We start from the raw sequence: 119121 nt of genomic DNA, 5'->3' as shown, positions 1-119121 counted from the left end.
GCCCCCCAGCTACCTGAGGGGTTAGGGCCACTGGGGGGCCGCCCTCGGCTGTTCGCTGAGCCGGGGGTCTCACTGTGCAGCCCGGCCCTTTTCCTCAGCCTGGAAGAGCCACCACGCACGCACGCCCAGCCCTGGGAGGGTTGAGGAGAGCTGAATGTCCATGTCCGTGGCTCGCCCAATCGTGGGCACCCCGAGGAGCTGCTCACCTTGGCCACCGGCCACATCTGCTCTTGTTTGAGCTCCTACGGGCTGACCGCTCCCACCCCACGCCCTCAAAGCTGCCATGTTTCCGAAAGCCCCAAGAAGCCGTGCTCCGCGTGTGTGGAGACACCTCCCTCCGGAGCCAGCGCCGGGCTGTGAGTGCCCGGAAGCCGCCACCGTGAGCAGGTGGGCCAGCTGCTGTCCTCCCCGCAGCGGTGGGCGCGTGCACTGCTGAGGCCCAGGTGCTGAGGCCCAGGCGGTGAGGGGCCCGTGCACAGCCGTGCTGAGGCCCAGGTGCTGAGGCCCAGGCGGTGAGGGGCCCGTGCACAGCCGTGCTGAGGCCCAGGTGCTGAGGCCCAGGCGGTGAGGGGCCCAGGCACAGCCGTGCTGAGGCCCAGGCGGTGAGGGGCCTGTACACAGCCGTGCTGAAGCCCAGGTGCTGAGGCCCAGGTAGTGAGGGGCTGCGCTCACTTGCCCTCACTTCTCATTCAGGAGCTTTGTGGACGGCAAAGCTGTGGGATTAGCCGGGCAGGGAGAGATGGGGCCCAGCCTGGCCTGCCCTCCTTCCAGCCCACTTCTTCCCGCCTTCCTCCCCGAGGCAGCTTGCGGCCCTGGGGCAGGCACCGGGCCACGTCCTCCATCCCAGACCTGTGCCTTCAAGCTCGCTATCACCAACATCAGCGTTCGTGCTTCTCCCTGGAGACAGAGGAGGCCGTGTCCTTGGGTAAGGGCAGCTTGTGCCGGAACACCATTCCGAAGAGAAGTTCCTTTTGATCACCTTCTTCCCGGCACACTGCGACCCCCAGGACTGAGTTTCTTCGGGACACAGTGTCACAGCAAGGTACATGGAATAAGTAAGACAAATCGAGCGTGAAAAGGGGTGATGAAGATGGTGACCTCTGACCTCTCAGAACCCAGCTGTCTGGCCTGCTGCCTGGTCTCTGCACACGACGGTAACCCAGCATTCAGCACATGCCTGGTTTAGGGAGTTCAGAAAGTGTGCACAAATTTGTGCGAACAAATACATGTTTCCAGTTACCTTCGAGAGCTGGAGGCACAGCCCTGACGTTGGATGAGGAACTCCTTTCTGCTCACGTGGAGAAACTCCTTTGAGGGGCTGGAGGTGTGGCTCAGTGGAACACTGAGTGCCGACCGTGTGCCAGGTACCAGGTGTGAAACAGAAACACACACACACGCCAAAAAAACAGGAAAATCCTACACTGAGGTTAGGCTGTGGTGGCCCAAGCATCTGGTCCCAGCAGAGGCAGGTGGAGCTCTATGAGTTCAAGGCCAGCAGAGTCTACAGATCCAGTTTCAGGAGAGCCAAGGCTACACAGAGAAACCCTGACTAAAAACAAAACAAAACAAAAATTCTGCTTTGTAAGGGGCCTGGGTGGGCGCAGTGACCCACACCTGTGATCCCAGCAGAGACAGAGGCGGGCGGGTCTCTGTGAGTCTGAGGCCAGCCTGGTCTACAGAGCCAGTTCAGCTGAGCCAGGACTACACTGAGAAACAAAAAAATATTTGCTTGAGTGAGTGCTGAGATCCGAGGATTATTTACGAGAGTTGGTCCTGGGATTGACGTCAGCTCATCAGCTGGGCGGCAAGCACTAAGGCAGCTCTCTGGTCCTTTGGTTTGGTTTGGTTTGGTTTGGTTTGCTTTTTGATAGAGTCTTGCTCTGTGTCCCAGCTGCTTGGGAACCATGGCGCTCGTGCCCCCGCCTCCCTGTTGCTGGCCTTACAGGCATGAAGCTCCGCACCCAGCTAGATTACACTGTTTCGACTGGACTAGCCATTAGTAACAACCTTCCCCGGGGACACATAGTATCTTCTAACCCTGCACTCTGGTCTGTCCCAGGTCACCCTGATCATGATCACACCTGATCCAGGCTCAGCTCCCACTCCCGAGGGAGAGCAGGTTTTGATTGAGCTGCCTGATCTCTCTTCCCTGCGTGAGCATGAGTAATTCGTGGCAGATAGTTTGCGACTCCATTTCTGTTCCGTTTCTCACACGCTCCCTCCACGGCTCAGCGTCCAGTGGCCACTCACTGGCTCAACTCGTACTAAGATGGCGTCTTTGTTGCTGCTATTACCTGGGGCCTGAAGCTTTCATGCCAGCATAGCTTATAAAATGTTTGCTGTGAGGAATGTGTAGCCTGGTCCTTCTAAAGCAGAGCTTGAAGAAGGATGTTTGTGCATCTTACCTCTGGCTAGGGAGGGGCCTGGACCCCCTCCCCCTGGTAGCTCTACCTGCGGCTTTCTTGCTGGCTGCCGGCCAGGACCCATTCTCCTGTTCCTGCCGAGAGCTGTCCAGCTCCCCACCCTTTCTCACAGATCCCTGGATGTGCAGCAGGAGCCGAGTCCCAGGTTCTGTGGGGTCATAGTCCCAGCACGGAGGCTGGAAGCCTCGGGGACGGCTACATACCCACTGAGCTGTCTCTCTGGCTCTCTTGTCAATTCTTCAACAGGATGTCACTGTGTAGGTGTGGCTGGCTGGCCACGGACTGTCAATCCTCCTGCCTCAGCCTGTCCTTCCCAAACCAGCCACACTCAGTAGAGCCTTGACCTAGTGACTTCTCAGTGGCCCCGTGTCCCACTCCGTGGCTTGCTTGTCTCCCTCCCCTCAGGACTCAGCTCCACCCCCACCCTAAACCGGCTCGCAGCCCTGAGCTCTCTAGGGTTTACTGTCAGTGGCACCGACATAATGATCCTTTGCTCATTTTTATCATCTGACCACAATGGTCAGCAAATGTGGGCAGTGGGCCTGGCCATTGTGGTGTATGTCTATGATCCCAGCATGCAGGAGGCTGAGTCAGGAGGATTGTCATGAGTTCAGAGCCAGTCTGAGCTATCCAGTAAGTGTCAGGCTAGCGAAGACCTCTCCTTTAAACTATGACACCAAATTCTGGGTTGGCTATTTATCACTTTATCACTTGTGACCCTCAGTGAGTTAGTAAGCTCCTCTGCACCTCATGCATAAGATGGAGACTAAAACTCTTCATCCTCTTGAGTTTGAAGTGATAATTAAATGATGTATACGCCAGGTTCTCCAGCACACAACACCACATGACCCAGAAATTCTGTTTCCAGGTGTGTGCCCAAGAGACTTGAACACAGGACTGTATGGTGCCAGCTGCCTGTAACCCTAGCTCTTGGGAGGCTGAGGCAGGAGGATCGCTGGAAGGGTGAGGTCACTAAATTCCACTGTGAGCTCCAGGCCCGCCTGGACTGTGGACTGCGGCCTTGTCTCTTAGGAGCATCCCAAGCATGGTGCACACCTCTCCGACGCCCAGGATTGGGGAGGTAGGAGGGTCAGCTCAGGAGCCCCTTCTCCATGGAGTCCTTAGAGTTCATCGTCCCGGGCTGGGAGAACCGGCTGTAGACCAGCCAGACAGAGAGGAAACTAAATGAACGTCAGACACAGACCCTGGAGACATACCTGCATTCTGAGCAAAATAAGCCAGACATATAGGTTGGTTTTGGTTTTTTGTTTAGTTGGTTGGTTGCTGTGGCTGGTGTGGACTAAGCGATCAGCCTGCCTCGGCCTCTGCCTCCTGATTGCCAGCATTTAAGGTGTGAGCCACCACGGGCAGCCCCCAACAAATGTTAACATGTAGGACGGTGATCCATTTATTTGAAGCAAGGAGAGAGAGGAAAAAGGAGTTTTTGTGGGACAGTGTTAAACTGGAAATGGATATCGATGGTGATGACAGTGGCTGAGGAACACTGGGAATGCACTTATCGCTGTGTAATTTTACAAGTAAAAGGGTGACATTGGCCAGGTTTATTTATGTGTGCCCCGAGAAAGAGGTCGCTCAGGTAGGAGAGCATGGAGCACACGCCACCTCTCACACTGCTGTCTATCACAGCTTAGTCTGTGACACAGTCACCGTACCCCAGGCCCGGGTCTCCACACCCAGAAGCTTCGTCCCCCCGAGCAGCTTCCTGGAGCAGCCCAGGGCGGTGACTCACACAGTCACATTCCCGAGGGCTGGGCGGCCAGTTCTCCAGATGTGCACTCTTGGGAAGCTTCCTGGACAAACAGCTGGGGCCTCAGGCCTGCTTAGAGTGAGGAGGGCAGAGACCCCGGATGCCTGCTGGACTGCACTCCCTTCCTGCAAAAATGGCCTTCTCAGGAGTGTGTAGAGCTCGGGGCACTCACGCCAGGGCACTAACCCTGGCACCCAGGCCGACTAGCCCGGCTTTGGTTTCCGCCTCGCAGGCGGATCTTCTGTTTATTTAAAAAATCTCCAATCCCAGGAGTCAAAGCCAGGGCTTAGGTATGTTGGTCCCATGCTCTGCCACTGAGCTCTGTCCTGGTCCCCAGCCCCACGTGCCTTAATCCTGGCAAGACATTCATCCACTCATTCTGAACTTGTGTTTTGTTTTTGAGACAGGGTCTCATTTTGTAGCCCAGGCTAGCCTAGAACTCAGAATCCTCCTGCCACAGCTTCCCAAGTACTAGGGTTACAGGCGCGTACCATCGTGCCCTGCTACGGCATTCTTTATTTAGCCAAATTCTAAAGCCGCCCTTCACATCTCAGCCCTCTCGACCCCAGCTCCAGCTCTCCTTGGAGAAAGCCCCCATGTCCAGCATGAGTGGTCAGCAGGCCTCAGGGGTCTGTGCCACAACCTTCGCTTTCCTTCTGTCAGACAGCCACGTTCGACAGGCGAGGACACCCTCAGCTCCGCTGGCTGCAGTGTTCCTGCTGCCCACAGATCCCAGCGTCGCTGACTGTGTCCTTCATTCGCTCAACAAGCGTGACTTCTGTGCTTCTCAGGCCAGCCCTGTGCCAGCTCTGAGGACACAGCAGTGGCCAGACACACCTGCCTTCCGGGAGAAGTGAGCCCAGCAGAGGCACAGCCGGAACACTGCGGCCTTGGAGTAGACGGCCTGGCATGCAAAGCCTTGGGCCCAGACCCTGGCAGCGCAGCTGGGTGTGGTGCCAGTGCCTGTCACCCCAGCACCCAGCATGTGGAGGCAGGGGGATCAGAAGCTTCGGGCTGTCCTCCTCACCCACACAGCAAGCCAGTCATGGCTGTGGGAGGTTCTGTCCCCACTTAGTTTTGTTTTTTTGTTTGTTTTATTTTCTGAGACAGGGTTTCTCTGTGTAGCCCTGGCCGTGCTGGACTCACTCTGTAGACCAGGCTGGCCTCGAACTCAGAGGTGGGTGCCACCACTGGGCAGCTGAGGTTCTGTCTTTAAAAGAGACTTGAAGCTCATAGAAGTGTCCTTCCTCCTGTAGACAAGGGCTGGGAAGAGGGCAAAACTCCTAAGAGTTGAGTTTGCTCCCTAAGACCTATACCGAAGTACTGGGAGCTGGGTGCAGGGTTTCTCTGTGTGGCCCTGGCTGTCCTGGACTCTCTGTGGAGAGCAGGCTGGCCTTGAACTCACAGAGATCCTCCTGCCTCTGCCTCCCAAGTGCTGGGACTACAGGCCTGTGCCACTGAACCCAGCTCTGGGTTAACCTTTGACCTTCACAATCATACACCGACATGCACCTGTGGGCATGCCCGGTCCTCCCCAGAGAGCACATGCCCTCGCACCCACAGAAGGTGCCGAGAGGTAGGCCGTCCCTGCCCCTGACAGCCTCCCTGAGCTGAGGCTTTGCTGGCCTTCACAGCCCCCTGCCTCCCAGCCGCCGGCACCACCCCTGAGCCTCAGAGGGGCAGAGCTGGCCGCCGGCTCCGGCCCTGGCAGAAGCGGCCCACAGGCACCCGAGTTAGCGACAGGAAGCCAGCTTCCGGGCTGCCACCCCGGGGCAGCTGCTGGTCTCTGACCAGCCGGGAGGAGCGGGCCTCGGGGAGCAGGCGGCGCGGCTGCCACCCAGCCTCCTCCTCCCCAGCGCGCTCCCGCCGCGTCAGTGGACCGCCTCACCTTCCCACGGGCACGCCTGCAGCCTGGTGCAGGGCGGGGACCAGGACAGCCGGGGCCTGGGGTGCGCACCCAGCGGGCTCAGCCCGACGGTGAGCTCGCTCGCCCCACCCGGTCGGCGGCCCGGTGCTGCCGCCAGCCTTGCTCTGTGACTGCGTGGTGTGGGCTCTTGGGCAAGTGTGTCGGGCTCGCAGGACATGCCTTTGCCCATGGAGCCATCTCCCTGGCCCCACCGTGGGCTTTGTTGTTGTTTTGCCGGCTTGTTTAGTCTGACAGGGTTTCGCCGCGTAACTCTAGCTGGCCCGGAACATACCACATAGACCAGGCTGGCCTGGAACTCAACTCACCATGTAGACCAGGCTGGCCCGGAACTCATAGACTTTCTCCTGCTTCTGCCGCCTGAGTGCTGGGACTAGGTTGACTCTCGTGCACACACACACACACACACACACACACACAGGCACACACGCACTATATGTATGCATGTATACAGGCACACACACATGTGCTTGTGTATGTATTTATATTTTGAAGCGGTGTCTCCGTGGGCTGGAGTCCACCGCGTCCACCAGGCTGCCGGCGACTCCCAGGGTCCACGCGCTTCTGCCTGGCTGTGCTGGGGTTACAGGTACACACCACCATGCCAGCTTTTTCCCGAGGGTTCTGGAGACTGAACTGGGCGCCCCATGCTCGGCACGCACCTCACCAACTGAGCTGCCCCGGACAGTGACTTCTGAGCATGAACAGCCTCAGCTGTGACCTACTGAAGCCTTTCTGAAGGAAAGTTCATGGGGGAGGGGGATTAGGCGGAGGCAGGGGAATCTCCGAATTCGAGCCCACCAGCCTAGTCTACACAGTGACTTGGCTGTCCGGAAAAACAAAACAGACAAACAGAAAGAAGGTAAGAAAAGTCAGTGGCTGAGTGAGGATGCCATAAGACATGATGATGTCATAAGAAGTGATGCTAGGGTCCCCTGGATGGCCTGACCCCCCACCCCAAAAGTCAGCAGTTCTAGGAAGAAGATAATCAAGTCCCTACCCAAGGGAGAACCTAGAAGAAATTCCAAGAATGGGAAGCATCTTACTTCAGGGTGCACCATCTGAGCTGGGCAGCCCACCTGCCTCGCAGCAGAACATTCTTGGCGCAGAAGTGTGTAACCTTCCTGGGGTCTGTAGAGGCTTGCCCAGCGTTAGTTAGCCACACTGTGCCAAGCTTGTCTTGCTGAGTGTCCCCAATCGTGTAACTGCTGAGCTGGGACTTCTCCAATTCCTGTAACCCCAAATAAACCCCCTCCTCCTGAGCTCGGGCTGTACACTGGAGATCCGCTGTGTCGGTGAGGGTGTGGGCCCGAGCTCCAGCAGCTGATAAAGATCCCCGACTGCCTTTGCGTCGGAGTCAGCTCCCTGGTGGTCTTCAGGGTCTGGGAGACGTGGGCATAGCACTTCCACCTCACACACATCACCTCTGCCCAGGCGAGAGGAGAGGGAGGCAGTGGAAACAGGACTGAGGGCACCAAAGAGAAGCACGCCTCCTTGGATACCAGCTAAAGGAGCTGGCGACAGGCAGCGCCTACTTCCTTCTTTCTCCCCTTCCCTCCTTTCCTCCTTACCATCTCTTCTCTCTCTGAGTGGTGGGTGCTAGTGCTGAGAACCCACAGGCTTCACGCCAGGCTGACACTGGCTCCATCGCAGCCGTTTTCCTTTCTTGCTGGAAAACAGGTCGTTAAGCCTTGCAAGCCAAGCCTTGCTATAATCCCAGCACCCAGAAACCGGAGCAAGAGAATCCCAGGTCCGCTGCAGACGGGTGAGATGGCCAGATCCTGGTGGGGGGTCTCCGACTCTGAAGTGATGACACGCGCCTGCAATTCCAGACCTGGGTGTGGGGGCTCGGAAAGCAAGCGTGCTGCAGGCCTTCCAGGCTGCGCAGTGAAACCCTCCCCAAGGTAAGTAAATGATGTAACGCGGTCCTAGAACACGCAGGGGTCCTGGCTTCAACCTCCAGCATCACACAGTCACACACCCAAATGTGTGCTTGCGTAAAGAGCACAAATCACACGGAGTCAGGGGCTGGCAGTGAGCCCCGTGGCCCCAGCACTTGGGGCGGGGACGATCGCCACAAACGTGATGTCCGTCTTGGGTACGCAGTGCGGCCCACCACAGAGAAAGAAAAGACGAGGAAGGAGGGGAGTGGAGGGAAGACATTCCCACAGGGCCCCGAGGCTGCCGGAGAGCATGGCAAAGGGGCACTCACAAATGTCAGAAGTGCCAGTGTTGGGGGGGGCGCGAGGCACGTGCATCTAATGCAGAGGCAGGCAGCTCTCTGTGAGTTCAAGGCCAGCCCTGTGCAGAATGAGTGCCAGGCCCTGCGTCGACATGTAAATGTTTTGCTATTGTGTTCTTCCTCAGGGAGAAAGGAACACGGGTGCTTCTTTTCCTCCATTCTGCTGCCCAAACAAAACAAAGCACTGGGCGTCTCATCAGTCTGGAAGCGGGGAGTCCGAAATCGAGGCGCTGGGTCTGGCGTCTGCGGAGAGGGCCTGTCTGTGGAAGGCACGGGGCAAGAAGGGGCAAAGCAGCCGGCAGTGGTGGCACGCCTGGGATTCCATGGAGGCAGAGGCAGGGGGATCTCTCTGAGTTGGAGGCCAGCCTGATCTACAAAGAGGATTCAGGACAGCCTGGGCTACAGAGAGAAACCCTGTCTGGAAAAACAACAGGAACAAAAAGGGACAAAGCATTACACCTCACAGCAGAAGGGACAAAGCTTCACCCTCATGTCCCTCATGTACAATGAGCAAACTCACAGCAGAACCTTGTCACAGAGACGTTAACTTCCTCACGTGGGCATAGCTCTGTCACCTAGCCACTTCTCAGCGTGGCAACAGCCAGCACCACCCAGTGGAAATCCGGTTGCAACTGGATTTCAAAGGGAAGGAAAACGTCTAAATTGCTGGATTGTCTAATCTCCCCCCAAACAGCACAAGTTCAAGGCCCCGGGCATTGTTTATGTCTGAGACAGGGTTTCTCTGTGGGGTCCTGGCTGTCCTGGACTCGCTCTGTAGACCAGGCTGGCCTCGAACCTGGAGATCCTCCTCCCTCTGCCTCCTGAGTGCTGGGACTAAAGGTGTGCGCCAGCGCTGACTGTCCTTAACCTCAAAAGATTTGTGTATTTATTTACTGTGCCCTAGTGTTTCGCTCTAACTTACGTCTTTGTGGCGCTCACATGCAGCGCCTCTGCAGGCCTGAAAAAACTCCAGCGACCCAGAAACTGGAGTTCCAGATGGTGGTGAGCCACCAGATGGGTTCTGGGAGCTGAACCCAGGTCCTCCAGAAGAGCTCTGAGTCACTGGACCATCTCTCCAGCCCCTATTTTGTTTGTTTATTGCCTGTCTGTCTATGTATCTTGAGGCAGGGTCCTGGAGCACAGGTGGGTGGGGGTTACAGCCCTGTGGGGCTGAGAACCAGACCTGAGTCCCCTGGGGCCAGCCAGCGCTCTTCACTGCTGAGCCCTTTCTAGCTCGGGCGCCGGCTTCCATTCCCATTAGGAAATGGTCTTTCTTTTGGGGTGGGGAGCTCTGGTTCCTGCCTAAACCCACCGTAAATATCCACGTCTCCAGCTGTGGATGGACGCACGCAGGGAGCGTGAGGGAGCCGGTGCCTCAGGACTGGGAAGGGAGGAAGAGGGTGAGCTGTACGAAAGCTCAGTCAGAAGGCCCGGCAGCAGAGGGGTTCAAGGGCAGCTCCTGTGACTCACGACGTGTGAGCCACGAGTGAAAAGGACCTGACTAACAGGAGCGAGACGCTCCTCATTGGAACAAATGTGCTTGAGATCCGATTTGGATGAGGCAGAAGCCTGTGAGTCAGAACATGCAGGCAGGCTCAGGAGAAGGAGCCGGCCTGGGGGAAAGATGCTGGCTGGGGTTTCGCTCTGTTCTTCATTGTCATGTGTGTGTGACGTGCCCGAGAGCTAGGTGTGCATTTGTGTGGGCGGGTGTGGACCTCTGAGGTGACTGTCCGAATCATCTTCCACAGCTCTTCCCTCCATCTTCTTCCTTAAGGCAGTCTCAACCCAGAGCTCACTGTTGCAGCTGCTGTCCCCAGCCAGCCTGCTGCGGAGACCCCGTGCTGCTGGAATTACTACACGGCCTTCGGGAGGGTCGGAACTCCGTCCTCGAGCCCCGATCCACCTCTCCAACCCCTGCGCTGGAGGCTTTTGGGTACTGAGTTTGGAAATTTCTGACAGAGGAAATGCGCCGGCCTCTGCTGTGCTCAGCCCTTCTGCCTTCCTCTGGGTGGTCAGAGCTGCTGGGATCCATTCTTTCCTTCCACGCGAGCGTGGCCACCTCAGCACCTCCCAGGGGCTGGTTTCAGGTCATGTTCGCTCCAGCTGGCACTTCCTTTTATCATCCACCTCCACTTGTTCTCTTGTTTTTTAGAGACACGGTTTATTCTGTGGAACAGAGCCCTGGCTGTCCTGGACTCTCTTTGTAGACCAGGCTGGCCTGGAACTCCCAGAGATCCACCTGCCTCTGCCTCCCGAGAGCTGGGGTTAAAGGCGTGCACAATCACAGCTGTTTGTGTTTCTAAAACCATTTAACTTGTGGTAGCCCATATGCGTAATTTTTGCCTGGAACTAGGGAGTCTCTGGTAGGAAGACCATCATGAATTTTCTTTCTGTTGTTGTCTGAAAAAAAAAACAAAAGCAAAACAGACAAGATTTCTCTGTGTAGCCCTGGCTGTCCTGGACTCAATTTGTAGACCAGGCTGGCCTTGAACTCAGAAATCCACCTGCCTCTGCCTCCCGAGTGCTGGGATTACAGACGTGGGCCACGAGGTCCGGTGCTGGCACGCCAGGGACATGTGTACCTCTGAGTAATCCTGGCCCAGGCCCAGGAGCCCAGGGATGATTCGGCTGGTGGCTCCCGGCTAGCTTCAGCCCTTCTGGCACAGTCCCCAGACACTGTGTAGCAGGAGCAAGCATTCCCACAGGGATCTGTGTAAACTTTTGACCCACAAAATCTGTGCTCACAATTCAATGCTGGAAAGAAGGAAATTCCTTCCCTAGCTGAGTCTGGAGGCCGGGCAAGAGCCAGTAAAGTTGACAAAGTTGACCGCTGTTGTGATTCACCAATCAGAACCAACAGTGGGCTGGAAAGCAAACTTCTGAGTGGAAGAAGAAAGACTGGGAGAAGGGAAGGAGAGCGCTGTGTAAAACCCTTCCAAGGCTTTAAGCCCCCAAAGGTGGGGCTAGCCCAACAGCAATGGATAGAGTGGAGGGCTGGGGGGTGCAGGAGGGGGGCAGTGCTCCACAGGGACAGCAGAGGTGGCTCACTGGAACCCACGGCTAGCCTGAGCTCTGGAGCCACCCAATGAGCCTCTAGACGCTTCTCCAGGGCTGAATGGGCCTGGCACGCCTGTGGGGCATGGTGGCGCCGAGAAGGTGACTCCAGGCTGAAACCCACCTGGACCCCGCCCCCCGGGGAAAGCTGGCGGGCCATGCTAGCTCTCCTTCCTGTCTTCAGGCTGTGGTGAGCTCCTCCAGGCTCCTGCCGCCTGGCCTGCTGGCCCCACCTCAACGGGGACACCGTGACATGCCCGCCCGCCCGGATGAAGCCTTCAGGGCTTGCTCACAGCCACAGGGAAGTTAGCTAAGACAGCCCCGGAACAGCTGAGAGGGTTTCCTGCGGCTGCTGAAGTCAGCTTGCACAACACGGGGTCTTACAGGAGCTGGACGCCCCTTCCCGGTGTCTGGTCACCTGCTGCCACCGCTGTTCACTGGCGCAGTGCTCTCCCGGCAGGGTCTCCATTTCTCTCTCTCTCTCTCTTTCTGGTGTGTATGTGGCATTTCAGATCGGTTCATGGCTGGGTGAACACCAAGCGCTCCTCCACTGTGGTCTTTTTTTTGAGTGGGAGTTTCTCACCCACTGCAGGCCTCCCGCCCTCTCCTCCAAGCTCCGGGGTCACAGGCCGCCACTGCCCTGCTGCTCCTTGGGGGCTTCTCTGGGCTGTGTGGTCCTCGTGGGCGTGCGGCAAGCACTTGCTGACTGAGCACCCCGTGATTTTCCCTCTACGGTGTGGCCCGGGCTGGCCCTGTAGACCATGCGCAGAGACCCGTCTGCTTCTGCCTCCCGAGTGCTGGGAGTGAAGGCTTGCCCGGCTCGCTCAGCTCTGCTGTCTCCGTGCTCATAAGGACTCCTTGTAAGATACTGGACCCCGCATCTTAGAAAGGATTCAAGGTCAGCGCCATCTTGTATGACCTAAATATGTATGAATACAGTATGAACACAACTGCAAGGGTTCTTCCAAATAAGGCCACATTCACTTCAACGACTTTGTGTGTGTGTGTGTGTGTGTGTGTGTGTGGCCACCTTGTCCCTATCAGAGTCAGAAGAGGGTGTTTGAGCCCCAGGAACTAGAGTTAAGGATGGTTGCAAGCCATGATGGGGTTTCTGGAATCGAACCTGCGTCCTCTGCAAAAGCAACAAGTGCTCTAAGCTGCTGAGTCATCCCTTTAGTTCCGATTGTCGCTATTATTCTGTGTGTCGAACCCCAGGCCTTGTGTATGCTTTTCTTCCTGTTCCTTTGAGACAAGATCTTGCTCAGAGACTGGGGCTAGCCTTGAACTCTATCTCTGAGCAGCATGCTTTCAGCTTTTGATCCTCCTGCCTCAGTCTCCAGAGAGGATGGGATTACAGGCCAGAGGCAAGTCACCAAGCCCAGCTCAACATACCTGTTTGTAGGTACAACTCAGCCAAGAGCTGAGCAGAACTGGATCTGACTGGTGGCCACAGTGAGGCTCTGAAGGAGTGTCCACCCCAGGGTGGCGATGCCCCACGCCGCTCATATCTGGCCTTATTTGAAAATACCCTTTTGTTGTTGTTTTCTGTTTTTTAGACAGGGCTTCTCTGTGTAGCCTTGGCTGTCCTGGACTCTGTTTGTAGACCAGCCTGGCCTGGAACTCAAGAGATCCACCTGCCTCTGCCTCCCGAGCTCTGGGATTACAGCCTTGCACCACCATCTCCTGCCTCAGAATTGGGTTTCAATCCTCCTGCCTCAGCCTCTCAGTGGCAACAATGTATAAGTCCCTAAAACACATCAAAGAAGGCAACTTTGTGAAAATGCTTGGCTTACTTTCCCTTCGCCAGCGAAAATACTCTTTAAAAAGGTGATTGAGTTGAAAGCAAGTTTGAACTACTAAGGTGTCTTTGTAAGAAAGTCAGGTGGTATGCTAATTATCTACTGGCTGCGGCTGCCTTCTGGAGGGCGGCCTGCCCCCACAGACCTCTGCTCAGCTTGGGCATCTGGTGGGTGCCCCAGACTCCCCGGTTGCCGCAGGGGAGCCTGACCCTGTTTCTGCTCTGCGCCCCTGCCTTGTTCTGTGGCGATCCCCGCCCAGAGGCCCCTGCAGCTTCCTGTTCTAGCTTCCGGCCCAGGCTGGAGAACTTGGCTCCTGGTGCCTCAGCATCTCTGCAGGCCCCTCGGTCCACACGCTTCCCCCTTTACTCCTCCTGCTCCTGCAGCCTCTTGGAGTCTAGCTGCTGTCCCATTTGTAGCTCCTTGATCATCCAACTCTCAAACCCACCTTTTCAGTGAAGAGAAATGAGAAATTATTTGTTTTTTTCAAGACAGGGTTTCTCTGTGTGGCCCCGGCTGTCCTGGGCTCGCTTTGTAGGCCAGTCTGGCCTTGAACTCACAGAGATCCCGCCTGCCTGTGCCTCCTGAGTGCTGGGATCACAGGTGTGCAGCACCACACCTGGCTTATTTTTACCTTTTATTTATGTATGTGTGTGCCAAGGGTGAGGCCAGATTCCTCCTGAGCTGACGTTAGAGACCGTTGTGAGCTACGTCGATGTGTTCTGGGAACTGAACTTGGTCCTCTGGCAGAATTTTCGCCCCAGTCCCTGCAATTTTATTTACATGTACATGCGAGTGTGCATACGTGTGTGTGTGTGTGTGTGTGCGCGACACAGCATGTTTGTGGAGGTCAAAGGAGTCAGTTCCTCTTCATCTGTGTAGGCGGGCCGGGCAGTAAGCATCTTTAGCCATCGGCTTCTGGACCTCCTCTAAGGGAGAGGTGCCTTTTTCTCTCTCTCTCTCTCTCTCTTTCTTTCTTTCTTTCTTTCTTTCTTTCTTTCTTTCTTTTTCAAGACAGGGTTTCTCTGTGTAGCCCTGGCTGTCCCAGAACTCACGCTGTAGACCAGGCTGGCCTCGAACTCAGAGCTCCTCCTGCCTCTGCCTCCCAAGCACTGGGATTACAGGCTGCGCCCCTGCCTGGCTGGAAAGGCTCCTTTCATTCCTCCTAAGGGTCCACAGTAGCAACCACAAATGGGAGTTGATTCTCAGCTCATGGCTCGGCTCCCTGCCCATGCACTGAGGTCTCTTAACCAAGAAGTGAGGAAAGAGCAGGGGAAGGTTCGGTCTGTGTTGTCACAGATGGCGCGGTCGTCCTGCTGGTTGTAGGGACAGCGGAAGGACAGACACCTGAGGAAGGAGCTGTGTGCTCCAGCACAGGTGCTCACCAAATGCTAGCCGATGGATGGATCGCTGGAGGGTTCAGAACTCTTCTAAATACTGTTTGTAGGAACAGCGGTAGGAGGCTTCAATCCGGGTCCTCTGGCAAGACATCCTGGGTTCTGAAGCATCCTCACAGGCTTTGTCCATGACTGGCATTTTCTCTCCTGTGCAGCTAAACATTGGCCATCTTCTGGGAAGATCGGTTCCCTGGTCAAACTAATCAGTTGGCTCTTTCTGACCGCAGGCAGCTCGGAGCCGAAATGTTAAGGGTCTCGGGCTAGACACTTTGGCGGAGCTTGCCTGGCCCTGGGTCTGACTCCGATTCTGGGTCTCAGCAGTGGTGACACATGCTTAGAATCCCAGAGCTCGGTAGAAGCCAGAGAACTGCAATTTTAAGGTCATCCTCAAAGATGAAGCCTCAGAGTTTGAGGCTTGCCTGGCCTCCACAGACACTGCTTCAAAAATGAAGTTCGTAGTTTCACAGAAAGGCATTGGACAACGGTGGGGCTGAGCAGTTTGTTTGCCGGGCCCTTCGCTTGCGGGTGTTTGTGGGTTTGGGGTAGAGGCAGGGAGGCTTTGTTTTGGGTTCACTCCATCTAGCCCTGGCTTTACGTTTAACAAAACTGACCGTGTGACCCGCTGAATCAGCCCAGCTCCTCCATCGGGGTGAAAATGAGCCTGCTTGGCCTCCCTGACCGCAAGGAGGGTGCTCCCTCCGAGCAGGACAACCCAGGAGGGACCCTCAGCCAGGGTTAGGGGCAGGCCTGGGGACCAAGCTCGCCATCCCTTCCCCGGGATGAGGACTAGTACTTGGAGATGCAGGGATCTCGAGATCAGATCAGACGATGGTGGGGGTGATCTTGAGTGAGAGAAATTTAATTCCAGTCACCTGTGTGGGCAAGATCAAAGCATCCTAATTAAATCAGCAGGGTTGGAGAGAAAGTGCCTAAAGGACACATGTATCTCTGAAAACCAACACACACGAGTCCCCCTCACACTCACACTCCTTGCCTCATTAACATTTGACATAGTGTCTGCTGTAGCCCAGGCTAACCTCAAAATCATTGAGTTGAAGATGACCTTGAACTTTGGATACCTCTGGAATGCTGGGATGTCTTTTTTTTTTTTTTTTTTTTTTTTCAAGACAGGGTTTCTCTGTGTGGCCTTGACTGTCCTGGACTCACTTTGTAGACCAAAAATAAAAGAAGGAAAAATTAAAAAGCACTTGTAGTACTTGTAGTTGGATTTTTATGTATTGTTTTCTTTTTGAGACAGGGTCTCACTCTGTAGCCCAGGCTGGCTACACTCATGGTGATCCTCCTGCCTCAGCTCAAGTGCTGGCATTACAGTGGAGTCCCACACTCAGCTGGGTTTTCTTTTGGATTCTAGCTTTTCCCCAACAGTCTTTTCTTTGTTCCAGGCTTAGGAAGGACAAAGGGCTCATGAAGGTGAATAGGGTTAAGCCTGGGCTCTCGTGAGTTTGGAGGACCAGCATGGCATCCCGCTGAAACTTGCTCCGGCTTGGCTGCCTCGCAAGGGTGTGGCAGGCACGCAGGTGAACACGAAGCAGCCCAGCCAAGGCAAGGCAGCGTGCCAGTCGAGGGCCTCGGGAGGAAGTCACTGAGCAGTGAGAGGGCTGACATGGGGCACAGATGCCCTGAGACCTTGCCTTACCTCTTCTGCTCTGGAGACAGGCACTCCCAGCGGCCGCCGCACCCCTTTTCTTCCCTGCAAGGATTTGGGATAACTTAGCAATGAAAGTATAGAGCCAGGCACAGTGGCTCACGCCTATAGTCCCAGCACTCAGGGAGGCAGAGGCAGGTGGATCTCTGTGAGTTCAAGGCCAGCCTGGTCTACAGAATGAGTCCAGGACAGCCAGGGCTACACAGAGAACCCCTGTCTCTGTGTATAAATGAGTAAACACAAGCACAGCCTTAAGGGGACAATGGGGGGCAGGAGTGCTGCCTCTGTCTGGTGAGTGTGGGGACCAATACCAGCCTTGCCAGGGGGAAGAGGAGGCCTAAGACTTCGAGCCTCCTTCTCCCCGCAGTGTTTCAGATGGTCAATGCCCAGGCAAAACGCAGCTGGGCCAGCCAGCTGTGTCGGAATCCCCCTCAGGAGGGTACTGTAAGGCCCTCCATCCCACAGGGGCAGAAGACTGTGAGAGAACCACACAGCAAGGAAAGAGCAGCGCTGGGGAGTGGGGAGGGGGCGGCAGTGAGGCTGGGGTCTGGGCTGGGAGGAGGCAGAGGAGGAGCCTCAAGGGAAAGTCAACAGGTGCTTTAGGGAAGGGCTTGCCTTTCCATGCTGGCCATCTCCATGCTGCTTCTGAGGCCAGGAGACACCAGCAATGAAGGAAAACAGAAAAAAAATGGGATTTCGTGCTACACGCATGCAGTATAGACTGCATATATATGCTGATCCGTATATACACTGATCAAACTGGGAAGATCGTTTTCATCTCCTCAAACATTGTTAGTTTTTAAATTTGTGTTATGTAACATTTATATGTTTTTGTATTTTATTTTTATTTTTTATTTTTTTTTAAAGATTTTATTTATTTATTTATTTTATGCATATTAGTGCTCTAAGAGGGCAGTAGAGGGTGGAGATGGTTGTGAGCCACCATGTGGTTGCTGGGAATTGAACTCAGGACCTCTGGAAGAGCAGATAGTGCTCTTAACCACTGAGCCATTTCTCCAGCCCCGTGTATTTTATTTTTAAACTCATTTTGTATTTTATTTTTTATTTATATACAAATAAGATATTTATTTTACTTATTTTTTGCTTTTTGTTTATTTTTCATTTTCTGTTTTGAGACAGGGTCTCGTGTAGCTCAGGCAGGCCTCAAGCTAGTTATGTGGCTAGGGATGACCTTGGATCTCAATCCTGCTCCCCTGGCCCACGCTGGGATTGGGGCTCCTGCTTCCCCTCCCAGCTTGTTTTGTTTACTCAGCTATTTGGTTATAGGGTGAGAGTCTGGCACATTCGTGCCGCAGCACACGGGAAACATCAGAGGGCCAGGCGCGGAGGCCTCTTTATGGTAGCCATGTATGACCAGGCAGCCCGGGCTGGCCTGCAGCTTGCTCTGTCATTCACGATGACCTCAAAATCTCTGCCTCAGCTCCTGATGCCACTGCGCAGCCCTCCGTCCCGTCTACGTGTAGAAACCTGTGGGCTTCTCTGGTTACTTTGAAGGGTATGGGAGGAGCCCGTGCCTCAGTGGGTCAAAGCACACCGGATGCCCAGATCCTGAGCTAGGAGGATCAGGAATTCCTGGCCACCTGCAGCATCTGGATTCACTGGCATGACTGTGGAGCCACCTCTCACACACGCGTCTGTACTGACACCTTGTCCCGCTGTGGACAAAATTCAGCAGAAACAAAGGGAGGGAAGAAAGGTTGATTCTGGTTAATAATTTCACTCTACCTCACCGTGGCCAGAGAGGCCTGTGTCAGGGCCCGTGGTGGCAGGCGTGTGGCAGGGACTCCTCATGTCACAGTGGACAAGCAAGCTGACACAGCTGGACCTGGGGTCATTCTATAACCATCAAAGGTCAGCTCCTAGTGACCATCTTCCCGAAGCCCATCTACCTCCTAAGGATTGAAGGGTTCTAAAACAAGGGCACCAGCTGGGAAAGGAAGGGGGGACACAGGACTCTGTGGGGGACATTTCAGATTCAAACCTTAGCAGAAGCCTCTGGACAAGGAAAAGGTGACAGCAGTTGCCTGGATTAATCCACAGCGTCTGCAGTGGATACGTGCTGAGATGAAATACAAAACCAGCCACTGTGGACACATAGGAGCTGTAGGCCAAGGTGAAACAGGGACTCTCAAACTCATCTCCCTCAGAGCGTTCCTGATCCCGGCTCTGGCTAGTTGTCCAGCTGACTGCAGCTCAGAGCCCCTGGCCACGGGGGATGGCTGCTGGGCTCTGGGCACCCTGTCTGGCCTGAGGGGAATGTAAGCTGTCATCTGTGTAGCCAAACAGCACGGTCCCGACCACGGCAGGTGTTAAAACAAACGAGAGCAGGGCAGGGGTCAGACCAGGACGGGGTTGTCTGGCTGCGGAGCACACCCCTTTCAGGGGGCCTTGTATCAGATATCCTGCACATCAGGTATTTACGTTATGATTCGAGACAGCAGCAAAATCACAGTTATGAAGCGGCAGTGAAATAGCATTGTGGTAGGGGTTGGTACAGGTGAGGAGCTGTATTCCAGGGCCACATGTTAGGGAGGCTGAGCCATTCCTTGAACCCGCAACTTCCAGGCAACTGTGCAAGCAGCCTTCCTACCTTCCCCTCCCAGGCCCTGGGCTCCTGGCCTGCCGAAGTTCTGTGCTGTGTGGCAGCCATGGTAAGCAATGGGTTAAAAGGAGGAGGGAAGCTGTGACTGCAGAGGCTTCTCGCCTCCCTCTCGGTCTGGTGAAGTAACATCTGCCTCACCCAGGAGCCCGGCTGGCTTGGCCCGGCCCAGCTGCTGGCCAGGCAGCCAGACTGGGGCAACAGCGTTTTCAGTGTGCTTCCCGGACAGTCGGAATCAAGGCAGTCCTACGCACTTCAGAAAAAACTATAATGCTTTCCCTCCCCCGGCCTGCTGTCGCCAGTTGTCAGCTGGTTGGTGGCTCTGTGGCCACCTGAATGAGGCCAAAGGCCTCAAGGTTCCCAGAGCTTGCTGGGACACCCAGTCAGGCTCTGGCTGCGCTGGTCAATAGGCTTCAGTTTCTCTTCCTTTCTTCTTCCTTCCCTCCTTTCTTCCTCTTTCCTTCCTCTCTTCTTCCTTCCTTCCTTTCTTTCTTCTCTCTTTTTTTCCTGGTTTATTGAGACAGGGTTTCTCTGTGTAGACTTGGCTGCCCTGGACTCACTTAGTACACCAGGCTGGCCTTGAACTCACAGAGATCCTCTCACCTCTGCCTCCCTGAGTGCTGGGATCACAGGCGTGTGCCACAGAGCCCCGCTCTTCTTGTTTTAAAACATCTCATGTAGCCCAGGCTGGCCTCGGACTCCTATGTATTTGTGGCTGGCCTTGACCTTCTGACCCTCCTCCATTTCCCAGGAGCTGCATTACAGACACACTCCACCATACTTGGTCTGTGCAGTGCCAGGGATGGAACCCTCCTGCACACCAAACAAGCCCCCCTGCCGGAACTACACACCTCCCTGCCTGGATTGTGCTTTCTTGGCCTTCAGTCTCTGAGTGCCCACCCCCCAGACGCTGGGTTAGAGGCGTGGCGTCAGCTGCCGTGTCTGCTTCTCAGTTTATCTCTCTTTGTAGAGGCGCTGACTCACTGTGGAGGATCGCCTGTAACTGTCCAGTCCCGGGTCTACGCACGGGAGGCGGGCAGGGTTGAAGGGGTGGAGCTGGGATTGAGAGCTGGGGTCAAAGACCTCAAGTCGTCCTGTTCTTAGAGTATGGAAGGTGGAAGCCCGGATTCCACAATTCTGCCTTTCAAGTGCAGATGTTTCCAGCTCAGGCGCGAGAGGGACGCGGAGTCAACCGGCCAGGACCGGTTGACAGATGCTGTATCCACTCTCAGCCTGGCAAGGACCCTCGGCTGGAAGGAAAGGGCCGGCTGCACCGTTGCTGGAGATCCTGGCAGAACGGACACGGCAGTGTGCTCCCCAAGAAGGAAAGCTGTGGTTCTTAGAAGACGAGGAGCAAAAGGCCCTCTGAGGCAACGGGTCACATCCAGCCCTCCTTCCCTACCCACAACTGGCTGTCCCTGGGCCCCGGGAGAGAGCGCTCTGTCCACCCCGTCCCCGATGGAGCAAGGAAGATGTTAGTTAAGGCTTCTCTTGCTACAAGACATCATGACCAAAGCAACGTGGGGAAGAAAAAGTTTATTTCAGCTCACACTTCACTAGTCAGGACAGGAACTCGGGCAGGGCAGGAACCTGGAGGCAGGGGCTGAGGCAGAGGCATGGAGGGTCCTGGCTACTGGCTTGCTCCTCCCGGCTTGCTCATCCTGCTTTCTTACGGAGCTCAGGAGCACCAGCCCAGGGATGGCCCCACCCACAGTGGGCGGGGCCTCCCCAAGATCAGGGTGGGAGAACACATCCTACTTTTGGAGCTCAGGGAGGCAGGCATTTCCTCAGCTGAGGCTCCTTCCTCTCTGTCGAATCTAGCTTGTGTCAAACTGACATAAACCAGCCAGGACAGAAGAGGAAGTTGGGTATCGATTGATTGATTAATGATTTTGTTTGTTTGTTGCAACAAGGGCTCACTTTGTAGCCACCTACAAAGTGAGTGAGTTCCACCTGGAACTCGCCATGTGCGCAAGGACACCAAACTCAGGACAGCCTCCTCGGTAGTTACAGTCCAGGCACAAGCCACTTGTTTCTCCCTCCCTCCCTTCCTTCCTTCCTTCCTTCCCTCCCTCCCTCCCTCCCTCCCTCCCTCCCTCCCTCCTTTCCTTTTTCTGTTCTCTCTCTCCCCCCACTCTCTTTTCTGAGACAGGGTTACTCTGTATGGCCCTGGCTGTCCTGAAACTCACTTTGTAGAGCAAGCTGGCCTCGACCTCAGAGATCCACCTGCTTTTGCCTCCTGAGCACTGAGATTTAAAGGTGTGCGCCACCACTGCCTGGCTCCTTTCTGTTTTCTTCATTATTATTATTGCTATTATTATTTGTAGGGAGGGCAGTGTCTCACTATGAATACGTGGCTGGCCTAGAACTGGCCTTGAGGTGCTCCTCTCTGCCTTCGCATCCTGAGTGCCACCATGCTTGGCTTCCGGCTTGACCTTCTAGCCTCATACATGCCAGGCAAACACTATATCATGGGGGAGCATTTTTTTTTCTTTAAATAACCTCTTTAAGCTAAGCAAGGTGATGGGTACCTGCAGTTCTGTCTACTTCAGAGCCTGAGGTAGAACCATCATTTGAGCTCAGTAATAGAAGGCCAGCCTGGGCAACACAGTGAGACCCTGTTTCAAACGAAAATAAACCGTGTGTTTGTGTGTGTGTGCATGCATGCGTGTGTGCCTGTGTGTGTGTGTCTTTGTGTGTGTTACTAAAGATTTTAACCTGGGCCAGGAAAACATTCTACTGCCGAGTTAGCTATGTCTCAACTGTCTCTCTTTTGCACTTTAAATCATGCATACATCTGTGTGTCCATAGGTGCTTGTGTAGATGTGAGTTCAGGTAAGAGTCCAGAAGCAGCTGGGTCCTGTGCTGCTGCAGTTCCAGGCTGTTTCAGGATACCCACGTGGGGCTGAGAACTGAACTCAGGTTCAGGACAGGACGAACTCTTAACTGCTGAGCCCTTTCCCGAGTCCCCAGAGAACAACTTTCCAGAGTAGGTTCTTGCCTTCCACCATGAGACCTAGGGATTAAACTCAGGTAGACTAGCTTGCTTGTGAGGCAGGAGCTGAGCCATCTTGTCAGTCCAGGACCAGCTCTAAGGACCGGCGATGTAGTTAGAAGCCCTGGATTTGACCCCAGAGAAGTCAACCAGAAAGCCCAGATAGCTCAGTGCTGAGCCTGATGGATAACCTGAGTTCCATCCCCAGGACCCACACGGTAGACAGTGAAAACTGACTCGGGCAAGCTGTCCTCTGATCGCCACATGTGTGCGGTGGCACTCCTTACAGGCAAAATTAATAATAATAATAAAAATGTAGTAACTAGAGCCAGGTGTGGCAATGCACACCTTTCAATCCCAGAACTCAGGAAGCAGAGGTAGGCAGATCTCTGAGTTTGAGGCAAGCCTGGTCTACAGAGTGATTTCCAGTGGTCCCTGTGCTGTAGCATGGGCTTGTCTTTTCACTGCTGGATAATATTCCAGTGAAGGCATATCCCACATTTCTTTAATTCATTCATCAATTTGAACATTAGAGTCTTTCTACTCTATGGCTATCCTGAATAGCTACTCTATAAACATCTGTGTGCAAATGTTTGTGTGGAAGGGTAGAATTTCTCAGCCAACTACTAACAAGCCTTTATTAACTGCCTCTTGTGCACATAACTGGAGAGAGAGACAGAGAGGAGGCAATTTTACTGAGAGAGTTTTACAGAGAGATGTTGAATGGAAGAACAAGCTAGACGTAGGTGAAGACAGAATGAACCAGAGAATGAGAAGGATCCAGGAGATTAGAGCAGATTGCTGGAGTTAGTTTAAGGCCAAGCAGAGCAATCCAGGGGCTGAGAGAAAAGCCAGATTGAATAAGTCAGCTGGGAGAGGGGTTTGAGCCAGAACAGCTGAGCTGAACCAGCCGGCCCAGAGCTCAGAAAGAGCAAGAAAGGGTGAGCTTCTTCAGCAATGAGTCTCAGAGGCTGAAAACGTTCTGTTCTAGGCCTGGGTTAGATGGTGTGAAGGCCAGAAGCTTCCGGGACTAGGCCTAGACTAGCAGAAGGAGGAAGTAAGTCTCCAGACAACAATTGAAACAGGTGAGTAAACGTTCCTTTTACACAAAGAATGGGGTAAAGGGAAGCTGAAGGGAGAGATTCAGTAAGGCGAAGACAGAAAGTATAAAACGTAACCACTGTCCTCTGAGGAGGTGGGGAAACCTGACTGTGGCTTTGGGAAATAATGACAACCATCCACTCTGGAGTACTTACTTAATTCTGACAATCCGGCCAGTGTGGATCAGCCTTCCTGTGCAAAGGAAACCGAAGGACACACAGCTAGAGGGGGAGTGAGCCTGCACTGACGGCACAGGCGTCCCAGACGCTCAGATTGGCCTGGAACTTACCATGTAGTCAGGATTGACGCCAAAATTAACTAAGCTAACTAGAAATCAACTAGACAAGAAACTACAAGGAAAAAACAAAGAAATAAAAAAGGCTCCAGGAAAATATGCACGCTCACACACACACACACACACACACACTCCTGCATGTATGTAGATAAGAATATTAACAGTTGATAGATCTCGATGAGGTGGTTTTGTTTATTTGTTTTTTTTGGGGGGGGGTGAGAGTTCAAGACAGATATTTTTCTGTGTAGCCCTGGCTGTCCTAGACTTTGTAGACCAGGCTGGCCTTGAACTTAGAGATCCACCTGCCTCTGTCTCTGCTAGGATCAAAGGCGTGTGCCACCGTGCCTGGCTGATGGCTGTGCTGTTTATTTGGGAGAGAGTGTGTCAGAATCTCAGTACTAAGTGTGTGTGACTGCATTTTTAAACCAAGTATTCAAGTATTCAGAGGGCTGGCAAGATGAGGCCATGCGTGAGTGCTTGCTGTGCAAACACGAGGCCTGGATTTGGATCCTGTGTACAAAGCTGGGCGTACACCTGGACGCCTTGAAATGACAGTGATCCTCCTGCCTCTGTGCAACACTGAGATACCATGTTCTACCATGGCCACTTTGAATTTTGTTTGGTTTTGTTTTTCGAGACAGGGTTTCTCTGTGTAGCTCTGGGTGTCCTGGACTCACTCGGTAGACCAGGCTGGTCTCGAACTTACAAAGATCCACCTGTCTCTGCCTCCTGAGTGCTGGGATTACAGGTATGCACCACCAAGCCCAGCTTGAATTTATAAAAAGAAAAAAAAAAATGTATGCTTGTGTGAGTGTGTGAGAGTTTGCGTGTCCACACAGGTCAGAAGGGGACGGCAATCCTCTTGAGCTGGTGTTACAGGCTGTGAGCTGCTTACTGTGGTGCTGGGGGATGGGGCTCAGGAGGAGCGGTGGTGCGTGCCCTTAGCATGGCTTCAGCGTGGGAAGTGAATCCGGGTGATTGAGACAGAGTGCACCGACATCTACACAGAAGTCCCCTGGAGTTTACAGGGTGGTCTCTCTAGAACCAAGCCCACTCCTGCTATTTGCACTTCCTGTGTCTGAGGCCTGGGCAAGTGTGTAACCTCTGGGACAGGCCTCCACCCGCAGGCTGTTAGGTTGTAAATGTCACACCCTGGCTTCCTGCCGATTCAGGGAGGTGCAGGAGACTTCCTGCTGCTTTCAGGAGAATGCTGGGAAGAACCAATGAAACACCTTTTTTACACTTTAGTTATCCATGGGGTGCTGTATATGCCCACGCTTATGTGTGGGGACGGCTGGCTGGGGGGCGGGGGGGTTTGCTGCTCCAGAAACACCATCCGGGTCACAAAGAGAACTCAGGTCTCCAAACCTGGCTGCAACTGCCTTCTCTCAGAGCCACCACATTTAAGAGTTTAGCTATTGTTGTGTTTGGTGTGTATGTGTGTGTGTGTTCATGTACGCATGATAAAGTGGGGAGTGATAGTGCGGGGGCAGATGTGGCTAAGACCACCACGGCTCCTCAGAGAACTCTGCCAGCACCCACGAGGTTCACAACGGGTCAGTTCCCGGAGCCAAAGCCTTCTGACCTTTGGGGTACTAAGCATGCGTGTGGTATAAACACACACTCCAGGCCAAGAGACAAACACGTAAAATAAAAAACACAATTAAAACTAGAGAGTCAAATCAGACCCCTGGCCCTGCTGTGTACCTAACGCACCCAATGGGCTGGTTGGTTCCTGGCCCAGTGACCCCCGGGACCCCGGCGAACAGGCCACTCTGCTCTGATGAGGTGCTGGACTGGCCTGTCCGCCTGTAGGTCCACAGTGCTCACACGTCTGTCTGCTCTGAGTTCTTTAGGAAATCATAACTCTCCATCTTCTTCTTTACCTCTTTTGCTAGCCTGCTTTCCTTGTCCTTTGGACCACACCCCTATTTGCGTCAGCCTCCCTCCTTTCAAGACCGCTTGCCTTCTGTGTCTGCGCTCCCCGCCAGCTTAAACAGCACGGCTTTGCCCCTTTCCCCCACTGTCCTCCTGAGGTTTATAGTTGGCCTGCACTGGGGCTTTTCAAAAAAACTCCAATTGTCCTTGTGCTTTAACCCGTTCTTAAATTCTCTTGTCAGTGGGACTAACGGCTCCAGGAGGAATCGACGTGACAGTCAGGATGCAGCTTCCAAGCAGTCTCTCCTTCACCCTGGTTCTGGGGCTCCAACTCAAGATAGTCAGGTTTGTGTGGCAAGCCCTCTTAATCTCCAGCCCCTCACCAGCTCGGCAGCCCAGAGCCAACTCGCTGACTCAGGCAGTCTTTACTGAAAGTTGGGCCTCTCCTCCCGCCCCTCTCCTTCCGGTTGGTGGAGACTTGGCTTTCCTCTCCTTGTGGTCCCTGTTCAGCTTTAGCCTGGTCACAGCCGCCTCCCTGGGGTGGGTGCCCACGCGGACGGCCATGCCCTCGGCCTTTTCTCGCTGCTCAGTGTAGAAGATGCACTTCTTCCTGCACGCCTGGACCACTCTGCCAACCTCTGGCCCCTGTTGCCTCCTGGGACGACCTGAGCTTCGTCATCCTTTCGAGCGGGCGTGGAGCAGACATCACACTCTGTCTTAGGTCTTCGGAGAGAGGGGCAGACATGCTCTTCCTCTGGACGTGAGGCGGTGCGCTGAAAGGCCCTTTGCAGTTCTTGCTTCCTTTAGAAGTCAGGAAGGGATTGAACTTCATTTTGGTGGCTGCGAGCCAGTCAAGAAAGGAAAGAGCCACAGCGACTGGCTGAGATTGTTAGTCCATTACCTTTTCAGCCAGTCTGTGTGTGTGTGTGTGTGTGTGTGTGGAGGGACACATGGATGTATGTGCAGGCTAGAGGATGCTCCCTAGGTGCTGCCCGCCTTGTTTTTGGATCTCTGACTGGGACCCGGGGTCCACTGACAGCCCCAGAGATCAGCCTGTCTCTGCACACTGGGATGACAGAGCCGCTTGTGCCGCGGAGCCTGGCTCTTCATGAGATTGCTGAGGGCCAACCTCCCATCCTCGTGCTGGCAGGGCAAGCACTCTACCACCCTGTTTGGGACCAGGGCTCAAGTAGCTGAGGATGGCTGTTGAGCTACTGCCCTCCAGCCTCTACTTCCCACAGGCTGGTTCACAGGGCTATGCCATCCCACTGAAGTCCTGTGTGATTTTTTTTTCTTTTTTTTGAGACAGATCCTTACTCCATAGCCCAGACTGTCCTTGAACTCTTGGCAATCCTGTCTGAGTGCTGGGATAGGAGCTAGGCATAGCGGGCCTGGTTAGTATGACCAGCCTGTGTTCCCGGGGATGGTGTGAAATCCTGGGGAAGAAGGAAGTGGAAGACATCGTGCCAAGGTGAACTGGGGACAGTGTTCATGGAAGGTCAGCAAGACTTAGGAGAGGCTGCAGCGCTGAGTGTCACGAGGAGGAGGGTTTCAGGCTGAGAGCACCAGGTCCAGAGGCCCAGGGACGCACCCCAGGGTTGGGAAGTAGAGCAAGCAGCCAGTGCAGCACCTCTGGAGAGAAGCATGTGAGGAAACGGTGGGCTGCCTCTGCCAGGCCTTGGAACCTGTCATGGTTTGGCTTCCTCCACTCTGAAGAAGGAAACCTTCTGAGAATTTTGAGCAGTAGGGAGGGACTGGCTGGCTCGTGGTTTTAAAAGCACATTCCTTGTAGGCTTGATAGAGTGATTGATGCATGCCTGAAATCCCAGGCCTCAGGATGCAGTAGCTTGGGAAGACTGGAGAAGCTTGTCTCACAAAACAAACAAGGAACCAGGGAGATGGCTCGGTTGTTGAAGACCTGAGTTTACTCCACAGAATCAGGGGTGGTGGCATGTATGATCCCAGCACGGGGCAGCTGTGGAGGCAGAGGCATCGGGCTCAGTGGCTGGCCTACCCTGTATGGCAAGTTCCAGGCCAGAGAGACACCCTGCCTCAAAGAAACAGAACAACAACAAACCAAGGCAGAGACACATTCAAAGTTGACCTTTGGGGGAAAGAGGAGAGAGGAAGGGGGGGAAGGGGGAGTGAGAAAGAGAGAGCCAGAGCAAGCAAACACCCAGATAAGGTAATTATGCTTTGATAGAGTAGTTCGATAAATATAAAGATTCTGGATATATTTGAATGGTGGAGGCAACAGATTTCCTGATAGAGGATTTAGACAAAGATCTTAAACAAAGGTCCTGGTCTTTGGATACATTAAGTTAAACAATGGTTCTTAACCTTAAAGATGTATTCCAAAAACTAAATAGTTGCCATTTACCAAGGTGAAGAAACCTGTGAAGGGGAAGGGAGCATGACACCTGAAATGCATTCTGGGTGCTGAGGAGATGCCTGGAGTTGAGGGGTGAGCGCCTGCCTGTGTCTCAGGAGTCAGCAGGGATAGCAGATAAAGCCCTGAGGCTGGATGAGGTCACTCGGGGACTGAGCAGAGGCAGAGCTGAGGTCTGAGGCACCCACATCTCCAGAACAGGGAAAAGGAAGGTCAGGGGGCCACCCCTGGAAACGAGGGCTCTCGCCAGGATGCCGGCCCAGGTGACAGCTCCTAGCTGCAGGGGTGAGCACCACCCAGGCTGCTTTGCTCTGGAGTTTGGTGCTTGGGGAGTGTGTGTAGACATAACATGTCACACCTGGCCGCTCTCCTGTGAGCCAGGGGAAGCTGCCCTCCTGCTTTCACGTGGGAAAACAGAGAAACATAAAGGCCAAGTGTCCTCATCTCTGTGGCAGGCAGGACGGAGGCTGGAGGCTCCTCAGCATGCACTGCTCCTAAGGACGCTAAGACCAGGCTATGTGGACATGACTTGATGTGAGCCTTAACGCTTTGTTTTTTTAATTTTGTTGTTCTGTGTCAGGTCAGGCACATTTGTGGAGGTTGGACAACAAGCGTGGAACCAGCCCCTGCCTCCCACTGAGTGGCAGCCACCTTCATTTACTTGCCTCTGGGAATGGCAGGCTACCTAGCCCCTGAGCTTCTGCAGATTCTCCTGCTTTCTGCCTCCCGTTTCACTGAAGAGCACTTGGGATTTCAGGCTCAGGGTGCTAGTGGGGGCCTGAACCCAGGTCCTTATGCTCATGTGGCAAGTGTTCTTCCCTCAGAGCTGTGTCCCCAGGGCACAGATGTATAGAGACTGGGCTCTGAGGACCTCTGGCAGGGCTCCCGACCTGTGGCCTGTGTCAGAGGGCGCCAACTCAAGATGAACTGCTTTTTTCTGAGGAACATGGAAACAGGTGGCAGTTCTAACAGGTCACTTCAGAACCTGTTGGCCTCTTGCACTCACTCTGCCAGATAACTGGTCTCATGTCAGCATCTTGCTGGGAGCACTGTATTCTCTCCTGGCTTATTTTGTTGACTTGGAGAAGCTGTTTCCGAGATGGGAGGCCCCACGGTCAAGCTTGGCCCTGCCCTGGTGGAGATAAACAGGCCCAGAATCCATTTCTCAGATTGCAACACTGGCAAGTCAGGCGGGGGCGGGACATCTGTGCCTCCCAGGCGCCCCTTGGCCACACCTGATAAGGAAGCACATCGCTCATTCCAGGACACTCCTGAGCCTACTGCCGTCTCAGGGTAAATTACTGACATTCTCAGCAGCTGAAATGTGGGGAACGCGGGGAAAAGTCGACAGCAAACCAACAGATTCAATCGTAACTTCAGTTTCTTTAGCTAAATCATGGAAAGGGTTTTGAACTTACTCAGCCAAGGGTGGGCTCAGGCGTTCCTTGACGCTCTGGTCATAGGAAGAAGGTCAGACAAAGGGAGGTGCATTCAGGAAAGAACAAATGGCAAAATACCCACAGAAATGTGTGCAAACCTTTGCCACAGAGACGATGGATGTTGCAGCATCCTCAAAAGCAAGTAAACAAAGCCAGTTTCCCCAAGGTGAATGACCTCTTCAGCTAAGTGGTCTGAGAGGTGGGGAAAAGCAGGCTGCGAAGAGCGCAGTGCTGCTACAGGAGCCGCCTCGGCCCTCAGGACACCGGTCATGCCCACTCCCTCTTTGGAAATCAGGCCGCGCCTTCTACAGCTTTCCCGTGGATCCTTCCACTCAACTCCACCAACCAACTCAAGCAGGGTAGGACACTGGAAATCTGACCAGGAAATCTGAGGCTCAGGGAGGATAGAAGCAAGTTACTGAGGCATAATTAAGAGCAGAAGAGGTAGATTTGTCCCAAGTGAACAAGAGTTAAAGTACTTCGAGGGCTGGGGAGATGGCTCCAGAGTTAAGATCAGGTGCAGCTCTTGTCCAGGATCTATGTTTGGTTCCCAGCACCCAGCGGCTGGCAGCTGCTCCTGACCTGCTCAGTTCCAGGGAATCTGATTCTGTGTTCTGTTCTCCAAGGGCACAGGCTGCATATGTCTTCATGCAAGCTGACAGTCATACACATTAAAGAGAGGCAAAACAATCTTAAAAGAAAGAAAACGAAACACCTCCTAACGACATCCCAACTCTCCTTCAGGACGTCTCCTCTTCGAAGACTGCGTGCAGGGCTGACCCTCCATCAGCGTGGCCGGCAAGTTCCGTTAAGAAACACTGCTCTGGTTATTTTGCCAAGGTTTTTTGTCCACAGCCGTTGTATCAGTGAATAGGAAAACACCAGGTAGAATTTCTAGGCCCCCTCCAGGCCTTTCTTCCGTGAGTCCTGTTTTTCTGTCCGTTCTGTGGCTGTGGTTTAGGAACAGCAGCCATGGTTCTCCCTGTGCCACTGTGTGTGGAGACGCAAGCGTACACCTTCTGCCTCTCAGGGCTGTATAAATGCACTTAAGGGCAACGATGGCCAGGTGGGGTCCTGAGCTGAGATCACTATTGGAATCTTGAGGGCAGAGGTGCTCCGACTTTGCGACTTTGCCTCGTATCAGAACCACCTGGGCTGCTTGTTAAAGACAAGGAAATTCAGGCCTCACCAAAGACATTCTGAATCAGAATTCCCAGTGGCAGTTCCTGGACACGTGTGAGCTTAACAAGCTCCCAGGTGATTCTGAATATTGGGCCAAGCCTTAAAACCACTGTCTTAGCACAGGGCTGGAAGTTAATCAGGCAAAGGAGGGTGGGGAACATTCTCAGAGAGCTGGCAGCGACAGTAACGCCCTGGGGAGGCTGGTGCAGACAGTGAGGAAAACAAATCTTGGTTTCTTTTTTACTTCCTTCAATAAAGTGATCGAATAAAGGTGGTTAGAAATCTCTTTGCACAGTCTGCTGACAGATCTGTCCTAGGAGAAAGCAAGGAATTGTCCTTTTTCTCCCCAAAACATAGAATGGAAGTTACCAAGTTCTGGAAGGAATGGGGATGAAGAGCTATTACTTAAGGGACATCTAGTTTCTGTTGGGATTGATGAAAAGGTTCTGGAAATGAACATTAGTCATGGTTGCACAATATTTAATGTTTTTTTGGGCTGTTGCATCGAATACTTAAATATGGTGAAGATTATACATTTTATGTATGTAATAATTTAAAAAAAAGCTGGCATATTGAAGGGTAGAATGACAGAAGCAAATGATCTTCAACTTTAGCCCATTGCTCCTGTTTCAGGGGTGTGTGAGTGTGTGTGTGTGAGTGTGTGTGTGTGAGTGTGTGAGTGTGTGAGTGTGAGTGTGTGTGAGTGTGTGTGTGTGTGTGTGTGTGTGAGTGTGTGTGAGTGTGTGTGAGTGTGTGTGTGTGATGTTTGGAAAGGGGCTTCAGTTCTGCCCCACCTTGCCCTACTGGTCAACTGCATATGTTGATTTCCTAAGGCCCTTCTAGGGGCATTTCTTTTTTTATTTTTAAAGTCTTATGATGTATACAGTGTTCTGCCTGCATACTCACTTGCATGCCAGAAGAGGGAACCAATAGTTGTGAGCCACCATGTGGTTGCTGGGAATTGAACTCAGGACCTCTAGAAGAGCAGACAGTCTCTCCAGCCCTTTAGTGACATTTCTAACTAGTTCCCAAACGATGCTGACACTCAGGTCCATTCTGGGAGGGCTGTGTAAATGTTCTCTTCCTCCGCACTATATCCCCATGAACTCAGTCCTAAGAACACAGTGGCGCTTGGTGTTTATTAAATGAATGAGCAAGTACACACGGTTGATTCACGAGTTGGAGGGCAGAACCACCTGGGTCCTGAGCTATAGCTTACTTAGGGCACTTCTCTCAGTCACGAAGTTTGTGAGTTTAAAATTACCTCAACTTACCTCAATTTCTGTAGAATGAGGATGTTAGTATCAAATTATGTCTGTTCTTTGTTGCTGCTTCTGCAATCCTGGAATTACTGGCTGTGCTTGTGTAAACGAACTCTTGTTTGCAAGCTCCGAGGAAGCCTTGCTGTAGTCTATGGTCCCTGGAAACAAACTCCTTCCATCTGAAGAGGGAGCAGAGTGCAGAGAACACGCTGGTGGGGGAATTTCCAGATACGGGCGCCAGGCTGAATAATTGCCACTTTGGCCTTCATATCCAGACAGCCTTTGTAGCACTGTGTGAGAGGGAGGTTCATACAGCACACGAGTGTAATCATGCTGCCATTATTTACTACCATCGCTCATGCTGATGGTAACGACGCTGGCAGTTGAGCGAGGAAGCCTGTGGGGAGGCTGGGGGAGGGGGCGGAGGGACGCAAGCGGGCAGGAGAGGGAGGAACTACATCTCCCAGAACTCCCCTGAAGAGCGGACGCAGCGACGCCGGCGCCCCGCCCCTGTCGCCGGCGCCCCGCCCCTGCGATGACGTCACAGAGGTGACATCACGGCGCCTAGAGCGAGGCTGGGCTAGAGAGGCCGGCGGAGCTGGAGTCGTCCGCTTGTGGAGGCAGCAGCCGGGAGCTGGCGAGAGCGTGAGCGGGCGGCCGAGCGAGCGCAGGCGGGAGGGAGCGGCGCACGGCGCGCAGCAGCGCCAGCCCGGGCCGCGGCGGAGCCTCCGCGGAGGGAGGGCCGCCCGAGCGGGCGCCGCGGTCCCCGCCCCCACTCGGCGGGGCAGTGCCCGGTGCTCCCCCGTGCGGGGGGGCGGCGGCGGCTGAGCGGACCCCGCGGGACCTCGGCCGAGGAGCCGGCGCGGCCGCGGGGCCCTGCGAGCCGGGCCCGGGGCCCGTGACAGACGGGCCGAGGCGGGGAGAGAGGCGGCGGCGGCGCAGGCGACGGGGAGGCGGCGGCGGCGGCGACACCATGTCATCCCCCAGCCCCGGCAAGAGGCGGATGGACACGGACGTGGTCAAGCTGTATCCTTCTCGGAGGGGGATTGGGGCTGCGTGTGGGGCGGTGGGGGTGCCGGCGAGGGCTCCGGGCGCTCCAGGCCACTGGCCGCGCCTCCCCTCCCTCCCCCGGTGCCTACGGCGGCCCCTTGGCACCTCCCCGGAGCCGGGCACTTCCTCCGGCCCCCTTTATCTGCAGTCCCCCGCGATGTGCGTTGCTCCTCGCCCTCCTGCACCCCCGGAGCCCCCGGCTTCAGCTCCCGACGTTTGGATTCCTAAGACGGCCCTTTCTGGGGGGGGAGGTGTTATAACTAGCTGCCTCTCCGTCACCCCGACCTCGTCGTCAGGGTCCTTGCTTCCTGTTTGCTAGCTTTGGATTTATGGACTCCTGGAACAGATTCCTGAGAGGGAAGCCTCTCTTTCTCTCTCCCCTCATCTCTCCCTCTCTCTCTTTATTGTTGAAGTGTCCTGCTTCCTTCCCCTCGCAGTGCTGCTTAAACTGGGGTAACTCAAGCGACCTTCTTTATCCCTAATTCCTTTCTATATTAGGAAGAGAGGAGTCTGCCCGGGGCCCCTCTTGTAATAAAGAGCTCCGTGTGTTTTAAATCAGACACTCCTGTTAAGCCTTCTGGCCGGAGAACCTTGCTGTTTTTCTTTCTGCTCACAAAGCCTGTCCTACTCACAGGGCGTGCAGTGGGGACCCCGGGCCCTCCTAGCAGGCGGGACACCCTCCATATTGTGGGTCTGACAGCTGGGAGGAAGGAGAGGAAGGAGCTCCTGAACAAAATAGCCGCTTGAGCGAAGCTCCCTCTGAGAGTACCATTCTTGGGGACTGCTTGCCCTGGTGGGCCAAGGGATACCTTTTATTTCCTACCCTTCCCCCAACTTTATGTACACCCGAGGTCGCAGTGGGAGAGCTGTAACTGATAAGAGTCTTCCAGGCAGTGGTTTTGGTTGGAATCCAGACTGATTATTTCATGACCAGCAGAGAAATTCGCGAAGGTTCCTGAGACAAATCGAATATTTGAAAAATGTGATTTTTTGAGGCCTAATTTGGGGCGGGGGAGAGCACAGTGTTCCAAATGGCTAATTCCCACGGAAAGAGTGAAATATGGGGGGCGTTGTGTGTGAAAGGTTTGTTAAAAAGTCCTGTCTCCTGTTTCTCTTTCTGCCAAGCCCCCATCCCCCACCATTTCTCCCTGTTGCAGGATTTTGTTTATATAACTCAAGTTGTTTGGCTAGATTCTTCAGGTGAATTCCTCTTTTTATTTGTTGTATTTTTTATTGTTTTACCTTTTCTAGAAATTAGTGGTGGCTGTCAAAAATTCAGTGATGAGATTCGCTGAAGTTTTTAAAAAGTAGCTTTTGCATAGGATTTTAATTTGTGGGGATGGGAGGGAAGTTGCCTAGGCAAGAGGTTTTGTTTTGTTGTGTGTGTGGTTTAATCCCCCCCCCCCCCAATCCATCTTTTCAGGAACAAGAATGTGTTTTTCTCCTTGCCCAGGAGAGATTTGGCTAGAAATTAAGAATATTGGATAAACTGGGAAGTTTAGGGTTTGGAGTCTAGAATTTGTTGGGGGGGGGGAACGGGGGAAGCAGTAGGAGGGACCGGAGAGCAGCCAAGTAATAAAGGGTAATAAGCCAGGTGCACACACCTAGGCACATGTGAAATCAACTCTTTATGAACTGTTTGTGGCTGTGATTGTTTTGTAAATGTGTGAATGATACCAGGAATGTTGTTTTTTCATACCACAGGAAAACTTGAAACTATGGCTGTGTGTAAATTTTACACAAAGCAGTTTGGGGGTTTATGTTTGTTTAGAAACTAGGAAATGACATGGCGGTAGACTTAGGAGTTATTTTTGTCTTAAGAATTAGCTGTGACACCTAATTCGAATTTCGGCCTAATGTATGATTGGGATGGAACGGGGAGGAGCATTCCAGCTGTTTTTGATCGATGTCAGAGCCTCAAATTATGTTCCTACGTAGGTTCGAAAAGATTGAGGCTGAAGACTGAGGCCTAACCTGACCTGCTGCCTTTTCCATACAGTGCCTTTTGTTCATGCAGTAGTTGTGGCATCCAGAATGATTACCGCGTTTAGGAGTCTGGGTGTAGGGGGTGGCTGGTGTGGGGGGTGGTGAGGGAGAGGGAAACAGACAAAGAACAGCAGGGTGTCTCTTTCCCCTCTCCCCAAGTGGCTCATTTCATAGCTTATTTTTAGGAGAGGATGAAGAAAGGCAAAGATGTGCTGGCTTCTGTTCTCTCCCCACCTTCCCTCTTGCTGACAAAAGAAAGCAGGGCTCTTTCCAGTTGTAGATCTCTGAGATAAGAGGCGAACAGTTTTGATTTGAAAAGCCAGCGGTTTTCTCTGCTTCAAGTGTTTTCTGGTTTAATGGAGTTTGGAAGTTACAGTGTTTTTGGATTTCCTTTTGTGTGTGTGTATTGTGGAGAGGTTTTATATTTTATAGCCTCCTCTCTCAGTTGAATTCACATCAGTAGGCCCAAGTGGAGTTTCCAGTTTGGGGGTAAGGTACCCTTAGTGAGGTGGTGGAGAGCAGCTTCCCCGGCCTCCTGCTGAGGTGGGGACAGGCCTGTCAGCTGACGGCCAGGAAGATGGTGGTAGGGAAGTGGAGGGAAAGGGTCTGAAGGAATGTCGCTGCCTTTCGGCCTCCCGGCCCTTGGTGGTTTCTTCAATGTGGAGGCCGAGGTCTCCTGTTTCAGCCCATTTTTGGCTGTCTTCTGGGTGGACTCACACCAGCAGCTTTGCAGCCTGGCAGGGAACCTGTGTGGTAGGGAGGCAGGGGTGCGGGGCAGGGAGGGCGAGCACCCGGCGGGCACTGCGCTCCGCCGCCCTGCCGGCCTCTCCTTCCTTCGGAGGCCCTGGTTTCTTTGTGGCCGGCTGCGGGGAGGGAGGCTGCCTGACTCCCGAGTTAGGCCGGGAGGGAGTGTTTTGCACCAGTGCACTTCATCTGCTGGGCGATTGTGCCCTGAAACTCTGACTCATTCATTGTCTCCCATCTGATCCTCAGCTGAGGGCTGTGCAAACCTCCACAGGAGCCCAGAGACTGATTTACATGTCCTTGTCGGTAGCCTGAGTCCCCTGGAATGGCCAATTGCTCACCAGAGTCAGGTGCACACCAGCCTGGGAGGGTTCCGACAACGCTGATTGTTTGACTGTCTGAGAGCTGGGACTCTGGTGACCTTAAGCGGGATTTGCCCTGAAGGAATACTGGTTGAAGTTGTCCCTGGTGGAGGAACAACAGCTCGGCTTCCGCGGCTTCCTCGACGGTGGGGGTGGCTGTCCCGCCCTGTTGCACGGCCTGGCGAGCCTCCAGCCTTTCATCTGTGAACCGGTGCCCCTGCCGAAGGCTGGCGCTGCTTGTTTTGGAAAAGCGCTTGCAGGGGAAAGGCCGAAGGCAGGCCCCGGGAGCTCATTGGCTGCTCTGTTACTACCCGGAAAGGGAGGAGGGTGGGGCCTCGGAACAGCTGATGGCAGTGTGCGACAAGAGTGTTTACATACAAAAGAGCTGGGGGCTGGGGAGGCCCGGAGCTGACAACCAAGCAAAGGAAAGCCTGTGCTCTCAGGGTCAGGGAGTGTTGGGACAGCAGGAAACTGACCCTGATCCAGTGGGCTCTAGGCACTCTGCTGTGCTGTGGTGTCTGGGAACAAGGCCGGAGCCCACCTTCTAAACGGCCTTAAGTGACTTAGGGTCTAAAGGTGTGCAGTGAGTTTACAGAAAGGCCAATGGCCGCTTCAGAGACTTTCTGGAATAAGTTCAGACCCTTCACTGTTTGTGCGCCCTGTCTGGGCCAGGCCCCGAGCGTCTGTGGAGGACGTAGCGCTGGTTAGGTCTTCAAGTAGTCCTAAACCGGGAAGGGCGGGTCAGCACATCTGCTGTCACCTTGCCTTTTTGAATACTTGTGTTTTCAACATTTACCCCCCCCCCTTATACGTTTAATCCCAATAATTGGGAGGCAAAGGCAGCCAGTGCTACATAGAGGCCCTGTCTTAAACAGTAACAAAACCTGAAAAAAAATTTAAAGAAATTGAAAGTTAAAAAGTAATTTTATGTGATGGTGGTATATATGGGTATCTGAATGCCTCATTTTGTTGTTTTTTTCGAGACAGGGTTTCTCTGTGAAGCCCTGGCTATCCTGCTTTGTAGACCAGGTTGGCCTCGAACTCACAGCGATTTGCCTGCCTCTGCTTCCCTGAGTACTGGGATTACAGGCTTGCACCAACGAGCCTGGACTTCCAAAAATTTTTTAAAAGAGGCCATTAAAACCAAAGCATTGAAGCCTGGTGTGGTGGTGGTGCACGCTTGTGATCCCAGCACTCTGGGAGGCAGAGGCAGGTGGATCTCTGAGTTCAAGGCCAGCTTGGTCTACAAAGAGTCCAGGACAGCCAAGGGTACACAGGGAAACCCTGTCTCGAAAAACCAAATCAAACCAAACAGGAAAGCATTGAATGTGGAGCCATTGATCATTGACTTTAACTTTGGCGGTTTGCTGTTAATCAGCAGTTATTCTGTCCCCAAGTTCTTCACTGTTACTGTTTAATTTGTGTTCAAAGTGTGGACAATCTTTTACCTAGCCCCCGCCTCCATTGGTAACCTGTGGCTGACCTCTCACTTCCTGTGGCCTCTTTCTGAGCTGGTGAGATGATACTCTTAAAGCTAAAAGCTAAAGATTGGCAACTCCCAGTTTTTTGACTTTGTCTTCCCTGTGTAGATTTTGGTGACACACAGATCATTATAGCACTTACTTTGGGAAAGCAGGAACCTGTGTGAGCTTTGCAATGAAGTTCTAGACAAACAAGCTACAAACAAGCTAAAAATGCAGCTTTTAGGAAAAGATCTTGTGTAGGTGTGAGCTGTAAGAGACCCTCTGTGCACATGCCTAAGATGACCCTAAGAGACTCTGCACAAGCCTGAGATGACCTGGTTGGTTAGTTTGGCTACCGTTGTGGCTCCCTCTGTCTGGTGGAGGTTAAACACACATGCAGTTGGGATCTTGTTTGGGGTTAACAGATTGATGGTTCCAAGAACCATTGGATTTTTTAGATACGCAGTTCAGATCGTAAACTGCTACCAGTGTAGTGGCTTTTTACCTAGAGACCCAGAGAATCTGTGTTTTAATAAAATACTTTAATGAAAGACTTAGTTGGGTTTTAAAAGTGTTACAATAAGGTAATTGGAGAAAATACAGGTTACAAAAGGGAAAGAAAACAGCCACTCATAACCTTACCCTTTAAATAGTAGCTCTAACTTAGATGATCTTAATCACTTGGAGGGCATGGTAAATCTGCTCCCACCTGTGGACTTGCTGCCTCTGGAGGTCTGGGGTGGGGTCTGGGAGTGAGCTGCTGGCGCACCAGGACAGCACACACACCATCCCTGAGCTGGCCTGTTCTGGTTTTCCTGTAACAGTTTATTCTCCCCAGTATTTCTGTGTTGTTTTCAGCATCTTGGCCATGTCATATGTGCCTGCTCTGTTTTTGCTTACTGTTTTTGTAACTGCTCTTTCCCTGTTAATAATTGGAAATACCTGGTGTGATACATACCTGTAATCCCAGAATTCTAGGCTTAGAGGCAGGTGGATCTCAGAAGCTTGAGGGGTCTGGGCTCTGTATGATAGCAAAGCCTTGTCTCATTCTCCACCCTTTCTTTTAAAAAAAACAACCCCCCCCCCAAAAAAAAAACCAAAACGAAGGCAAGGTGTGAGGTTGGAGAGTGGTGCTTGCTTGAGATCTAGAGCACCAAGAAGCATGAAGTTGGCACAGAGAACAGTGCCTGTGCTGTGCTGGCACTCAGGGCTCGCCTTTTCTGGCTGGTGTTTGAGACAGGCTCTTGCTATGTAGCTCTAGGTAACCAAAACTTGTTACATAGACCAGAGTAGCCTCAGCTCAGATGCCACTCAAGTGTTTTGTTCTAAAACAGTTGAGTTTTAAAACTACTTCAGCTGGGATTAGTGGCGCACACCTTTAACCCCAGCCATCAGTTCTCTGTTAGTTCAACTACAGCGTGAGTTCCAGGACAGCCAGAGCTACACACATGTGCAGGTCAGAGGACCATTTGTGGGAGTCGGTTCTCTTTTCTACCATGTGGTCTTCAGTCTTGGTGGTAAGGGCCTTTACCCGACAAGCCATCTTGACAGCCTTTTGTTTCGTTTTAAGTTTTGAGACAGTCTGCTTTTGAACTTGCTGTATAGCCTAGGCAGTCCTTCCTGCCTCAGTTTTACCAAGAGGGGATTGTGTCCTGAGAGCCTGGTAGTATTTGTCTTCATCCTTGGTGTGTTTGGGTTGGTTTTAAGTGGCTGTGGACATTTGTGTGGATGCATGCTTTATTTGGACCAAGAAATGCCTGCTCCATGCTATAGGTGTGTGGGTAGCCTTTTGCCTGAAACTTGCTCAGTGTGTGGGCTAGGCTGGCCTTGGCTTATCCCATGCCCCCTGCTTCAACTTTGCTAGCTCTGGGATTAAAGGTTGTGCCGCCTGCAAGGGTCTATGTTTTAACTTTTTAGAAGGTAATTTCAGTTTCCTTTTTATTACTACTGCCCCATTTCATGCACAGGTAAAATTGATGTTAAGCTTTTCTTCAGGTGGTTGGGCAGTGTCCTAGAGCACAGAGTTCGTCCCCGGCCCTGCGGCGCCAAAGCTGCTGCTGCTGGTGTTCTCTCCCGGTGGAATTGGGCGTTAAGGCTAAGCAGATGGCTCAGGTAAAGTGCGTGAGAATCAGTTCTGATCCTTGGAACCAATTAACAGCCAATGCTGTAGCATGAGTGTGTAATCCCTGTGCCCCCGGACAAGATGGGAACAAGGACAGACGGATCCGAGAAGCCAGGTCAGGTAGCCTGGGTGTTCCTCGTATGCACACTCGCCTAAATACACTGTGTACACACTATACTCATGATTACATAAAAGACTGAAAAAAGGCAACTAGTGAGTTAAAACTTTTCATTTGAAGTCTTTTGTGGCCATTTAGAATATATAGCGACAACTTTTGCTGATAAAGAGGACTCTTTACAAAGGTCAGCACACTTTTTGTTGTTGACACTTGTTTTTGTGAAGTATTGATAAAAAGTAACATTTCCTTAGCACCTCTGTGAAGTTTTACAGTAATTTGCTAATATTTGCATGAAACTGATATCTGAACTGTGACTTTTAATTTTCATAGGGACTAAATTCAGGTAGAGGAGCTGACAACAGTTCATGACAATTGAGATTTGAAGAGTTAGGGGATCCTTAATGTGTATTTCAGAAACTTCGAATGTTACTGATTTTATGTGTATGTATATCATGTTTTTCGAGACAGGCTTTCTCTGTATAGCGCTGGCCATCCTGGATCCCATATGTAGACCAGGCTCTCCTGGAACTCTGAGATCCTCCTGCCTCTGCCTCTCAAGTGCTAGACTTAAAGGCGTGCACCCCCACTGCCTGGCTGAAGTCTTTGTTTTGTTTTTTTTTGGGATCATAATAACATATTGCTGTAATACCTATGTAAAGGCATCACTTTGGATGAATATAGTAAAATCCATTACTTTGTATACTAACCTAAAATATTAATAAAATGCTTTAATTTTTTTGATGTGTAGTATCCTCTGTAGTCTCCGCACATAAGCTGCAGCAGAAGGGGGGGAGGTGGAGGCCAGCCTGGGCCATCCATAGTAAGACCCTGTCTCCAAAAAAGAAGAAAGTGGTTTTGGATACTGCTTTGTGATGTTAACTGACAAATTACAAACAGTTGTGTTTGTTATTTACACGTGTGTTGCTCAACAAATTAGCACCTTATTAGTGACAGCTGGAACTCTTAGATTGGCTAACAAGAAACTGACAACCTGGTTTTAAGTCTGTTGGTTTTTTGTTTGAGACAGGGTTTCTCTGTGTAGTCCTGGCTGTCCTGACACTCGCTCTGTAGCCCAGTGTGGTGGACCTCACAGAGATCTCCAGCCTCTGCCTCTCAGTGCTGGGGTGAAGGGCATGCCCCCATGCCAGCAGGATTTTAGCCTGTGTTTAGCGTAGGGGCTGGTGTATGGGTGAGTGGGCGGTGCTCAGGGTGGGGCCTTGAGCGGGAAGATTTGACTGGTGCCCCATGAAAACCTCAAGCTTTTTTGAGGAGTGTCTCAGGGGACTCTGTGTAGCCAGCTTGAGGAACTGTGTGTCTCCCGAAGCATGGCACCCAACTCCACCTCACATGTGCTACATTGTCTTGCTTTTGTGGTTGCTGTAAATTCCTTTGGTATCAAACACATACTTGAGAAGCATGGCTGTTTGGTTGCAGGCTGGTTCTTATGCTGCTCATATGCCCAGCAGAACCCACGCTCTGCTCTCGGGAGTCCCACGGGAAGCTTCACAGAGCCATGTTTGTGGAAGATGAATGGTCCATTTGCTCCCTTACTGTCTTAGGGGCCAGGTAGACAGTTGGAGTAAGTGGTTCTCCTCAGACCTGCCCTGCTGCGAAGTCAGGAAGAGTCCCAGGGCTGGCTGAAGGGAGGAGCTGGGCTTTGCGGCTCTGGAAACTGCAGGCAGGCCTGGGTGCGTAGGTGAGGTCAGAAGATGAGGGGTTGATTCTCCCATTCACCTTTATGGGGACAAGGGACTGAACTCAGGTTGTCAGGCTTGCTAAAGTACCTTAGCCACCACACCATCTTGCTGGCCCAGAAAATGTTTTTCTTATGTACCCTGTTTCCAGTGTGTGTGCTTGTCAAGTTTTCTTGGATTGTAAAATCTTACTGTGGTTCTGGAAATAGAAGCTAGATCTAGAGTGGGCTTACTCCTCTTCCCTCAGAAGCAGCTGGGTTGACACTGAGCTTGTAGAAATTGTTTAGCTAGGCATGGCATTGGATGTCTTTTGGGGAGGTAGAGGCAGAGGGATCTCTGAGTTCTAGGCCAGCCAGGGTACATAGTGAGGTCCTACTTCAAAAAAGCAACCAACCAATCAGCTAACCAAAAAAGGTGGGTGTGGTGGCACATACCTTTAATTCCAGTACTCAGGAGGCGGATGTAGGATCTTTGTGAGTTCAAGGCCAGCCTGGTCTACACAGTGAATCCCAGGACAGCCATGGTTACAGAGGTGAGACCCTGCCTCTCTAAGCAAACATTGTTTTCTCTAAATGGTGCTAGTGTAGCTTTGGAGTTATGATTTTGTTAGTATGTTAACTTTATATTATATAGACAGTTTGTGAAAGATTGGTTATTTTTCTTAGATTTATTATTTATACTGCATTCTGCCTGTGTACCAGAAGAGGGCAGCAGATCTCACTATAGATGGTTGGGAGCCACCATGTATAGGTGCTGGGAATTGAACTCAGGACCTCTAGAAGAACAGCCAGTGTTCTTAACCCCTGAGCAATCTCTCCAGCCTGAAAATTTGGTTAATTTTAAAAACTTAAAATTTAGATAAACTTTTTATTGTAGCCTTTTCCCTAACATACTGTTAGGTTTGTTTCCATAAGATCAGCAATTGTGATGGGTAAGATCTGTGAATGTTTAGGCTACTTTGGCCAGTCTTTTACATGTTATTTTATGTATATAAGTATTTTGCCTGTATGTATGTATGTATGTATGTATAATGGGTAGTGCATGGCTGGTCCCCAACAAGATGAGAAGAGGGTGTTGGATTTCCTGGACCTGGAGTTACAGATGGTTGTGGGTGTGTAGCCTTGGCTGTCCGTGATCCCACAGCATTCTGCCTGCCTCTGCCTCCCTGAGTGCTGGGATAAAAGGCGTGTGCCCCCCGCCCCCACCGTGGTAGTGTTGGAAGTATACTTAGTACGTATATGTAGGAATGTTTTAAAAATACTGTTCCTGTTTCATCAGAACATGGGTGTGTAAAGGTACCGTGAATCATAGCATATGTGCTCCTTATTTTGGTTTAATGGCTGTTTTGTGTACTTTTCTGTGTCCCGTGTGTGTGCGCCTGTGCCTGGGGCCTTGGCCGTCAGAAGAAGGTGTTGGGTTCCCTAACCCTGAAGTTACTCGGGCTTGTTGGCTATCGTGTGCTAAGAACTGAACCCAGGCGAGAAGAGCAGGTGCTTCTGACCACTGCACCATTTCTTTTTATTTATTTGTGAGTCAGGGTTTTACCATGTAGCCCTGGAGTTCCAGTATGTAGACCAGGCTGGTCATGAACTTGAACCCGGAATTAAAGGCTTTGCTGCTGCTCCCCCACCTATTTACCCTATGCGAATGGGTGGTTTGTCTATGTGTATGTCTGTGGGCCACATGCTTGTAGCACCCAGAGGCCAGAATATGGCTTGGATCCCTGGATCTCTACCCTGTGGTGCCGAGATCGGAATGCTGGTCCTCCGGAAGAACAGGAAACGCTCCGAACTGTTGAGCTGTGTCCGCCCCCCAGCCGTTAGATTGACTGTTTCTTGGGTGCGTTTTTGTCTTGAGTGTGGGCGCATGTGTACCATGGTGACTGTGGGGGCTGGTGCTTGGTCACTTGACAGCAAGCACCTTTATGTGCTGAGCCATCTTGCTAACCCACTCAGATCACTTTGATTTGAGAAGTAACCTGGTTCTGTTTTCTTTATGCAGGTTGACAATGACAGGATATGTAGTAGTTTACAGCTTTGACACATCTGAAGGTCAAACAGCAGGTGACCTTCATTTACCTTAACTACCTCAAAGCCTCAGGCTGGAACCTGGCACCTTAATCTGGTCAAGAACAGCTTCTGACTTCAGGGGCGGGTCCTGCCTCAGCCGGCCAGGGCTTAAGTTCCAAGTGTGAGCTGTTTGGCCAGGCTGTGGCTTTTCACTCTGAGGCAGCTCTTGCTTTAGCCCAGGCTATCCTGAAGCCTGCTGTGTGTGCTGAGTTGGAGTTGACCCCACAGCCATTCTCCCTCAGCCTTTCAGAGTGCTGGAACTTAGGGTTCGAGTCCAGCTGTTCTTCTTTAGAGGTCTTTTTCCTGAAGAAAGTCTTTTTAAGAGTTACTTATTTTTATGTGCAATGGTGTGTTTTTGTTTGTTTTGTCTGCGTGTATACCTGTATGTATATCTGCGTGTACATCCGAGTTATATCTGTCTATAATTCCAGCTGTGAGCTGCCATGTGGGTGTCCTCTGGAAGAGTAGCCAGTGCCCTTAACTGCAGAACTGTCTTTCCAGCCCCTGGAAAAACTTCTAAAAGTCAGTTGTTATAGTTGATTCATGTGTTTGAGATTCAGAGCCAGGGTCAGTGTCTTTAGCTCTTCATCGAGGGGCGTGCTGAGGTCCTGACACCCCTTGCTGTGCCAGGCAGGGCTGAGGATATAGTTTAGTGCTGGAGGCTGGCCTGGCATCCTCGGAGCCCTCAGTTTGATCCTTAGGTCACAGATAAAAGCAAATATCAACTTGTGCAGATTCTCCTTCCCTTCCTGGAGATTCCGCAGGCTGTACCCCAATCCCCTCCCCATTATCTTAGTGCCCTGTCATATGTTCAAGCTTGTGAAGTACTTTGTTAATTTAAAGGCAGGGATGTCAGTCCGTTTGCTTAATGGGAAAAAATTTTTTTGAAACGGAAATCGGTGTATGACTTGTATGCTTTAAAATAGGGTCCTATTTATGGCTGAGTGAATCAGATGAAACACTATGTGTTTTCACTCTGCCAGTTTTGGCTACTTATTTGTTCATTGTCATTCAAGCGTTTTGTCTGCTCTGATGAAGTTCTGATGTGCCGTAAATGTGGCTTTGCTTTTTATTGTGATAAAAATTTTAAGGTAATTAGACTTGTAGTTTTAGTCAAAGTCCTGCTTTAAAATGTAGTTGGGACTTTTAATGAGAAGTCATTGTGAGGTAGTTAGTTGGGTAGAATGTCGCCTTTTTGAGATGGGGTGTCACACTCTTGCAGACTGGCCTTGCACAGCTCAGCTCTGTCATTTTTCCTCTGTCATTTTCCTGAGGAGCCAGGACTGTGCGTTGTACCGGCATACAGCTCTCTTTGTTTTTCCATACAGGGTTTCTCTGTGTAGCCCTGGCTGTCCTAGACTTATTTTCTAGACCAGGCTAGCCTTGAACTCACAGAGAGCCGCCCGCCCCTGCCTCCCTGAGTGCTGGAATCACAGGTGAGCGCCACCACGCCTGGCTGTGATGACAGTCTTACAAATGTCCGCATTAGTGAGCAGGCTGTGTGGTTGAAGCGATCGGGTAAGTGGAGCTGCTGGAAAAGCAGCAAAAGATACTAAAATGTGGTCAGATCCGTTTACTTTCTTGTTAAAAAGTTGAGTTTATCGTTCAGCGTTTCAAGGTGGAAATGGAATGCTGTAGCAGCACCTTATTAGTTGTGAATGTAGTGACACTTGTCTGAGTCGAGAGGAAGGACAGCTCAGCACTCACTGTCAGAGTCCCTGTGGGTCAGAAGTGTGACCAGCAGCTACGGCTCAGTGACTCCCCAGTGTATTTTTAGATCCTTGTCTTATAAATACAAGCACCTGGCTGTCACCTAGGTGCTAAGTGTCAGCTGTGGGACATTTCAGGCCTTCTTGCTGGCTTTTTGACACTGCTGGCAGTCAGCTTGTTCTTTTGAGCCTGGCTCAATCTCCTTACCTTGGATTTGAGGTTGTGGGCAGTGGGCCGCACAGTAAACAGACCTTGTATTTTCTTCTTCTTTTCCATAGCCGAGGCTGCCTTGGAACTTTACTGTACAGACACCTGATGTCTGTGTTTATGTAGAGTGGACGGAGTTGACGCTCATGACGTCTGCCTGCAGTGACCTCCTGGGTGCTGGGTATAGGCACAAGTGCCATGGCTGGCAAAACACTAACTTTTAAAAGGAAAGTGTGCAGTGTGAAAGTACTATTTACTTACTCATTGTCTCTATAGCCTTGGCTAGCCTCGAACTCAGAGATCCACTTGCTTCTGCCTCCCTTCAGCTAGGATTAAAGTAAAAGCCTGTGCCACTACCTCCCAGCAAAAAGTAATGTTTTATAAAACATTTCTCTTTTTTAAGTTTTGATGTTTTGCTTTGTTGCTGTTGTTTATTTTGAGACAGACTCGCTTATAGCCCAGGCTTCCTGGAACTCTTTGTAGCTGAGGTTAGCCTTGAATGTCAGACTATCTCGCTTCTATATCTGAGTGACGCCAAGCCCACACTTGAATTTAAAATTTTTCTGCCTTAGTTCCCTGAGTGCTGGGATTATAGGTGTATATCAGCATTCCTGTATAAATTATGACTTTTCCAGATCTTTGTGCTTCAAAAAAAAATTCTTAGTGTAACAAGTATTTTTGAGACAGGTTCTCTGTGTAGCCTTGGCCATCCTGGACTCGGCAGGGAGCATCTGACTTCTGGGATTCCCTAAGTCAGGTCGTCTTTAGTCTGAGTGTTTGGCACCTGGAAGAGAAGCAGTGCGGGAATGGGCATTTTTAGAGCGGGGCTTGTTTCAGCCGTGTGGGTACAGGCAAATCTTTTAAGTTGAGGCCCACCTGGTTTACAGTTCCAGGACAGCCACAGCTACAGAGAAGCCCTGTTTAGAAAAAAAAAGAAAAAGAAATTCGGCTTTCTTTTCTTTGCAGAATCCACTTGCTGGTTTTTTATTCCTTTGTTTTTGAGACAGGGCCTCTCTGCAGTCCTGGCTGTCCTGGACCTCACTGTATAGACCAGGCCGATTTTGAACTCGGAGATCCATCTGCTTCTGTTTCCTGAGTGCTGGGACCAGCAGCGTGAGCTGTGACACACAGTCTCATTGCTGTTCTGTGTGCAGCGCTCAGGGCGTTCCACATGGAATGAAGGTGTGTGCGCATGAGCTGCCCTGGGCTCTGTTCTAAGAGGTCGTTGCGGGGTTTTGGTTGGTGTTGGCAGCTCGCCTGCAGTCTTGTGCACGCTGATGGCGCGTTCTCCTGCCGAGGTATGCCCAGCCTAAGTGCAGTGGCCTTCCCCATCTTTGAATGTGTGCATGTGCATGTGTGCTCAGTGAAGGTCATTGATTGTGTGTGTGTGTGTGTGTGTGTGTGTGTGTGTGTGTGTGTGTTTTGGATCCTTCTGTCTCTGTCTTCCAAGAGCTGGGATTATATTGGTAAATGTTGTCGTGTGACTCTGAGGTCCCATATTGCCTGAAGTTACCTAAGGATTCCCTAGGAATTTATCCACGGTCCAGAACTCATTGGTGATGTTAATTATTTGCCCTTTGTGCTTTATTGACATTATGCTGACAGGGACAGCCGCCCAGCCCTGTCAGCGGCTTAGGGGGCTGCAGGCTTAGGGGGCGTGGCTTACAGGTGTGCAGTCGCAGCCGTTCAGGACTGAGACGGGGTCTGTGCATTCCTTTTGGTCTACAGCCTGGCTGTGCCCACCACCACCCACCTGAGTCTGAGGGTAGCCCAGTGATAGGGCACAAAGGAGCGCTGGGACCGCAACGCTTGAGAAGGAATGCTCTAACAAGTGGTACTGATGGAGAAGTTGTCATTTTGTGATGTCTGGGGCGTACTCGGTTGTATCCAGCACAGCCAGGCAGGATTAGTAGGTTGTTTATAAAGTGTTGGGAATTACACTGAACTTAATTATACAGCAAGTCATAAAAGACACATTGAGCCCAGAAGGAAAATTGCTGTGTGAAGATGGCAAGCGATTTTATGTTAGTAAACAATGTCAGGTTTACATCATATTTTCTAAATTCTAGGACAGTTTTTCCACATCTCAACATCACTGAAATTGAGATGTGAGTCACTTTAATGCAGCTTTTTTCTTCCTTGGTATCATAACATAATGGCATACTGTTGGGATGACTACGGAGCATCTCCTTGTGTGGAGAGGCGTAGGATTGCAGTTTGGTTCCCAAGATACAGGTTAGGTCACTTTAGATGCCTTACAAGGCGTTACACTGACTCTGGGCACTTGATGGCGCTCCTGTTTTTGGAGTTTTCACTTACTAAAATAAGTCTTCCAAGTCAGAAGACTGGACTGCAGTGTGAAAGTGCAGGCTTGCACAAACCGGGAGCCAGGCCCACGGCCCACACCTGTATAGTCTTCGTGCTCCGGAGACTGAGGCGGAACCAGCTAGCCCAGCCTGGGTTATGGGCTGAGACACTGAAGCCACTTCAAGGGCATGGGTGTTGCTGAGTGGCAGAACTTCCTAGCGTGCAGGAAGTCCTGACTTTGATTCTTGGACTACACAAGTGAGCATAGCATGTAAAATTTGCATCGTGATTTATAGGCAGAGCTACTTGCTTGCTTGTGGTTCTGCCATCCATTTTCTTATTTCATGTCCTCTCTTCTTCCCCTTCCTGCTCCTTTTCTTCTTTCTTCTTTTTAAAAACAGGCTCCCTCTGCAGCCCTGGCTGGCCCTGAGCTCACAGGTCAGCCTCTCTGCTTCTTGAGTGCTTGGATTAAAGGCACATACTTCCTCATTTCAGAGTGATTTTGCTCTGTAGGCCAGTCTGGCCTTGAACTCTTGGTCCTCCCACTTCCCTTAAGAATGCTGGGATTATAGGCGTGTGCTGCTGCACATGGTTTATTAGTTACTTTCTCTTTAATTGACAGATGGTTTGAGGGGATTGTGGCCTAGCGTGGCAGGGAAGGGTCTTTTCTAGGCAGGAGTGAGTCCTACAGCTGTTTGCTTATATTTGAAAAACCAGGAAGCAGAGGCAGGCCTCAGCACGTCACCCATCTGTAACCCTCAGGGCTTGCTCTGCAGGGACCTGCATTCTCTAGCGAGGCTGGGCCTCCTCAAGCTTCCTAAGACAGTGCTACCATCTAAGGCCAGTTTCTACAACACGAGCTCTTGACGCTTCATGGTCTGCATCTTTCTTTCCCTTCCTCAAATGTCTTAGTTATATCTATTTAAAATGATTTGATCCAGCTAATTATAGTGTCTCTAATTCCAGCACTTAGGGGGCTGAAGGAGGAGGATAGGGTGTGAAAAAAATATCAGTTTGGGTTAAGCAAGACTTTGATTCTAAACAAACAAACAAGCAAAACCAAGAAGGAAACAGGCCCAGTGACCCCTGCCTGTAGTCCTGCTTCTCAGGAGCACTGGGTTGGGGGAGCTGGGGCTCACTTTGAGCCTACATGTTCCAATGTGGGCCACAGAGTGAGACCCTTTGCTACTGGGTGGGAAGGACCTGGAGGGTGGCCAGTGGAGAGGAACAGAGAACCCACAGCAGACAGCTTAAACTGCTGAAGCTCAGCCTCAAGGGGCCCTTTTTTGGCCTTTGCAGGTACCTGCACACATGAGGACAACACACACATTTTTAAAAGCAAAGTTAATGTGTTGTTACTGTTTCATGATCATAATGTGAATAAGTAGTGTCTGTACTCTGCTGTTCAATTTTTTGTTTTATTACTACTTAGCTCTGGCTGACATGGAACTTGCTGTGTAGACCAGGCTACCCTGAAGTTGAGATTTGCCTTCTGGTATTGGAATTAAAGATGTGTGCCACCATTGCCCAGCTCTTCAGTGTGCTTTAAACGTAAGTACAGAGTAGAGGGCAAGCTCTGGAAAAGTGTGCACCTGAGCCTTTGTATTTGTCTGGAGAAGGAGTCCTACACTGCAGTCTAGTGCAGTCCACCGTGTCGCCAGGCTGAAGAAGCTTGGCAGTCCTGTGTCAGTACAGACAAGAGGCACCACACCGGAGAAGGCTTCTCTGAAGAAGCTGAACGGCACCAGGAGGTGGTGGCACGTGCCTTTACTCCTCCTGCTTGGGGGACGGAGATGGACTGATCTTTGTGAGTTCTGGTCTACACAGTGAGCTCCGGGGCAGCCAAGGCTACACAGAGGAGCCCTGTCTCGAAAAACAAAACAAGAAGCTGAATGATGAGGCAAGGAAGAATGGAAGGTGATTGGTGACTTATTAAAAGATGTGCGGGCAGGCTGGAGAGGTGGCTCAGTGGGTAAGAGCACTGGCTGCTCTTCTAGAGGTCCTAAGTTCAATTTCCAGCACCCACATGGTGGCTCTCAGCCATCTTTAATGAAGCTGGTGCCCTCTGCTGGCTTGCAGGCACGCATGCAGATAGAGCGCTCATATATATAAAATAAATCTTTTTTCTAAAACAAAGCTCTGAGTCCACAAACGAGTCACTCTTAAGTGTCTGCATACTGAATGAAGTGCGAGTGTCTGACCAGCAGCGTGGGTTCCTGTTGGTGGACAGGCTGAGCGTTTCTTCTGATCTGGGGACCCTCTGGAACCTACAGGATATGCATCGTTTTTTTCTGTGTTTCTCATCATCAGAGGAGGAATGTGTACACAGAGAGGTGATTGGCCGGGGCCATCCTCACACTTAACGAATGCACAAGGCTTTGGACGGGATGGGCAAGCAACTGTGCCACTGGGCTGTGTCCCAATCTTTCTCATTAAGGCGCCCGAGGCTGGCCTTAATCGGCTCGCTTTCCTTAGGCTTCTTAGTGGCTGGTTCAGCATTTCTCAGCGTTTTGATGGAATGGCACTTTTACTGTTTTTATTCTTTTGGTTTTTGGCGACAGGTCTCTGCATAGCCAGTCTTGGAACTTGCTGTGTAGACCAAGGTGGCCTTGAACTCAGAGATCTGCCTGCCTCTGCCCCTCAAATGCTGGAGGCCTTTGCCTCCATACCCTAAAGTTGACCTCATTTACAATTGAAGGGTTTTGGCACTTTAATCCAGAGCATGTAATTTCAGAGGTTGTCAGTGAAGGTTGGAGGGGGCTGGGTTGATGGCGAAGCTGCCTGCCTGCCTAGAAGGCTTGCCTGTCCTTGCTCTTGTGACTGCTTCTCTTTCTTGGGTGTCTGTCCTTGTGGATCAGATAAGGAGCTGTTTTACCAATCTTAATCTATTTTTATTTGTGGGTGTTTTACATATGAATATATTTATGTATATGTACACATACTTGTGAAAGAGTTTCAGGTGTGTACCTGGTTTTGCCTTCTGTGGAACAGAGGGAAAAAAGTTGTAACTTAAATTTTAATGCTTATTTTTATTTCTTTCTTTAGAGACAGGATTTCTTTGTGCAGCCTTGGTTGTTCTAGAACTTGCTCTGTGCTTATTTTGAATATTTTTGTTTGGTTTGTTTTTTTTTTTTTTTTTGGTTTTTCAAGACTGGTTTTCTCTGTGTAGCCCTGGCTGTCCTGGAACTGCCTCTGCCTTCCTAGTGCTCAGATTAAAGGTGTGTACCACTAATAATTGGAGTTTTTATTCTATACATATATATAATATAATATTACATATATTATATAATTTTGGGGCGGGGTATAAATTCTCAGTCCAAAGTGGATAACCCTTGAGTCATTGATTTTTGGTTTTAAGTGAGGCAGTAAGATGTGATCCCATCTTTAGAAGCCTCTGTGAGTGGTTTGAGGAGCTGAGAGAGGCAATGATGGGATGACACTACTCTTTCATTTCTAGCATGGATGCCTGGAATTAGGTAGAGTGTTTGGAAAGGCTGCTCCTGTAATGCTAGCCCACGTGACCGCATCGCCTGCTTACCTAAGCATTTCTGTTTGCCGAGTGTAGGTCAGACTTGTGCCAACTGTAGGACTAGTATTACAAGTGGTAAAACTAAGGCAGGATACTCTTCTGGTGGGAAGCAGGTTAAATCTAGAACATCTTTCACTGTGTCCTGTGCAGCAAGCAGACCTGTCATTTCCTACTTTAGGAGTGGGAGACTTGGGGTCCCTGATCTTGTTTCAGTTTGGCTTTGCAGGGCCATCTCAAGAAGCGGGAAGATTTAGTGGGTGGGACACAGATCTGGCTAAGGGTCTTAAAATAGTTATAAATTCAAGCTGTAAATTTCTCTTTTCCTCCTTGTTCTGTAGTCCTTGGCCGATAGGCTTTAGTTGAATGTGGTGGTGCCTTCCTATAATCCCAGCACTTGGGAAGTACAAGCAAGGAGAATCCAGGGTCCAGTGGTGACTTAACATAGTGGCATGTGACACATTTCAGCCTTTGGCTAAAGCGAGACCTCGTCTCAAGGTAAAGCACGCTGTCCAGTGCTTCTGTGTGGTACGGGCGCTCCTCGTCAGCCCGCGAGCAGAGCAGTAAGGTAGGTCGTCGGAGTCAACTCTGCCTGCAGTCCAAGTGCTAGGATTAAGGGTGTGCACCACCAGGTCTTGCTTTTTTCAGTGTAGGTTTTGCCTGCATGCGTGTTTGTGTGACACATGTGTGCGCAGGCCGGATGTGGGAGCTGGATTATCTGGGACTGTACCGTGGGAGTAGCCGGTCATCGCTGGGAATCCCAGTCCTCCGAAGGAGCAGCTGGGCCCTGACCTGCTGAGCCCTCTCCAGCACCAAGGGCTCAACGTAGATGTTGTAACCTAAATTTGGCCTATTAGAGATTGGGTCCCTAATCTGGAATTCTCAGTATTGGAAGTGTTCAGGGTTCAGGATATTTTAAAATATTTGCATATTCTAGGTAAGATATTTTGGGGAGGGGACTCAAATTTAAACACAATTTTTGTTTTATATACACTTTGTACAGTATCTGAAGGCAATTTTACAAATCCATTTTAGTAGTTTTTTATATGAAACTTTTTGTCTTTCTGAGACAGGGTTTCTTTGTGTTGCCCTGAATGTCTTGGAACTCTCTCTGTGTGGACCAGACTGGCCTCGAACTCAGACTCCCTGCGATTAATGCCGTGCACCACCACTTGCCATAAACTTCTCTAGTACTAAGAAAAGCAAAACATGGCTTTCCCTTCCTCCCTTCCTTCCCCCTTCCCTCCCCCCTCCGGTCTGTCTGTAGTCCAGGATGGCCTTGAACTCTTTGTCTCCACCACCTTCCAAGTGCTGGGATTCTAGGTGTGTGACACTGTGCCTGGTGGAGACATGTGTCTTCTGTTCTAGGACACTCACATCTCGTAGGGTGGGTTAGGGCTTGTCAACTTTGGTTTTTCTTTCTGGCCCTCCCCCAAGATTATGTATTTATGTAAATGGGTATTTTATCTGCTTCTACATCTGCTCACCAGACGAGGGCATCAGAGCCCATGGGAGTACAGTTAGAGCCGGTTGTGAGCTGCCATTAGCTGGAATTGAACTCGGGACCTCTGAAAGAGCAGCCAGTGCTCTTATCTACTAAGCCATGTCTGTGGCCTGACTTTGTCAATGTTCAAGTGTCAAGCAGAGAAGGGAGGGATAGACTGTGGGAAAATACATATGCATTGATAGCTAGTGTGTATCGAGTCTCATCCAGACTTCTGTGTGAAGTGGCTCAGCAGATGGACGTCACAGTGTTCCTCTTGTCAAATAGGAAAGCTATAGCTTTGTGGAGGGTTGGTAATGCCTAAGAATTTGTATTTTTTGAGCCAGGTGCAGTAGTGCACACCTTGAATCCCAGCGTTCGGGAGGCAGAGGCAGCGGCAGAGGAAGACAGGTCTCTGCCTGGGCTTTCTTTCCAGGACTCCAGGGACTTGCAGAGTCTGTGAGCCTCAGTCTGTCTTCTCCAACCCTTAAGCACATGTGTGGGAAGGATGTTCCTGGCCCGGGGCTGTTGCTCTCCAATTTACTTACTGCATTTAGCAGATGTTAATGCCTGTTAACACCTTGGTAGCAAAAGGGAGCGGGAGCAGTTGGATAGACCATTCTCAAATAAACAGACAATCTTGAGTTTGTGGGGAGCCAGGAAGGCTAAACCAAGGGGACTCTTGCATGTGGTTGGTCACTAGCCACGAGCAGGGCGTGAGCGAGTGAACAGGATGTTCTGTGGCTGTGACCTTGCCACCTTCTGCTTCCATTTTCAGAGATGAGTCTGGAGTGGAAACGCTGTTGTCTTCCTCTTAGCCGTCAAAACAAAGCATGGCTTGTAAATTTGAAGTCCCTGCTGCAGCCTGGAGAGAACTGCTCTGTCCTGGGTTTGTTAGTTTTTTAAGGTGATTTTTGTTTTGTGTGTTTCTTTTTCTTCTTTAGTTTCAATTAGAAGTTGGGCATACAGCCGGACTCTGTGGCACACGCCTGAAATCCCAGCAGAGGCAGATAGATCTCTGTGAGTTTCAAGGCCAGCCTGCTGTACAAAGTGAGTCCAGCACAGCCAAGGGTACACAGAGAAGCCCCGTCTTAAAAAACTCCCCCCGCCAAAAAAAAAGTTGGGCGTAGAAAACTATTTTTTGTTAAAGTGAGAGGCTGTGGCCGGCAAGGTGGCCCAGTGGGTAGAGGCTTGCCCACTGGTCTGGTAGCCTGAGCTTGATCCTCATGGCCATGTGGTGGCGGGAGAAGACCCACTCCCACGCTGCCCTCTATGGTCCGGTGTGCGCCCGCCCATGGAACCCTCCTCCTGAGTAAGGTACTGACAGACATTTAAGTGAAAGGAAAACACAGCATAACTAGCCACTTGTATTCTGTCTCAAATAGCTGAAAATTTTTAGGCAAAAATGGGTCAAACTGTGTGGAAGCCAAGTATGTTGGTCTCTGTGGCGGAGAAAGCGAATGTCTGGAGATTATTTTCCTGGTTTTTCTTGACTTCTCCTCAAATTGAGTCTCTTTGTGTGACAGGATCTTGTTATATAACCCTGGCTGGCCCTTGAACTCACGGCCGTCCTCCTGCCTCAGTCTGTGTGCTGAGATGATGGGCATGAACCGCTAGGACAGGATGAATTAGATACCTTTCATGGAAGATAAAGCTAGGTATCCTGCTCATTAAAACTTTGTTCTTAGCGTCCTGGAATAGATGTAATTATCTGCAGAGGAAAACTTCCAGAATTATTTGGAGGAAAAACAGGTGGAGAAATAGGTGCCACTGAAGATTTGAAATGCATCTGAGAAGGTGCTCTGACTCGGTGTTTAAGGGTTTTGTCTTGTCTTTAGTACTTGAGCTAGATGGGATGCCCTTCAGCTGAATGGACTCAGCTTGGTTACAGGTTGCCTTTACCTGCCCTAGGTCTTGTTTCTGTCTCCTGGCAGCTTGGAGGGAATCCATGCAAATCAGCATCTTGACGGCTTTGGGAAGAAGGCACCAGCATGCGGACGGACAGTGCGCAGCGAGGCCGGGCCCCGGGCCGCGCTTGTCTGCATGTGCTGTGGTCACAGGGGCAAGCAGGCAGCTGTGGGCAGATGCTGCGCAGCCGCCGTCTGCCCCGAGTGCTCCCGGCGCTGCGGGTTCTCAGGGCTGTGGGAGGGAGGGGTTCATGCCCGCAGGGACCAGCAGAGGAATTCGTTTCCGGTGAAGCATCGGATCGAGAGCCCTGTCTACATTTAACCAAGGGAGGCGGCCAGGGCGTTAGTTTATGAAATGTGCTTCCCTCAGGCCTGTAAGGCCCTACAGTTAACTTTCCCAGCCTCAGGGGAGAGCCTGGGGGTGGGCTGTCATGCTGGAGCTTACACTCGTGCAGGAGGCTCTATGAGGACTTCTGCCAAGCCAGACGTGTTATCAGAAGCAGCAGCAGCTGACCTGGCTCGTGGCCTGTACCAGGCGTGCACTTTTCAAAACTTTTCTTAGCACTTTGTATGGTCTCCTCGGCCCTCGGGATGACTGAGAGACAGCGAACGGTGTTTTACGAGTGAGAAGCTAAAGGTTAGGCGAAGAGGCTGGGGCTCTGACTTCTGTGGGCTGGTAAGGGGCGGGGAGGGTCTCGGGTACGTCACTTTCACGGGAAGGGCTCCTATTGAAACCTCTTCAGTTAGTGAGAGCTCAAACTGTTCCACGCTGTGTCTGTCATGTGACGTCACAGAGCAGCACACTAGTGCAGCTTGTGTTTACAGAGATCTTTGTACTTCTGGTGTGGGCTGCTCTGCCCATGGAAGGGCTGTTTTAAAAGTTGGGCTGTGACACGCTAGTGTTGGGCACTGGAACCCTCTAGTCTCCTGGCAGTCAGTGCTGTACCTGGGAGTGCTTCTGTGATGGATGCCCTGTTGATAACAGGACCCTTGGCCAGTGACCAGCTGGTTCTAGGCCCGTCACCGAGTTCCAGGGGAGAGCCACAAGCTTGTGTCCCCACTGGTGTGCAGGTTGTGTCGGCCTCTTGAGACGCTACTTGAGAGTAATGAAGTGTGGGTCTGTGGGTACAAGCAGGGCCGGTGAGGTCCTGAGGTCACAGGCACAGGTGCTTAGAGTGGCGGGGAGCACCGCTGTAGGAAAGGGTGATGCTGTGGACAGGTGGGTGCTTGTGACAGCGCTGAATTGTGTAGACAAAAAAAACATTGAGGCTTCCCTCTTTTGTTTGTGGCTTTTGGTCTTGTTTTTTGGGGGCAGGGTTTTCTCTGTGTGGCCCTGGCTGTGCTGGACTCTCTGTAGACCAGGCTGGCCTCGCACACACAGAGGTCCACCTGCCTCTGAGTGCTGGGATTACAGGAGTGCGCCTCCGTGCCCTGCTGGGCTTCTCTTTATTTCATAATCACATCAGTAAGTTCTCTTTTGAATACTGTGTTTTCAAGTCATGGGGGGGGGCAGGGTGAGACAGGCTCTCTCTGACAGCCCTGGCTGTCCTGGAAAACTCACTCTGTAGACCAGGCTGGCCTCAAACTCTGAGATCTGCCTGTCTCTGCCTCCCAAGTGCTGGGATTAAAGGTGTACACCATTGTGCATAGCCTTGCATTTTCCAATTTTTTTAAAAAGATTTATTATGTGTACAGTGTTCTGCCTGCATGTGTGCCTGAACACCAGAAGGGGGCACCAGGTCTCATTACAGATGGTTGGGAGCCACCATGTGGGTGCTGGGAGCTGAACTCAGGACGTTTGGAAGGGCAGCCGCCAGCGCTCTTAACCTCTGAGCCGTCCCTCCAGTTCGCACTGTAAAGCTTCAACTCAGTTTGGAAGTATGCTGGGCAACGTTTTTGTGTGTGCATGTGTATGGTAGGTGCCAGTGTGCATGTGTGGAGGTCAGAGGACAACGCTGACTCTTCCTTCTTACCTTTGGGTTCCAGGGCTTGTGGCAAGCATGTGCCCCCCCTCTGTGTGTCCCCCACTCCATCTGTGGCACCTTTGCTTTGCCAACTAGGGCCTTACCCGGACTGCTGCAGCAGCCTCCCAGCCTCGTCTGCTTCCTACCACTCTCCTTTCCTGCTTTTCCTGCTTTTCAAGCTTGACTTTGTCTCTGAACTCATGGGCAGTCTTCTGTCTCAGCCTCCAGAATGCTGAAATTTAAATACATGCCACCGTGCTTGTTTTTTTCTTTTCTTTCCATAGTCCCACTATGTAGCCCAGACTAGCCCAGAACCTGGTGTGAATTCTAGGCTGGTGTCAAACGTATTGAAACCCTCTTGCGTGAACCAGCACACCTGGCTTGGAATTAATCTTTACACATGGCTCAAGTATCCTTTTCTCCCAAATTCATTTTCACTTCAAACAAAGTTAAGCTTGTGCCCCTTTGCACTGGAATTATAGGTGTTTCAGGCTGTTTTTCTGTGGGTGCCAAGGGATCTGAACTCAGGACCTCCTGTCTACTGAGCCATCTTCCCAGTCCTACCCTCCCCTCCTTTTTGAGACAGTCTCTTGCAGCCCAGACTGCTCTGGAAGGTGACCTTGGACCTTGGTCTTGCTGTCTCGCCTGTGTTGGGATCTAAGGCACGCCACTACCATGTCATGCCAACTCCATCATTATTTTTGTACGCTAGTTCTTCCCATTCCCAAGTCATCTGCCTCTGACCTTCTCTTCCTGCTCCTTGTAGTACATGCTTGTTTTCATCTTTCTTCCTTTGTCTTCCCTTTGGAGAGAGAAGGGCTTCGTTTGCAACCAGGTTCCAGTGATAAAGCTGTCAGTGTCTCAGTTTATAACTGAGTGCAGTGGTTTTCCAGCAGGGGGAGGGGTACGGATGAGGGTTACTATCAAGATAAAATAGTGCATGTCAGACACAAGTCAGTTAAATTGGTTAGTATAGGAATAGGACCCCCGGAGCCGGCACCCCGGGAGTGCTCCACAGAGAGGGTTGCCCTTGAAGCCTCTGAGGTTGGGCTTATGCAGATAGTTAGCTGATTCCTCCAAGAAGAAACTTTATTCCTCAGTGATCTGTCATGATCTATGTAACAAATGAACTGTTTTGCTCTAGAAAGTATAAGGGAAAAAGAAGTAGTTCTAGAAGTGTGCTGCTCCTAAGATGCTGATCTTTGAGCGTAGGTCCTTCCTGAAAGCTTCTGGCCTCCACTGTAGCAGCCGGCCTGAGGAAGAAAGCGCATTCCAGTAACAGCCCATTCATTTCCTTTTTGTTGTTTTGAGATAGGCTCTGTGTAGCCCTGGCTGTCCTGGAACTCAGAACCACCTGCCTCCCTTGTGCTGGGATTAAAAGTCTGTGCCACCACACCTGACCTCTATGCAATTTACTTTTAATGGAAAGAAAGTAGGAACTTTTGGACACAGTCCTTATTGGTTGGTATTGGTTCTAGGAAAATGATATAAGAGCTAGAAACCTTGATTGGGAGACATAAACGTTTTCGTCTCATTCATTGGCGTTTTTTTTTTTTTTTTTCTTGCTTGCTTTCTTTTTCTTCTTCCTCTTTTTTTTTTTGAAGACAGGTTTTCTTCTGCCTTATCTGACTGGCCTGAAACTTGCTTTGTAGACCAGGCTGGCCTTGAACTCAGAAGTCTGCCTACATCCTGCCTCCTGAGTGCTGGGACTGAAGACACATCACCATGCTTCTTTAGTTCTGACAACTATAAAACATTGTTTTTACATCTTACATTTAATATGTGTACGGGTGTTTTATCTCCATGTGTTTGTCTATGGATCACCTGAATGCCTGGCGCCCTAAAGGTCCAGAACAAGGTGTTAGTGTCCCCTGGGACTGAAGCTACAGACTGTTGTAGGCTGCCATGTGGGTGCTGGGAACTGAGGCCGGGTCCTCCAGAAGAGCAGCCAGTGCTCTAACCACTGAGCCATCTCCCCAGCCTGCATCTCACACCTTTTTGGTAACCATCTACTGATAGTGAAAGAACTGGTACTGCAGAACTGTCATTTTCTGGAGCAGGCAGGCAGTGTCAAAGGACTTTTTCATTTAGTGCCGTTTTGTGCTAGACTTTACAGGGCAGTAATGTGGCTCTGCAAATAATGACCTCCTGCTCTAGAGCAAGTAAACCCTGGTGCGTAGCGTTTGCTGGCTTCCAGGGTCTCCATGCTGAGGAGCAGGCCTGTCACAATATGACACTGGCCAGTGACGATATGGTCACCTGACGTGGCGTCACCTCGGCTACCTTCCCCTCTGTGAGCATGTGTGTGCGCATGCGCTGCCTGTCTGTGCTGCAGCGTGCACCAGGAAGTCAAGGACGGCCTGTGCATCGCTTCTCTTCCTCTGCTGTGCGGGTCCCAGGGATTGAACTAGGACTAGGGTTTTGACAGCAAGCGCCTTTACCTGCCTTCACGGTGCCCTTTAAGGTTGAGGTTATTAGCGTTTCATAGTTGATCCTTGTCTCTTATTGAGACTTGGGGTGAGAAACAATTTTTGAATAAATACTTGTTTTCAGGGTTGAAAGTCCCCAGCTCCAGGCTGCGGTCAGCGTGGCCAGGCTTCTACTGGACACCTTGTCCTAACCTCAGAGACTGGCTCTTCTTGCCAAGTCTTAGGACTCCGAAATAACGCAGACGGAAGTGTCCCTGTTGCTGTCTCCTCCCGCCCGTGCGGGCGGTCCCAGCTCAGACATTGTTCTTGCTTGCCGAGCTCACGCTCACTCTCCTCTGTTATCTCTTGCCTACATATGTAATTTCTTGGGCCTCAGATGAACTAAACTCACAAATCTGAAAGTTAAGAGTAGAAAGCCATTTTTTGTCGGTGTGGCTGTGACAGGGAGTCAGAGGCCACAGCCAGAAGGTTACCTGAGAAGAGCTGACCCAGGGCTGCACGCGGTGGCCACGGTCAGCTGCTGCTGTGACCAGCACTCAGTCTTTCCGGGGGTCTGGAGGCTCCTGCTAGCATTCTTCTTCATTTCCCCTTGGTGCTTATAGCGGTCCCCTTTTTTCTTGCCGTGCGTGCTGTACTTTGCCTGGCTGCGCTTGAGGAAACCACACTTTCTCTTTCAGGCCGTAGCCCTGCCCGGTTTCCTGTTTACATCTGCCTTCGCCTCAGAATATTCTCTTCATGTTTCCAAGGGTCGGAACCTTCCCTGGGTTCCTCTCTGCTCCCTCTTCTCGCAGACAGTGGGTGTTGTTCCAACTTTAGCCATCGTGTAAGGAATGTCCAGTCACACAGCTCAGCACCTGATGAAGACTCCCTTTGCTGCCTCAGCCTCCTGGGCAAGGACGAGAGAGTGCCTGCCTGCCACATCGCTCACTCTCTACAGACACCCTCACCTCCTGCTCCTCTGTCTAGGGAGATGTGCAGCGACTGTTCTCAGTGCTCATTTAGTCAGTTACTCTCTAGTTCCCGTGGAGGGCAGGTGCTTTGCCATGTGCCTGGAATAAAGAACGAATTGGGTAGTTTCTTGCCCTTTAAAACCTGAATTTTACTCATGGCAAAGGAGAATGAAAACAGGAAAACAAAACAACCCTCCCCTCCAAAACTAGCAGTGCCCAGAAGGCCGACTAAGAAATGGACGTGAGGCCTGGGCAGACGTGAGTGGGAAGCTCTGCTACTCTCCGGCAACAAGAGGAGATGGCTGCTTGGATGCGTGCCGTGGGTGCTCAGGAGGCTCCGCGAGGACATGGCATTTAAGACCTGCCACAAAGGATGAGCAGCTCGGCTCTGTGGAAATGGAAGTAAGGTTAGGCAGAAGGAGTGGCCAGCAAAGCCCCTGGGGTGGTGGTGGTGGTGGTGATGTTCCTTGTCTGTCAGGAAAGGAAAGATGGCCAGCAGAGCTGACAGGCAAGGGGGGAATGTGGCCTGTGTCAGTCCTGTTGTAGGTCGGGCCAGCAAAGTTAGATGTGATTCGTATAGTTCAGGTGCTGTTAGAGTGCTGTCTCCTTCCCGAGATGCCACCCATTAAAAATGATTGAGCGCTGCGGTTCAGTTCCTCCAAGTGCAGGAAAATCATAGGAGGCTAAAATTCTTAATGTGAGGAGCTGCTTTACGCGACTTCTGAGGAGACTAGCAGCTATGCTGTGTCCTGCCTCCTGCTGCATTCTCCCTGACCGCTGCGGTCTGGCGCGGAGCTGCTTGGGCGCTGCTTTGTGAGCAGAGGTCCCCACGGCACCCAAGCTGTGTGGCCTTCTGCTCCCAACTGCTGCAGGAATAAAAGTGAGTGTTACGCTACATTGTTTATCTTTGCCCTATGATTGTTGCGTGGGATTCTTTAACCTGCTGTCACAGACAATAAGACACAGGCAACTTGTTAGATTTCATGCTTGCCTGTTTACCTTGGGACAGGCAGATACTTCACCTGCACTGTCTCAGCAACCTCACCATCACCACCCAGCCCCCATCCAATGCCATCCGCCTTAACCATCCTTGTCTGAGCCGCCTTCATCTGTGATTTTATGAATACGTGCTTGTATTTGGTGTTTTTCTCTATCCACATCGTCCTTGGAGTCCTTCCTGGCCCACGTGGTTTCTTCTCTACGCTAACCCATGGTCACATCCTCCTGCCCCCTCTCTTCCTGTCAGCCTATTTCCCATGATTCTCTTGAGCCCAGAGCTCGGGAACCTTAGTCTCGAGTACCCCGTTCTGCCCTGCCCAGGAATGGGCTGTTTAATCAACCGATCAGGCCTAGTGTCTTGGGCAGGTGCACACAAAGGGTAGGTGTATTCGGGCAGTACCCGGATCTTGAGAGCCAGTGAGCAGCGTCGGACCAACCCCCACACCACGAACAGGACGGGAACCGGGTTCCGTCAGCTCTTCTGTGTCAGGTATGCACGCCCACTCCTGTGTGTGGGTTTGTTTCCTCCTGACTTGCCCCACGATTGGCTTTCCTCCCCCAGGGGTATTAGCTAGTAAGTACCCTTGGCGAGCAGCTTCTGCCTGTCCCTCCCAGCAGTCCAGCCCAGTCTACTGTGTGTGCGCATGTAAATCGCAAACCGCTGTTTCTTCCTAGGTCGCGGCCATAGGCCACAGCCACTTCCCTCGCGTGATGCCCCAAGCAGCCTATTTGCTGCCGTGTTAGTCAGCTCTGCTGGTCTGGAGCAGCCAGCCCTGACCAGTCGCGTGGCAAGCTGCGCCACACCACAGCTGTTACTTACGTGGTGCTGAAAATAGCTCCCAGGTGCCCCGTGTCGCTTTGCGCATCTAGTCACAGCGGCTTCTCCCGTCACTGCTCTTGACTCTCCAGGGTTCTGCTCGGGTGTTGGAATGGGGTGTGGTGAAGTATTCCTTTCTAAATTTTGTTATTGTGGTGTGAGTAGACCGCTCTGGAGCAGCTTTTCCCCTCGCGTGTTTATGTGGGTTCCAGGGCTTGAACTCTCAGCTCTGTGCTTGTACTGCACACACTCTGAGCTGCTTGCACCATCTCCCCAGCCCGGGTAGTTCTTCCTTTCTCTGTAAAGAGTGTGTGTGTATATGTGTATACGTATGTCTGCGCGTGTCTGTCTGGGAGTGAGTGCCATGTGTATTCGTGTGCCCTCAGAAGACAGACGAGGGAAGCAGCTTCCTTGGAACTGGCTTAAGGCAGGTGTGAGCCATGGGACATGGGAAGTAAATGTGGATAGTCTGAAGTAGCAAGGGGCAGAGCGCGCAGGTAGGCCATGGCTGACCTGGGATCTTCCCGTTCTGCTTCCACAGTGCTGTGTTGACAGGCACGTGCCGCCGTGCGATCTGTGACGCTGAGGACTGAGCTTGGGGGCTCACGCATGCCACTCAGCCTTGTCACCAGCAAGCTACATCGCTCATCCCCATATAAACAATTTCTTTTCTTTTTTTTTTTTTGCTTATTTTCACTGTGGATTTTTAAAATAAAATCTTGATATAGTCTAGTTTTCTTCCTTTTCCCCACCCTACTCATAAATTTTTTATAAATAAGACAGCTTCAAATATTGATGTATGTATTTGTGTATGTGTGTGGGCACGTGAACACCATGCCTAGTGTGTGGAAATCAGACAGCTTGGCAGGACTTGGCTCTGTCGTTCCGTAACGTGGGTTCCTGGATTAAACTCAAGTCACTAGTCTTGGTGGCTGAGCATCTCGCTGGTTGTCTACCTAGTTTGTTGTTGTTTTGTTTTGTTTTTTAAGATTTTTATTTACTGTATACACTGTGTTCTATCTGCATGTGTGCCTGTACACCAGAAGAGGGACTGGGAATTGAACTCTTTGGAAGCACCTTTGGAAGAGCAGCCAGTGCTTTTAAGCTCTGAGCCATCTCTTTAGCCCCATCTTCTAGTTTTTGTTTTGTGACTTGGCGACACGACCTCACCCAGGTTGGACTTGAGCTTAACTCTGTAGCTCAGATAGGTCTGAAGCCGTGGCCTCTGCAGTACCCAGGATTGTGAGTCTGCACCAGGCCTGGCTCCAGTGGCTTTTAGGCAGACTTTCATCTAAGAAGAAGCTGCTGTTTTCCACATCGCTTTATAGACTTTTTAAAAATAACTATGGTAATAATTACTATTTCCTCTTATAAGTCTTCCAAATGGGCAGTAGAAACTGGGCCCAGCTGAATAAAGGCGTACAAGTTTGTTTTAAAACACAGAGAAGTTCTCTCGTAGATAACTTGAAGATCACATTTAACATATCAGTTAGTGTATTTATTTGTGCTTTGCTTTCTTCAAATTAAAATCTTGGCAGTGAGTGGTCATTGACCTAACACTTTTTTTGTGTGTGTGTCTGTTGCTTTAAACAGGCCTAAGTGTGTGCTGTTCTCTGGCCCCTTTAATTTTTATGAAATCAATGTTGAATTGCTGTTAAAGCCACTTAATTGATATCTACGGCCAGGTGTGGTAGCACACGCTTTTCATCCCAGCACTCAGGGAGGCAGAGATAAGTGGATCACTGTGAGTTCAAGGCGAGCCTGGTCTACAAAGCAAGTCCCGGACAGCCAGGGCCACACAGAGAAACCCTACCTGGAAAAACCACCACCACTAATAGCAAAAAAATGACACCTGGTAGGGATGGTAAAGGGACCAGCAGGTGTCAGCTACTCATGCTTAAAAACTACTAGCAGGCATGTGTAACCTGCGTTTGGGCTACATGAGGTAGCTGTGAATGTGGCCCAAAGTGTTTGCTATGACAGCAGACACCACAGTGTCAGAAAGGTCAGGTGACCTGACAGGGAACAAGGCTATCTTGGCTGTGATCAGATCTGGAGAGTCCTCTCCTAGCCTGTTGCCTCAGGTAACCTGGTGGTGGGTAGCTGTGTCATCTTTCCTTTGTTACTGGAGGCTAAGGTGGGGATTACTGACCTCTGCACACCCACACTCAGAAGCAGCCAGTCTAGTGAAAGAAAGAGCAGGAGTGACAGCCGCAGCCTGGGCTGAGGCGGGTCTTGAGCTTCCTGGCGTGAGAGAGTGCTGAATGTAGTGCAGAGGGCTGGTCCCTGCACTTCTGGGATCTTCTTTGCAATTTCTGCATCCGTTGTTCACACTTGGACAGTGTTCGTCTGTCGAATGCTTGGTCTTTGTTAATTCTTAGTTCAGCACCTTGGATCACTCAGCCGTGACAGCTTATTCTTCCCCACTCAGTGTAGGTATAGAAGGGCTGTAGGTGCTACCACGCACTGCTGTCTGTAAAGGACTCACGGTCTCGACTCTAACATCCGAGTGACGTCTTTAAACATTTAGCTTGAGTTGGCATTGCTGTTGACGTGTCAGGTGTGGCGTGTCTTCCCTCTTGTGACTTACGGTCAGGCAGGTGGCGACATTCAAGGTTAGTTCACTGGCGTGCTTGGCAGTCACAGCACTGGAAAGGCTGGGTGGGAGGGCCATGACACAATCTCAGAGAAGCTGGGAGGTTGTCAAATTGGTCATGGGGTAATGTACACCTAGAATCCCAGCCCTTAGAGCTGAGTCAGGAAGATCGGAAGTTCAAGGCCAGCATTGGCTACATAGCCAGGCTGAGCTATTCACAGAAGACCCTGCCTGGAAAGAAAGAAGAAATCGGGAGACTAATTAGAAACGGGGAAAGAAGTGTTGAAATTGGACTGTTTTTTAGTTGGAATGTGGTAATTCACACTTGTTTTTTTTAAGATGTATTTCTTATGTATACAGTATTCTGTCTGCAAAAGGGCATCATCCAATCTCACTATAGATGGTTGTGAGCCACCATGTGGGTACTGGGAATTGAACTTGTGACCTCTGGAAGAGCAGCCATTGCTCAACCTCTGAGCCATCTCTCCAGCCCCAGTAATTCACACTTGTTACTGAGGCACTTGGAAAGCTCCGATCGTCCTTGGCTGCAGGATGAGAACAGCCTGGGTTACATGAGACCTGTTCAGAACACAACAGAAAGCACTGAGATGGACTGGGTGTGGTGTACGCGCCTTCATCCCCGCCCTTGGGAGGCAGAGGCTGTCACCTCTCAAGGCCAGCCTGGTCTTCATAGCAGCCAGGGCTCCAAGGTAAGACCCTATCTCTTAAAAAGAAATAAAAATAAAAAAAATTTTAAAGATATATTTTATATATATCAGTGTTCTAGAAGAGGGCATCAAATCCCAGTATAGATGGTTGGGAGTCACCATGTAGGTGCTGGGAATTAAACTCAGGACCTCTGGAAGAGCAGACAGTGCTCTTAACCACTGAGTTATTTCTCTAGCCCTAAAAAAAATTTTAATGAAATGGCATTTTAGCGGCATGGGAGCTTCTTAATGCTTGTGTCCTGTTCTGTCTACTGCAGTCTAGTAAGTCTGTCATTCCTACAACCACTGTCTTCGCTGAACTTTTGAATGCTCCTCTTGCTTTAAGTGATTGGCCCTGCGTTTTTGTTTTTTTTTTGTTTTTTTGTTTGTTTTTTTTTTCCTGCACACCACAACTGGTGTCTCTAAAGCACAGGGGCATGGCCCGTGCTTAGAAATGCCTGCTTCCTATTAGGTCAGGCACCTCGAGGCCCCCACCATCTCTTCTTGCCGAAAGGGAAATTGTATTATTCTCTGGACCTGTCTTAAGTCATTGCTGTATTTTTATTGTTTGGTTTTTATGGGACCAGATTTCAGAGTCACTGTAGCGGAGAATGACCTCCCTCACCATTCCTTCTGCCTGCATCTCCCAAATGCAGGGAGTGGAGGTGTGCTGCCATTTCCGTCCTAATCTTTAAATGCTTGTTCCCACTCTGTCCAGACACCAATGTTTTTAAGACTGCGGAGTTTCAAGCTTGGTGTTATAGTATTGTTAGAGGTATGGAGTGTCCCGTGCATGTGGTGTTCATGTGGAGTCCAAGAGCAGTGTGCAGGGGTTCGTTCTCTCGGGGTCCCAGGGGCCACCCTTCAGGCCAGCTGCTTGGTGGGCGCAAAGCCATCGCGCTGACCGTAGCATCTCACCCCAGCTTCCAGCTGTGCTTTTGCTCTGACTGCTTTTTGTTTGGATTTCAGTGTTTGGCCTTTGAAGCGGGATCTCAAATTTTAGCCCAGGCTTGCTTTCTGGAACTCACTGTCTCTCAAATTAGCCTCAAACTTGTGTATTCTCCTTCCTCACCTTCTCAAGTGCAAGGATTACAGGCACGAGTCACCACGCCTGGACTGTATTTTCAGCTTACTGAGTATGTCTTCTATTCCCATAGTATACTTTTAAGTTTCTTGTATAAGAGTGATTTTTGTCTGGCCTATGGTGCTTGTGCGTAGAATTTTAGTAAATGAGTTCTGATAGAAATGAACTCTCTGATCTGTTGTAGATTTAATAGATCCACACTGTATTCTCCATAGACCAGCCAAGGGATACCTGTTACTTCACTCAGAAAGCTTACAACTGCTTCTGGGGAAACAGTATAAAATTGCTTGACCCTGAAAGATAGTGACACACACTTATTCATTGTTGATTGCCCAGTACTGTTTCCCTCCAGATTCAGAGTAACAAGTAAGGATTTGCCCTTTACATTTATGGATTCCATGATTCCTCTACGCGCGCGCACACGCACGCACGCACACTCACACACATACACACACACTGTTGTCGTTTCTTTATGCTTTTTTTCTCCAGAAGTGTTTTTGTATGTGTGTGATTGTATGTATGAGTGAAGTTACAAGGAAAGGCTCTCAGTTTGTAGCCTAGGCTGTCCTTGAACTTGCTGTGAGCCCTGGTTACACTCACACCTACACAGTTTTGACTCAGTCTCATAACTGCCAACATTAACAGGCTGCATACTCATGTCCGGCACCTAGTTCTAGCCAGACTGCTCCTCATTCCTCCTGGAACCCTACTTCTGTGTAACCGGACTCAGTTCTAGGTGGTGGTTCTGTCCAGAGCTTGCTTGTCAGGGATTCGTAAAAGCAGTCACTGAGTGGATTGCTTCTAGACATTACTCCGTGTGGTGAATTTTATAGCGATGGACAGGTAGCCGACAGCTGCTGGGTTTCTGCATTCCCTTTGTGGTTACTTTGAGAGAGAGGTGGGAACAGACTGGTCTCAATGTGGACAGAAGCAGCCATGAAGCTTCTGCCTCTGGACAAAGCCCACCTTCACCCTGGTCCTTCCCAGGGCAGAGGCCACCGCCAAGGGCACGTGAGTCCTGACTTCCTGCACCATAGGCTTAGTCCTTGTCTCCCCTTTCTGGACAGTTTCTACACTGTGAAAATCGGTTAAGACTGTCTGAGTCTGTGACAGTTTGGCACCAGCCTTTCACTGTTCGATTGTGTAACTGTAATGCCACTCAGGGCCGCGGGCTGCTGGGCCGAGGGCTGCTGGGCAGCCGGCGTTCTAAGAGTGAGATGGACTTGAGTTCCTCAGGGCTAATCCTGTCTGCTGGAAACAGAATCCTTAAGGTGAAACACTAAGCAGGTAACTAGTTTGTTGTGAATAAATTAGAAATGAATAAAATGTGATTTATGGGTTTGACAGATTTTTTTTTTATCAGCAGTGTTTGAAGAATCTAAATTTTTTTTTTTTCTTTTTAGACAGGGTTTCTCTGTTGCCTTGGCTTCCCTGGATTCTTTGTAGAGCAGGCTAACCTTGAACTCACAGCAATCTGCCTGCCTCTGCTTACCAAGTGCTGGGATTAAAGGCGTGTGCCACCACACTTGGCTCTTTTTTATTTTTATTTTGGTTTTCAAGCTGTCTTTTTAAATTTAGGTTGTTTGTTTGTTTTTAAAGCCCTTTTGGACGCTCACCCGGATGGTAAAGGACTCCTGAGCCTGTCCGTTCCTTGCCAGAGTTAGGCAGATGACTTCTGTCCCCACCTTTCCTCTTGCCCTGACTGGGGAGGGAGAAGAGCAGGGAGCTTCTGCTGCAGTCCTGACTGGGAGAGCCATCAGCCGGCCTCTCCCTGGGTTGCTGGAGCAGCGGATTGCCTGTGTGGTGCTTTTCTAAACTAACTCGAAGCCGCTTTTCTCTCTTGATTAAGTGTTTGCACAGGTTCACCGCAGCATCAGTTTAGCAGTTTCTTAGTACCAGCTTGTATTTTTTACATTTTCATTCACTTGGCCTTTAGATTCTCATACAGAATGGGCTTTGCTAGGAATCCCGTGTGATTCACTGGAGGACTGTTGTATCTGGGTGTCCTAACAACAGGAATATTGATCTGATCTGCTCTAACATGATTTAGGAAAGACAGTCTTTGTCAAGTAGATGCAAGCACGTTAAATCCTAAGCAAATCAGAATTTTTGTTTGCTTTTGTTGTTTTTGGTTTTTCAAGACAGGTTCTCTGTGTAGCCCTGGCTGTCCTGGACTCCCTTTGTAGATCAGCCTGGCCTTGAACTCGCAGAGATCCACTTACCTTTGCCTCCTGAGTGCTGGGATTACAGGTGTGCCACCACTGCATGGCTGGTTTGTTCCTTGATTTCATCCTTTTGATGTAGGACAGAAAAGATGCCTTTAGTTCCTGGAGCTGAAACCACAGTCACACTTGGAGGACTTTCTCTGAGGCTGTAGAGCTGGGGATTGTCCTTTTCCCAGCTCTATTCTCCTCCTCTCGGGTACACCGTGCTCCTCTGTGGCTGCCGCAGTGGCACTTTGGCTGCTTTCCGTGTGTAATGTTGACAGGTGTTACAGTAGGCACCTTGGTGAGCATGGCTGTATCCACCTGCTGACTGCATGGGGCACGAGGGTGTGCAGAGAGAGGCCATGGATTTTCTTTCTTTATAATGTGGGTGTTTGTCTCTGCATGTGTTGCTCAAGGAGGCCAGAAGAGGGAGGTTGGAGCTGGAGTGAAAGATGCTTGTGAGCACTTTTGAGTAAATCAGTTCTACCCCTCCCAGCAGGGACTGGCTTTACAAACGCCCTTAATCCCAGCACTAGGGAGCAGCTGCAGGGGGCTCTGTGAGCGGGAGGCCAGCCTGTCCACAGAGGGAGGAGAGCCAGGCTGCACAGGGAGAAGCCCTGCCTCGAGAAGGAAGCAAAACCAAAACTTCTCTCAACTGAAACTTGCATGTCAGTCGGTCGCGTTTTAGGTTTGGTGTTCGGACAGCAGGTAGACTTGCTCTCCCGATTGTGGATCTGCATGCCCCTCAACACTGTTTTTTTGTTGTTGTTTTTTTTTTTTTTTTTGCTGTTGTTGTTGTTTCTTCTTTACCACCTGGTAGCACGGGGAAATAGCATCTTAAAGCTTTTTAAATGAGTTGAACCCTTTATATCTTATTCTTTCCATTTTATTCTTTTTAATTTTTAGTTACATGCTGTGTTGTGTGAGAGAGAGTGTGTGTGACTGCAGTGCCTGAGGAGGACAGCGGGCCTCAGATCACATCCCCGGCGCTGCAGTTGCGGGCTTGTGTGAGCAGCCTGCCCTGGTGCTGGGACCCGTGGTGCTGGGAGCTGGCTGGGTCGTTCTGGAGAGCAGTGTGTGCTGGCTCGCTGAGCCGAGGCTGCCTTCCTGGTTTTCCTCCTTGCTTGGTTGTTTGTCTTGTCCTGACCCTCCCAAGAACAACTTCTGTTTGCGTTAACTTTGAAGGACGGTGCTGGAGGTGGAAGCCAGGTTTTGTGCGTGCTGCACAGTGCCTTTTCACTGGGCTGTCTGTGCCCTGAGCCAGATCTCTTTCTGTCCTTTCCCCTGCTGGGTTGCCCTGTGGTCTGTGTGTTTCTAACACGGCCTCGCTACGCAGCCCTGTGTAGACAGCCAGCTTTGACAGAGACCCCTGGGCTGAGTGCGGAGCAAAGGCGTGCTCCACACGCACACTGCTTGGCTTTTGAGGAGGGCTTCTCCCGGGACTGAAGGCTGCGAGTTAGGCGGCTGTGGAGCACCACCGTCTGCCTCTCTTTGCCCCCTTGGTGTGCTGGGGTTCCAGCCGTATACCTCCATGCCTCGCTCTGGATGAAGCTTCTGGGGATGAACGTCAGCTCCTCATGCTTGTCTGGTAAGCACACCACAGAACGAGCTCTGTCCACACACTGTGAGGGGTCCTTAGGCTGTCAAGCTGGCCCGTGTTGGAGGAGGACCAGAGGTGCTCCCGGTCTGCAATGAGCGCCCTCCTGACCCACACCTGAGCCTACAGCACATCCAGAGAGCAAGAGGGAGAACAAATGCTGGGCTTCTCTAGGGTTCCCTGGTTACACTTGACAGATCTCCTGAAGCAGAGAGAACAGCGCCAGAGAGTAAATTTCTGCGCAGTCTTTCTGAGCTCAGAGCTGGTGCGCGTTCTTCTCGTGTCCCAGGCTACCAGAGTTGTGTGGTGTATTTATTTCCCCAGACATCGATCAGCCTTGCTAACACTTTCAGACTGGCTTGTCTCCGTGTCTCTCCTGCGCTACAAAAACTGTGTGATTTCCTTAACCTGGGCCTCAGCATTGAAAGCAAACACGAGGTCACAATCCTAGGAGGACTCAATGAGTTTGTCGTCAAGTTTTACGGACCGCAAGGAAGTAAGTGCACGGGCGGGTGCGCACCTTCTCACCTCCTCTAGCCAGAAGGACTGTCAACAGGCCTGTGGCCTTGGAAGTGCTGGCTGGGTGCAGGCGACAAGCCAGGAAACCGTCCCTCACGCTCTGGGGTCGGTCGTGGGCGGTCCCGTAGGTGTTCCTTGGGAAGTGTGTGTTCTTGCTCTGTCTTTGTTTAGGGGATTGGTTGAGGTAGGGAAAAAAAAGGAGCATAACTGTCTCTACCAAACAAGTGAGTGGTGTTCAATAGGATAGGAAAAGAGCCTGAGTGTTTGCCTAACTCTGGGAATTTTAAAGGGAAGTACGTGGTGGTTTTTCTGGCAGTGGTGATTGTGCATGCCAGGGAAGTTAATCCCTGGCCGCATTTTAACTTTTTATGTGTAGGTAGGTGCCTTGGAGGTCAGAAGTGGAGTCAGGCCCCCTGGGATTGGCACTGCAGTTGTGAGCCACAGCATGGGTGCTGGAGAGCTGGCCTGGGCCCCGTGCGAGAGCAAGCAGTGCTCTTGGCTGAGCTGGCTGCCGCTCCTCGGTGAGGCGGGCGCTCTTGCTGGGTTGTTGAAGCTGGCTTGGCATCACTCTAGTCCCTCTCTGCCCTCTAGCCCAGGCTAGCCTGAGACCTTAGCACAGCAGTCCTTATCCAAGTGCCTGACTCTGTGTGTTCGGCTAGTTTCCAGCCAGCACTTGGAGGAATTAGTTTGAGGCCTTTTTCAGGAGAGAGAGGATTTACTGTTTGTTCATTTACGCTTGGATTTATTTTCTGGTTTGAAGGCAATTCTAATGGGTAACATGCTTTCTTTCTGTTCCAGCACCATATGAAGGCGGCGTGTGGAAAGTTAGAGTGGATCTTCCTGATAAATACCCTTTCAAATCTCCGTCTATAGGTATGTGTCGACTTCTGAAATCTGAGAGGAAAATAAAAATCCTATATTTCATGAGAGATGATTAAGTCCAGAAATTTTTACTGAACTGGATTTTTTCTTTCTTGGCTAAAAAAAAAAAGATTTATTTACTTATCTTATGTATATGGGTGTTTGTCTGCATGTGTCTGCACAATCCAGAAGGGCGTGGGGTGTCATGGGATGTAGCCGTAGCTGTCTTTAGAACTGCTGCCTCATCTCCTGCATCCGACCAACCCCTACTCCAGCAAAAACTTTTTTGTTTTCAAATGGACTGAAACATTGTGAAGTTTTGGTTTTGTTCCCCACATTTCTGTGTAGTGCAAATAGTGTGTTAGGATGATGTAGTTCAGGGTGACCTCGGAACTAAGTCCTGTCAGAAGTTGCCGCTTGCACCTGTAACAAGCCACTGCTCCTGCAGAGTTGTGTGTCTTCCCAGTACTAACGAGCGTCTGTGATTCTCTCTTAACCGGGGAATTGAGCGCTCGGCTCTTCCTTCAGGTCCTTACTTAGGTCGGTTTTCTAACCCTGCATCCACCCAGGAGAGACTTGTGGAAACACGGAGGAGAAACTACCTCCGCGCTGCAAGATCCTGCAAGCTGCAGAGCTAGGGAAGGTAGCAGGCCGCTCACGAGCACACTGGGCTCTAGGCTGTGTGGCCGTGAGGCACAAGCCTTCCCACGGCCTAACTCCACAGCGGCAGAAAGCAGGCTCCACCCTTCAGAGGCCTCTTCTGTTTGGTTCCCCACACCTGGTTCATTCCTGTGTCGCTTAAACTTTAGTTTTTTCCTCCTGTTGAACTTTTCAAATACAAACTCCTAGTGTGTGTCATGTATGCCTACACGAAGACAGAAAGGGCATTCCAAGTATAGGCTTGTTGCGTTCCACTGCTGCAGCAAACAGCAGGGCTTCCGGACACCAGGACCCGAGTGCAGTCATGCAGCCTGTGCTTGGAGGTCCGGGCTGTGGAGATTGGGCTCTTCCTCCAGCTGTAACCTGGTGTCCCAGAAGGCTTCATCTCACTGTAGCTCTGAGGACCGTTCTGTGCCCCACCACTGGGCGGGACTTGGAGCCGGCAGGCGCCCTGCCAGAGAACACCTAGGCTGAAGTACTGCTTGTCTGACTGACGATGCAGCTTCTGAAATGGCGCGCGCTCTGCCGCTGGCTGAGTAAGCGCCCAAGCTCTTTAACGTTCCCAAGGCTTTTGCCTCTCTGCACACTTTTCAGAATTTGATGTTCTGCAAATGAGTATCCTCTTCCTTAAGGAAGTTGATCCAGTGGAAATGTTTGTACAAGCTGTCCTTTCCTTCAGAGGAGGCTTGCATAAGAGCTTAATCAGTTTGGGAGGCGACCCATTTTCAGGTCGTCAACAATGTGATACTGCTAAATGTACTGTAAGCATTTCGACAGGCAGTAGCCCCTTTCAAAAGGCAAACAAGGGAAAGAAAATGTGATAAACTCAACTCCGTGTTCTTCTGAAATGTTTCTTCCATAGTGGCTGGTGTGTGTACTGCTTTCTGAGTTTTAGTTCTTAAATATTAGGATGTGAAGTTGGACGTTTGGCTTGGTCCCCGAGTGCTTGCTTAGAATGTGAGTCCCTGAGTTCAGCCCTTTAAATAGATAATAACGAATGTAAATTTAGATTACATATATGTCCTGCTTACTCTGTGTCTGTCTCTTTGTAGAGCAGACAGCCCTTCAGTTTTTCCTTTTACCTCATATGTATGCTGTTAACCCAGCTTAGATTTTTAAGATATTTGAGTATGTAATTGTGAGTTAATGTTTAAGGATGTATACATGTTGGCATGTGTATACATGTTTGTAGAGAGAAGCAGGCGTCATCCTCAAGTGTTCTTTAGGAACTGTCTGCTTGGGTTTTGAGATGGTCTCCCTGGGACCTAGACCTAACAGTTAGGCGAGGTTGCCTGGCCCCTGAGCCCCAGAGCTCTGTGTTTGCCTTCCAGTTCTGGGATTAAAGACTGGTGCCGCTGTGCACAACAGTCTGGCTTAGTCTTCATATCTGCCTTTTTATTCGTAGACGGGTTGTGGCATGCCTGTCAGCACTGCTGCTGGTGGTTAGGCCTTCTGCAGTTCTGTGTGGTTAGGCGTGCATGATCAGCAGGCAACTGATTATCAGACAAGGGTCTGGACTGGGTTCTCGTCTTCTGTAAAATGGTGTTCATCGGCTCCATTGTCTCCTCTCTAGAAAAGAAGACACTGGCCAGGAACCATGGTGCCCATCTGTAGCTGCAGCTTTTCAGTAGAAGGATTGCTTGACCCGGTGGACATGCTGACCCCACCTCTTTAAAAAATAGAAAGTTGGACTTGGTGGTTCATGCCTCTATAGTACCAGTAATCAGGGAGTTGAGTCAGGGGAATTCCTTTGGGCCAGGAGTTGGAAATAGATCTTGCAATATAAACATAGCAGGACCTCGCTTCAGTTGAGGGGTGTGTGTGTGTATTTTTTAATGGAAAGGGAAAATGAAATAGCCAGGCTCAGCGGTACATACCTGTAGTCTGTATGAGGAGGTGAGGCTGGAGGATCGCAGTCAGAGCCATCCTGAACCCCATAAGACCCTATGAATATTAAGTGAATTCCATGTGCTAGTTAAGTGAGGCACTCAAACGTGCGTGGCCACCTATCTGGACATGAGGAGGGTTAGTGAGACTAGATGGGCGTAAAGTACCAGGTCTTCTCTACAGGATGTGTGAGGCAGGCCTTTGTTTAGCAGAGCATGTAGAGAGTTTCATTTTAAGAAGAGTTTGTTGTCTTTACAAAGCTCTAGAGGTGTGAGGATACAACTGGGAACTTTAGAAATGTTTGGACTCTCAAATAACCCTCAGTCCATGAAGACTGTTGTAATCTGAGAAGCTCTGATCATCAGAACGCTTCCCCCAGAGCAGGAGAACACAGCGCGGAAGCGCTGGCAGCTGAGCGCGTGTGTAAAGGCCGCTGCGCACTCACGCCCCAGAGTGTGGGCAGTGCTGTGTGTCCTGGGCAGGGAGCCGGGCGCTCTGGAGACACGGGCCCTAGATCTCTTGTTAGCCCAGTTTCAGCCTGCTTTACACATCTAGTCCAGGCCAGCAGAGCTAGGTTGTCAGGTCTCCAGACTAGAGAAACAGTTGTTTATATGGAGCACAAAGAGGAAAGATTGAAAACCTGGCGTGATAATGTGGGTGAGCCACAGTGTGTGTTTGCAAAATGTTGTGAGTTTGTATATTTGTAGCCTGATAAGTAGTGTGTATATTGCTTGGCAAAGATTTTCTATTCTTTTAAAAAAAGTCTTTTCACTTTAAAAATTAAAAAGGGGGGAGGGCTTCCTGGAGGGATGGCTCAGCGTTTGGGAGCAGTGGTTGCTCTTCTAGAGGACTGAGTTCAATTCCCAGCACCCAGATGGCAGCTCACAGCTGGGTTCCAGGGGCTCTGACACCCTCGTGCATGCAGCCAAACAGCAGGCATGGCAGCACGCGCGTGGAGTCCTGACAGCAGGAGTGGAGGGGCTTAAGGTGCCCCTTGAGCCAACCGTTAGAGTTTTAGGCGAGAGCTACTCTGGTAATCTGTGCCATGTTCCTGTTTTGTGCCATGCTGAAGGGCAGTGCACGTGAATGCTGGGTTTGCTGTGCTAAGGCTGCCTCGCCATTTGGGGCTGACGCTTCCCAGCATAGCATGGCATGGCTGGCGTAGAGCTCTTAGAGTGTTCAGTCCTGATTCACATGTCCCAGAGAGAGCCACCCGCAGTCACTCCCCCGGGACTGATGTCTTCCCTGGACTGAGAGTGAACCTTCAGAGTGGGGAGGAGGATGTCGGTCAGGGAAGATGTGGGTTAGTCTCTTGACGAAGGCTCACTTGTGCCCCCACAGTATTTATGCAGACTTCTGAGCTAGAGAGGCAAGATTCCATTCAGATCATTTCTATACTTCCATGACCTGGATTTGAATTTAGTTCCTATCTCAAATAGTTGTCTTTCGAATTTCAGTAGAGAAGTAGGAAAAGTTCATGAGACAGTTGAAAGCCATTACCATAAGGATATGGCTGGAAACGTTCCCTTGTCCCAGGTGCTCTGCAAGGAAAGGGCTCAGTGTGCATTAAAATGTGTGTGGCAGCTCATTTCTCCAAGTTCATTGGATCCCTGCTCTGCTGTGCCACTCAAGCGCTAGGATCAGAAGTGTCGCTGCTCCGCTGGTCACCTGATGTAATGGGGTTCTTACTTTTGATTAAACAAGAATCCTAAAGAGCTGCCATGGGACCTCCGGGAGGGAAGATCAGTTGACCCTGGATGAAGCTGAAGGAGTTGTTCAAGCACCAGAGGGTGCTGAGCAGGGGTTGTCAACGAACGCCACCTCAAGAAGCGGGTGTCGGGGCACACGCAAACATCACACCATCTGGGACGAAGCACAGGAAGCTCCTGCAGCAGATCCGCCCAGAAAGAAAAAGCAGCTGTGGAAGTGGAGGGCCCCGCCAAGTCAACAGGACGGGAGCCTCAGCACAAATGACAACAGAAGAAAGGGCCCCCGGATGTGAGATGGAGGATCTTGGAGAAGAGCTAACGTTCCTACCAGAATATTCTCAGCAGCAGCCAGGAGGACTTGGAGGACTTTGGAGAAAATACTACCATATTTTATTCTCCCAGACACCTCTTCTGTACTGGCCCTCTGACCTCCCTGAAGGTGTATATGGGAGGACGCAAAGAAAGGCTGGAGAGGCCCTCTCTAGCGGTTAGCTCCTTTTGTAATAAAGCTCTAGCGCTTAAAAAAAATCCCAAGATCTCTAACCAACATTTAAACTGTTACTTAAGAAAAGACAACCCTGATCCTCCTAGATGAAGGAAAAGATTGTACAGGCAAGAAGAAAGTGAAAATGCTAGTAGCCCAGGCTGGGGAGGCTAGCTAAAAAGTGAGGTGTGATTTAGAGGGCACACTTCGACAGAGGTGGTCAGAGAGGGCTTTGTAGGCCAGCCTTCTAACTTGAGTTTCATCCTAAATGTAATGGGAAGATTGTTTAGAGGGTGAATTTTGTTTTGTTGTTGATGTGTATGTGTGTGTGTGTGTTGAGTCTTCTGTTGAAAGGAGAGCAGTGGATAGGAGAATCATATTCAGCCGCTGTCAGAAAGATCCTGTGTGGACAGGGACGCTGTGGTTGAGAAATGTGGACTCCTGGTTTGGGGTCACATTCGTGCAGTCCTAACTCAAGAGAGAGACCGTAGGACCAGAGTTGCAAGGCTGTCCTCAGCTGCCAAGGAGTCCAAGTCCAGGGTGAGGTATAGGACACTGTCTCAGAGTCCAGAAAGGGAAGGTTTGGGCGTTACTTCATGCTGGTTTGGCTTTGAGACAGGATCTTGAACTCAGAACCACCTTAGCTACTTCCCAGATGATTAGAATTTCAGAGTTAAATATAAAGAGGATCTTCTTTCTCATCTTTTTTGTTTTTTGTTTTTTTGTTTTTGAGGCAAGATCTCACTGTGTATAGTGGCCTGCAGCCCACTCTGTAGACCAGTCTGGCCTTGAACTCAGATCACCTGCCTCTACAGGTGGACCTTTACTATTTGTGCCATCATTATGCCCATCCTGTTGTGTTTCTTTTTTTTTAAATGGGAGATTCTGAAAAGATTTTTAACATGTTCTTTATAGGGATTTGTCTAGGAAAGAAAAACTTGGTATAGTAGGTCAGTATGAATCATGCCTTTGAGGAAGGAAGAAGTAAAAGAAGGGAACATGTGTTCATTGAAGATGTTAGAAACAAAAAAAGATTAGGCTGGGCAGTGGTGGTGCACACCTTTAATCTCAGTACTTGGGAGGCAGAGGCAGGGGCGTCTTTGTGAGTTCAAGGCCAGCCTGGTCTACAAAGTGAGTCCAGGACAGCCAGGGCTACACAGAGAGACCCTGTCTCAGAAAAAATAGAAAATGAGAAGGCTTGCCAGTGGATACCCTCTTCATTAAAATGGACTGCCGAGTGAAAGAGAGTGAGGCAGTAGAGGGAACAGAGAGAGTAGAGCAGGAGGGGGTAGAGGGAATAGAGCAGAAGCTTTGAAGGAGGGAGCAGAAAGTGAGTCGTGGGGGGTGGGCTGCTAGAGAAAGAGTACGTGCAGTCAGTTTTGAGCACACTGACAAGTTGCTCTGTTTATTTTAAGAAAATAAAGCTCAGTAAGTAGACATAAAATTTATAGATGCTCTACTTTGCTAACAGCCTTCATGCCCAGCAAATACTCGGGGCCTGTTGCTTTAAAGAACTTTAGAATGAATGTATTTCTACTTAGTGCCTTCTAAATTCAGGGATTCTGTATCTACTGATTGAAGCTCACTGTGTACCAAAAACAATCTGAAAGCTAGCTCATCAGTTCGCGATATGTACAGCATTCCCTGAATGATATAATACAACTAATGGCTCAGCATGTGCATTGTATCGCGCAGGTAATCTCCATGATTGAAATGCACAGAAGGCTATGTCAGGCACAGACAGACACTGCGCATGAAGAACGTGAGCCTTGGGGGGGCTGGGCAGGAGTGATAGTATCACAGGTGTAACTCCGTGGAGGGACATCTTGTGTGGGAAGATGGAACTTGCAGAGGACGCTGTGGAGTGATGGGTGTTACGTCTGATGCTAAGTGAAGGCTGGAAAGCAGGAAAAGATGGATGCCTGAAGGTCCTTGGTAAGGACGAGACTTGAGAAGAGGGAAATACTGGGGTTGTGAGTGCCGAGGCATAGCTGTTTATAGGCAAGGCAGTTCTGTGTCCTGGAAACATGAAGTGCAGTGAGGTAGAGGGAGCAGTGATTGAGGAGAAACACAAAAGCTGGGAGGGTGGACTGTCTTCATGATGACAGTAAGAGTGGGCCGAGAGAGAACTGGGCATCAGCTTCCAGCAGAAGAGAAGCCAGTTGTTCAGCTAGGTCTGTTGGACCTGCTGTCTGTCAAGTGACCCAGGGCATACGTTCATCTTGCTGTTGTCCAGAGTAAAAATAGTGCACTGGCTGCTCTTGCTCCTCTAAGGGTTGACCTTGCCTGGGTGTATTACTGAAGAGAAGAGAGGACTTGACTAGTGTCAAGTCTGTCTTGAACAGTGCCTTTTTTCACTTCTTTAAAGTGTGTTTTTATTTATGCACATTAGTTATGCATAACAGTGTTACTGCCTTTTCATACACGATTCACTTCTGTTCATCCTGTTACTCTAACTCCTGCCAGTCTCTGTTCTCCCTTCCCGACAGTGTTTGTTTATGGCCGCTTGGACACCTCACTAGTAGCTGCTAAAGAATGTCTTTGCATCCCATATTGACCATTAACTGGGTGTGAATCTTCAGATGGGAAGAGCCCCACGGGCCCCTCTCTGTTACGTGACAGTGTGGATAGGCCCAGTCTTGCAGGGGTCTTATGCTTGTAATCACAGTTCCAGAAAGTTCAAGAGTGCAACAGCCACACCATGCCCTGATGTCAGTGTTGTACTCTGTCACGCCCAGCCCTTTCCTCTGGCTTTTACAGCCTTTCTGCTCCATCTTTGTTTCCTGAGCTTTGGAGAAATGGATAAATAGATGTCCCATTTATGGCTTGGACATTTGACAGTCATATTTGTACTCTAATCTCGAGTCACTTTGACCACTGCAGAAAGAGCCCTCTCAGAATAAGTCTAACAGCGGCACTGGTCTGTGGGCAGATGTGTAGTTACTAAGGAGGCAGCTGGACCTGCATATCCTGACCTCTTAGCAAAACAGCAGCAGTAGCCTCCTGACAGTGGGCTCTGATTTCCTTAGCCAGCAGCTTGGGGCTGCTTTCCAGGGCTGGCCGTGAGTCTCCTCTGCAGCAGCCCTCAGATCCAATCAGCACTTGCTTTCTCCTGTAGGAAACTTGCCGCCAGTGTACTGGGTGGCTGGCCTCGCCTGGAGCATTGTTGGAGACGGAGTCCACAGCTGGGTGGCACTGCGGAAGACAGTGTGCCACTAGTAGCCTGCCTATCAGCGTGGCGCCTTTGGGCCCCCTGAAGGCCAGCAGGCAGGTGGGAAGCTTCCAGCAGTTCTTGCGTGGTTTCTCCTTGTCTGACTGTCGAGGTGTGATTGTCGTCTAGAGAATACAGTTTGACTGTGTAGTTCTGGTGGGCAAACACGAACAGTGGTCCCTGCCTATATTACTTGAGCGCCTCAGAAGGTCTGTGGCTGGTGGGGAGGTGCTCCTCTCTTGGCACTAGGATTTTCACCTAATAACATCCGACTTCTGGAACTTCATTATTTTCTTGTTGGCTGTATAAAAATTCCCTCCTGCTGCTGAGGTTCTCCTTCAAAATGGGTGATCTTCACTGTTGTGCTGGCTATTCTGACTTTTTTTTTGCTTTCAGGTCATTCTTTCTTGTTAAGATTTGGTGTTAGAATGCAAATATAATCTTGGTGCCTTAGGGTTTCTGTTGCTGTGAAGAGATTCCATGATTATGACAATCCCCCCCCCCTTTTTTTAAGATCTATTTATTTATTTATTTATTTATTTATTTATTTACTCTGTGTATGCAGAGTTCTGACTGCATGTACACCTGCATGCCAGAAGAGGGCAACAGATCTCACTATAGATGGTTGGGAGCCATCATGTGGTGGCTGGGAATTGAACTCAGGTCCTCTGGAAGAGCAGCCAGTGCTCTAACTTCTGAGCCATCTCTCCAGCCCCATGGCAACTCTCTTAAAGGAAAGCATTTACTTGGGGCTGGCTCATAGTCTCAGAGGTTTAGTCCATTGTCATCATGACGGGAAGATGGCGGCCCTCAGGCAGACGTGGTGCTGGAGAAGGGGCTGAGAGTTCTGCATCTGGATCCACAGGCCGCAAAAGGAGACTGTGCCACACTGGGCACAGCCTGAGCATAGGAGACCTCAAAGCCTGCCCCCACAGTGGCACACTTCCTCCCCCCAGGCCACACTTGGCTTCTTCTACCTGCCTCTGCCTCCCTTAGTGCTGATTACAGGCACCTGCCACCACGCCTGGCTACTTGGCTTCTTTTTTTTAACCTGTGATAAAAGCACACATTTTTAATCCCAGCACTTGGGAGGCAGAGGCAGGCAGATCTCTGAGTTCAGTGCCAGCCTGGTCTACAAAGTGAATCCAGGACAGCCAAGGCTACATAGAGAAACCCTGTCTCAAAAAGAAGAAGAAGAAGAAGAAGAAAGAAAAGTGTGGTCACACCACTTAAAGTTTGTTTATATTTTGGTGTTGTGAAACCCCTGTTGACAGGCACTTTAGAGATGGTCCTTACTCGTTTGCTCCTAAAGGCTGAGGTATGTAGCACCATACTGGTTGCTAAACGTGCAGTGTTTGCTCTCATTCTGGTGGGGTTTTTCTGATTGTTGTGTTGCAGTGTTTTGTTTTGACCGTACCAAATTTCATCATAATGCTGTTTAATAATTACTGAAGTAGTGTAGATTCTATTTTCTTTTTATGTGTGTGGTCTTCTGCCTGCATGTGTGCCTGTACACCAGGAGGGGGCGCCAGATCACATTAAGGAATGGTTGGGAGCCACAATGTGGATGCTGGGAGTTGAACTCAGGACCCCTGGAAGAATAGCCAGTACTCTTAACCTCTGAGCCACCTCTCCAGCCCCTGTAGATTCTATTTTCAATGTGAGGAGAATATATGAAAGGTAATATCAACATCAAAATCCTCTCCCCACCTCCCCCCACCCCCACACCTTTGACAGTTCCTTTAGAAGTGGTTGTGGGGCATGGAAAGATGGTTCAGTGGTTAGGAACACTTGTTGCTGTGGAAGACTAGAGTTTGGTGCCTCATGCCTATGTTGGACAGCTCACAGCTGACTGTGTAATCCCAGTTTCAGGGCATCCCAATGCCCTCTCCTGGCCTGCTTTTGCATCCATGAACATAACACATAAATAAAACTTTTTTTTTTTTTTTAAAGAGTGATGTATGTGTGTGCAGGAGAGTTCTGTTTCTAGGATGTGAACAGTGTGAAATTACTTAGCTGGGCATCATAGGGCATACTTGTAACCCCCAGCACTTCAGAGGCAGGCAGGGCGAGAAGGTTATAAGTTTGAGGCTAGCCTGGTCTCCATACTGAGACCTTACCTCAAAAAAGAGGAAAGATGGGGAGAGGGAGGTAACTTGCTTAAGCTCATTTTGTGGAAAGTAAGGTCTTTTTTCTGTGGCTGTATTGTTTTCTGAGGGTGCTGGAGAGTGACCTCGGCGGCCTGGCGCATGCTCAGCGTGCTAACACTGAAGCGCATGTCAGCCTGTGGATTTTGTGTGTTGGGACCAGGGTTTCACTATGTGGCGATAGCTGGTTGGGAATTGCGTAGACCAAGCTGGCCTCTACTTTGCACTGTCTCATGCTCCCCATTTTCTAAGTTCAGCATCCAAGTACACATCATTCCCAGTGACCAAAACTCACATTGCTGAGTGCTTACAGCATTCCAGCTACTTGTATTAACTTAATTTCATGTCCCTGACATCACTGATGTGTTGATGATATCATTTAATCTAGTCTTAGGAATAAGGCAGTAGGAAGACGAAATTGAGTGACTTGGTGGAGTCACTGTATTCTGCAGTCTGACTTTAATTGTCGGTTTGTTCAGATTGTTTGTAAGATGTACTGGTACCTTCAGAATCCCAGGATTGAGGCAGATTTTTTAAGTTTGAGGCACACACCTGGTCTATACAGCAAGTTCTGAGTTAGAACTACACAATGTGGACCTGTCTTCCTGCTGTGTGAAAACCCTCCCAGGCCCCTCGGTGTGGCTAGAGATCGAGCACAGAGACGGGGAAGAGCCTGAAAATGAAGCAGTAGTCGTGTGGCCAAAGGTCTTGGTGACTACTAGTTGGATAGGGGGATTGTGCTGTTGGAGAGCACCGCTTCCCGTTTCTTAGTTACTAGTGACCTTTTCCTACCCACCCAGCCCGCCCAGACCCCATGGTACCAGAGAACAGAGGGCAGACGGAAAAGATGATTTGCCTTCTCCTGAGCCCATAGGGGACCAGTTGTCACCTGAGAGACTCTGCAGAGTCCTCTGCCCAGAGGCAGGCCCCTCCGGCCTCTGCCTGAAATGCCCGTGCACATGGCTGGCATGTAGTTGTCAGCCTTTTCAGCCGGATCACTCCAGCTCTGGGCACCTGAATGTTAGGGACTGGAGTAGAAGCTGTGGCTCTTAAAAATGTATGTTCTGAAAGCCTGGCGGTGGTGGCACACACCTTTAATCCTTGCAGAGGCCAGTGGATCTCTGAGTTCAAGGCCAGCCTGGTCTACAGAGTGAGTTCCAGGACAGCCCACTGGTAGCGCGCTCGCACGTGTGTGTGTGTGTGTGTGTGTGTGTGTGTGTGTGTGTGTGTGTGTGTGTGTGTATTCTGGGACACTCAAGGGAAGATAGCATTCAGGTGTGTGTGGAGGAGCCCATCCTGGGAATTGAACCAAGGCTTCATGCTGCATCACCGAGCTGAGTTCTCAGCCCAAACGTGTATTTTAAATGCCTCTTTTAAAAAGCAGAGTGCCTGGCTTTGAATAGTCTGCTTTCTGAGACATTTGTGTGGGCATGTGTGTCCTAACAAACACCAAAATGACAATGTTTTCACTTTCGTTTTCTCACTGGAATTCATACATACAGTTGCATCAGCCTCGGCAAACCTCAGCCACTTCAGTCCTGGCTCGTTCTGTTCCTGGGGACAGAGCTACTCTTTTACCTTTGGCATGTCCCTCTTGCTTTGTTCCCACCTCTCATTACATCAAGATAAATCTGGCAGAATTTCCAGATAGGGCCTTAACCCCAGGATCTTTCTTCATCCACATATTCTGGTGTTAGTAGACCTGCCAACAGGTAAAATGTTAAGCTGTATAGATTAAAAAATACATAATGTGTTCAAGGAGTAGAATACTTGCCTTGTGCACATGGGTCCCCAGCCTCAGTCTCCCGGGCTCCCCCTCCCCTCACTCCGTCTCTGTCTCTGGGACTTGCTGCTTCCACTTACCACACTTCCATAAACGCTGTTTTCAAAATATGTTCTCTTAAAATATCTTCATAATAGCTTCTGGTGGAATGGAAACGAGTGTTGGGGAAATTCTCTTGTTGCAGACATATTCATTAGTGTGGTCACATCCTTGCCAAAAGGAAGGAGAGTGTGCCAGTGCAAACACGCTCAGTCCTGAGAACGTTCCTTCTCTGAATTCCTAGTTTGTTCTTTGCCAGTCTTCTCTGGAGATTTCCGCATCGTTCTGGCATCGTTGTCCAGAGCTTCAACGGCTGTGCCAGAAGCTGCACACAGGTTGTCCCAGAACAAATGTAAAGGAAATAATGTTCCTTGCTATTGATTGGCGTTAGGTTTTGTTTTCTTTTTAATTTGGGCCAGCATGGTGGCATATGCCTGTAATATATGTGCTTTAGATGCAGGAGGATCATGGCAAGTTCCAGGCCGGCCAGGGCTACAGAGACCTCGTCTGAAACACGCTCATGCATATTTACACTCTCCTCCCTTTAAAAGCCTGATCTACCCTTCCAGGAGAGGCGGTCTGAGGACGGTGGATCAGAAGGAGTCAGAAGTGGAGAGAAGGATGGATATGGTTAAAATATACTACATACACATAGGAAGCTCCCAAGAAGAATTTAAAGGAAGGCTTTTAAGATAAGAGCCTGCGATAGGAAGGTGTCTGTGGTCTGGAAGGCTCTCATGCAGTGCTAGTCCCTGAAGGTGAAATTGTCAACTGATAGTGCCCCCTTTGGGACAGCCTGTGGGTTTTTTGGCTCTCTGGTGTGACACCCCAGTAGTTAGGAGCGTGTTTTTGACATTCTGCTTAGCAGCACTGCCTTACCAGTCAGTTTCCTTGAGAACTTCGCCACTGGACATTTCCTTTTAAGTCCTCTATTCTGGGAGCTCTAGACACTGTCACTGAAGCCTAGATTTCAGCACCCATAGGATCTTAGAGGAAAAATGAGAGTTTAGGGGTGACACTGTCCAGCTGTGTATCCATGTCTGGAAGTGAAGTAGCTCAAAGCCTAAGTTCTTAGTAGAGAGGGCCAGAACCTCGGCCCATTTAGTACTTTGCTCTTGGCACGTGCTTTGGCCGTCTGTCTCAAATTCTGATGCTGTTAATTCTCGGCAGCATGCTGGAGCCCGCACTCTGGGTCCCAGTTCTGCTGTGTTACTAATGTATATTTATGTAGGTTTTTGGCCCTTTCTATTACACACTCCTGTATTCAGACCAGGCTAAATTGAAGTTTAATTGAAAACTGTAAAAACTGTATGGATTTCAAATGTAGTCCCAGGCCAAGGCCAGAGAAAAGGATACATTAGTCTTTGCCGGAGAGTTTTGATAGAGCTCGTCAGTGTTCTTTTTCCTTTAAGGCGCCCTTCGGATTGCCGAATCTCGGCACCCGTGGATTCTCACTCATTCCATTCTGTTTGAGATTGCCCTGTATCTCTCAAGTCCTGAAGGTGCTTCGGGCTGACTCAACTGTGCTTCAGCAAGACTCTTTGTTTCTTTTTTGACAGCCAGTTGTTTAAAAACAAGGGATTCGGTTCAGACATAGTTTCGGTGGCTTCTCGTTGTCCTCTGAGTGAAAGCTGGCGTCCCCTCAGCCCGAATCTGCTCTTTTTGTCCCTTGGCCCTTCCGTTCAGTTAGCATCTTTGCTGATCTTCAGACGTCTGCGTGAAGCAAGCCTCCGTGTGCATTTCACTTGGCTGATTAGTGTGGGTGTTCTCTTGGTGCCAAATGCTGCCCACCCCCACTTGTCAGGTTCCTTTTCTGGTCCCAGCTGAGCCCCCGACCAGCTCCCTACAAGTTGTGTTGGGAGGGCGCTCAGTGCCAGGAGCACACGGATTAGTGACAGAAGCTACTGCTGTGGCTCATGCAGAACCGTTCTTTTGAGTTAGACAAAACTGATTGTCTTGTTTGTTGTTCATTGGAAGGTTTTGTAGGCTTGTGGGATAGATCTGTTGTAGAATACTCGCCTGACATGTGTGAGACCAGACTCGGAATTCCTTTATGATTGAGATAATACTGTATTCTGCTTCTTTTTTTTTTACTTCTTTTTTATATATGAAGTGTTATGCCTTCATGTGAGCCTCTACACCAGAAGAGGGCACCAGATCTCATTGTAGACAGTTGTGAGCCACCATGTGGTTGCTGGGAATTGAACTCAGGACCTCTGGAAGAGCTGCCAGTGCTGTTAACCTCTGAGCCATCTCCAGCCCTAATACTGTATTCTTAAATGTAATAGATCCTCAGTTCCCTGTTCCTCACAGGCTGAGGGAGGTTTGTTTGTTTGTTTGTTTGTTTGTTTGGGTTGTTTGTTTGGTTTTTGGTAATGGATTTTATTTTATTTAAAAAAGGAAATTAAGATTGGGAAACTTAAGAATAGTTCGTTTTTGTTTTACTGATTAAATACTGTAACAAAAGTGTTTTAAGTAACTTTTCCACACTGTTAATCTGTGAGTCTGTTCCAGCTTCCTGTCTGTAAAGAGGGGAGGGTAACCCAAGTGCTTTGTGTCTTCTTTTAAAATAGGTTTATTTTTATTTTGTATAGAGGAGTTTTACCTGCATGTGAGTTTGTGCACTGTGTGTGCATGCACTGCCAGAGGAGGCCAGAAGAGGGCACCCAAGTCCCTGGCTCTGGAGCTACCCATACCTGTTAGCTGTTATGTGGATGCTGGGAATTGAACCCAGGTCCTGCAAATGGAGGACCTCTGGAAGAGCAGCCGGCATTCTTAACCACGAGTTGCTCTCTAGCCCCTACTTTGTTGTTTGTTTGTCACGACTGACTTCCCACGTGTGTGTCTGAGAGAGAGTGCTGTGCGACCGGAAGTGGACAGCAGACTTCCTGGAGCGGCGGGGCGGGTGGTGTGAGCCACCAGGCTAACTCGGCTGTCGGCAGTAGCGGCTTCCGCTCTGAGCTGCCGAGCCGTCTCTGTCGTCACCTTTTTCTGTTTCTAAAACTTCTCTGCTTCTGGAGACAGGCTGACTGTAGCGCCCGGGCTGGCCTCAGACGTGAAACCCTCTTCTGCTCATCACAGGCAGGGCACGCTCTCCCCGGACCACGTCATCATCACTGTCCACATTGTCTCCATGTCACATGGCCGTGGCTCTGGAGCTAGTTAAAGAATCTTTGCAACAGAGCCCAGAGGGTGAAAGTATTATTACTTTATCATTTACGTAATACTCTTGTTAATCCATCAGCCTGTTACATGGTTTTGCTCTGTTTAAATGAGTTTTTTAGTTTACTTTTGGCAAATTTATACATGTATACATTGATCATAGCCATCCCCACAGATACGCACTTCTTCTTTCTCCCCCTCATTCCCAGAAATTTCCAATATGCCCCCCACTTTTCTGCCCCTCTTCTCTCCCTCCCTCCCCTTCTCCCTCTCTGTTAACAGAGCCTGGGTGGTGCTGCCCGCTGGGCTTTTGGCTGTCCTTACTCCTTGCTCCTGTGGGGTACCATGCTTTGGGTTCATGCAGAAGAGAGTGCATCACAGCGTCCTCGCCTCCTCTGACTCTTGCACTCTCTGTGCCTCCTCTTCCTCTGTGTCTGAGCATTGGGTGGAGATTTGGGCTTGATGTCCCAGCAGGGCTGAGTGTGCAAGCTGTCGCCCCGCCCTTCATTAACTGCTATGTGCTGCACAAAGGTCCTTGAGAGGACTGAGACGTGCGTGTGCGTGTGCGTGCGTGCGTGCCTGTGTGTGAGTGTGTGTGTGTATACCTGTGTGTGTGTGTGTGTGTGTGAGTGTGTGTATACCTGTGTGTGTGTGAGTGTGTGCGTGTATACCTGTATACCTGTGTGTGCGTGTGTGTGTGTGTGTATACCTGTGTGTGTGTGCGTGTGTGTGTGTATACCTGTGTGTGTGTGCGTGCGTGCGTGCGTGCGTGCGTGTGTGTGTACCTGTGCGTGTGTGTGTGTGTATACCTGTGTGTGTGTGTATACCTGTGTGTGTGTGAGTGTACCTGTGTGTGTGTATATACCTGTGTGTGTGTGCCTGCCTGCCTGCCTGCCTGCCTGCGTGCGTGTGTGTGTGTGTGTGTGTGTGTGTGTGTGTGTTGAGTCATGATTTCTCTGTTGCCTTGGCTGTTGTCTTTGTAGCCAGACTAGCCTTGAACTCCCAGAGATCCACCTGCCTCTGCCTCTTAGTGCTGGGCTCACAGGCACGTGCCTCTGCTCCCGGCACATTTCTAAGCTGCGCTGTATTTAGTATTTAGACGGCAGCTTGGCAGTGTGTTCATGTAGCAAACAATAGTAGCTTCTCCCTTAGGACTTCACCTCCTGGTCTGGAGAACCTTGACTTGTTTTTCTGTTTTGTTGTTGTTGTTTTTAACTTTAAATCTGTCCAAACTGACACACTGGTCTAGTTCACTGTGCCTGGCTGTGTAGGATTCCAAGTCCTACACAAGTGTTCTGAACTTGATTTACCCCATCCATAGTGCTAGGAGGTGGGGGGAAGGATATTTCATTTCTTTACTTTTTTTTTTTTTTTTTTTTGAGATAGGGTTTCATTTTGTAGCCCTAGCTGGCCTGGAAACTCACCATGTAGATCAGGCTGGCCTCAAACGCAGAGATCCTCTGACTCTACCTAGTGCTGGAATTGAAAGTGAGCGGCAGCCATGCCACCCGTTATGATTAACTTCCAGTATTCTCACAGCCTGTCCTGGACATGTATTAATAGCATTTTCCTAGGGTTACAGGGAACTTTTCTCCTTTTCAGACAGGAGCGTTCCTGTTAGCTTGGGGTATCTCTTAAGCATCTTTTATTTTCCTCAATGAAAAATTAATATCAGTGCAGCCTTTGCATCAAAATTATTATAGGACTTTCTTGCTGTAATAGCAGATAAACCTTTACCTTAACTGACTGTCTTAACACAAAAGTTCTAAAGACAAGAATTAAAGAGTGGGATTATTCTCTGGAATGGCTAGAGCAAAGTTTAAAAGTGCATGTGCTTTTTATGCTCTTGTCTGTTACTTAAATTAAGGGATCTTTCTAAAGGTTTTAAAAATCACTTAAGGCTGCCCTCTGAGTTGCCACATCTGTGTTTCCATACCCTCTCCTCCTTTTCTATGTGTGATCTCTGCCTGTGGCCGTTCTTAGTACAACAAAGCAATTACTTCTTTGGGGGGGGGTCTGTCTAGACAGGGCTTCTCTTTGTAGCCCTGGCTGTCCCGCACTTGTAGAACTCACAGAGATCCACCTGCCTCTGCCTCCGCCTCCCCCTCCCCCTCTCCCTCCCCGCCTGTTGGGCTTACAGGCCTGAGCCACCACATCCGGCAGGCAGTTACTCTGGTCTCTGGGCCTGTTATTCCAGTGACCTGGGCGAATGGTGCTGCGTCATGTGTGTGCCCCGGCTAAGGGGGCATTGACAAGCCTGCTTGGAAGGACAGAGAAGCCCTGTGGGAAGGGACGGGAGGGTGGTGTGCAGGCAGGTGGTGAGGGTCATCCGAGAAGGGCTTGTGGAAGTGTGCAGTGGCAGCGCGGTCCTGACAGGCGAACAGAGGAGTGAGGGCGCAGTGAGAGCTTGAGGTTCTCCTTCGGATCATATTCGTATATACTGATTACGTTGTTAAGTTTAAAATGAATAAATTTTTCCTTGGAATTTAAACAATAAAATTTAGGTTTATACTTAAATATAGGTTCAACTATCTTAGAGAATTTATTTTTAATTTCCTGCCTTATTTCTTAGTTGCCTCAGTTTCAATCAAAATTGACTTCCTTTGAGTGAGTATATTCAAAGGAACGCCTTTGGTCACTGTTGTGAGATTTTGTGGTTTGGAAACAGTGTTCTGACTTCAGCAACTTTGCTCATGTCCCATGATGTGGCCCAGTTAAACTCGTCAACAACGCTCAGCAGGTCAGAAAGGCTCGGGCAGCACAGCTAGTCAAGTGGGATGTTAGCGCTCACCCTGCACTAGGTATAAATCACTTGATACTAGATGGTCTCTTGGCCAGGTTCCTTCATAACTCAAAACCACAGTTGTTTATAAGACTTTCTGAGCCAGGCGTGGTGGCACATGCCTGTGATCCAGCACTCAGGAGGCAGAGGCAGGCGGAACTCTCTGAGCTCGAGGTCAGCCTGGTCTACAAAGCAAGTACAGGACAGCCAAGGCTACACAGAAACCCTGTGTGGAAAAAATAAAAACAAACAAAAACAACAAAAAAGATTATCTGAACTGGCCATGGTGGCGCACGCCTTTATTCCCAGCACTCTGGAGGTAGAGGCAGATGAATGACTGAGCTGGAGGCCAGCCTAGTCTACACAGAGTCCAGCACAGCCAGGGCTACAAAGAGAAACCCTGTCTCGAAAAATAAAAAAGAAGAAAGAAAAAGATTATCTAATAGAAAGAGCTGCAGCTCCCAGAGCTTGTGTGGGGAAGGACTCTGGATTTTAGTGAGTTGGGGTGAACATAATCTCACCAGTTGCCAGAGATGTAGGTTGAAGGTAACAGTTTGAGTGCCACCACTTTTTCCAGTCTGAAATGCTGTCCACTACTGACAAGTTAAAGCTCGTTGTCCTATGCATACTTTGTGCTGCTAATTAAAATCTCTTTTTGCAGGATTCATGAATAAAATTTTCCATCCCAACATTGATGAAGCGTAAGTAACTATTTAAAAATGTTTACATTTTAGCAGCAGCTGTTCTTGATTAACTAGAGGTCATCTCTCTTGTACTGTTAGTACTGTTACAAAAGAACCCGTTATGATGTGGGTTTTCTAGACGGAGGACTGTGAATGCTCATTTCCACTGTAGAGGCCTGGGATGTGATCATCTGAGCCTTTGAGGTTCCAGTGCAGTTACTGCTTGTACTGTTTACGTTTTTCCATGCTCATGACTGGCCTTTCACTTCCTTTGGTACCCAGCTGAGACACTCCATGTCTCAGTTCTTACTGCACCGACCCAAAGGACCTGCTGTCAGCCAGGGGTACAGTTCCCAGCCCCCGACATACTTCTTAGTTCTTGAGGGGCAGGTCTGAGTGCTAATGTCATGTCGGTTAATGAATCGTGGTCACTTGTCTCTTAACGGCTGGTTAAAGGGTTCCATCTAGCTGCCTCGTCCTAGCAGCTGCTGCCGCCTGGACTGTACGTTTTCTTCCTCCAGCCTTAGCCTTGCGGTCTCAGAACCGCGCAGGAGATGTTTGTGAGCCTTGTCTGAGCAGGTTCCACGTCTGCATTGTGTCCCTTAATCTTGAATAGCTCAGTGTTTCCGGCATCCTAATGACAAGGACATTCTTTTAAATAGCCGCAGTAAAGGAGATTCCGGAATTTAGTATGAGGTGATGCTTCTAGCTCCTGTGTAAGCTGCATTGTCAGGCTCCTATGCTGCCTTAGTTGTCAAGTTTCCTTAAGTAACTTTAATCAAGATCACTTCCTCAACTTACTTTTGTCATCTATAAAGTTAAGATTTTAAAAATAGAGACTAGCTATTTTTTTTAATTAACCTTAATTTGAGTTTGTTTTTGTAGGAGACTCAGAACATGCACACATTTGACTGCATAGTGAGATTCTGTCCTCGGGGAATCACAAGGTCTACGTGTCCTTGTTCCCTGGGTTAATTCTCATCACCTGTTCAGTTCTCTTCTTGGAATTATGCTCTTGTCCTTGTTGGTTGTAAATACCTGTGCTTCTCGCCCTCGAACCTCCCAACTCATCTTAAAGGATCTGTTACAAAGTCGTTTTGATAACGTTGGCTGCCAGAAACATGCAACTAGATTCCTAATTTTTAAAAAGTGCCATTTCTTTCCATCTGTTTCAGGTCAGGAACTGTGTGTCTAGATGTAATTAATCAAACGTGGACAGCTCTCTATGGTGAGTTTGGCCATGGAATATTTTCTTGGAGATACTGAGGCATTTGCCTCAGAATGTTGTTTGGCTTTTCTACAGTGGTTAATTTGTTGTGTTGGGAATGGGAAAGACTTTTGAGGGGCTGAGTGGGGAGGTTTGCTTAATGGGGGAAAAATGGGATGGTGGGAGGGTGGGGGAATGTTCCATGATTAAAAGCACCTGCTGCTCAGACAGGAGCACTGGGGTCGGGATCCCAGTGCTCATGAGAATCCAGGTGGGTGTGACCTGTCGCCATCACAGGCAGAGACAGGGAATCCCCGTGACTGCTGACATTAGCCCTGTCAGGGACCTGTGGTTGCATTGAGGCCCTGCCTCATGGATAAAGTAGAAAGACACATATGCTCATTGCACAGACAGCTGGGAGGTGGGAAAAGAAACTGTTTTTCTTTGAAGTATAAGCTTCAGTTTAGTAATACAAGTTTAAATAAGTCAACGAAGGGCCGAAGCCATGGCTCAGCAAGCAGTTAGCGAGATGTTCTTGAAAAGGACCTGAGCTCAGTTTTTCGCACCCATGGCAAGCTACTGCAATTGCCTGGAAGTTCAGCTCTGGGAGATCTACTGCCTCTGGCCACAGGTACCCGAGTTCTTGTGAATAGGCTGCCCTACCCCCCAACAAACACATAATTGTAAACATGGTTTTAATCTTTAAAATATAAAAGATTCTGTGGGCCAGCTATGGGTCACTGGTAGTTCAGTACTCGGGGAACTGAGGCAGGAGCAAGTTTGAGGGCATCTTTGGCTACGTAGGAAGAGTGGCTGGAAAACAAAACCAAACCCAAAAACAACTAATACAGTTTGAGGGACAGCAATACATGTGTAAACACAGACACACAGAGGTCCGCTTCTTGTGGATGTGTTCTGACGTGTGCACCACTTAGTGGTCTCAGGGAGTGCTGTCTTGGCGTTGGTTCCAGGGATCGCCTAGCCATCCCTCAGCTCATAGAGTGGAGACCTGTCCACATAACAAGTCAGCCAAACCAATCGGCTCTTCAGAACACTGTTGAGTATCATGGAGGATGAGGAGTAGCAAGCTTTTGGTCCCTGGGCTTGTCACCTGTTGAGGGAGTTGAACACAATCAAAACACTATTTGAAGTGACTTGGTGATACTAAAGCAAAGTAAACGCGTTTGCACACAAGTCCAGATCCACAGTCCAAATGATGCTCTCTTCTCTGATGCTCACACCTGTGAGCTTGTCCTGACTGACTGTGTGTAGGTGACCTGAACACACCTTTCAGCCTCTCGGACTTCCCTCTTGGCCCTGCGTTGGTCGGTTGTACCTGTTTTTTGTTGTTGTTGTTTTGTTTTGTTTCTGCTGTGCTGGATTGTTGTCTCTCTTTGGGGGCTGTTACGTGTGTGTCTGACTTGTCTTTGAGAGGCACTTCAGCCCAGCACCTCTTGCTGTAGAGCAGTGCAAGGATTCCCAATAGATGATAGTTGCTGAAGGCACTCGAGGAAGAGGAAAAGATCAATGAGAAGTACTGGGCAGAGGTACAAAATCTGGACGCTTGAGGCCAGCCTAGTCAGAGAGACCCTGACTCAAAAATAAATAATGAATGATAGATAGACAGACAGACGGACGCACTTGTGAGGGGCAAGAAGGGGGTATGTGGAAGATTTGGAGAGGAGACAGGAAGGGAGAAATTAGGTGATTATATTATAATCTCAAAATATTAGAAGAAAGCCAGCGAGTGAGAATGGGCCACTCTTGTCCACCCGCAGCCTGAAAGCCCCCTTTCCCAGGCGGCCTTGAGGGAGGGTCACCGGCAGTCTGAGCTCATCCCCTTCTTCCTAAGCAGTGTTGGAGAAGCGTTTCCTCAGTAGAGTTGTCTCTTCTGATGTGTGTGACGCTGGCTCTCTTCTTACCCAAGCACGGCTTCCCCAGCCAGCCCAGCCAATGGCAGCTTGTGTATGTTTCAGAGCGTCACTGTTTAATCTCCGTCTGCTGGGTTACAGCCCCTTGCAGCTCAGGAACAACTTAGTATTAATCTTTAAATTGTATTTATTTGTTTGTTTAAAGATTTCTCTATTGTGTTTGAGTGTTCTGCCTGCATGTGAGTGTGCCCCGAGCACGCACGGAGCCCGTGGAGGCCAGAAGAGGGAGTCAGATGCCCTGAGCAGCCGTGAGGGTGCTGAGCCAAGCCCAGGTGCTCCGCAAGAGCCGCCACAGCTCTTAACCAGACTGTCTCTAGCCCCTAACTCAAGAAAAGTTCTGTGACCCTGGATATGGAAGCATATACAACAAACATGCAAATTAAACATTTACCCGTAACAAACCATGAAGACATTTATCTTAAGACAACTGTTGGCGGGCATATAATCTTATCATTTATTAAAAATGAAAGCAAACTTGCATACTAACAAGATGGAGTTTGGGTTGGTTTTTCTTTCCTTTTGTTTTTTTTGCTGTGTTTGTTTGTTTGTTTGTTTGTTTGTTTGTTTGTTTCTCTCTGTGTGTAGCCCTGGCTGTCCTGGACTCCCTTTGTAGACCACACTGGTCTCAGACTCTGAGGTCCACCTGCCTCTGCCTCCCAGAGTGCTGGGATTACAGGCGTGTGCTTTTGGAGCACTGAATGTTGGCTGAATATTTGATACTCTCAAGTGTAGATCATCTTGGGTGTTTTTCAGCGTTCACTGATAATGGTCAATTCCGAATGGCAGCCGCGTGTTGGAACATTCCAGAAAACGCTGGGACTCCTAACTTGATACTCATGTGTGGAGGGCTGATGGCAAAGATACGGAAAGTATTTGGTTTTGTGTAAGAGCAGAAAATTTGGACAGTGAAAGCGTCGCAGCTGTTTTTAGTTTTCTAAGGTAGGGTTTCTCCTTGTAGCCCTGGCTGTCCCGGACTCGCTCCGCTTGCCTCTGCGGGGAGTGCAGGTGTGCTCGGGGGCGCACCACAGCCCCTAGCACACTCGCATCTCAGGTCTGAGCGAGGCGTCTCCGGCAGCAGCCACTGGCACAGCACGATGACAGACAGTGCAAAGTGCACGTCTGTGTTGAGAGCTCGGCTGCCGTAAGGCCCACAGTGCAGCGCAAGTACTACTGTATGCAACACGGACTACTGTGGCCTCTGGAGTCGCTGTGCGTTTGCTTTTGAGGTAGCTGCGGCTGTTGCATTCTCTGAAATGTTTTGCTCTTTCAGTATTTGCGCTTCTCATTCTCTGTGCATGTGGGTCAGTGTGCACAGTTGTGAGCAGTGATGACGGAGGAGGGTCTTGCCCCTGTCTTTTCTGCATGTGCTCCTAGAATAGTGCCTGCCCTGCATTCCACATACGTGTTAAACTAAAGCAGCGTGTCCACCTGCCCGCTACCGCTTACTACAAGCTTTGGGAGCCAGAGGTGTGTAAGACAAGCTACCAGAGCCCACACATGCCAGGCTTGATTCCATGGCCAGCTGCCTGAGCTACCTCACCTAATGTGTTTCCTTCAGCTGCATTCAAAGCTTAGAAGGGGAGTGTGCATGGCAAAATCCCACAACCTGCTCCCAATTACACCTAAAGTAAGTTAGGGTTAATCTCACTAACTCTTGTTCAACTGGCCAGAAAACCTTTCTAAAAAAGATTTACTGATTCTCAAGGACCTCATGTCTCCAAAAGCTTTTTTTTAATAATTTATTTTATTTACACTGTTGTTTTGACTGCATGTGTGTCTAGCACAGGAGGTAGACAGTTGGGAACTGGATGCTGGGAATTGAACCTGGGTCCTCTGGAAGAGTCTACGGTGCTCTTAACCGCTGAGCCATCTCTCAAGCCCCCTCCAGAAGTTTTACCAACAGATTTACTAATTGTAATTCATATGGTTCACATACTTAAAGTAATGGTTTTGCTTGTCAGTTATGTGCAAGCTCTCAGCCACCATCCCAGCGAGAGCCGCTTGTTAGCTGTTACCCATAGATAAGTCCCTGATCCTGGAGGGATCCCCACGTCTGCGCGTCATGTTTATGGACCATTTCCTCACCAACTGTGGCCCTTTGTGACTGGCGCCCTTGAGTGCCCACACTCCAGTTTACCTCTGTTGTACTGTGGATCCTGGCTTAGTCCCCTGTTGTTAGCATATTTTATTGACGTGCTCGTCAGCCGATGGTCACGTGAGTGTTGCTTGGCCGAGTATTTGTGTACAAATTAAACATTTTTGAGATGTATTTTGTTTTATGTAGCTGTTATGTAGGTGTTCAGCCTACTTGTATGTCTGCACCGTGTGCTGAGCCTGCAGAGGTGGAAGAGTCGGTGCTCTTGGCGTGAGCGGCCCCTGCGGGGTGCTGGTTACACAACCCGGGACCTGTCCATGCTCTTAACCTCCAGCCCCTATGTGCAGATCTCGGCGTGCTCGTTTCTCTTCCGTGGTGAGGGATTAACAGACTTATTTGCAAAGTTATTTGCTGTACCATTTTTGCCTTTCTCTCAGAAGGTCTAAGATGGTCAGAAAAGATTTGAAAGAAACCAGTTTGACTGGTTTCCTCACTTAGAAATGTTAGGATATACTCTTGTATTCTCTTGTAAAGCATTTAATAAGAATAAATACAAGCCACTTTGGGTAAAGGGAACAAAAGGCTATTCCCACAGTACACTGTTGACAGTTTTCTAAGTGGTCCATGCCTGTGGCCATTCTAACATTACAGGTAAGTACAGTAGAACACACACTGTGTTTTGTTGTCCGTGGGAAAATGAGCATGAGAAAATTGTTTTGACATTTTGCTATAATAAATAAACTGCTTCCCTAGAAAATTCGGCATATATTAGGTACTGAGAGGGCTGGCTCGGATGCCGTGAAGGTGTTCTGGAAGTTAAGGTTTACTTAATCTTGACAACTGAACTTGTACTGGGGACCACTACCGCCTCTGCTGTTGAAGTTGGGGCATAGTTGGCAAGTTCTGAAGCACTCTGCCCTGCCATGGTTCACAAGAGAGCCTTGGTTAGTGAGGGTTAGCCAAGCGTGGCAGCACATGGAGGATCTGAGTTCAGGGCTCGCCTGCTCCACAAAGTGAGTTACAGGAAGTCCAGGCTGTTACAGAGGGAAACCCTGTCTTGAAAAACCAGATAGAGACTCTTAATAACTGGAGCTGGAGAGATAGATGGCTTAGAGGTTAGGAGCACTGGCTGCTCTTCCAGAGGTCTTGAGTTCAGTTCCCAGCATCCACACGGTGGCTCCCAGCTGTCTGTAACTCCAGCTGCAGAGGCGCTGGCACCTTCGAGAAGACATGTTAGGCAGAACACCAGTGCCTAAAAAAGCAAATAAACCCGTGAGAGTTGGCTTACCATAAAAGCATAGGACTTAGCTTGTTCCCCCCAAACTTGTTGCAACACCTACTTCTGTATGCCTTGGAGAAGGGGAGGGGGCAGCTGGGTTTCCTGCTGGTAACTGTGCCGTGAGCATGTGCAGTGCAGTGGACACAAGCGTGTTTAGAATGGTTGGAGTTTCAGGTCTCTGCTTCCCATAGCATGCTAACAGTAAGCATTATCGCCCATGCTAACAGTAAGTTAAGTTCTCCATCCCCTTTGCCAAATGAAGCCAATTTCTGTTGGTTCATGTGACTGGCACATGGCTTCTGTTCTCATCCTGCTTGGCCCTTTGCCAACTGACGCTTGTTGCTTCACAAGTTCCAAATTGGTATGATCATAATCTAATCACCAGTAATTTTATATTACTTACTATTTCAGCAGGTAATCTGGTTACTTCTTAAAGACAGGGTCATCAATATATATGAGTTCTCCATCTGGCATTTATCTAGCAGTTATCTCTTGTACCCTTATGACATTGAGAGAAAATAGCAAATGACAAAATTGATTCACTGGCTTGTGGCATGACAGCATCTTCTCTTCCATCCCTTCCTGCTCTTGCAGACATCAGTGATAAGAGAACAGGGGATCTGGGCTTCAGTGTCAAAGACAAATGTGACTTAAGAACTGGTGGAGAGGGCTGGGCAAGATGGGGCTTACCAGGTAAGCGCATTTGGTGTTCTTCCAGCATTTGTTTCCCAGTGCCCAGGTCAGGGTGCTCATGCCCAGCTCTATGGGATCCGTGTTGTTTTTGTCTTGAGAGGGGATCAACTTGACACAAGCTGGAGTCCTGAGAACCTTAAGAAAATGTTTCCATGAGATTGGCCTGTAAGTATTTTGCTGCTGTTAGGTTGGTTTGGTTTTTCTCTGTGTGGCCTTGGCTGTCGTAGAACCAGCTCTGTAGACCAGACTGGCTTTGAACTCAGAGATCTGCCTGTCTGTGTCTCCTGAGGGCTGGATTAAAGGCGTGGACCACCACTGTCCAGCAGGAATTTTCTCAACTGATGATTGATGGAGCTTAGCTTAATTCCATCAGGCTCTCTCTATGAGTTTGAGGCCAGCTTGGTCTACATAGTGAGTTCTAGGATGGCCAGGGCTACGTAGGGAGACCTCAGAAAAAAAATTAAAAAAAAAAAAAAAAAAAAAAAAAAGATTGTGGGAAGGCCCAGCCCACTTGAGGGTGGTGTCCCCTCTGTACTGGAGGAGTCTTGCTGCTGTAATCAGCATACCGAGCAAGCCCCTGGAGAGCGCTGGCCGTTCCCGTGTCTGCTTCAGGCCCTGCCTGGAGTTCTCGCCCTGGTTTCCCTTCATGGTGGGCGCAATCAGGAGACGGAAACTGAAGTAAGCTCGCTCTTTCCCAAGTTGCTTTTGCTCGTGTAATGTTTTCTCCCAGCAATAGAAACCCCAGCTGAGGCAGGACCTCATTCCCTCTTCTGACTCCTGAGGGTACCCACAGGGCAGCGTCCTTCATACATGCACATGCACGCGGATGTCTATGTGAACAAAAAAATTAACCTTGTAAAAAATCGGGGGAAAGGTCATTGAGCCATGGGCACCTAGTCGGTGGTGGCAGCGCACGCCTTTAATCCTAGCACTGGTGAGCTAGAGCCAATCAGATCTCTGTGAGTTCAAGGCCTGGTCTATAGAGTGAGTTTTAGGACAGCCAGGGCTACATGGTGAAACCCTGTCTCAAAAACAAAAAGTTAAGATTCTTTTTGTTTGTTTACATGTATTCCTGTGTGTGTGCATATATGCAAACACATGCATACATGTATCCAAAGAGGCCGGAAGGGAGGACATCACATCCCTTGGAGTTCCTGGAAGTTGTGAGCTCTCGACCCCTGGACCACGCCTCCAGCCCCCTGTAGCCATTTGTACTCTTAAAGCTCGCCTTCTGATTCTTAGCTTTTACATTTTCTTTGAAAGATTTCTGTAATTGCCTTATCAGCTCGCATACAGCAGGCCGAAGCACATTAACGGCAGCACAGCTTCATTCTTGGGCAAATTTGACCCTGCCACCCTTCACTGTACTCTGACCTATTGGTAAGTTATAATAGAATCCAAATGTGGACAAGTGAGGAAGGTGTGAAAGAGTACTTTCTTAGAAAATGGGGCAGGTTACAGCTCTTACCCTTGGGACTTGTTAAACAGTAGACACACTTTTTATTGAGCCTAAAACTGAACACATTGGATATTACTTGCCCAAGAGTCATCCGGACAGAGATAAATGATGGTGGCTCTGCTGGGGCTGGAGAGATGGCTCAGAGGTTAAGAGCACCGGCTGCTCTTCCAGAGGTCCTGAGTTCACTTCCCAGCAAGCACATGGTGGCTCACAACCATCTACAGTGAGATCTGCTGCCCTCTTCTGGTATGCAGGTGCACATGCAGGCAGAACACTATATGCATAATAAATAAATATAATAATAATGGTTTCTCACTCCAGCTTGTCCTAGATTCTGGTTTTGGTTTTAGTGATTTTGAGACAAGGCCTTGCTATGAAAGCCAGACTAGCCTCATACAGCAATCCTCCTGTCTCCGTGTGTGCCAGCATGCCCTGCTGTTTGTAGATATTTTAGTAGCTTCACTGACAGGTCTGTGTGTCTTTATGACTGACAGGTCTGTGTATCTTTAGGACTGGTAGGGTGACAACTATTTGAACAGGCACAAAAACTCAGTGTTGCTTCTGCACTGTGAGACTCCTAACTTCATACCTTTTAAGCAGCTAGACAGCGTTCTGAGTCATCTAGACAGAGGCCAATAGAACAGTCTCTTCTCAGAACAAGGGAGGACGGCACCTGTTACACAGAGAAGAAACATGCTGAGCTTTGGCTCTGCTGGCTTTGCTGGGACTTTGCCCCATGACCAGGCTTCTTTATGGACTTGCAGCTCTTCAGAAGTTGTATTTGTACGTCTCAGAAAGTAATTAATTGAGGAAAGTGGGAAACGTTGTTGGTTGAAGAATTTAGTGTCTTAGAGATGTCATGTTCACTGGTGGCTAGCCACAGACCATGTAGTAGCCCAGGCATGGGGACCATGACTCACTGTCCACGGAGCCAGCCGAGGCAAGGCTCACAGAGAGGACCTGCTTTCTTGGAGCCCTAGTTACAGAGCTGCTTCAGTTCTTAAATACGGAGACACACAGCCATGACTTGTTTGTCTTTGTGCTTTTACTACATAGGTTCTTCTTTCTTCATTCCTCCTCCTCCTCTTCTTCTTCTTCTTTTTCTTCTTCTTCTTCTTCTTCAACTAAATTATTGGCTAGTAGTTAAAGGTTTTAATAACATGCTTTAGTGTAAGTACAAGTATACCCACTGGCTGATTACAGATTGACTGCCTTCATTCCTGGAAGGTTAGTAACATATCCTAGTGCAAGAAAGGCAAGATTGTGTCATGTTTGAACCGCAGTGACCTCTGGAAAGCACGCCAATAAGGCGAGAGGTGTGGTGAGGTTGGCTAGGCAGTGAGCATGTCTTTGCTGAGAGCTGTCCCTCTGCGACAGACAGGCGTGTGCACTTCCTTTAGGTCATCGTCAGCGTGAACACGTTAAGAAAGGGCCACAATGAAGTAGTTAGTGGGAGAGAATGTTGTCTGTAGTTTAGATAACTTTATTTACATGGATGAATGTTTGCCTAAACATACGTCTTTTACCATATTTGCGTCTCCAGTCTCTCCTGGGACTGGAGATACAGACAACTGTGAGCTGCCATGTGGGGTCTGGGAATGGAAGCCAGGTCCTGAAGAGCAAGTGTTCCTAACCAGTGAGCCATTCCTGTAGCCCCTATCTTATTTTATCGTGAGACAGAGGCTCACTGTGCATCCATGGCTGGCGTAGAATAGACCACTTCCTAGACCAGTTTCAAAGACAGCCACTCACCTGCCTCTGCCTTCCAAGTCCTGAAGACTAAAGGCAGGCACTGCCGTTGCCAGCCTAGACTGCTTTTAAAATGATCCGAGAGAGAGATGCTTCTGAGTGGAGACGCACGGACCTGCTGTGTGCACAGCCGGGCTTCAATCTCCATGTCACACGGAGCACAAAGTGGCCGGCCTTAAACCTCAAACCCTGAAAAGCCAAGATATTGCCAGTAAGTGACATCCAGTAAACACATCATGTGTTCTATATTTAAAAGCTTTTTCAAGTGTGTGACTAATTCTTAATATTTTCTAATTTCTCTGCTTAGGTTATCTACATAGACATTCTGTTTTTCAAAGAATTCACAGACAAACATGAGCACATGTGACTCATGGCATCAGATCTTTTTTCTTTTTCATCTACCCGTAAAGGCTTAAGTTGAGAGCCCCCTCTCCCCCCTCCCCACCCCTCATGTACCTTTGTTCAGCTCTTTATTTTGAGGCAGGATCTCCCAGTGCAGCATAGGCTGAGCTTGCAGTCCTCCTGCTTGGGCCAGCAAACCCAGCTAATTACAGTACATTCTTGACTGCATCTCCTAGCGATGAGGTGGTGCCATCCCGATGCATTGCAGCGTGCTGCTCTGTGCTGCCTGTCGCCCTCTGGAAAGCTCTAGGCCAACGGACATGAGCTCTTCCCCCGCAGCTTTACCCTAGGGACAGTTACCTTTCATCTCCTTTTTCTTTATGTCAGCCTCCCTATCTGAGGCTATTCCTGATTGACTTCACTCAAGTCTTATCCTGAGGATGCCTGCTGCCATTTACAGCCCTTAGCAAAGTCTGCTCCCGGGACTGTTAAGTTATTCGCAGCGCAGGCATCTCTGGTTGTGGAAGACCTCAGATATCGTGGTTCCAGCAGGCTCCTGTGGTGAACAGTTGGTCCCCGTTGGTAACATGATCTTGGGAGGTGCAGAAACCTTAGGAGGCGCTCTTACTGAGAAAGTGGGTCACTGGAGGCATGCCTTTAAAGGTCATGCCCATGAGCGGGAGAGATGGCTCAGTGGTTAAAAGCCCTGACTGCTCTTCCAGAGGTCCTGAGTTCAATTCCCAGCAACCATATGGCGGCTCACAACCATCTATATATATATATCTATAACCTTCTGCTGCTGTCTCTGCTGTCTTCTGGCATGCAGGTGTACATACAGATAGAACATTCAACATAAATAAATAAAATCTTTATCTTAAAAAAAAAGGTTATGCCCAGCACCCGCTCTGTCCCTTGCTCTCTACTTCCTGGCCAGCAAGTAAAGAGCCTCTTCCGTCCACATTCCCACTGCCTGCATGTTCTCTCCAATAGCACTTGGGGCAAGCAGCCCCCCCCCCCAGGCTGCTGTCTGAGGTATTGGGCATACCTGAGAGTTCCAGGACAGCCAGGGCTGCACGCTGAGACCCTGTCTCACAAAAAAGATAGATAGATAGATAGATAGATAGATAGATAGATAGATAGATAGATAGATAGACAGACCCTGTCTCACAAAAAAGATAGATAGATAGATAGATGATAGATACATACATACATACATACATAGTGTTTATTTATATATATAATTTCATTGTGGTCTTTCAGTGTTCACAGACTGTAAGCAGGAGAAAACATTTTAAAATGTTTAAACAAGTCCTAAATCTGTTATTGTAGCTTCCAAAGAGCTGGTAAAAAGATTTTAAAAATCTGTTAATTAGCCTAAAATTATAAAAAGGACCAAGGGAAATATGGAAGTCTTTAATTATTTACTCTATTTCAAGCCCTTGTTTGTTTTTTGTTTTTTTCTGTTTTCAGTTTTTTAAGACAGAGTTTCTCTGTGTATCCTTGACTGTCCTGGAACTAACTCATTATGTAGACCAAGCCTATCTCTCTGATTTTAAAGATGGGATTAAAGGCATTTGCTGACACTGCCACTCAGCTCGCTCGCTCTTTGTTTTGTTTTTCCAAGACAAATTTCCCTGTGTAGCATTGGCTGTCGTGGACTGGCTTTGTAGACCAGGCTGCTGGCCTCAGACTGACAGTGCTGAGATTGAAGGTATACACTACACTGGCTGCAGCTTCTTCTTTTTTTCTTCTTCTTTCTTCTTCTTCCTCCTCCTCCTCCTCTTCCTCCTTCCTCCTTTTCCTCGTCCTTCTTCCTCCTCCTCCTTCCTCCTTCCTTCTTTTTTCTTCTTCCTTCTTCTTCTTCCTCCTCCTTTCTTCTTTCTTCTTCTTCCTTCTTCCTCCTCTTTCTTCTTTCTTCTTCTTCTTCTTTCTTCTTCTTTTTGGTCAATTTGTTGATTTTGAGACAAGGTTTTGTTACCCTGTTTCCCAAGTGCTGGGATTTTGAATAACAGTAACCAGAATCCCAGAGAAAGCTCTGTGTAAGTCACAGGAGGAATCATGGGTTTTAGACCACAGGAATTGACTTTGGTCCATCCTTTTCTCTGTTTAGTTATAAGGCAGATCTTTTTCTTCCTCTTCTTTCAGCCTGCTCCTTATTGAATTATGGACAAAGGAGAGTAGTGACTGTGGCTCTTGACTACCCATGGTAGTCAGTTCTGGGCAGAGCACAGAGGAGTTCATGCTCCTCTGTTCCATCCTGTTTGTGCTAGGACCAAAGTCCAGGGCCTTTGGCTGGTGGCTACCACATGTGGCTTACAAAGCCAGCCGTTACATTGCAATACTGTGGGTGTCATAAGATGCTTGTTTGGGTGGTGCTCTGCTTTTTTAAGGGACGCCAGGGCCCGGGCAGCCTGTACAGCGAGATGGGCAGTAGGGTGGGTGTGGCATGACTTAGCTGGCTCTTAGGAATGGCGCTGTGGCTAAGATGAGGTGTGCACGCGCATTTGGAGGTCAGAACAACCTTGGATGCTGTTCCTCAGACTCCTTTTACCATTCATGGGAGACGGGGTTTCTCAGTGGTGTGGAGTATCACCAAATAGGCAAGGCTGGCTGGCCAGCTCCCCGATCTGCCCGCCTCTGCTTCTCTTCTCGCCAGCACTGGGATTGCAAGTGTGCATTCTGAGGACGCAAACTCAGGCCTTCATGGGTAGAGGCAAGCTCCCACTGACTGAAACATCCCCACTCACCTTAATGGTTTTTAACTCCTGATTGTTTACTGTAGTATACCAGGCAAGTAGTTTCTGCATTCAATCTGAAACCCACAGAATTTGCAAGTAAAATTTTGCTCTGGTGAGAGGTCACATCTGTGTTAATATTTTAGGCTGGTTCTTTGTTTACTTTGAAATGAGTTTTATAGTTCTTTTAGAGCTCTGTGAAATGCCCTGCTAAGAGCCAGGCATGGTGGCACATACCTTCAGTCTTTGCAGAGTCAGTGAATCACTTGAGTTCAAGGCTAGCCTGGTCTACAAAGCCAGTCTAAGGCAGCCGGGCTACACAGAGAAACCCTGTCTTTAAAAAAAAAAAAAAAAAAGACCTGAATGAGAACAGCAGTGTTACACTTCTCTTTTTACCGGTGAAGAGGTTGAGGTGCAGAGAGGAGAGACCTGAGATTAGACTTGGGGTTTTCAAACGCTGCTCGCTGTTGGGGAGCACGTCTCCCTTTGGCTGAAGGTAGTGCAGCCTAATGGGGTTTGCACAGCCAAATGTCCACAGTGCATTTGGTGGTTGGTGGTTGCCCCTGCCTACCGTTCTGAGGCAGCCCCTAAGGCCCTGAAATAGACTCACCACTTGCCTGTGGTTTGGCATGCCCCCACTGGAGAAGGTGGCTGCCACAGTGTGCTGGAAAAGGCCGTTGAAGGGGTGTGAGGACCAGGCGTGACAGCGCACGCCTTTAATCCCCATTACTCTTGAGGCAGAGACAGGCAGGTCTCTGGGGTTCCCGGCCAGCCAGGGCTAAGGAGGGGAAAAAGTTCTAGGGAAGAGCAGCAGGTGTGTGTGTGCGCCAAGCCCTCTGATTTTTGACCTAATTCTTGGAAAAGAGATTCTGGGGAAGAGGTTCATTAGGAGGGGTACCTACAACCTCAGCCTTCAGGAGGCCAAGGCAGGAGGATCACCAAGCGTTTGGAGCCAAACTGGTCTACAAAGCCAGACCCTGTCCTAAAAAACCAGCAGTAAAACGGAGTTGGTTGTGAATTTTTCCTAAAATGACTGTAGCTAATTCTTGGTTAGTAGTTTGGGTCGTCTTTGCCAGTGCTTTTGTCTGTGGTGCCAGGGCCTGGCAAGTGCGCTGTTCCTGAGTTCCATCCCACACTGTGGAAGAAGAGTCTACACAACCTCACGTGCAGAGCGAGCGAATCAGGGATGCCTGCCTGGTTGTCACTGTGGCCCTGGGAGCCGGGAGCTCTGGTGCCAGCGACTGCATCACCTCCCCCCAGAGCTGCCGAGCCCTCCCCGTGTTTCTTTTCTGAGTACAGGTGTGACTCAGCACAGCTGTAACAATGGGTCAGAGTGTGTTAACAAGGAAGAGGGAGAACAGGAAGCAGAACCAGCAATTAAGGGTTCTTTTGTTTGTTTGGAGCCAACACATTGGTAAAGCTACGTATTGGTAGCTTGAGGACACTTAAAAATGGTCGGAAAGGTTACGCGCTTCCTGGAGCCCAGGCAGCCGGTCAAAGGGACGAAAGCTGCCTTTTGTGTTTCAGTGTTTTGTAGTCTGTTGGGAGCGGTCAGTAGTCACTGCCATCACTGGTGAGCAGAGGGGCTGTGCCCTGGGCTGGGCAGCAGAGGCCTGCACCCCTGCAGGGAGACGCCAGGCCGTGCAGTGTGGCTGCGTGGAGCCTGCCTCGCCACCAAAGCCAGGCGCCAAGTCTGATCCCCTTGGCAGGCAGCATGGGCGATCGGCCCTTGTTTGGAATCCGGTCTTGGGCAGGGTCTGTAACCTCTGTCTCCAGAGTTGTTGTGTGTGGGAAGGACTTGGTGTAAGCACCTCTGGTTTCAGCCAGGTACTCAGCAGAGCTCAAAGTGTGTCCGGACAGACCCGGTGTGGTTGCTCAGGCCTGTAATACCAGCATCTCCGGCTGCCGAGGCAGGAGGATGGAGAGTTTGAGGCCAGCTTGGGCACACACAAGATGAAATTCTTAAGGGAAATTGTTTTGTTTTGGCCTCATGTTAAAATTTTAACACTTGTGTCCTGGTGTGGGACTTTACTGTAATTTGGTCCCGTGGGAAACCTCCGAGGCATTCCTTCATTCTGGATGGAGCTATGGAGGGGAAAACAGCCTGAGCACCCTGCCCAGGGACTCTGGTACAGGATCCACGGCCCACGTTTGAGGGTTTCGATTAGACCGGGAGTAGACCGGGAGGCTTACTTCCTAGTTTTCTCTGACGTATCAGGGGCTTAGCGGACCCTTGACACGGGGCAGCTGTTTTGAACAGTACAAAGAAGGGACATTTTTATCTCTGCAGAATGTTCTGTAGAGAAGCACAACTCTAGAATATTCCAGGAAGTGAGCAGGAAGAACCTACAGTCTGAAAGGTTTTCTTCGTTTATGGTGTTGAATTTTTTATTATTTTTGTTCCTGTTTAGTTTTTCCAGACGGGGTTTCTCTGTGTAGCCTTGGTTGTCCTGGAACTCGCTCTGTAGACCAGGCTGACCTCAAACACAGATCCGCCTGCCTCTGCCTCCGGAGTGCTGGGATCACAGTGCCAGTGCGTCTGGCTGTGGTGTTGAATTCTTTGTGGGGATGAATCGAGGGCCTTGGCCTTGCTCAGGGAGCCCTCTCCCCCTGTAGCCTTGTTTCGGGGGCATTCTAGAGCAGGTAGAGCAGTTGGTATCCAGAGCTTTAGCGGAGACAGCCAGGGCCTGCTGGTGCTTTGGCTCCTTGGGGCCACAGCTGCAGAGCTGTGCCGAACACACACCCTTGTCGGCCACAAGACCTGAAGTTTGTGCTCCAGTCTTCGTGGGAGCTCTGGCGGTCCCTTTCCTATGGCTGACGTGGGTTTTCTCAACCTCGCCGTAAGTGTGCTTTTGTTGCTAACAGTTTGTTGTAGTGAGCGACCCTGTGCATTGTAAAATGTCTTCATAGCATCCCTGCTCCTACCCGGTAGATGTCAGTGTCCCAACCATATGCTGCTCAGTTCCCTGGGTGTCCACAGAGCTCAGACAGTGCGAGTCAGGAGAGCCTCCATCAGTGCCAGTCCACAGGCAGCCATTGGAGAAACAGCAAATCCTGTGAGGACAGCAGCGCAGAGTGGGGAAGTAGGAAGAAGAGGTCTGACGTGTGCTGAGGATGGGATTTCGTCATCTCTGGGTTAGGGAAGTGGGGACTGGGTCATACCCAGGTTTTCTGTGGGGTTCTCCTCCCATCCCTAAACTACCAGAATGATGACCCATGAGACTCAAAATAATTTTACAGATACCTAGGTCATCCAGCTAGGCTCTTCTCTGACTAGCTCATAACTCAAAAGAACCCATTTTTCCAATCTTCATTGTGCCACATGGCTGATTACCTGAGCCCAGATATGATGTGTCTGCCCTCCTCACACCTTGCCTTCTGAATCCCGAGCACAGGGCCTGTCTCAGACTCCCTTCTGCCTGCCGGATGTCCTGCCTTCTGTCTCCTGCTTCACCTTAGGCCAAAGGTTTTTACATACAGACCCAAGAGATTCCTTATACAGTTTTCATGCTTCCTTTGTGAACTTGGGGTGATTGCTGTATACAGAGATCTGTGTATGTCCAGAAAGACAAGTTAATACTAGCAGTTGGTTGCTTATGTCTTGGTCTGTCTATAGTATTTCTGCAGTACTCTGCCTGCATATGTGCTTACACACCAGGAGAGGGCACCAGATCTCACTATAGATGGTTGGGAGCCACCATGTGGTGGCTGGGAATTAACTGAGGTCCTCTGGAAGAGCAGCCAGTGCTCTTAACCTCTGAGCCATCTCTCCAGCCCCAGGTTTCTTAATGTCTTACTGTTATTTATAAGTGGTTTGTATAGATTTCTGCCCTTCTTATCTTGCATAATTGAAGAACTGGATTATCTCTGTATCCACTAGAAGTTAATACCAGCCCATTCTTATAATCCCAGCCCTCCGGAGGATCATGAGTTCAAGGCCAGTTTAGATACTTAATGAGATCTTGACAAGGGGCTTGGGGAACAAAACATTAAATGTCAAATTCTCTTTTTTTTTTTTAAATTTCCCGCTTTCCAAAACAAGATTTCAGTGAATTGCCAGGCTGGCTTCATCCTCCAGCCAGTCCTCCCACCTCACCCCGTGAACGCTGGGATTGCCTGTGTTCCCATGGCTTGGGGGGGTTAGCAGGAATGTAAGGGCACCCTCTGGCCAAGCTTGTGGCCTGAGCTGTGAGAGACCCTGTCACAGACAGCAACAGTGATGTACAGCAGAGGACTAGAACATCATAAAGATGGCTGTTGTGAGGAATTACTCAGAGGACCGAGGGTCAGTTCCCAGCACCCATACAGGCTCCACCGATAGTGGGAACTGCTGCCCTCTTCTGGTAGCTGTGAGCACTGCACACATGCTACACAGGCACGCAGGCAAAACAGCCACCAAAATGAAAAACACGCAGGAAATTAACTCACTTTGAACTGGTAAGATGGCGCAATGTGGGTGAGCTGTTTGCTGGGCACACTTGGCTTCCTGAGCTCAGTCCCCAGAACCCACGTGACGGTGGAGGCGAGAACCAGCTCCACAGAGTGTGGACTTGAGCACACCACCAACGCGCTGGCCTCGGAGTCGTCATGCATGCCCGGAATGCTACGTTTTAAGAAGTTACAGTAGCTCGCTTTGCAGTAGCTTATTGGGGCATGATTTTCAATAAATAGTGTGTGTTTCTAGACTCTCAGTTTGGGAAATGGAGTGAAATAGAATTGGGAAAACAGCTATGCTCATACTAGCCTCACAAGACTGAATTCAAACTCTCAGCAATACAAAAAAGGGAAACTGGGGTTGTGGGTAAAGGCTGGGAAAATTGCCTTCCAAAGAGAACAAGAATGTATGTCCTGACCTGGTTCCTTAGGTTTAAATTTTAAAGTGTAGTTGATGTTGAAACAAGGATGTTAGAGTGGAGCACACCTCTGTCGAGTCATCTCCACAGTAGTTACGTATTTAAGCAGGTGAGCAGGGGGGGGGGTGCTGGGGGAGTAGAAAGAAGTCTGTGGCTAAGAGTGCATACTGCTGCACGTAGATTCAGGCAGCCTAAACACCTACACGCTTTAAGTGCAGGGGAGCATGCTGTAGTCCCAGCAGAGGCAGGGACAAAGCGAGTCCAGGACAGCCAAGGCTACACAGAGAAAACCCTGTCTGGAAAACTTTTTTTAAAAAGTTATTTAAAAGTAGAGTAGGCATTCTTGCCTGCTGAACTCCATGTGACGTTGTATGCCCCCGTGCATGAAGTGTGTGTTTGTTCTTTCAGATCTTACCAATATATTTGAGTCCTTCCTGCCCCAGTTGCTGGCCTACCCTAACCCTATAGACCCTCTGAATGGCGATGCTGCAGCCATGTACCTCCACCGACCAGAAGAGTACAAGCAGAAAATTAAAGGTAAGCTGGGATGTGCTTTTAGTTGGCCATTTAAAGTCTTTTTGGTGGTTGTTTTGTTTTGCCAAGCAGGATTTTTCTTTGTAACCCTGTCTGTCCTGGAACTCACTCTGGAGCCAAGGCTGGCTTCAAACTTAGAGATCAGCCTGCCTCTGCTTCCCAAGTAGGAGATTAAAAGTGTGTGCCACCAATGCCCAGCTTAAAGCCTGTGTTAAGTTACGCAGTCCTGCTGTTGTAAATAAAAAATAAGGGTTGGGCTATATAATGTTTATTATTATCCCTAAGATTTCATGGCAGTCTTATCTAACCCACTATCACAAATAAGAAGACACAGACACCTGTTAGATTTATAATTGCCTATTTTACCTTCGGCTAGGCAGATACTTTACCTGCTCTTGTTTCAACATCCTCACCATCCACCTCCCAGCCCCCCAGCCAATGCCCATCGGCCTTAATCCTCCTCATCTGGTCCTACCGTACTTGCTTACATTCTTCATCTGGGCCTTTCCACCCCATTGTTGGAGTCCTTCCTCCCAGGCAATGTGGCTGTTTCTCCACACTAATGCACTGGGGCGTCCTCCTTCCTCCTCTCTTCCCTGGCTGTTTCCCCTGTCCCAGAAGCCTGGGAACCTTAGCCACACCTACCCTGTCCTGCCCTGCCCAGGTGTGGGCCATTTAATCAACCAGTCAGGTATGTCTTAGGCAGCTTTACAGCAAGGATGGCTGTAACAGGCATCAGACCAACCTTTAACGTAGTTCCTTGTCGTTTTCTGTAGTCTAAAAAGAGGCTGCAGTGGCAGGGCCCCATTGACTCACTCGTAGGGTTTAGATTCTACTTTCCCACACTTGGCACCACTTGCATACTGGGCTGGTGTTGGATTTTAAAAAATTGTGAAAGATCATCTAAAGCTTCAGACACAGACATACCCATATCCACATCATTTAAAAAAAAATGTAATGCAGGTGTAAAAGCAAGGTTGCATACTAAGCGGTCTGTGGACGTGGGCATCCTTGGCATTGTCTAAAGATAGGTCACCACCTGCTCAAAGCTGTTGCTGGTACATGCCTCAGCCAGCACTCAGGAGGGAGAGGCCGGGGGATATCTTGAGTTAGAGGACTGCCAGGTGTACATAGAGAAATCCTGTCTCAAAACAAACAAACAAACAAAAAAAAAAAACAACCAAACAGGAGCTGGAGAGATGGCTCAGTGGTTAAGGGAACTGACTACTCTTCCGGAGGACCCAGGTTCAATTCTCAGCACCCACATGGCAGCTCACAACGTTTATTCTCCTGCTTCAGCCGTTGTCTTGGAGGCCTACTGCCTCCTCCTCCTGCTAACCTAGGCCTTGTCCTGGGCACTTCTGCCTCTGTTGCATCTAACCTAGGCCTAAGAATGTTTTTAGCCTCTGAGACTTACTGCTGAATATCACCCTCTCTGTTCTTACTGAGCTCTGGGCTGCCACCTTCTCATTCTCTGGCTTGTTCTTAGCCTTCACCTGTGTCTAGCTTGTCTCTGTCTCTGTCTCTGTCTCTGTCTCTCTCTCTCTCTTTCTCTCTCGTCCCTAAAGTAGCTTCCCTTTCCTCTCCTCATGAAAGTTGGGCATATCCTGTCAGATCTTCTCTGATTTGTCACTGTTTCTGCCACTCAATTGAAAATGTTGGTGCTTCCTTCTACAACCTTAATTTTACCTTCCTTGTTTGGGATTAAAGGCCTATACCACCGTGCCTAAACTTTTCTTTACCTGAAACTTCACATTAATTCAGGCTGTCCTTGAACTCAGATCTGCTGGATTAAAGGCATATTGTATTTCAGACAAATCACAGAGACTTAGGTCTTTGGATGTGATGAATTCAGAGCAGTCATGTTTTGAATTAAAATTCCTCTACCTGTGGTAGTACATGCCTATAATCTCAGCACTTGAGAGGTGATGGAAGCAGAAAGATGAGACGTTCAAGGTCATCCCTTAGCTTCAAATCAAGTTAAAACCAGCCTTGAGTGTAGTAAGATTTACTTATTATTTATGCAGTGTTCTGCCTGCATGTGCGCCTGCACGCCAGAAGAGGGCACCAGATCCCACTATAGATGGTTGGGAGCCACCCTGTGTGTGCTGGGAATTAGATTCAGGAAGAGCAGCCAGTGCTCCTAACCTCTAACTGGTCTCTCCAGCCCCCAGGAAAACAAAACAAAAAAACTTAAGTAGATTTGTTATGGCTCAAAGGGCTCTAAGTCTCAGGTCTAAAAACTCTGTTCAGAAGAAAATATGTTGGGCATGGTAACACACACCTGTCGTCTGAGCCCTGGACACAGAGGCAGGAGGCTCACAGCAAGGCCCAGCTCAGCCAGGGCTTCACCACTGCCTGACAACACTGAAGGAAGGAAGATAGGGAAGTACTCCTGCCTAGATGCTGGGCTGGTTTTCGGGCATCAGCAGGCTGTGTGGTCTTGTTGCCGACCTTGCCATGGCAGCTCCGATGGCTCCATAGAAGATGCAGCCTGAGGATGCCCGTCCAGAGTGTGCGTGGCAGTTCCTCTCTTACACTCCTCAGCTGGCACATTGGCTTGGGCTCCTGCGGCTTAGGTCAGGGGTGAACAGTGCACGGCAGAGTGAGGCCATTAGTGCTGTCTGCTTCCACACCCGTGTTCTCCAGTACAGACCTGGGCTAGCTGGGTTACTGGGCTGCAGCTCAGAGGAGGCTGTGCAGTCGTCACTCCTGCTCTGACTGGGAGGTAGACCACTTTACTCACAGGGGAGGTAAAAACTGGGCTGCCCATTGCACCCCACACAAGCCACTTCCTCTGTGGAATTCGCCCTTGGCTTTAGTAATCCTGTCACATCTTACCCCGGCCTAGCAGGTGCGTGTGCCTGGGCTCGCTGAACTCAGCCTATGCTTTCTTCCCCCTCCCCGTGCAGAGTACATCCAGAAGTACGCAACGGAGGAGGCCCTGAAGGAGCAGGAAGAGGGCACTGGCGACAGCTCCTCAGAGAGCTCCATGTCTGACTTTTCTGAGGACGAGGCCCAGGACATGGAATTGTAGTGGAAAGGGCGCCTGCCTTCCAGAAGGACTGTTATTTCCTAACCATGAGAAGCAGACTCTGATATTCATATTTAAACAAAGCAATTTTTTTTATTACTAAACAAGGTTTTTATGAATAATAGCATTGATATATATATATTATATATCACCCTTTAGATCTTGATTTCTTGGTCATTTCTCAACTGAGGTGCATAGCATATCCCCACATTCCATTTTGGTAGCAGTATGCAGTCCGAATGCATGCATTCATAGTCCATTTGGCCAAGTCAGCCTGTGTGCTGCTCAACTGTCAAGAATTGCCGCTCTGATAGGTAAACACGAGTAAACAGGAAAAGGTTGCTTCTTTTTATTGATGGTTCCAAAGAAAAAACCAAATCTACCAGCTCTTGGATGAAGATAGAACAGTGCTTTTCCAGAGTGGAAAGGAAAAGGCTGAGAGGCATGCTTTGCGGGCGTGTGAAGCCGGCCCTGTGTCGTCAGCTGCTCCCAAGCCCTCAGTGGCCCTTTCTGAGAAGCAGTACAAACAGGCTGGATGAGAAGTGAGACCTAGAACCTCCCCTTCCTTTTTTTTTTTTTTTTTTTTTTTACTTGGATTTAAGTGCATTTTTCTGGGTAGCACAGGCCTTCTGTGCTACCAGGCCTGCGACCACCTTGGTTTCACATTGGAGAACATTTGGGAGGTGTTTTCTGAGCCGGTTTCTTTTGGGGGTGTAGCTTGTCATGCAGAGCTTTCTTGAGAGAACAGGACTGAAGGAGAAAAGTGACTGGAAGATGGAGGTAATCTGGCCTGGGCTGGGCCTGACAGAGACCACTGCCCTGGACTGAGCGGGAGAAGCTGCAAGCAGTTTTTTGGGGGGTTTGTTTTTTTTTGTTTTGTTTTGTTTTGTTTTTTTTCTTTTTTAATTTTTTTATTTGTGTGAATTGTTGGTAGACAGGTTGCAGATTTAATCTCACCAGGAGAGACAGTCTCCTCCCTGGGCGAGGCGCTCAGTGGACCAGCAGGTGAGGAAGACCGGTCTCAAGGCTTGAGGCCCGCACGGCCCTTGAACTCCAGTCTATTTTCCTTCTGCACGCATCCCAGTTGCCAACTGCTTTTGGGAATTTGAGAGCCAGAACACCCTAACTCTGGAATGGGCGACAATTGAAAAATCATATGGAAGTTCTTGTACCCAAAGTGGCTTGAGGCCAGGACAACCGCCGTGGTGGACGAGGAGAGGCGTGAGCTGTGATGGAGGCAGGTGTGGTCGAGCGCTCTCCCTCGGCGGGAGCACAGGTCAGACAGTGGAAGGCCCTGGCCACTGCTGCCCGCGCTGCTCAGCTGACTGCGGCCACAGTGGCCAGCACTTTCAGGCCCGATGGGGTAGGGGGGGTGGAGACAGTTTAGACAGCAGCTCTGCTCTGGATTTTTTTTTTTTTTTTTCCTGAAACCAGAACAGTAGAAGTAGCCAAGCCTAAGACCTTCTGAAGACGTTTGAATGTCCCACTGGACTAACTTTTCTCTTGATGTGTGTTTTTAGTTTAGAAGTGCTATATTCCACAAGGTTTAAAGTCAATGAGGTTGGAAGACACCTATCTTTTTTTAATTCAAAAAGCACAATCAGTCTTTCCTTTGAAAATCTATATAAAGTACAACTTTTAGCATGATTATTTTCCTAAATAAAAAGAAATAATTTACTTATTTTATGTTAATTACGGGCATGAAGCAAAAGGTTTTCTTTGGGGAAAATGCAGTTCTGTGGGGTTTAATTGGTTCTGTGCTGTCCTCTGGCACCCTGGCCTGTTGGAAGGTGGCGTTAGCCGTGTCTGTGTAGCTCTGCTTACCTGGCCTCCCGCTTGCTCCCGTGCGGCCTAGCCGCTTGCTCGTGCTGTAACCTTCACTGTGGGTGCCACATAGGAAGGCTTGAACTGCTGGGTGGTGACTGTGAGTTGAAACAATAAAAATGTATTTTTTTCAATACTGTATAAAATAGTATTCTAATTACCCCCCCCCAATAAAAAGTCCAGATAATTGCTTCTGATCTTGTTGGAAACAGATACAAAACAAACCCAACAAAACACGACTGGCAGAGCCAAGTTTGGGGAATGGGCGTGAGCAGGTAGCACTCTGACCCTCGTGGGGATTCGCTCTGCTTTGGTGAGGACACCGTTCCCTCCCGGGCATGGCCGACAGTGCAGGAGTGCGGGGGGGGGGAGCCTGGGGCTGGAGGCTAGTGGGCGCGATGTGTCTGAGCGTGTGGTGAAGGGGTCGCTGGGCTTGGCAGAACTGGCAGTTCCTGTGATCCCTCCGTCCCCTCTCCCAACTCTGCGACGCCGTCTGGTGTGTGTGTTGCAGCTCCGAGTCTTGACTCTGTTAGAAAGCTGGCAGTCTTGCCGGACCTTCTCTACTTGTTGGTGACGTCAGATTAGATGACCGTGCCCATAGCTGCGAAGGCCTGGAAAGAGCCTGGCTGTGGCTGGGTTCTCCAGGTGCCCATGGGCTTTCTCGGCGCCAAGCCCCTTCGGAGGGTAGCAGTGAACCAAGCTGCTGGCACTCGCCCTGCCCGCTGGGCGACGATTTTTTGAGGTTCTACCTGTGCCCTCCCGGGGGAAGCCGTTCTTTGCCCCTGTTGATGGCTTGCAGGCTTGCCAAACACCGACAAGCAGAGGGGCAGGCTGGCAGCCCGAGCTGTTCCACGAGGCGTGTTCCGTGGTTGCCAACCTAAACCCTGACATTTGACATTTTTGTGGTAGTCTCCTCCTCCTCCAGAGTACCGGGCTTCAGCCAGCGTTCTCTGTTCATGGAGAGTTGCCTCTGCTCTCCACACTAAGTTTTTATTTTTTTTTCCCCCACTTCAAACTCTGTTCTAATTGCCAACCAGCCGGTGTAGGCTCCTGAGAAGTACCCCTTTCCAGAGGAACCGTGCCCAGGAAAGGGCTCCCTGAGGTGGTATTGGCCTCGACCTGCTACTTGCATTTTCTAGGCCACCTTTTGGGATGGCTAAGAATCATGACACATCCTCTGCCAGTTTCTGGTTTCCGAGTCGGGTTTGAGCGCTGACATTTTTAGTGGCGTATAGCTTAGTCTGCTTTAGTGACTCAGAAAAGTGGAGCCGTTTACAAAAGTTAGCCAAGTTTTGTCAACTTCCAACTCATTAGAAATTGGGCGCTCGAACTGCACTTCCCTGGACTTCAGGGTCCATGTCCACCATTCTCTGGCCTCCTTGGCCAGCTCTTTAGGGACTAGATGCAGTGGGGGCCCTTTGAGGTCATGGGTGTGGAGGGGCGGGCTGTGGAGTGGCCGGTCAGCAGCTACTTGGATGTGGGCGTGAGAGGAAATGGCCTTTAATTACTGATTGTATTTGGTATACAGTGTGTGAAGCTTGAACAGACAAGGGCCTAGAGCCCTCGGCTGAAATCTCAGCTGTCTACGGTCCCCTCCCTCCCCCTCCCCCGCATTGTGATGACCTGGTGGACCTGTCTGTCACCTGGTCAAATGCCTCCTCTATAACCTCTCAATAGTTGTGTATAATGAAAACTGTAAAACTTTTTTAAATAAAATGTGTATATACCTTGGCAAATGGCTGAACTTGATCAATAAGAGCTGACACACACACACACACACACACACACACACACACACAACCTGATCGGACAGCGGTCCTCCCTGCAGAGGGCTCACCATCCGGAGCGCCTGAGCGGCCTGCAGCCCTGTCTGCCGAGGGTGAGACCCAGAGCTGACTGCCCTGCCGGGAGGCAGCCTTCCAGTCCTCGTTCGCTCGCTCGCGCGCCCGCCAGCCAGCAGGTGGCAGTGCTGCCCAGGCCACTGAGTGGTGGTGCCCCAAAGGCCATCTCGGCTCTGTCCACGGTTCACTGTCCAGGCACGGATGCTGGCTTCAGCAGCGGGGAGGGGCGGTGCGAGGTGTGAGTGAGGAAGGCGCTCCAGCCACCGAGGCCGCCAGCACCGTTAGCGGGTGGGCCTTTGGGAGCTGGCTACTCCAGCACACCCCAGGCTCTTCGCTAAACAGTGAGGTTTGGGCTGGTGGCTCCTGACACTCCAGGAAACCCATGTTGAGAGGCTGCTGCGGGCGCCCCGCTGGGACAGGCTTGGTGCAGGCTTAGAGGGTTCACGTTTTTGTTTGGACAGGGAAATAAGGGCCTCGGCCCCAGGGGTCCACCGTTCTTCACACCTAGTGGGCTGTCACACCCCCAGTACCCCGGGGACTGCTGGCTTGTCACAGCTTGACTCTTTGCCAGGGGTTCAGGGTTTCTGAAGCATGTGATTCTAGGAAGTTGGGGCCTCAGGCTGAAGGCCAGGGGGTGAGTTGCGTTAACACTGGATCTTGGGGTGCCTTCCCACCAGAGGAGGAAGACAGGGACCCAGGACAAGTGGGGCCACCAAACAGCAGCCTTGACAAGGACCCAAGATAGTCCATGTGGCCGAGGCCTGGTCTCCAGAGCCATGACCTCTGGGAAGGTAATCAGACCCTCTGAGATTTGAGGCCACCTCAAAGTGTTTACCCATCTGTGATGATGGATTTTTAAACAAAGGCACTTCCTGGTTCCTAAGACCTCACTGGGACTCAGGACGCTGTGAGCACAGTATTGTCCGCAATCAGGAGAGGAGTCCTTCCTAGGGCCCCTCCACCTTAGCCCACCAGCACAGGCAAACAGCCCAGTTCCCTAGCAGCACTCGTTAGAGAAGACTGGAATGAGGCGTTTTAAAGACGCCCCTCGGGCAGCCGTGGTGCATGCCTTCAGTCCTCACTCCCTCAGCAGGCAGAAGCAGGAGGATTGCAGCGCAAAATCACCTAAAGGCCAGATCCTGTCTCAACAAAACCAAACCCAAGAAACCTCCTGGTTAACTTCGAAAGAACTCTGGTCACATCAGGGAGATGGAGGTGTGCTCTGCCGTAATGCCTTCCTTGAGAGCCGTGTTCTCAGCCTGTGGTCCACACCCCTTTGGGGAGCCTGGTGGCCCTTTCACAGAGGTGGCCCAAGACTATCAGGAAACACAGGTGTTCACAATCACAAGAGCAGCAAAAATCATGGTTATGAAGTAGCCGTTACATTATGGCGGGGGTCGCCACAACATGAGCTGTATTAAGCGGTCACAGCAATGGGGGGGGGGGAACCACTGCTCCAGAGAGGCCTGGATTCAGGCAGCCCTGCTCGCTAGGGTTCCACTGTGGGCACTCCAGTAAGTAGACTGCCCTGTCCTGCTGACCACAGAGAGTGCACCAGGCTGGACCCTGGCTTCCGGCTCTGCGAGCCTGTGACACTGTGCTGTTCTAAGTGCAGAGCCATGGGCAGCACACACACACACACCGGAGCCCTCTGCCCTCTGGGACCCAACCAAAGCATCATGGCTGACCTGCCTGGTGTCAGTTCCAAATCTGAGAGTCAGGGACTTGTCCCCCACACGCCCCATTTCTGCTAATGGCAATGTCCCCAGTGTTTCTGACAGGAAATAAAAATGTGAGGCTCCAGGTTCAACCTTCAGTACCAGGAACCCACTCTCTAGAGCAGGAATAGAGATGCCAGCTCCATAGGTAATTAAAGCCTCCTGTTTCGGGCAGAGGCGGTGCACACCTTTAATCCCAGCCTTGGGACACTGAGGCAGGAGGATCCCTCAGCTTGAGGATAGTCAGGGCTACACAGATCCTGCCTCAAAATACAACAGAGCAACAAAAAACTCTCCCGTGGTTTTTTGTTTAAGATGAAACTAACATTTCATTAACTCAGTATTAGCCACTTTGCTGTCCAGCAAATACTTGAAGATGCACTTTAGTATGGGCATCAAGGCTTAACGTCAACATGGATGAGCTTCTCTCAACATGGGTGCTAATGTTTCAGTGTTCAAAGCCGGGCTTGGTGGCACACACCTTTAGTCCCAGCACTTGGGAGGCAGAGGCAGAAGGATCTCTGTGAGTTCAAGGACAGCCTGGTCTACAAAGTGAGTCCAGGACAGCCTGGTCTACACAGAGAAATGCTCTCTCAAAAAACTATTATATAGTTTATAATATACTATATTATAAACTCCCGCCTCTGTCTTCAGGAGTTTTGTTAAGCATTTTAACCAGAGCAAAGCTGTTCTGCAGAAAAAAAAAAAAAAAAAAAAAAAGGACGGTGCTTCTTTTAAAATCCAGTTAACTAAAATCATACACCATAAAGAAAAAAAAATGCGGTGCTCTCTCTCCCAGAGCAAAAGCGCGAGGTGCGCGGGGCCGGGGTGCTGGAGGGGAAGGAACTGGGCTCTGGCCGGCAGTGCCGCCATCCCCCGGCTGCGGGGCCTGGAGCAGAGGGAGCGGAGGCGCGCGCCGCGGGGCTGGGCGGCCCTGGCTGTCTCCTCCGCAGACGCTCACTGGCCGGATCCGGGGACCACGGAGCCCCGCGCCACTGCAAGGCTGCGGCCGCCTGCTCTGCTCCGCGTCCCGCCTCGTCGCCGCCGCCAGGGGGCGCGCGGGAACCGTGCTGCTCCCGGCTGTGCCTGGGGGGAGCGGGGGAGGGGAGGAGGGAGGCGGAGAGAGAGAGGAGGGAGCCCGGGGGAGGGGGGAAGCCCTGGGGAGAGGGGGGGAGCCCTGGGGAGGGGAGGGAGCCCTGGGAAGGAGGGGAGGGGAGGTGGGGGAGCCCAGGGGAGGGGAGGGGAGGGGAGCCCAGGGGAGGTGGGGGAGCCCGGCAGGTGCACCCAAAGGCCTGGGACCTGAGACCCCTCAACCAACCTGCTGTCAAGAGCCTAGGACACAGCCCAGGGCTCAGGAGGCAGAGGCAGGTGGATCTCTGTGAGTTCGAGGCCAGCCTGGTCTACAGAGCAAGTCAGGGATGAGGGTGGCTGAGGGCAGTGAGTCCTCCTGCCACGTTACCCCCGGAATGGTGGCCTCTCCAACAGGCCTGGGCCGCCCAGTGTCTGTCCCCTCCTGTGTAGGACACTGCCGGTTGCTCCACTCTCCCTGTCTGTGTGCGGCTCCTGGGGGTCCCCTCTCCCCCTACCAGGCAGCTTTTCTATTCTGAGTTCAGAGAAGGGCAGAGTCCAGGGAGACAAGAGCCTTTGGCCCCACTTGGCACAGAGGCCGAGAAGAGCTGCCGGCCTCTCCAGGTTCCGTAGCTTCCCATCGGCCCATGCTCCTGAGGACCAGGCCTCTTTTTTTTTCCAGGAAACTGCATTCAGGCTGTGATGAATCATCCCGGTCTGTAACGGGCACTCACCCCTACCCTGGTGACCTGAGTTCAATTCCCGAGACATGAGGAGAGGAACCAACTCCTGAGAGCCGACCTCTGACCTCCACACGAGGCATCCCATGCATACATGTATACCCTGACGCGTAGACTGATGTGAAAATAAGGGATGTGGCGTCTGCAGGCAGAGCCTATACTCTTCAAGGCACATATTAGAATACACAAACTGGCAAGAGCCAGGGTGGAAAAGGCAGTATGCTGAGCTTTAGGAAGAGACGGACCAGCTTTGGTGGCACAAGGTTGAACTGAGGAAGCTGAGACGGGGGGATTGTTAGTTTTATCAAAGCCAGTTACGGCTACAAGCAAAATCCTGTCTAAAAAAAAAAAAAAAAAAAAAAAAAAAAAAAAAAGACATTGTGTAGCCCTGGACTCACTTTGTAAACCAGGCTGGCCTCGAACTCACAGAGAGCCAGCTGCCTGAGTGTTGGGATGACAGGCGTGCGCCACCGCACTGAGCTTCAAAGAGACATTTGTAAAGTTGCAGGGAGAGATGGAGATGGAGCTCAGTGGTGGAGTATTTGCCTGGGAAATGTCAGCAC

General features: G+C 50.1%; 1 protein-coding gene and 1 pseudogene across 2 annotated transcripts; both read left to right on the top strand.

Moving 5' to 3' along the window:
- The first annotated feature begins 31992 nt into the window (after positions 1-31992).
- Ube2h (ubiquitin conjugating enzyme E2 H) lies at positions 31993-114927 on the top strand. 2 transcript variants are annotated; one of them, XM_021641290.2, is made up of 7 exons: positions 31996-32457; positions 69949-70025; positions 70847-70921; positions 89435-89474; positions 90632-90684; positions 108208-108336; positions 111246-114927. In XM_021641290.2, exons 1-7 carry the CDS (start codon positions 32405-32407, stop codon positions 111368-111370), a joined length of 552 nt encoding a protein of 183 aa, XP_021496965.1. In that variant the 5' UTR covers positions 31996-32404; the 3' UTR covers positions 111371-114927. The 2 variants fall into 2 exon arrangements, with proteins under 2 accessions (XP_021496966.1, XP_021496965.1); XM_021641291.2 differs by lacking the exons at positions 89435-89474; positions 90632-90684 and having other exon boundaries at positions 31993-32457.
- Positions 70929-89425, top strand: LOC132649717 (uncharacterized protein C11orf98 homolog; annotated as a pseudogene).
- Positions 114928-119121: the final 4194 nt, after the last annotated feature.

Source organism: Meriones unguiculatus, chromosome 21 (genome assembly GCF_030254825.1).
Source record: "Meriones unguiculatus strain TT.TT164.6M chromosome 21, Bangor_MerUng_6.1, whole genome shotgun sequence".
Taxonomy (NCBI): Eukaryota; Metazoa; Chordata; class Mammalia; order Rodentia; family Muridae; genus Meriones; species Meriones unguiculatus.
This window is presented reverse-complemented; position numbering and strand designations above follow the sequence as displayed.

Coding starts and splice junctions, on each gene's coding strand:
- Ube2h (XM_021641290.2), top strand. CDS start 32,405: ATGTCATCCCCCAGCCCCGGCAAGAGGCGGATGGACACGGACGTGGTC. Junction 70,026..70,846: donor GTTTTACGGACCGCAAGGAA/GTAAGTGCACGG, acceptor TTTCTGTTCCAG/CACCATATGAAGGCGGCGTG. Junction 90,685..108,207: donor AACGTGGACAGCTCTCTATG/GTGAGTTTGGCC, acceptor TTGTTCTTTCAG/ATCTTACCAATATATTTGAG.